General features: G+C 48.8%; 4 protein-coding genes across 11 annotated transcripts; 2 read left to right on the plus strand and 2 right to left on the minus strand.

Annotated features, from left to right (window-relative positions):
* Positions 1-802: 802 nt before the first annotated feature.
* Positions 803-14,559, minus strand: MDH2 (malate dehydrogenase 2). Its single transcript, XM_084650633.1, has 9 exons — positions 14,388-14,559; positions 10,197-10,365; positions 9,197-9,280; positions 7,324-7,433; positions 6,435-6,560; positions 5,670-5,747; positions 3,569-3,668; positions 2,538-2,689; positions 803-1,121 (listed from the first exon to the last, which is right to left on the minus strand). The coding sequence occupies exons 1-9, from the start codon at positions 14,451-14,453 to the stop codon at positions 990-992; spliced, it is 1,017 nt and encodes a 338-aa protein (XP_084506759.1). The 5' UTR covers positions 14,454-14,559; the 3' UTR covers positions 803-989.
* Positions 14,560-14,588: 29 nt separating this feature from the next.
* STYXL1 (serine/threonine/tyrosine interacting like 1) lies at positions 14,589-39,539 on the plus strand. 2 transcript variants are annotated; one of them, XM_084650635.1, is made up of 10 exons: positions 14,589-14,701; positions 15,766-15,872; positions 18,043-18,104; positions 19,481-19,619; positions 20,014-20,070; positions 21,987-22,132; positions 23,594-23,739; positions 24,913-25,007; positions 30,682-30,791; positions 38,403-39,539. In XM_084650635.1, exons 2-10 carry the CDS (start codon positions 15,770-15,772, stop codon positions 38,532-38,534), a joined length of 990 nt encoding a protein of 329 aa, XP_084506761.1. In that variant the 5' UTR covers positions 14,589-14,701; positions 15,766-15,769; the 3' UTR covers positions 38,535-39,539. The 2 variants fall into 2 exon arrangements, with proteins under 2 accessions (XP_084506761.1, XP_084506760.1); XM_084650634.1 differs by lacking the exon at positions 14,589-14,701 and adding an exon at positions 14,721-14,777.
* Positions 39,540-43,129: 3,590 nt separating this feature from the next.
* Positions 43,130-58,658, plus strand: TMEM120A (transmembrane protein 120A). Its single transcript, XM_084650955.1, has 12 exons — positions 43,130-43,267; positions 49,273-49,391; positions 49,880-49,996; positions 51,373-51,432; positions 52,146-52,241; positions 53,510-53,599; positions 54,133-54,198; positions 54,488-54,549; positions 54,918-55,010; positions 55,932-55,996; positions 56,565-56,633; positions 57,188-58,658. The coding sequence occupies exons 1-12, from the start codon at positions 43,193-43,195 to the stop codon at positions 57,299-57,301; spliced, it is 1,026 nt and encodes a 341-aa protein (XP_084507081.1). The 5' UTR covers positions 43,130-43,192; the 3' UTR covers positions 57,302-58,658.
* Positions 58,659-59,734: 1,076 nt separating this feature from the next.
* On the minus strand, positions 59,735-120,587 carry POR (cytochrome p450 oxidoreductase). 7 transcript variants are annotated; one of them, XM_084650950.1, is made up of 17 exons: positions 120,340-120,587; positions 112,867-112,932; positions 96,739-96,931; positions 81,088-81,136; positions 80,030-80,158; positions 78,558-78,707; positions 76,386-76,510; positions 75,310-75,399; positions 74,183-74,281; positions 70,774-70,890; positions 69,395-69,513; positions 67,693-67,874; positions 66,293-66,442; positions 64,295-64,562; positions 62,827-62,972; positions 62,301-62,386; positions 59,735-61,485 (listed from the first exon to the last, which is right to left on the minus strand). In XM_084650950.1, the coding sequence occupies exons 3-17, from the start codon at positions 96,915-96,917 to the stop codon at positions 61,341-61,343; spliced, it is 2,034 nt and encodes a 677-aa protein (XP_084507076.1). In that variant the 5' UTR covers positions 96,918-96,931; positions 112,867-112,932; positions 120,340-120,587; the 3' UTR covers positions 59,735-61,340. The 7 variants fall into 7 exon arrangements, with proteins under 7 accessions (XP_084507076.1, XP_084507074.1, XP_084507077.1 ...); XM_084650948.1 differs by having other exon boundaries at positions 112,863-112,932; XM_084650951.1 differs by lacking the exon at positions 120,340-120,587 and adding an exon at positions 117,269-117,401.
* Positions 120,588-137,232: the final 16,645 nt, after the last annotated feature.

A 137,232-nucleotide genomic window follows, 5' to 3' on the forward strand; every position in this document is an offset into this window, starting at 1 on the left:
TTCACGAGAGCGTGCTGTCCAGCGTGGCATATAGCAACGCTATACTGAACAGACCACCACTAGTATGCAAGCCTTGGGAGAACAGCGCCATCTAGCGAGTAAAAGCCTTCTAAAATGAAGGCTTTAGTAAAATGAGGGAAAGGCTGTGTGGCTAGAAGTCATTTGTTGTATTGTATGTCAGAGGTTAGAACTAGGTGAGTCTACGGGTCTGCCACCAATTGTGGTGCATGTGACAATGATATGCGGGGGGTACTGGCCATTTTCAGTAGCCTGAGCTTTGCTAGTTTTACAAAGAAGCTGCCCAAGGGATTTGCAAGGCCAAGCTTGAGGTGATGTTCTGCAGATTTGTGCTGGGGAAGCCAGACGCAGCTACAGAATGGAATGTTACAAAGCAATGGGAAAATTCCTCTTTAATTTAACTGGAGCGTATCTTGTTGCAACAGCTGGCCAAATCCATTTGCCTCTCTTCTAGAGAGGATGGTGTACTATTTACTCAAGCAGCTCCCAAAGTTTCTCCAGAAGTGATCCTCAGGATTTCCCAGAGACTAAATATGACTAAAGAGGAGCTCAAGAAGTTACAGAGCACATATCAGCTTCTGCATAGGTTACTGTGTTCCCTTCTTTGAAGAAAGGAAGAATTAATCCTGTGTTTGTGAATATTAAGTAGGCAAATGTCAGCATAACTGGGTGTTGCAGTATGGGTGAAACCTGAAAGTGTAATCTTTGAAATACGGTTGCCCGTATATGAGAGTGTTTCCAGCTTTAGAAAGCCAGAAATCACAGTGGAGAGTTTCACAATGCGTACCCTGAAAAAAACCAGGAGGCTGTTTTATTGATGAGTAGAATTCCAACTGACAAATTGAGAGCAGATAATACACTAATACAGAGTGACTTCGATCAAAGCTTGTGCTTTGCATCTGGAGTCTTTTAAAGTGACATGATGCCTTAATAAATTAAGGAAACTGTGATTCTTCTTCCCTATCCGCTCTTCACTTCATGCTCTTCACAAACTCCTCTCCCTTCTTGATAGAAGCTTTCAGCTCAGTCATGGCCTCAGCTATCATCTTTTCTTCGTAAGGAGAGATCTTGCCAATACCTAGATTCTTCTCAATTCCATTTTTCTGACAGGGGAAGAAGGGTTTTTGGGTTACACAATCATTGCATTCTTTAGCAAGGAATAGCTTTCATATCTGTGCCTAGTTAGAGGGTTAAACTTGGGTTTAAAACCAAACTTCCTCTTCCTCCTCAGGTCTCTAGAACTGGTACATCTGCAGGAGAATCTCACAAAGCAGTTCAAACATAGCTCCTATATTTCAATATGAATTTCCTACCCACAGTCAGGATGGGGCAAAAGAATGTGTCCCGTCTAATTTTAGGACTGACTCCTTCCTGGAAGAGGAGCTGAAATACCAACTGCTCCTTTGGTGCTTTCATCCCTTCCCTTCAAGTGTTCTGTTTTCCTAAAGCCACACACTAGTCCAACGACCTGAAATTTACTCTGCAGGAAGACGACCATCACATACATTTTCACCAGTGGCTTCCAATGAATTTTCAAATCTCTTTGAAAGTTATCCTTCTAGCTTTCTAGATCCCAGAGAGTTTAGAGACTACCACCCTGTATCTGACCTGCTTGGCCCACTTATTTCACTCCAGTCTTTACTTCTGTCCACTCACCAGAGTGAGTACAATACTCTTTCGCTGTCCATAATTAATTCTTTCCTACAAGGGCTGAAACTCCCTTTTCTTTTTGTTGCCTCAAAAGCTTCTCTTCACATAGTCCACATAAAATAAAACGACATTACTGTGTTTTAATGACACTATAAAACTCTCTTATGTCACTTCCAGAGGCCACAATCCTGAACCCAGCACCTGTTCTGGCCACATCAAACTGCAATTCCTGGACACCAGTAGCACTTTGAAGCCTCAGTGTGACTTCCACACACACAGGAGTCAATGTGTACAGGATTTATTTTAGTAGATTAAGTTAAGGTGACCAGACAACTGGGCTTTTATTGACATTTTGAAAGCTCTTCATCAATGGAGACACTACAACCTCCTATTTAGAGTGACTAGGAACCAAAAGTTCAGGCCGAGACGTTGATTTAAATTAGAGGACCTGGTTACCCAGTCAATTCAAATGCAGAACTAAAGACAGGAAACAACTGAAACAGGAAGTTTGCACTTGCCTGAGTAAGGAAGGTACTAAAATAGCCAAGCCCTTCTTTTATTTAGTTTTGTTGAAACACCAGGAGCTCAAAAGCTATTGCAGATATTTCTTTAAAGTATTCCATAGTCCTTGACATTTTTAATGAGAAATTAAAATAGCTTTATGAGTTTAAGGCACTGCCCAGTCAAACAAAAACATTAGAATATGATTATTAAAAGCCTGAACCAAGTATCCAAAGTGTTAAAATGCTTCCTGAACAAGTGTTGCATTAGCCAAGCAAGCTAATTCTGCAACACCCTTCTGGCTTAATAAAGTACAATTTATTACTTTAAACATGTCAGTTAAAAGCACCACCGTCCAAGATACATACCCCAAGTAGCAAAGGTGTGGAGAAGTATGGGCACTCTGTTTCTTCCGATCTAACAAAGGAACATTCAATAACCCCTTCCTTTCCATTCATTGCATCCAGGACAGAAAAGACAAACCTGGCACCAGCATATGCCATAGATAAGGTGGCAGATCCTGTGCAAACAGAAGTCAGAACAAAAATATGAGAGATCCTAGTGGTATGGACTAATACACTTGTTATTAAACTTTACACCCAACTGAGAAGTTAGTACTAGTGTAGGATGTAAACTGGTTTACAGTCTCTGCTGTTTGAATAACTGTCACATTTTTGGCTAGGTGGCTGCCACAAGCTCAGAAGATACCGTAATTACATATTTTGAATACTTCGGAAGCATCAGAACCCGTCCCCATCATACCAAGGGCATCTTTTCTTTTAAAGAGGTTGCACGGGGGGGCGGGGGGGAAGCAGCTTTGCCTTTTACTGCACTATATATCAAAAGGAGCAGAATAAATTTTTCCTTTGTGACGTTCCTCTGCTTGTTTTTTCACATTTGCACTCGCTGGTCCTTACTTCCCTCTGTGCTGCAATGAGATAAGCAAGTTGTGTGTCTTTTTTAAATAAAGAAGAGCTGTATAGCAGAAGGCAGCAGTAAAGGGCAAGAGTTGTGCTTAACTGTTCGTAATTAACTGTACGCTCGTCAAGTCCGAGGGATGTCATAGCACAAGATCAAAAGCCCTGAATCGAACACTAAACAGTAACTTTTGGCCACTGGCATGCCATTTTAGTGGTATGTGTTTGACCCATTTAATTTGCTGGTGGCGAGGGCTGTTGCGCAGTAATAGATTCCATACAGTAGGTTACTGTTTAATCCCACCTTAAAGACTGAATTGCTTCTAAGCATGTCATTGGCAGCACTAACCCATTTGCACAGATTTGTAAACCCCAACGCATTACATCGCCCTGTGGTTTCCAGTCTATTCCGGAACAGAAGAGTACTGCTCGCCCTCGGAACTGGTCAAACAACAGACTCAAAACAGTTTCCAAGAACCAACCTGCTCCTGCTTTAGCTTTCACAACTTCAGTACCAGCCTCCTGAATTCTCCCTGTAAGCGTTTCCAATTGATCCTGAGGGAACTCCACTTTTGGTGTACACTAAAATGGAAAGGTATCAGTTATCAGTAAATCTCAGCATTCTTTCGCATTCATTATAATGCTTTAGAGGCCTAAATACCCACACAGTATTTTTTATATTCCTATAGCAATTTTCATCAGCGCATAGTCGAAGTGCTTCAAAGCAGGCAGACACGTATCCCCATTTCCAAGATAGGCAGAGCCATTATGTAGCCTGATCCAGTTGCCATCAGAGCCAACAGAGAAGCTCTCATTGACTATAAATAGAGCTAGATCACACCAAGTGATTTGTCCAAGGTCAAACTGCCACTTAATGGTAGAACTAGGAAGAGAACCCAGCAGATCTATCTTGCAGCCTCTTTCACCAGACAGACTCCCTTCAAATAATGTGCATAGTAGGCTTTTGACTTCTCAAAGCTATACACTAATGCAGGCCTGCACAACTCGTAAAGCGGCAAGGGCCATATTACTCCAAAGAAAAACAGCTGAGGGCCAAAACCCCCTGACCCCGCGGAAACACCTTCCCCCGCAAAAACAAACCCTCCTTCCCCAGTGCCACCCCGCTGGGTGTGGGGGGGTGCAGGGGACTGGGGAGGTGTGGGGGGTGCAGGGGTCAGGGCAGGGGGCTGAGTGTGTGGGGGGGTGCAGGGGGTTGGGTGTGTGTGAGGCGGGTGCAGGGGGCTGGGTGGGCTGGGGTTATGGGGGTGCTCACAGCAGGGGCTGGAGGGGATATGCCCTGATTCCAGCGCCTTCCCCAAGGCCACGCTCCCTCCTCTTCTCCTCCTCCTCCTCCCCGGAGCAGGGAGTGTACTGAGGTTCCCCCCCCTACTCCTGCCGCCACTGCCCGCTCAGCTCATCATCCCCCCACCCTTCCCAGCTCGCCTCCTCAGCCCCCATCCCCCACCGCCAGCTCACCTGCCCCCAGCCACTGGCCTCTTCACCACCCCGCCTGCCCGCCAGCCAGCCATTGGCTTGCCCCACCCTGCCACTTGCCTACTCACCCCCCGCGGGCCGCACAGTGAGACCACGGGGGCCGCATGTTGTGCAGGCCTGAGTCACTAATGGTTTCCACACCTCTAGCACAGGGGATTACCTCAAGGAAAGGTCTCTGGATACACACTGCTGAGAACCTCGTCTGCTGCTGGTGTTTACAAGGATTGTGAACACTTAAAGTCCTCTGTTCTACTATGGCATCATCCACACCAACCATTAACAAATGTGCTCCCCGCATTGCTAAAATAATCTTTTCCAGTCATTTTGGCACCCACCCCTTTACTAGTTTCCTCCTTTTACTACATCAAACTCAAGATCCTGGACCTTCCCTTCCTAGCTCCATATAATCACACTCCTCACTTACACTTGAGCATAATTCCTCCCATTCCCAGCCCTCTCTCCTTACTGTTCCCCATCATGTCTTGTTAGCACTCATCTATCACACATCTCTTATCTTTGCAACAACCCACTTCCAGGATTCCTTCTTCCCTTTTTTCAAAGTCTTGTGTTTCAGGCACAGGACTGGGGGTCAGATGTGGGTTTTCTTCTCATTGCTGCCCAAAGACTCCCAGTACAACCGTTGGCCGTTCATTTCATCTCTGCGCTTCAGTTACCGACACTTCTCAGAGGTGGATGCCGCTTAACTCATTTACGGTTGTGAAGTGTACACAACACAGTGAATTTCACAAATGCAGGTACTAATGATCTCTCTCAGCTCTCTTCCCTAAACAGATGTGCCACGCTCTTGTCTATCTTAGACTAAAAGCTCCTCGAGGAAAAGGGTCTTACTCTCAAATGCCACATAAGTTTATGGCGATTTAGAAGTCAGAGGAATTTTAGGTTTAGGACTTTGGAAGTGTGCAGAATAAATTTCCAATCGTACAGCACAGTCCCTTGTGAATGAGCACACACAGATAGCTGGAAAGAGACATCAGCAACAGCATTTCAGATGAACACTAATGCAATACTGAATGGGAGTGGGGGGGAAGAAAGAACATTTCCATACATTGGGTATTTACTGTAACATACCTGAGAGATCAGAGGAATGATAGTCTTCCCTGCATGGCCACCAATAACAGGAACGTTTACTCGAGCTGGATCTAAGCCCTGCAGGAAAACTCATGGCTTTAGCAATTATTTTTAAAAGCGTCTGGGCAAGAAAAGCAGTATGCCTTTAGACACAGTGTGCCCTTCTATCCTGGACATTTAATCAGACACCTGCAATGTAATGCTACATGGTGTAAAAGAATGCAAGCGGTTTAAAGTCTAGTCATGTTCTGAAGAATGAATTAAAACCACATCATAGAAATCTATGTTTGTTATCCCGGTGAACTTACTCTCACTAGGCTTTTATAAATGAACTGAAAGGCCAGCACTACAAACTCCACCCTGCGTATGAAAATCAAGCTGTTATCCCACAAGACAACATCCTGTAACAAGTCTGTTGCTCAGTGGGGCATGTCAGAAACCAGCTCACTCTTCCACAGTTGCATTGGACTCTAGCACTAGCAGGAGTGAAAATGCCACTGTCAGTAAGGTAAACGTGTGGCTCCAGACTCAAGCTGCAGCTATGAAATTCTCTTCTGACGACAACTGCACTGTGAAGGACAGAGACCCTATCCTTAGACTATCCAAAGACTGCAAATAGTAAAACATGTCCCCTCATCCTCCAGGTCTTGGGGAATCTGAGACCACTTGGCTCTTTTCACTCATGATTTATGACAGAGCATTGCTAACATGAATGGTAAAGGTTCATAGCGACAAATCTATTGAAGCAGGAAGATTACAACCTACCTTTAGTTCAGCCACAAAAGTATTTGCTCTGACAATGTCCAGTGTGGTAACACCAAAGATTCTGTTCGGATTATAAACCCCATGCTTCTTAAAAAGTTCAGAGGTTATTGGGATGGTAGAATTTACCTATAATTGAAAAGCAGGTAGGCATGCATTACCCCACTAATACTTTTTGGTAGCTCTTAAGTTTTAACAGACTTACAAACCCTTACCAGGTAAATATCAAACAAACTAATAGTTACAAAACTGAGCTTTTGTTTAGAGAAAAATATAAACAGACCTCACTAACATTGTAGAGTGAGCCTCTTTACCATACCTATGATGTCATTTCTACTGTACCATCACAATTTTATTACACAAGCAAGCTGACAGTAGTGCTCAAATACCTCTGTACATACTAGTGTCCAGTTTTCCTGTGTTAAACGCATTCAGCAAACAAAAATTTATTCAAAGTCTTTGTCGATAACTAAACTGAAGAGCAGAACTCAGACTGGCTGAAATAACGCTTCAGCAAGCGTGGATCAAGACGCTCACTGGTTCATTCATGTTATGAAAGGTTGCATGTTAAAGAACCAAAGCTTCTAAGCAGACTAATTTACTGGTAGTCACAAATCCTGTGTAGCTGTCTCTTGTGGGTGTACTGCATGCTTTTGGTTTAGGACTGCTACACCATTTTATGCCTATAGAACTGGTCATATTCACAGGACTTAAACATGAACTTGGAAATCTAGCTCTAGCCAATTTGTTTTCAGTCACAACAAGATTGGAAAATGTGTTAATAAGGGTGGTACTACATTAATTCTTGGCTTGTTAATACAGTCAGTTAACTAATGCTGCTAGTCCCTTGGCTTCGTTATGTATTCAGACTCTCCCAGACATTAACGTTTACCGGGTTAGCAATAATGCAGATCATGGCTTCTGGACAGTGCTTGGCACACGCAGACGTCAAATTCGCAACAATGGTAGCGTTGGTATTGAACAGGTCATCACGGGTCATACCTGGGAATCAACAAATTGAATATCATTCCAGAAGTTAACCAAGTTGTTCCCATTACAGTGGTTAGGGATGTGAGCACATCCTAACCCCATCATAACACCAGGAGGGATCAGTGTTGTATTAGACCCCACCGAATTCTTTCCTACTTCTCCTGGCTGGAGACTCTCCACTTCTGAGAAGGCAATTCATGTCCTCCAAGGCTAGTGTCAAGGTTATCCCTTACAACTAGCTTCTGCTAGGAAGACACTTAGGCCTGGTAAACACTTAAAAGTTAGGTCAACATAGCTACACTGGTCAGGGGTGTGAAAAGTCCACACTCCTGACCGATGTAGCTATGCCAACCTAACTCGCAGCATAGATAGCTTTGACAGATGGTATTCCTACAGCAATGGAAAAATCCATTCTACTAGTGCAGGTTGTCTCTACACTACAGGGTTATGTCAGCATAGCTACGACAATGTAGTTCTGCTGGTAATCTCCACAGTGTAGACATATCCTAAACTTCTCACTCCTCAAATATGCTTGACTGCCTACTGGCCTGGGGAGCAGGTGCCACAGGTCATAACCCTGGTGTCTAGACAGCAGCCTAATGTATTACTATCGCCACATCAGTCCGGACAAATACCAGTAGGGGCAAACATTCAAAGAAGAGTGCACAGTGTTTACCCCATTTTACGTGTCCAGGTACTTAAAAGGCCCTTATCACTGTAGTATCTTGTCATTAACTGTCAAATATGGATACTCTGCTCATTGTATGGGTGCCACAGTCCTCTCTGTGAAGGCCAAAAGTATAACTGGGTTAAAAAAAAAGAATTGAATAAGTTCATCAGTGGTCCATCAATGGCTATTAGCCAAGATGGTAACAGAACGAAACCCCATGCCCTGGGTGCCCTTAATCCTCTGACTGCCAGAAGCTAGGACTGGACAACAGGGGATGGATCACTCAATAATTGCCCTGTTCTTTTTGTTCCCTCTGAAGCATCTGGCACTGGCCACTGTCAGAACACAGGGTAATTGGCTAGATGGACCATTGATCTGACCCGGTATGGCCATTCTTATGTTCTTCCACACTATTGGTTACATTCCTAACACAATAGTTTAAGAACAAGATTTAGAGTCAAGAAGTCTGGATTTATATACCAGAGTTGGGAAATAGACTCCCTGTATGACCTTAGGAACAAAAAAAAAAACACACCAACAAACAAAAAGCAATTTCCACTCATTTGTAAAATTCAGGTAATACATCACAAGGGTGTTGTGAAGCTTCATTAACATTTGTACAGTTCTCAGATCCTCAGAAGGGACAGTAGTATAAAAATGTCAGTACTACATTAATTTTATACTCCCAAGATTGGCCTCTAGTCCCAGTTAACAGCAGGATAAAATGAAGTTTTGTTCCTGGAACATCCATCAGTACTACTTTCAGCATGAAGCCTTTATGGGCTTTTCTATGATGCTTATAACTCTAGCATGAGTGCCTCATATATTCAATAATTCATTAAATACACACCTGCAAGGTAGGCAAGTATCTCCCTTTTACAGATGAGGAACCAGGAAACAGAAAGATTGTCTAATGTCTCACAGGAATTCTATGGCACAGCCAGAAACAGACCCCAAATGTTAGAGTCCATCCAGTGCTCTAAACCCAAGATGATTTTCTGAGGGACTTGCAGACTCAAGACATAAGTAATGGTGTAGCATTTCAGGCCTTACCACAATAATCCAAACATTTTAGAGTGCTACGTTCAATAAAATTAAGACCTACCTGGTTTTCTAGGGACTCCTGCAGGAATAACTACAACTTCACAGCCCTTCAAACAGTCTGGCAACTGCTCAGATCCAATAAAACCTGCAATGGAAGATCCAGGTAACTATGCGGTTACTGTTCCAGTGAAAGATTAAACTGTCCAAATCAAATTTAGTAGTGTATGAAACTGTATGTTTAAGGATATCCATGTTAATTTTTAGTGTAGCCTTTGCCTTCTTCAATATTAATTTCATCCCTTAGAGTGAGAATGGCTAAATTTTACTAGAGGGACTCAAACAATCTAATATGCAAATACCTCTGTCCTCAGAAGAAATGTTTGTAATTATATTCCATGAATCAAAACAAATCCCTATGCCTCCTATCAAGCACCAAGCAAAACTTTCTCTTTTGATAACAGACCCTATAAATGAAATGGAAACCAGAAGGGTAAACATATCATAAAAGTGAAAGTTTAGATAGAATTTTTCTTTGAGATTGCCTATACCAAGCCACATCCTTGGGAGAGGCATTCTAGAAGTGTAGATTCAGACAGGCTATCTCAAAGAGCTACTATGGTAACCGGTTTTCCCTACAAAGTTCTGAGTTTATGGAAGTAAGAAAATACAGCTGCTAGCTAAAGTCTATGATCAAATGTCTCCATTTTTACTGAATTTATTCTGGTAGCCAGTGTGAACTTTCACATTAACCATAAATAGTTTTTCAGTGGACAAAAAAAAAAAAAAAGTGAAAAAGTAGCTAAAGATGTTCCGACCATCTCAGCAGCAGCTGATCTATTTAACTAAATCTTGTTCTGAGAAGTTATTCGGAGAAATAAGCCATTTCCAGTTTTAGTTTCAAGTTAACAGGAATTTAATTTATAAAGGACAAGTAGTTCCCCACTTCATATACAGTAATATTGGTGTGTAGCCTACACGTAACACATTTAAGAATCATTTCAAGCTAGGACCGTTGTGCACACAGTAACGTGCCTCAGATAATTTACAATGACTTACGATACCTTTGACATTGGCTCTTGTCTCAATGTGGCTGAGGTCAGCTGCAACACCAGGGGTGTGAGCAATATCATATAGGCTGAGGTGGCTCACTAAGGGGCTATTCTTCAGTAGAAGGGAAAGAGGTTGGCCAATCCCTCCAGAGGCACCAAGCACTGCCACTTTAGCATTGCTCTGAGGAGAAAAGAAAGAAGGACACACATGGTTTTTAGTAGTTACTCAGTAATGGCTTTGGAGCCTTCATCACACTTTTTTGCTACTGATTTTTGAAGAGCTCTATTTGTCTAAGTTTAGTTTTGTTTTAAACCAGACAGTGGGCAAACTGGATTCAAAACTAAATTCTTATGGAAGACATAATTTCTTAAAGGGAATATCAGCAGCAAGTCTTTGGAGAGACAAGACAAACATTTAAGAGATGCATGCTTCTTCAAAGCTGGATTCTTTTCAGTAAGGAAAGGTAATCAAATAAACAATTGTCTCTCAATTTGGAGATTCCCTCCCCCCCAACATGGCAAATGCCATCCAGAACTCTGCTAGGAGTACTGGCCTACCAAATTCAAGACCATGAAAAAAAACAACCGTGAAATCTGGTCTTTTGTGTGTTTTTACCCTATACTATACAGATTTGACGGGAGAAGACTAACATTTCTCAAATTGGGGAACCCCACACACACCCCCACACACAACACTCCTACAACAACACTGTGAAATTTCACATTTAAAATACCTGAAATCATTACATTTATGATTTTTAAAATCCCGTGGCCATGAAATTGACCAAAATGGACTGTGAATTTGGTAGGGCCCTAGCTATGGGTCTACCTTCTGGTTTTGTAGGGAAACACAATTCTGTGGCTATTCCATTTTTAGTTGTCAATATGAGAAGAAAGAATCTGCTTTCCTCCTAAGCTAGCTCAGTGAGTGACCATGCTGCAGGACGTTCCAGCTACTTATTCGATTAGCAGCTGATGAGTTGTATCTTGAGCTGCTGCATCTCCACTGCATTACTAGCTCTAGTGTTAGCAGCATTTGGGCTTCAACCCACCCTCCATAACAGGCCAGCTAGCTCTAGCTTAAAGCACCACAATCAAAATAGATGAGTTTGTGGACAGGAGTTGCGTTAGGGGCAAAACTTGAGTTATAGTTCAAGTTAACAATGCAGGGAAGAAAAATCCTGAAATGTGGCTGCTAAATTCATGTGTTCGCAAACAAGCGGTGCATCACTTTTTCTACTGGAGTGGCAGGAACCACTTAACTGCAGTGTTAAAATGGCATGGTCCGGTGAATCATTATGAAGCCTCTATCCTCTACAATAGATTGCTAGTTGATGAAACCCAACTCATGTAACTAAACTGCCATCTGACAGCACTAGATCAGGATGAAGACACACTGGTAGAGCAGTGAGAGAGAACACTCGTATGGCCTTGTTGTACCATCTTGTGTGACTAGAGGACCTTTACTATGCCTGATTGACAATTTTGAGCCTTTAACAAGCAGTACATGAACACACAAAGGTATGCTCCTAACCAGCTATCAGGTTGCATGGGTTAGCATAAAAGCGGAGCGCAAGTCTTTGAATAGATTTCTTGAATGAGTGCTACTTAGCGCTACTGCTTGAAAACAGAAATTTGAATTATACAGAAGATTCTATTTTTAGTAGTTCGCTCTTGCCATGCAGAATTCTGCTCTTAGTTCCTGATTAAGAACTCTATCCACTTAGATTGCAGAGAGTGAATATGCATTAAAACGTATTGTTTAGACTAGGTTACCTGCTGCATTTTTCAGAGATAGTTTCTGACTCGTAAAAGGGCTGCCGAAAACGAAGTTTTGCATTCTCACCTCTGCACTGCCTCATGTTCATATTTTTAGAAGGAAAATTAAATGCAGCTGAAGTTTAATAGAAGAAAGTTTATTTTACTGATAGAATTATCTTGCTAAGGTACATTGGAATCAGTGCCCCTTTAAAATGAATGTACTGACTCAGTATATAAATCATATAGCTTTAATGACTAATGTTTAAAGCTGGGATTTTCAAATGGGCCCAAAGGAACTGGAAGCCCAAATCCCACTAAGAATCAATGGGAATTGGGCCCCTGAACTCTTCAATCCCTTTGAAAAATCTGTTTAAGTGGCTCTATCTTTAAAGGGGGAAGACTATATCACTGTGACAAAACAGTAATTAGACTATTTATCAAAACGTGGATTCACTTCGGCAGTAATCCAGCCTGCTTGTTACTTGAGAAAGTAAAATTCTGCATAAATGCTCTCTCCCACAGAGATCAAAATCTAGCAATGGTCATAGGCAGTGTACTGCTATGAAGTGACCAATGAACCTCAAGTCTGCATTGTTTGAAATCACACTTAGGGTAAGAAGTCTTATAAATCTTTTAAATGACTTGAAGTCATGAGAAAATTAATAGGCAGTGAGTTCATTTCTAAGTATGTCTGAATGTTTCTATTAGTCGTCCCCTTTACACAATCAGCTTTATAGTCTCTTGCGATTAAGACATAGTCCTCTTAAATGAACACTTCACCACTGAGAAATTATTTACTTAAGATAGAAGGCAATAGAATGCTAGTCTTCCCCCCATAACAAAGACCAAATTTCATGCATAAATTGACTTAAACAGATTTAATCGGCAGCCTCCACCCTTAATTCCCATCATTACTTTGAAACAATTCAATATTTATGTTCAGGGAAGGATTGATGTAATCAATACCAATCTACCTCTCAGCTCCATTAAAATGTTGTCAATATTTAGTCGCCACAGACCTGCTGATTACTAGCTACATCTGACCAATAAGAGACCATTTCTGTCCTGATCAGAAGTGAATAGCCAAAAGGATAGAGAAGCAGAATGGCATGTTTATTTTGTGGCCCAGTGTCACAAAATTAATACCTTCAACTATTTGTGTTGCTGGACACCTAAAGATGTCCAATATGCCCCACCTTTCACTCCAGTATTTCAGGGTTGCTACCCCATGTCTAGCCTGTTTTGTTGTTTGTAGTAACTATTTAACAGGCGATCCAACTTAAATAAGGTAATACTTGGTTGCAGTGTTGTTGCAACCATGCTGGTCCCAGAATATCAGCAAGGCAAGGTGAACGAGGTAATATTTTTTATTGCAGCAACTTCTGTTGATGACAGAGAAGCTTTTGAGCCACACAGAGGTTTACTGGACCACAGTTGGTCCAAGAAAAGGTATTACCTCATCCACCTTGTCTCTCAAGTTAACATTCGTCATTCAAACGCAAGCATTAAATTGAACAAGCGGCGTGTAACACTGTAACTGACTACACGTGCCATGGGCACAGTAGAGTTAAACTGAAAAGACCCCATTTCAACACATCTGATTTGTCCCACAGGAGACAGGCGGGAGAGCACACGCCTAAGGTAGGCTGGACATAGGGTACGAACGGGAGAAAAGCAACAAGGAAGCATGGGAAGGAGGACAGCAAAAAAGGATGAGCAAGCCCAAAGAGGCGACGGAAGGACTGCCAAGAGGCATTTGAAAAGAAAAATGCCTGACGCCTAAAACCTACAAGCTCAGGACAGGGGCCGCAAGGAGCGGGGAAGAATCGCTGGCACCTGCGACCCCGTGTAAAGGGGAAGGGGGGGGGGAAGCGACCGGTCGATCTCGGGGGAGCGTGGCCTCGCAGCCAGGGCAAGTCAAAGGCAGTCAGGGCTGGGATGTGCGGTGTGACCTTGGGGCAGTCACACCCCGGGCTGCGCTTCAATTCCCCCCCCATCTGGAGAGGGGGAGGGGGCTGCCCTACAGCCAAGGCTCCCAGGTGGGGCTGCCTGGCCGAAGGGGGCGGGTGCTCGTGGTGGAAGGCGCCGCGCGGGGACCCCCTCCCCATTTCACCCCAAGCAGCCGGGTCCCGGGGCGGGGCAGGGACTGAAGAGCAGCGCGGCGACGCTCCCCTGGCGCAGAGCAAAGCGCAGCCCGCCCGCGGAGGGGAGCGCGCGGGGCAGCGCGGGGGCGGGGAGCGCGCGCGGGCGGGGGGGGGAGGGGAGCGGAGCGCGCGCGGGAGCGGGGGGGGAGGGGAGCGGAGCGCGCGCGGGAGCGGGGGGGGAGGGGAGCGGAGCGCGCGCGGGAGCGGGGGGGGGGGAGGGAGCGCGGGGCCCGGGAGGGGGCGCGGGCCCCCGGCCGGGGCGCGCGGGGCAGGCCTCGGGCCCGCGCCCGGCCGGTACCTGGGCCGAGGTGGCGATCCCCCTGCGGAGCGCGGCGGCGGGGCCGCTGAGGCGGGAGAGCAGCATGACGAGCCCGGGACGGTGACTCCAACGACCTCCACCACAGGCAGCACCGCGAGATCACCTCCGCCCCCGCGACTCCGGCCTCCGGGCAACGCGAGAGCGCCAGCCCCAAGCCCCGCGAGATTTGCCGCTTCCAGGCGCGCCCGGGCGAGACTGCGCCCACCAAAGGATCGCGAGAGCTGGGCAAGGGGTGGTCCCCAACTGACGTCAGCCTTGGTTACGGCCGAGCGTCGCTGCGTAGCAACCGGGAGGTGAGCTGGGAGTGGGGCTGGGCCCAGGGCTTTCAAGACCCCGCCTGAGCGAGCGCCATCTGGACAGTCATAATGGGTACCACAGGGGGCACAGCTGCAGGGGCCGCGGGTGTCATGACAACAGACCTCCATGGGTGCCATGGCAGCAAATGCCACAGGTGCCATGGCAACGGATGCCACAGGTGCCATGCTAATAAATCTCCATGGGTGCCATGGCAACGGATGCCACAGGTGTGATAGGTGCCATGGCAACTGATGCCATAGCAACAGACACTGGGTACTACCGCTACACACTCCATGGAAGTGGCATTGAACAGAGTACTATTTTGTATTAATTGAAATTTGATGTCATATATTTTGACAAAATATAAAGAGAAACTCCAAGGGGATGGTGGGCGGGGAAGGTTGGATCTGGTCAGAGGAAGATCTCAGGCTTTTCCGTCTCCCATTGCCAGCAGGAGTGGTGTCTATCTATTCTGTTTCCTAACAACACAGACACTTGGGAAACACATGTTTCTAAATTACTGAGAAATAAATTGTTAATGACCATGGCCCCAATCCTGTGAAATGCTGAGCTCCTACATCTGCCAGTGGAGTCAGCCTCAGCACCACTCAGTCCCTAAATATAGAAATACTGAACATGGATTTTTTTCTCCAAGAAAACAATTTTAAGAAATGTTTCAGAGTAGCAGCTGTGTTAGTCTTTATGATTTTAGGCAATAGGATCTGTCCTTGTTCGTTTCATATCTGAGTGATGTGCACAGGTTTGGATGCTCTGTACAATGTACATTATATTCCATTTTTATATTTCACTATTTAAATTAGATTTTTTTAGATTGAATTCTGACCTATATTTTAAAAAGTCTGATCTTGCAGTTCTCATGGAGCAAATATCCCTTATGAAGGCAAGGATTTAAGGACTCAAGCTTGGGCTCAAAGTTATTGTTTTCATTCATAGATGAGTTGGGATGAATAAAAAGTAAATTCTTCATGTTAGCTTGGTTATTTTGCAAGAACTCACTTTTTAAGAATGTATTGACTCTTTAATTATTATTTCCATCCAGTAAAATGGCAGGGTTGGTTCTCTGTGAGCCCATAGAGCTTTACAACATCTTGAACCAGTCCACGAAGCTCTCCAGGTTAACTGAGCCTAACTATCTCTGTTTACTGGGTAAGCTAATGAGAGTGTTGATGTGTATTTTTGTTGTGCAATTTGTCATACAGGTCATTCTTTTGTTTAATTATTGGGGCTAAATTGTTGGAAAACTTTGTATATGCTTTGGGAGTGACCCAACTGCCATAAAAGTCAGTGAAAAGATGCCTAGTAACTGTAATGGGAGTTTCAGAGTAACAGCCATGTTAGTCTGTATTCGCAAAAAGAAAAGGAGTACTTGTGGCACCTTAGAGACTAACCAATTTATTTGAGCATAAGCTTTCGTGAGCTACAGCTCACTTCATCGGATGCATACTGTGGAAACTGCAGAAGACATTATATGAGTTGAATCAGGCCCTTTGTAAAATGACTGTACAAGGTTCAGGGCAACAGGGATAGGTCTCTCATTCCTGTTTGAACCATTAGTATCATATGATTGTATGGTGCCCAGAGGTCTTTGTGAGTCACTGTGATTTTATGTATAGCAGTTAGTATTTTACTTTGTAGCTGCATCTTTTATTAGAATTTGGGAGACTATTTATCTTCGGCTATGTCTTCACTACAAATATAGATGTGTTTTACAGTGAGATAATTATTTGGAGATAAGCATCTCAATGTGAAAGCCTAGCTGAGACGAGACACAGGAGTTGACTTGTGTCCACTAGGATATCACACTGAGGTGGCTTTCTCAGAATAGGTGTCTTAATGTAATAAATATACCTTTATTTGCAGTGCAGACATAGCCTTAGAAGAGGCACCATTGTCTTGAGGACTGAGCATGTGTCTGGAATCCGGGAAAATGCTGAGTCCACTGCTTGCTCTGCTGCTGTCCACTTAATCTCTCTGGACTAAATTTAGAAATGGTGTAAATGAAAGTGTTAATTGCGCGCCTTTAAGTAGGTGTAACTTACTTGCTGTGGGGGGTGGAAGAAAGGGGTATAACAGGAAAAGCAAGTAACAAGGAAAGCAGACACCTCCAGCTTTGTTGCCGATTTGTATTATTTGCTTTCTCTGACACACCACTCTCCAGTCCCACCCTGTCAGCATGTAAATTACACCCTTAAGTCACCTTAGAATCATAAAATATCAGGGTTAGAAGGGATCTCAGGAGGTCATCTTGTCCAGCCCCCTGCGCAAAGCAGGACCAATTCCTGATTTTTGGCCCAGATCCCTAAATGGCCCCCTCAAGGCTTGAACTCACAACTTTGGGTTTAGCAGAAAGCTAAAGCCACTGAGCTATCCCCCGTGTACCTTACCTGTGTGTAACTTACAACACCTTTTATATCATCTCTGAATTGGCTCTCAGTCAATTTCCCCTCAGTCAAATGGTGATAATGGGCCAAATCCATACCTGGCGTAAGTCCATTTAATTACACCTGGGATTAATTTTGCCTGATAATATTGCCTTCCTCACAGAGTTGTTGGGAGGAATAATTAGTTAATGTTTGAACGATGCTTTGAACACATGAAGTGCTATATAAATGTTAATGAGTTATATTATTTTATAATAGGAACTACTGATTCATTTAGAAATTTTTCATAGACATTGTTTTAATGTTGCCATATTATAAAAGTGGTCACGTTAAAATGGCACCTACATACTCTACACACTTGCTCTCTGGGTGCGTTCCATCATATCTATTTAATGTAATAACAAAATAAATTGTAACTATTATTTGGGTTAGCACAGTAGAGGAATAGAGTTATGGGAGAAATTGCTGGATACTGGTCTGGCTTTTGCATCATCAATAGAATTGTTTGCTAAATTCCAGTTGCAGCACCAAATTCTGCCCTGTATTACATTTATGCAATCTCCATGCAAGGACTGCAGACTTTGGTCCTGCAGAATCTTTGGTCCTGCAGAAATCTGCAGAATTTCAGAGATGAAATATGAGAAGGAAATAATGCAGCTTGATTTTCAGACCCCAGGTTAAATTCATAAAGCTGACATCTTGAAAAAATATTGTTTTGCTTGCAAACGGATACATTTAATCTGAAAGTCAATAGGCACAATAAACATGGAATCCCATGAAGAAATGTTTACACTCTGTATTTTGGTGATGGGTATCTAGTTGTAAGATTTGTAGAGCTCTTTGCAATCTAAACTGCTATTGGCTTCATTAGGAGCAGGATTCTGTCTTGAAGACACTATGTAAGCTATTCACACAATCTTCATTGTTATTTTCAGATGCCCGTACAAAGCGTGAGTACAATGAAAGCCATGTGATTACAGCAAGAAGGGTTAAACAGGTAAGTTATGGTTTCAAGTGGGTTTGTCATTCATGTGTGCTGTCCATGACCTTCTGTTCTGGTTGGGGGGAGAGGGGTACACTAATGAGCATATCACCTGGTCAGTGTCACCAAAAGGGCTCCAGGGAGCTGACAGCAAGCTAAAGCTGCCCCTCCTCCAGAAAGTAGCAGTGTAAACACCACTTAGGCTTCTCAGGGGGGTATCTTTCTAAGGCACAGCAGCCCTTGCTGTCATGGGAAGAGAACACTTTTGTATCCCTGTGTTCCAGCAGGGGTGAATGCTCTGGATCATTAATGAGACACACACACTAATGAGTCTAGGATTTAGCATTTAGCAATGAGATAGAATTAGCCGAAAAGGATGAGGAACTCCCCTGCCTGGTTCTGGAACGTTTAAGTTATCCCACAAGAGTTGATGCAGATTAGGGTAGGAAAGAGGGGAAGTGAGATTATAGTAGCCTAAAGAAGGGAGACATTGAAATTGAATATCAGGAAGAATATTCCAGCAATAAGAGCTATTACACTGCAGAGTTGTCTAACAAAGGGCTGAGGGGAAACCCTCATTGCTTGAGATGTCTAACATTAGAGAGGACAAAGCATTCAAAAATCTACTGTATTGGCAGGTAAGCCGACAAAGTGACCTTCTAGGTATTTTCCATCTCTAACTTCTGGGATTCACCTAAAGGAGTTATTTACACAAGTCCCATTAATGGGAACTGTGCTTCTAACTCCCTTAGGTGCCTTTGCAAATCACAGCCTTAAGTGCCTTCACTGGTAAACATCACTGCATTCAATAAAAATTACAGGTGAAGATTTCAAGAAAATAGGAACAGTTGAGCTGGTCTAAAATAGTTCCATGGTGACCATTGTAGTGATAAATAAATACTGCAGGGCTGGAGGCTGCTAACTTAGGGGGAAACACATTCAGAGATCTGGGGGGGAAAGCTGATGCTCAAAGGACAGGATGAAACAAAGGGGTGACTCTGAGGAGGCCACACTGTCCACTGCTTTGCATTTACAGTTGTGCAATGTAGATGTAAATCGCTACCATTCTGAAGTAGTTATACCCACTTTACATTGGTGTAAATGATTGCTCAGGGTGAAAGGCAACAGTGAATCAGGAATGAGTTGGTGTAGCTTACATTTTCTTGCAGTTCCTCGGCATATAAGTTACACACCACCCTAGCTCTCCCATAGACTTAGACCCAGACCCACTTGCTGACATGTAAATTACATCACTTCTGAATTCTGCCCACTTTCTTCAAACTAAGGTACAAACTAAGGTACTAAGGTAATTTGGAAGAAATTGCTAGGGATAGTTCCATGAGGAAAAATGCAGTCCCCCTCCTAATAAGATTCTTTTGTGGTTTTGCTAGAATCCTATGGGGGAATATCTGGTACCTGAATCAGTTGAGCTGGAGTGTGTCAAATATTGTGTCGTGTATGATGGCAAAACCAGCTTTTTGGATGATACCTATTATGATGATTATGAGGAGAAGGAGAAGGATGAAAAGGGTATGTTTACTGGCTAGCAAGAGATTCTTACTACAGCTCACAGTTCAGCTGTATTCTGTTCTCTTCTATCAAGCTCACCACCTTGGTATGTGAATGCCTCTCATTCCTCATTTGCCTTTGTTACCTTACTGCTATTTCAAATAACGTGACAAGAATATTTAAGTGCACAGCCTTTATTTTGGTAAATACCATCAATAAGCCTCTGTCTGGCATAATATTTCACATGTTCTATTCTAGGCTTTCTAAACCTAGATTTTCTTTCATGGTCCCTGGGTCTAGGCTGGCTCCTCTTCTAATATGTGTGAACCCTTTACTTTCAAAATTATTTCAGTGAAAATAGGCTATTTTTCCCAGTTCAACTGGGGTTGAGTTTGTTTATTTATTGCTTTTTTAGGGACTAAAGCTGCCTCAGAGACCTCAAGATCTAAATCCAGTTCTTCATGTTCACAAAGTGAGTTCTTTCTTTTTGTTAGTAAGCTCAGGATAAAAAAAAAGAAGAATTTGCATTATCATAGTTACAAAAATAGGACTTACCTTTAATGAGAGTAGTAATTAGATGAAGTTCTGTGGCAAATGCTTAGGTCTGGAAACCCAGAGACTAAAATGCAGATCGTGGCACTGATAGCTTTGTGCATCTGTTGAGTTCATTTAAAGATACGAGGAAACATTGAAATTATTTTTTCCCAAATGGCAGATTACCTTTTAGACCCTGAACTTGTAGTGACATGGCAGCTCATTGCAGAATCACAGCCCTGGCTTCTAGATCTCCCCTGCCCCCCGTTATCCAGTGTTGCGATAACAGTTCTAGTTAGCATAGAAGTATTTTGCAAATACAAAGATGTTTTTAAGAGGATATGATCCACTTTGTGCACATTTCACCTTGTTTCAGGCATTAGTTTGAAAGTGACAAAGCTAAGAAAGTTGACATTTCAACTGCTAATTTCTTAAAAGTAGCTTTGTGAATTCTGAAAAGCCAGCTAGTTGCTATTTTCTGGATAAACTTTTCCAGAAAACCTAACGAAAGTCTTGTCTACACATGCAGCAGCACAGTGTGGTTTTTCACACCCCTGAGCGATGTCAGTATCCTGGCCTAATTTCCTAGTGTAGACCAGGCCTAAGAAGTGAACAAACCCGTACCTTGCCTTTGGTATATGCTCCAATCAGAGCTTTAGGCCTTGATTCTGCAATGGCCTGTCTGCTCAGAGGTCATTATGGAATAAAAGGCTTAGGGCTCACATTCTGTACAGGAAAATCATTGGGCCTATATGTTCAAAAGTGACGAACAATTTGGAGTGCTTCAACTTGAGACTTCTTAAAGAGACCTGATTTTCAGAGAGCGGGTGCTCGGCACTTTCTGAAATTCAGATACCTTTATGGTGTCTCAACTTGGGCACCCCAGAATTGATACACTAAATCATTAGGCACTGGAAAATGTAAAGCCTTCATCTTTGCATCAAGCTCATTGATTTTTTTCTTCTGTATCTGTGGTACGTTGTTCTAAACATGTAATTTGATTTGAAACGGTCTGATCGAGACTCCTGTTCTAAATCTAAGAGCCAATCCTACAGACATTTATGTACATGCATAACTTGCTCACAGGAATAGTCTCATTAGGTACACACTAAAATGGGACCTTATTTCAGAGTTTTATTGCAGAGAAAATCATCTCCAATGAGACATGAAAAATGGAATGCGATGGAGAACCAGAATCAGATTTCCATTGTGCTAAGTTAACTGCTTCTAAAGTAGATACAGCTGAAGGCAATCAGAGATGAGTCTGGGGAGGAAAACATCCTACATCCCCTATTTTTAGCCTCACTTGGGGTCATGTTAAGATCAAAGATGGGAAAATTTCCCAAGGCACGTCCCTGTGTCCCCTCTGCCTTTTGTTTGGTGGCATAATGAGGCAAAGAAAAAGCCACCCCAAGAACCAGGAATATTATTTAGTTTTAAAATAGCAGTACTTCCCTGAGGTGTACCTCACTGCAGGGGATCCACAGAGAATAACAGGAGTTAAAATAATACCTGGACCTATGACAGGAGCAAGAGAAAGAAAAACATGTTCCCCACAGGAAAAAAAAAAGTGACAATAGAAAAAGAGGTTCGCAGGGAATGTCAGAAACATCCCCAGTGGCTTCCTTACAGCAGCAGTGGCTGGAGAGTGATTGTAGCTTTTAATCCTGCTCTCTCAAGGTTCTTCAGACATCAGGGTGAAATCCTGGCCCCACTGAAGCCAAAGGGAGTTTTGCCACTGATGTCAGTAGGGTCGGGATTTCACCCCAAGTACTCAGGGCCTGTTGGAAATAACCCTCTCCCGCATCTGATTCCCTGCAGCAACCGTGTATAATAGCTTTTCCATGTCTTTAGATGCTGAGGTAGGGGCTGCCATCCAGTGTGCCAGAGTCTTAGAGCAATTAACCCGCCACCCTGTCCGCATCCTGAAAGGAGGGTTTGAGCGCTTCACTGCGTGCTACCATTTCTTGAGGACTCAGAAGATATTCTGGATGCCTCAGGTGAGATTATTGGAGAGAAGGGCCAGGCTTTCATGCTATAAACAGAATTTTTCTGTGTACATTCAACTAATTCCAGTGAATTCCCTAGTAATAATTAAAGGGACACTGTCAATCTGCTGTCTAGTCAATTTTAAAAAAGGAGTCAAAAGTCATTTCAAGTAATACCCTTGCCCCTGAGTCCCTCTGCTAATTTTTGTTCTTTTACAACCACAAGTATCTATTTTTCTCTCCCTGATGTTGTGGGGAAAAACTCACAAAAACAACAGAGGAAACTGACTAACCGGAAAGTGCGGTTAGATTAAACAAATCTCTTTCAGTTATCCTCATCTGAGATGTTATAACAATAGCAGGTAAACATGTTTGGCGGAAATTGTGACTGTTGTTTTTTTTTTTTAATGATAATATGTCTTTAATAACTTCTTACATGCAATGGCTTTCATTCCAAAGGATCACAAAGCAAATGGATACATTTTTTTCAGTATTGACTCAGGAAGAAAAGGGCCACCTATTGAATCACTTATATTATTTCCAGCAGCGTTCTCTTATCCAAATATTAACCTGACTGGAGCCTGCTTAGGCATGAGAGATAAGCATCCCACTTTAACATCTAGGGCAAGGCTTAAAAAAAAAATAAAAGGTAGTGACACGTCACTGCAACATGTCTTTTCTTTCTGTTACTTCTTCTATTTCACACAAGCTGCAAAGGAGAAAATTAATTGTTTTTGTGCCCTTTTTTGCTTCTTTGTGATGCCTGACACTCCATCTACCTCAATTCTCACGGCAGTTACAGTTAGACACAGCATTCTCCTATCTGCCTTCTCTAAACTATTGTTCAGTGCAGCTTTGTGCTGTCAAACAGCTATTGTGTCTCATCCTAGTGAGGGCTGCATTTCAGTGGTGAACACTGGTGCACAGTCACTACTCAACTCTCTTCCCTTCCACCCTTGGCATGGCTACAGAATTTTGTCCTTAGCCTTCATGCTGCCCAAATAGTAATCTGCTAAGCTATGCTCAGAATTTTTCATGCTCTGGTAGAAGCGATGAGTTGGAGTTGTGTTATGCAGTCACACTATATCTGCCAGTCCCATTTGGCAAGTGGTTTCATTTGGCTTTGTACCAAGTAATTAATAAACTATAATTAATCTGAGGTACTAGTGTCCTTCCCTACATTACAAAGGACATAGTCTATCTCTTATTCTTTTTTTTATTCCAGCAGGGCCAAATTGGCAGTGACCATGTTAATTTCATTGACTGAGTCTAGAGATAACTTCTGATCTTCAGAATATCTGTCTGATTAAATGAATGTACTCCATTTCTGTTTGAATGTAGGTGCAGAACATAAACTTAGCACTGGTTCATTTCTTCTCAGGATTCAGGTTTAAGAACTTTACAAACTAAGATTAAGGCAAATAGATATACAGTTCTTTCAACTGCATTGATCCTTTTGTTTCTCTTGTGCAGGAACTGGATGCTCTTCAGCCATACCCTGTAGAGATATTGCCCGGTCAGTTATATATGGGAGATTGCAGACAGGCCTGTGACCAACAGATTCAGAAGGATCTGAAAATCAAAGCACAAGTCAACATCTCAGAGGAGATTGCAACACTGTAAGTCAAATGGTCCAGTTAGATTTGCATCGAAGCTGCATGTTAGGAAACCTTCCAGGAACCTTGTGAGATACTCATTCAGTCAGAGTAGGATGGTGATTAGAAGTAGTGGGATAAACTTAAAGCTATTTAATGCTTGTTCTTCTGACTTCTCTGCTATAGAGGTTGCAAAGCAATGACTCATTACTGCATCAGCCTACCGTAACTCAGAAGAAGTGAGACTATGTAGAGCAAGAATGGGATCTTTAGCACTGGGACCCAGATCCTCAGAGGTACCTAATCTGGGCCTAGGAGTTCAACACTTAGCACCAATCCTCACAATGAGCCTAATGCTAAATTTTGAAACAACATTTAAGAGGAAAACTTACAAACCAACATGCTTTAAAATGTAATTCATTTACCTTTTGTGTGATTTCTCTTACTTCTTTTTCTGTATTTGTCAATGACTGAAGCTATTTGACTAGCCACTCAAGTCAGTGGGCGAGTGATATTAGAACTACAGCTCGATACAGCCAAAAACCCAGTGACATTTTGCAAGGATGTGACCAGCATGAAGCAAGTGAGGAAGAATATAGCTTTCTGCCTGGTTACATCTGCACAGCCAGTTTTACTAATAACCAAGCATTTCTTGTGTATCTGGCTCCAAAGAGAACCCTCAAAAATCTCAGAGAACTCTCAGCTCTGAGTCACTGCTCATTACATGAAATGCATCTGCATAGCTTAAAAATTCCTCTTCATTGTTTTGCAGCCTTTTCTCAGTGAGATGAGATACCTTGTAAGGTGTATAACACCTTAATAAGAAACCACATGGAGCAGCATCTGTGTATGTTAATTATATATTTAGGAAACTCCTAAAACATGTCTGACATGAAAGAACACTTGCTTTCAGCTATCTGCCTTCATCAAACTCCCAGGTAGAACATACTATAGGGTCATGTTAATACATAAATACCAACACAGTTTAGGGTGGCTGACTGATAATGGAACTATTGGTTATGCACCTAATGCAGCCTCAGTGTCTTACTCACCCTTCCTTACTATGCTGATGACAATGAAAAGTTATTACTCATGGAAATGCAAATAAAATATTACTGATTTGCCCCAGGCAAGTAGAATTTGGCAGAGCTACTTTATTGGCCTGTTTAACATCTCTTCTGTGCGCTCCCTTTCCAGTTTCACAGATGAAAGCAAAACACTTCATGTGTCTGTGGCAGATTCCCCCGACGCAGATCTTTTTTCCTTTTTCCCCACCATTTGTCACTTCATAGGTGAGTGGTTTCTGATCTACAACTATCAAGTGTGCACACTGTTCCTTTGAGTGTGGAGGTTTGTAGTTTTAACCCCTAGAAACATGGTCCCAACAGCCACTGCTTACTGGAGGTGTTCAGTCCATTTACTGGTGTGATGGGTTCCCCCACTCTCGGGGTGCCGCCTGGAACTGGGGTAACACTGAGCCTGCCTGACCCACCAGCCTGGACTCCCTTTTTACCCGGTAATGTTGTGACAAGTTGCTAAGCTCTCAAAGCTTGCTATTTCACCAGCATACACACAGGTAGGGATACACTCAGGTGCAGCACTACGCACACAGGTTCTTTAACCAGCCCCTGCATGGGAAGGCAAAGCTAAGGCTCCTCCCCGTTCCTAAGGCATGCACCCCGCTCTAGAGGGTAAACCCAAAATTATACCATCTTGCGGTGCACAGAGAACTGTATAGCATAAGCTCATGAAATTCACCCCCTCCCTCAAAGTGGAGAGGCATATACACAGCTTTCTGCCCCAAGTTATGATTTCCACACACTGGTTTTAGACAAAACAAAAACAAGTTTATTAACTACAAAAGATAGTTATTAAGTGATCATAAGGGATAGCAAATAGATCAGAGCAGATTACCTAGCAAATAAAACAAAAAACGCAGCCTAAGCTTAATACGCTAAATAAAGTGGTTATAAGTAGCAAATTCTCACTCTGAATGTTGTTTTAGGCAGAATGCAGAGATTCTTGAAGGCAAGCTGCACTTGCTAACAGCTTAAAACTCCAGATATTCCTTTTACAGGCGAGTAAACCCTCTAGCCTGGGCTCAGCCCTTCCCCCAAGTTCAAGTCTTTTGTTTCTCAGGTGTTTTCAGCAGTCTTCTTTCTTGGGCGGGGAGTCAGTGAAGAACGAACTACGATGATGTCACTCCCCTGCCTTAAATAGGTTTTACATATGGCGAGAACCCTTTGTCTCCCACTTTTATTCCCATGCCCCAGTCAGTGGAAAAACACTTGTATTATCATGGAGTCCAGTACCAGGTGACTTGGTCACATGTCTCTGTAGGACCACAGCAGCCATGAGACAGAGGCTGTCTGTAAGATCCTCAGGAATGGCCTCCCAGAATGGCTCCCGGATGGGACATTAGCATCTTCCAAGACCTACTGTTCTCCCTAATGGCCCTTTCCAGCCAGCAATCTAGACTGATTGCATTCTGCATAGTGGGTGTTCCCCTGGTGTAAACACATTTGTAATAGATGCCTAGACAATATTCCTAACTTTAGATACAAAAATGATACATGCATAAAAATAGGATAATCACATTCAGTGAATCATAACCTTTTCAATGATACCTCACATGACATATCTTGCATAAAATACAACTTAGTTATGCCATAATCATATCAGAACCATATCTCTATGAAGAATATGGGGCATAGTGTCACACCTCCCCCCTCAGATTACTGTCAGAGGGTTAGTCACTGACAAATACAAAGGCAGTGTGCCTGATGTCCTCCTTAGGTCATGGTTCTACAAATCCCAAGTTTTACCAAACATTGGAGTGTCATCCACAGGTGTTTTTGCAAAGCTCTGTGTTTCTTTTGCCAGGAAACATTTTTGTGTGTAGCATTGTTAACATAATGCAGATCTCAACACCTTTGGTGTGTAGGTGTCTTGGCATTTAGCCACCAATGCCATGAGATGGTGTGCCTCAGTTTCCCCTTCCACACAGCAGTCTAGGTTTGTTATGGTTTTTCTGCTGTGCTGGCTGTTACTGCTGTTACTGGCTGGCTCCCTATGGAGCTGCATTCCATCTCCAGAGCTGTGCCCATACAAAAAATCCACCCTCCCTTCTAGGGTTTCTTTGTAATTTTCACTCCAAACATTGGAACTTTCCCCACCCCCTTCTCTCAGCAGCTTTCGCTTAGTTTCTGGGTGAATTTTACCTGCCTGGGAGATTGCTTCCTCCTCCCCTTTCTCAGGTGGGTCATTAGCATTTTCACTGACACTCAAGTCGTTAGTAGGATTCTTATCCTGTCTTAAAGAGACAGAGTTAGTTTTCACAAGTACATTAGGAACAGCATTTTGCAAAAGTGGGACCTGTATTGGGATACCCTGTCACCCCTCTCTCTGTTCCCAAGAGGTCAGTTGTATGACTGCTCCCTTCTGGGAGGTCAGTTACACATTTCCCTCTTAAAACCTGAGCCACGGGCTGGGTGCCTGGGAGCACAGACCCCGACCCAGCAAATCTGGTCTGGGCAAACCCTCCCATGTGATCAGTGGGGAGACACTCCTCTACTCCCCCAAATTCCTTCTTAACTTCCTCCTCTAAGTCACACACATTTCATAGAATCATAGAATATCAGGGTTGAAGGGACCTCAGGAGGTCATCTAGTCCAACCCTCTGCTCAAAGCAGGACCAATCCCCAGTTAAATCATCCCAGCCAGGGCTTTGTCAAGCCTGACCTTAAAAACTTCTAAGGAAGGAGATTCTACCACCTCCCTAGGTAACGCATTCCAGTGTTTCACCACCCTCTTAGTGAAAAAGTTTTTCCTAATATCCAACCTAAACCTCCCGCACTGCAACTTGAGACCATTACTCCTTGTCCTGTCCTCTTCCACCACTGAGAATAGTCTAGAACTATCCTCTCTGGAACCACCTCTCAGGTAGTTGAAAGCAGCTATCAAATCCCCCCTCATTCTTCTCTTTTGCAGATTAAACAATCCCAGTTCCCTCAGCCTCTCCTCATAAGTCATGTGTTCCAGACCCCTAATCATTTTTGTTGCCCTTCGCTGGACTCTCTCCAATTTATCCACATCCTTCTTGTAGTGTGGGGCCCAAAACTGGACACACTACTCCAGATGAGGCCATACCTACGTCGAATAGAGGGGAACGATCACATCCCTCGATCTGCTCGCTATGCCCGTACTTAATACATCCCAAAATGCCACTGGCCTTCTTGGCAGCAAGGGCACACTGCTGACTCATATCCAGCTTCTCGTCCACTGTCACCCCTAGGTCCTTTTCCACAGAACTGCTGCCTAGCCATTCAGTCCCTAGTCTGTAGCTGTGCATTGGGTTCTTCCGTCCTAAGTGCAGGACCCTGCACTTACCCTTATTGAACCTCATCAGATTTCTTTTGGCCCAATCCTCCAATTTGTCTAGGTCCCTCTGTATCCTATCCCTGCCCTCCAGCGTATCTACCACTCCTCCCAGTTTAGTATCATCTGCAAATTTGCTGAGAGTGCAATCCACAGCATCCTCCAGATCATTTATGAAGATATTGAACAAAACCGGCCCCAGGACCGACCCCTGGGGCACTCCACTTGACACCGGCTGCCAACTAGACATGGAGCCATTGATCACTACCCGTTGAGCCCGACAATCTAGCCAACTTTCTACCCACCTTGTAGTGCATTCATCCAGCCCATACTTCTTTAACTTGCTGACAAGAATACTGTGGGAGACCGTGTCAAAAGCTTTGCTAAAGTCAAGAAACAATACATCCACTGCTTCCCTTCATCCACAGAACCAGTAATCTCATCATAGAAGGCGATTAGATTAGTCAGGCATGACCTTCCCTTGGTGAATCCATGCTGACTGTTCCTGATCACTTTCCTCTCATGTAAGTGCTTCAGGATTGATTCTTTGAGGACCTGCTCCATGATTTTTCCGGGGACTGAGGTGAGGCTGACTGGCCTGTAGTTCCCAGGATCCTCCCTCTTCCCTTTTTTAAAGATTGGCACTACATTAGCCTTTTTCCAGTCATCTGGGACTTCCCCCGTTCGCCACGAGTTTTCAAAGATAATGGCCAATGGCTCTGCAATCACAGCCGCCAATTCCTTTAGCACTCTCGGATGCAACTCGTCCGGCCCCATGGACTTGTGCACGTCCAGCTTTTCTAAATAGTCCCTAACCACCTCTTTCTCCACAGAGGGCTGGCCATCTATTCTCCATGTTGTGATACCCAGAGCAGCAGTCTGGGAGCTGACCTTGTTAGTGAAGACAGAGGCAAAAAAAGCATTGAGTACATTAGCTTTTTCCACATCCTCTGTCACTAGGTTGCCTCCCTCATTCATTAAGGGGCCCACACTTTCCTTGGCTTTCTTCTTGTTGCCAACATACCTGAAGAAACCCTTCTTGTTACTCTTGACATCTCTTGCTAGCTGCAGCTCCAGGTGCGATTTGGCCCTCCTGATTTCATTCCTACATGCCCGAGCAATATTTTTATACTCTTCCCTGGTCATATGTCCAACCTTCCACTTCTTGTAAGCTTCTTTTTTATGTTTAAGATCCGCTAGGATTTCACCGTTAAGCCAAGCTGGTCGCCTGCCATACTTACTATTCTTTCGACTCATCGGGATGGTTTGTCCCTGTAACCTCAACAGGGATTCCTTGAAATACAGCCAGCTCTCCTGGACTCCTTTCCCCTTCATGTTAGTCCCCCAGGGGATCCTACCCATCCGTTCCCTGAGGGAGTTGTAGTCTGCTTTCCTGAAGTCCAGGGTCTGTATCCTGCTGCTTACCTTTTTTCCCTATGTCAGGATCCTGAACTCAACCAACTCATGGTCACTGCCTCCCAGATTCCCATCCACTTTTGCTTCCCCCACTAATTCTTCCCGGTTTGTGAGCAGCAGGTCAAGAAAAGCTCCCCCCTAGTTGGCTCCTCTAGCACTTGCACCAGGAAATTGTCCCCTACGCTTTCCAAAAACTTCCTGGATTGTCTATGCACCGCTGTATTGCTCTCCCAGCAGATATCAGGAAAATTAAAGTCACCCATGAGAACCAGGGCATGCGATCTAGTAGCTTCTGCGAGCTGCCGGAAGAAAGCCTCATCCCCCTCATCCCCCTGGTCCGGTGGTCTATAGCAGACTCCCACCACTACATCACTCTTGTTGCTCACACTTCTAAACTTAATCCAGAGACACTCAGGTTTTTCTGCAGTTTCGTACCGGAGCTCTGAGCAGTCATACTGCTCCCTTACATACAGTGCTACTCCCCCACCTTTTCTGCCCTGCCTGTCCTTCCTGAACAGTTTATAACCATCCATGACAGTACTCCAGTCATGTGCGTTATCCCACCAAGTCTCTGTTATTAGTCATTTGTGCTCCCTAGAGTGGGATCTATCCCCTGTTCAGCTGTGGGCTCCTTATTGGCTCTTTATTTTACATATTATTTAAATTAACATCTGCACCAATGTCCTTCCTACACTGTAAATATTGATAGCATTTTAATAAAACATTCACAGTTCTCAAAAACACTCATTAAAAACCTTGCTTAAACTAGTTATAACCAAAACATAACAGTAACATGACCCTGCATCTTATCCTTGCTAACTCTTCCTTTCCCATAACACTCTGTCTCCAACTTATCTCTAACTTCTCACACTAGCAACTTCAATTTTCCATACTCATCCACACTTAGGCTAACGTAGGTCCAAAAGCTAACTTCTTAACCCAATCCATCCTATAGCGATGGGACGGACCCTTCTGGGGCAGTGTAGGGAAACGTGTCCTGACACTGCCCAGCTGTACCTATTCAGTGGTTTAAGTGGGCTTGTGTCTCTGGGACTATTTATCTGGCACCTTTCACCAGCATTAGAAATTCACTTTAAAAATAACAGGAGTGGGGAGAGTTGTCTGGCTTTGATTTTCAAGACACTAATTTGTAATGCACTTTTCTTTGTTTAGATGCTCAGATGGCTCTTGGAGCAGTTCTGGTTTTCTCTACCCTGGGTCTAAGTCGGAGCAGCACGGCAGTAATGGCCTTCCTCATGCATTCATCCCATTATCCCTTAAAGGTACATTGGCACTTCTGCTTTCTGCAGAGAGCGACTTGTTCTCCTGTACATTTCTATTTCTGAACTCTTCTGAGGTATGTAGTAAGGAGGAGCAAATAACCTGTGCTTTAATTCAGACTCCCTGAATACATTGTGTGACATATCTGTAATATCAAGGAGGAGACTTGGGTTTGATTCCTGGGTGGGCCTGTGAGAATGCAGCTCAGAATCTGCGTGGCGAGTGATATATATCTACCCTCCCCTGTTTGCCAACAGACCCGCCCAGAAGCCAGGACTACAAACATGACTTACTGGAAGGATTACAAATCTAAGCAACTCTGCTCTCCTGGATCTCAGAGAGAGAGAGAGAGAGAGAGAGACTTTCTGAGTCTGGGAGCTACCATGAGCTGGCTTTGTCCCTTACTACTGAGGGATATAGGAAGTCCAGTCCACGCTGTTTGTGGAACTCTGGCTTTGTGCCCTAAAGCTGAGGTTAGCAGCATGGCTGTCTTTAAAATCCCAGATTGCTTACCCAAGACCACATACCTTGACCCACAGATATTGTTCTAGGGAAACCCAGAATAGGGTTGCACTAGTCTAGGAGGGGTGCCCTCCTCAACCTTAAAGGACCAGCACACCTGTCATAACCATACAGCTAAGGGTAGCCTAGAATTCCTCCTTACCTGTAAGGGGTTAAGAAGCTCAAATAACCTGGTTGGCACCTGACCAAAAGGACCAGTGGGGAAAGAAGATACATTCAAATCTGGAGAGAGGGAGGCTTTGTTTGTGCTTTTTGTTGGGTGTTCTCTCTCATGGGACTGAGAGAGGCCAGGCTGAAATCCATCTCCTCCAACCAATCCTGAACCAGTCTCTAATATTACAAAAATAGTAAGTAAAGCCAGGCAAGGCATGTTAGATTGTCTTTTGTTTTAGTTTGTGAATTTTCCCTTTGCTCAAGGGAAGTTTATTCCTGTTTTTTGTAACTTTGAACTAAGCCTAGAAGGAGTTCCTCTGTGTTTGTGAATCTTTTGTTACCCTGTAAAGTTATCTTCCATCCTGATTTTACAGAGGTGATTCTTTTGCCTTTTCTTTAAATAAAATTCTTCTTTTAAGACCCTGATTGATTTTCAGTGCCCTAAGACCCACGGGGGGTTAATCCCAAGGGTCGGTCCTGGGGCCGGTTTTGTTCAATATCTTCATAAATGATCTGGAGGATGGTGTGGATTGCACTCTCAGCAAATTTGCGGATGATACTAAACTGGGAGGAGTGGTAGATACGCTGGAGGGGAGGGATAGGATACAGAGGGACCTAGACAAATTGGAGGATTGGGCCAAAAGAAATCTGATGAGGTTCAATAAGGATAAGTGCAGGGTCCTGCACTTAGGATGGAAGAATCCAATGCACCGCTACAGACTAGGGACCGAATGGCTAGGCAGCAGTTCTGCGGAAAAGGACCTAGGGGTGACAGTGGACGAGAAGCTGGATATGAGTCAGCAGTGTGCCCTTGTTGCCAAGAAGGCCAATGGCATTTTGGGATGTATAAGTAGGGGCATAGCGAGCAGATCGAGGGACGTGATCGTTCCCCTCTATTCGACATTGGTGAGGCCTCATCTGGAGTACTGTGTCCAGTTTTGGGCCCCACACTACAAGAAGGATGTGGACAAATTGGAGAGAGTCCAGCGAAGGGCAACAAAAATGATTAGGGGTCTAGAACACATGACTTATGAGGAGAGGCTGAGGGAGCTGGGATTGTTTAGCCTGCAGAAGAGAAGAATGAGGGGGGATTTGATAGCTGCTTTCAACTACCTGAAAGGGGGTTCCAAAGAGGATGGCTCTAGACTGTTCTCAATGGTAGCAGATGACAGAACGAGGAGTAATGGTCTCAAGTTGCAGTGGGGGAGGTTTAGATTGGATATTAGGAAAAACTTTTTCACTAAGAGGGTGGTGAAACACTGGAATGCGTTACCTAGGGAGGTGGTAGAATCTCCTTCCTTAGAGGTTTTTAAGGTCAGGCTTGACAAAGCCCTGGCTGGGATGATTTAACTGGGAATTGGTCCTGCTTCAAGCAGGGGGTTGGACTAGATGACCTTCTGGGGTCCCTTCCAACCCTGATATTCTATGATTCTATGCCCTCACTTTGTAACCAATTGGTTAGGATATAATTCTCAAGCCTCCCCAGGAAAGGGGGTGTAAGGGCTTGGGGAGATATTTTGCGGGAGGTAGGGCTCCAAGTGGCCCTCCCTGAATGTTTGTTTAAATCACTTGGTGGTGGCAACATACCGTCCAAGGACAAAGGGGATTTGTGCCTTGGGGAATTTTTAACCTCAGCTGGTAGAAATAAGCTTAGGGGGTCGTTCATGCGGGTCCCCACATCTGTACCCCAGAGTTCCGAGTGGGGAGGGAACTCTGACAACCCCTCATTACGTAGCTCCACAAGTCTTCAGAAAAATATTGAGTGAAGGCTGAGAAGTACCTAGCTATATACTAGATTGATTGCTTATCCCCAAACTCCAGGATGTTCCTCGGTTTACTCAGTGTCCCAGCATTTTGAAAAGGTAGGTCTGTCTCTCATTCTGCCTTTTCTGGGCAGACCAGGGTATCAGTGGTATCCAATCTCCTCCATGCCTTTGAAGTGATTCCCGCTAAAAGTCTTGGTTGTGTTTGGAAAAGGAGCCCCTCTTCTGGAAGTTGAGTACAGTATTTGAATCCAAACTGTCCTAAAGCTGAGCATGGATCTGGCCCATTTTTTTGTGTAAACATTTGCAACACAAAATGAGGCTTCTTACCCTGCAAGGCACATCAAAGAGTAATTGCAGAATGAGTTTGCCAGCGGAATAATAGAGACTTGCTGTGTACTCTGCACAGACACCGGAACCTACGGACCTACCCTACTAATATTGGATGTGATTGCTCCCACAGACTGATAACAGTTCTATCACTATCATGCCCTCCCATGCTGAGCCCTACTAAAATACTTAGCTTATTGTGCCCACAGTGCAAAAGTCCAAGGCTGATAACTGACTTTTCCCTTTATCGTGATCAACATTTTTGTTTTAACATCTTGTCGAGTCTAAACAGAAATACATCTCCTCCAGAGCACCCCCACCACAGACTGCCCATAGTGAAACAGGCTGAATGCTTGAGATTCCTGTTGCACGAAGCTTTCCTATGGGATGATTCAAATAGACAATCTTGCTGGACTGCAGCAGTGAAATATACTCAAGCTGCTCTTTCAATTAGGTCTTTGACCCAGTTTGTACAAAAGTCTTGGAATGCTTTAGTGAGGCTTCAGGGATCTGGAGACATGAGTACGTTAAAAGAAATTGCAGTGGTAGAACATGCTCCTACCAAACCCTTACTCATATGAGTAACTAGTGTGTGTGGAGACCCACTGATTACTTGTTTGATTAGGAATTAATCATAGGAAGGTTGGAGATTTAGGCTGTTGGTCTCCAGTATCAGACATCCAGAAGAAACCATGCAATACCATTTCACCTTTCATGTTCTGTGTGTACATAAATCTCCTCACTGTATTTTCCACTGAATGCATCCGATGAAGTGAGCTGTAGCTCACGAAAGCTTATGCTCAAATAAATTGGTTAGTCTCTAAGGTGCCACAAGTACTCCTTTTCATTAAGTTTAAGCAATCCTAATTATGCTCCTGATTGCTATAAGAAATCCTGATTTTTATCTGGTGAGGGGGACATTACTCAGCAACTTCAGTAGTGTAGCCTGAGAGGAGTTCAGTGCATTTGTGTAACAACCCTGCTGTGTAACAGCATTCCGAGCTAATTACCTGAAACTAACAAACAATCCAGATGGCTGTAATTAGCACTTCGGGATAGCTGGACCGCTGCTTTGATGCTCTAGATCACCACTGTGTAATAGCATATAGTGCCACTCCAGGAACAGGAGAACCTCTGTCATGCAGCTTTAGGTAGCTGCTGCTTCTCTGCTTTTTCCACTGAAACAGATTGTTAGCATTTTACACTACAATCAGACCCAGTAGCCCAAGGTAGGGCTCTGGCACTGTCTTGCTGCAGAATGATGGCAGGTACATCATAGATGAAGAAAGAGGCCTGACACTGCAGGAATATTCATAACTAGGATATCCTGGTTCATTATATATAGGGCCCTACCAAATTCACGGTCAATTTTGGTCAATTTCACAATTATAGGATTTTAAAAATCATAAATGTCATGATCTGAGCGATTTAAATCTGAAATTTCATGGTGTTGTAATTGTAGGGGTCCTGACCCATAAAGGAGTCTGGGGGGGAGCGGGGGTTGCAACACTGCTACTCTTAATTCTGTGCGGCTGCTGACGGCGGCGCTGCCTTCAGAGCTGGGGGGCTGGAGACCAGCAGCTGCTGGCTGGAAGCCCAGCTCTGAAGGCAGAGCAGCCGCCAGCAGCACAGACATAAGGATGGCCTGGTACGGTATTGCCACTCATCCTTCTGCACTGCTGCTGGCGGGTGCTGCCTTCAGAGCTGGGCGCCCGGCTGACAGCCACCAGCCTCCAGCCCTCAAGGCAGCACAGAAATCAGGGTAGTAATACTGCGACCCCCCCCCTAAAATAACCTTGTGACCCCCCCTGCAACTCCCTTTTGGGTCAGGACCCCTCCCAATTTGAGAAATGCTGGTCTCCACTGTGAAATCTGTACAGTATAGGATAAAAGCACACAAAAGACCAGATTTCACTGGAGGAGACCAGATTTCATGGTCCGTGACACATTTTTATGGCCGTGAATTTGGTAGGGCCCTAATTATGGAAATAAGAGTCTACCCTGAAGTTCAGATCTGATCCAAATTACCTCCAGGTTTGTTCTGGTTCATACCAATCCCTAGCTATGTAGTGCATAATGTGGTGGGAACCAATATGTAATTGTGTAATTTACAAATAGAACCACACAGTGTAACTGTGTTACATTTGCTTCCTACAGTATCTGCGTGACATTGTATGTAGTGTCTTTTAATAACACTCCACGGGCCTGCATTTGAACTTTGGAATTAGGACCAGTCTGCATTCTGCAGGAGTATTCTATTAGTAGTGAGTGTTACTACTGTGTTTGTACTCCCAGAGGTCAAACTAGATAAATAGTGGTGGGGGTCTGTACTGGGCCCAGTCCTATTCAACATATTCATAAATGATCTGGAAAAAGGGGTAAACAGTGAGGTGGCAAAATTTGCAGATGATACAAAACTACTCAAGATAGTTAAGTCCAAGGCAGACCGCAAAGAGCTTCAAAAGGATCTCACAAAACTGGGTGACTGGGCAACAAAATGGCAGATGAAATTCAATGTTGATAAATGCAAAGTAATGTACATTAGAAAACATAATCCCAATTATACATATAAAATGATGGGGGTCTAAATTAGCTGTTACCACTCAAGAAAGAGATCTTGGAGTCATTGTGGATAGTTCTCTGAAAACATCCACTCAATGTGCAGCAGCAGTCAAAAAAGCCAACAGAATGTTGGGAATCATTAAGAAAGGGATAGATAATAAGACAGAAAATATCATATTGTCTCTATATAAATCCATAGTATGCCCACATCTTGAATACTGCGTGCAGATGTGGTCACCCCATCTCAAAGAAGATATATTGGAATTGGAAAAGGTTCAGAAAAGGGCAACAAAAATTATTAGGGTTACGGAACAGCTTCCATATGAGAAGAGATTGATAAGACTGGGACTTTTCAGCTTGGAAAAGAAACAACTAAGGGGGGATATGATTGAGGTCTATAAAATCATGACTGGTGTGGAGAAAGTAAATAAGTAAAAAAAAAATTTACTCCTCATAACACAAGAACTAGGGGTCACCAAATGAAATTAATAGGCAGCAGGTTTAAAACAAACAAAAGGAAGTATTTCTTCACACAATGCACAGTCAACCTGTGGAACTCTTTGCCAGAGGATGTTGTGAAAGCCAAGACCATAACAGTGTTCAAAAAAAGAGCTAGATAAGTTCATGGAGGATAGGTCCATCAATGGCTATTAGCCTGGATGGGCAGGGATGGTGTCCCTAGCCTCTGTTTGCCAGAAGCTGGGAATGGGTGACAGGGGATGGATCGCTTGATGATTACCTGTTCTGTTCATTCCCTCTGGGGCATCTGGCATTGGCCACTGTTGGAAGAGGGGATACCGGGCTAGATGGACCATTTGTCTGACCCATTATGGCCACATTGTTCTTATGTTAACTAAGGTTTCAGTGTAAAAGGATGTGCCCCAATTGTTTGCTGTGGAGACCAACCCATGGTAGATTGTTCTGCCTCCCCAAAACTAGTACATTACAATCCAGTGCAGTTGTTAGTGAATGGTCAGGAAAAATTCATGTGTTTCGCATACAGACTTGATTGCTTGTGTCACTTTAAATACATCTCAAGGAAATTACTTTTACTAGCCAGCATGGTCACTGGGGTATTGTGCTGTTCTATGGTTAGGGAAGCAGACGTAAGATCCTCCCTCTGCTTGGGAGGCAGAGGGCCAAATCCTGGCTTTTCAGCAGCAATGAGAGTTTTGCCATTGACTTCAATGAGATCAGGATTTGGCCTTTACTGTAGGTATTTATAAGATATCAATCGCCTTGGTACTGAAGGACTTTGAATGTATTGTTTGAATCATAACACATTTATTTTCCATAGAGGAAGGTAACGTTTGCATCTTCTCATAGGCCCTTTCTGGCCACTCAACCACAGGTCAGCACTGGAGTTGGGTCCTGAGGCAGGGGAGGGCTAAGGGAACAAAGATACCAAGGCTGCCCAAGGTGAGGGTGGAAGAGAGACATGGTGTTAAGCCAAGAGCTCCCAAATGAGCAACAGTTTGAGGGTGAGACAATCATGTTGTTATTATTTGATTTGTAGTAGTTCCAAGGAGCCTGTCATGGACCAGGGCTCCTTTGTGCTAGATGCTGGTCAAACACAGGACAAAAAGACAGTCTCTGCCCTCTGAACCCCCCGAAGCCCCATAACATAATTTTAATTCCAAATCCCTGGTAGAAACACAGGGGGAAAGACTCTTTGCTCAATGTGCAAGGTTCACCATTATACCCCTGCCTTGCAGAGACCACCTCTAGGAGAGAAGTACTTCAGTCTCCATGCAGCCCTTAGCCTCACTGCTGAGGCTGCTAAGTAGAGTCAATGGCTTTAGTGAAACTGACACCTATCCGATGGAAACTAGACTGAGGCCTCCAGTTCCTTTCTCATAGGCAACTGGACAGCCATCACTTGATCATGAATTTTGATCATTACTGAGCTGGACTCAAGCTAATGATCTTCATGGACTGGAGAAAGGCTCCATATCATAATACTACTTCCCTCAGACAGTTGCCTTGGTACTTCTTATTTTCAGAGGTCTAACTGTGTATTACTAAAAATGGAAGGTTAAAAAAACCTTGTAATTGACTGTGTCCTTTTCTTTCTCTACTGGTCCAGATACCAGATTTGGTTCATTTTTGTTCTGTATTTGCTCAGCACTTGGCACAATAGGGTCCTGGGCCATGAGTGAAGCTCCTAGGTGCTATGGAAATGCAAATTATTAATCATTCTAAGACTTAGAAGTAATTGTAAGCTGGACAATACACAATAAGCACATTCCTGAGTCTTCTCCCTGTCTTTACTTGTATTTGTAGGGGGCTTGGAAATACATCCAGAGATGCAAAACAAACATGAGACCAAACCGTGGCTTTGTGCAACAGCTGTCAGACTGGGAAAGCCAAATCTATGGGTCAGCGATCACAGATATCTCCGAACCACATTATTGACAGGCAGCAAGGAGAGCATCCAACAGGCAAAGAAGCTTTCCATCTGTACCACCGTTTAATTTGAGCTGTATTGTTTGGGTAAGGTTTGACTAGAATCGGTTGCTGTGAGTAAAATAATAAGAATAATATAATAACCTTAACCTTTAGGATTGGTTTTCATCTTCACATGTTATTATTTACATCATTTGGGATTTAATCCCTTATTCAGGCAAACTTGCTGAACGGTCAGTGGGAGCTGTGCATGAGTAATGACTTCAGGATTTGGTTCGTTTTGTTTTAATTGTCACTCTTGTTGGCTGGGACAATTGGGGGCTGATTATCAAAGTGCTGAGCAGCTGCAACTCCCATTGAAGCCAGTAGGGGCTGCAGGTGAGCAGCATCATTGAAAACCCGTCCATGGATCTCTATCCTTGGATGGTAACTGGGTACTTAACCAGACAAAGTTTCAACAGATAAATATGTGAGACAGAATTCAACGATTCAGGAATTCACCCATTACAAATGTATTCTCTCAGATGTACAGTCCAATACCAAGATGGAGTTATGCCTTCACACACGCATGCATCTCCCATTGATTTATTGGGGCCCAGGCTCTCCAGCCTTGCCTCCTACTTGCATCCTCATATTTCAACAGTCAGACTTCTTTGCCTTGAAGTTCTAGTTGAAGCTCCAGTCCTATTATACTAAGCCAAATTAAAGTCCTGCCCAAGCTGATTCCGTCACCAAAGTAGCAATAAGATGGACACCTGAAGTCAAGCGAAAACGAGGCCACCCAAAAACAATCTGGCGAAGAGTTGTGGAAGCCGAGCTGGAAAACCTGGGGCACAGCTAGGGAACCATTGAAAGACTTGCCAAAGACAGACAGGAGTGGAGGAGTTTCGTCGCTGCCCTAAACACCAGAGGTGTAATGGGAACATGATGATGAAGCTCAGTACCATCTATCCCAGGGACAGGCAAACTTTTTGGCCTGAGGGCCACATCGGGTTTCCAAAATTGTATGGAGGGCTGGTTAGAGGAGGCTGTGCCTCCCCAAACAGCCAGGTGTGGCCCGGCCCCCACCTCCTATCCGACCCCCCCCTGCTTCTTGCCCCCTGACTGCCCCCCAAGACTCCTGCCCCATCCAACCCCACCCCCACTCCTGGTCCCCTGACCGCCCCTGGAACCCCCGCCCCTGACTACCTCCCGCCGCCCTATCCAACTCCCCCCCCTCCTTCTTGACTGCTCTCCCGGGACCCCTGCCCCCATTCAACCCCCGTTCCCCGCCCTCTGACCGCCCTGCCCCCTATCCACACCCCCACCCTCTGACCACCACCCTGAACTTCCCTGCCCCCTTACCGCGCTGCCTGGAGCACCAGTGGCTGCCGGTGCTACAGCCATGCTGCCCGGAGCACCAGGACAGGCCGCCACGCTGCCCGGCTGGAGCCAGCCACACCACCGCACAGCACAGAGCACCGGGTCAAGCCATGGCTCTGCAGCTGCGCTGCCCGGCAGGAGATCGCAGCCCCACCGCCCAGAGCATGGCACCAACGGCACAGTGAGCTGAGGCTGCGGGGGAGGGGGAACAGCAGGGGTGGGGCTGGAGGCTAGCCTCCCAGGCCAGGCACTCAGGTGCCGGGCAGGAGGGTCCCGTGGGCCGAATGTGGCCCGCGAGCCGTAGTTTGCCCACCTCTGATCTATCTCCTTTTTAACATTGTAAATTCTGTACATTAGCAGCATAGAATAAGAGTTTATAGAAAATGTTATTTAGGCCTTACACGAAATTTTGACCTCCTTACCCTGATAGTTGTATTATGTCCTTCATTTTAAATCTTCATCCTAGATCTGAACCTTCAAATGTTTTTTGACACATTTGTACCACAACATTATTACAGCCTCAGTAACTCTAGCCTGGGACAGAATTACTCAACCTTGACATTCTTGCTAATGAATTTAGACAACTAACTACTTCTGAGTGCTGAAATGTGTATGCTTTGTGGGAACTGGGTGACCAGAAATAAGCACCGGTGCTGTAAATCGCAATCAGAGGTAGATTTTCTGTACGAATGTCTTTTCACTGCAGTGAGATCTATAAATGGGTTTATCAGTTTTGTACTTAGTTTCAGATTTAGTTGGGGATTGGTCCTGTTTTGAGCAGGGGGTTGGACTAGATGACTTCCTGAGGTCCCTTCCAACCCGGAGATTCTACGATTCTGTGATTCAGAACCATTATTTTTTAAGAAAATACTATGTACTTATGTCGCACCTTATGGTCCAGATCTTCAGCTGATGTGTATCAGCAGAACTCCATTGACTTCCAGGGAATTATGCCAGTTTACACCAGCTGAGGATCTGCCTTTATTTCCCAGGATGTCAGAGCAATTTATAAAGGTGGATCTCATTCTACCCGTTTTGCATATGGGGAAGCAGAAGCACAGAGTGATTTGACTTGTTTAATTGAGTGAGGGTATGGCTACACCGGAGTTAAACACCCATGGCTGGCCCATGTCAGCTGACTTGGGCTCATGGCACTTGGGCTGCAGGGCTGTTTAACTGTGGTGTAGACTTTCGGGTTCGGGCTGTAGTCTGGGCTCTGGGACCCTCCCCCCTCACTGGGCCCCAGAACTCCGACTCTACATCTACAGAACAGTTTTACAGCACCACAGCCTGAGCCAGCCCAAGTCAGCTGACACAGGCCAGCTGCAGAGGTTTAATTGCTGTTTATATCCTCAGTGACAGGTGCAACTAGGACTCAGGCTTGCTGACTTCCAGTTCCAAGCGCTAACCACTTGGTGGCACTTCTCAATAAAGGACTTACTTACAATTCTTTCCTTAATGGGCCACAAGGCTTGTGCAGTCTTCCAATTTGTTCTGTAGCAAATGTATAGACTTTTCAAAGGGGCCCCAGGGAGTTAGGCACTCATCTCACATTGTATTGCAATGGCATTTGGATACCTAACTCTCTTAGACTCCTTTGAATATTCCAGCCCTTGCATCCGACAAAGTGGGTATTCACCCACGAAAGCTTATGCTTCAGTACGTCTGTTAGTCTATAAGGTGCCACAAGACTCTTTGCCGCTTTTACAGATCCAGACTAACACGGCTACCCCTCTGATAATACTTGCATTAGTATCTCAGATGTACTGATTTCAATGTCCCTCCAGAAGGATCTCCAGAAGTGAGCGCTGTGTGCAGTGCTGAAGGCTCGTGCCGATTTACAATGAAAGGGCAAACAGTCGATGAAGTTAGCCCCCTAAGAGGAAAATAAGCAAGGAATGAACAGATCCTCACAAACACTGCACAAAGATTTCCTCACATTAAAAAATATAACTCTAATCTAACAAGAACATCAAAATAACACACTGGGGGGCGCTGAAGATGGACTTCCCGGTATTGCAGATGTAGCCACAGCCACAAGGAAAACAACAGTGAAAAGAAAGAAGGCAGATGATGGAGGAGGAATACAAAAATCCCCAGCAGGCTTGGAGGAAGAGGGGAAGAATCTAGACCATGTGCCCTATAAAGTGATGATGATTTTGTTGATTTGAAATCAATGGGAGTTAGGTGCCTAAATACATGTGAGGATCTGGGCCTCAAACATGGTGGCAATAAGCGTGGTATAAGGGACCAGGCCAAAGCCCATTGAGATCAATGGGAAGATACACCCCCATCCAAGCTGCTCCCCCAGGTCACCTCCAACACCCCCCCCCCAGGGCTGCTCCCCCAGGTGACCACCTGACACCGCCCAGGACTGCTCCCCCAGGTCACCCCTGACACCACCCCCAGGTCACCCCCTGACAGCGCCCCCAGGGGTGCTCCCCCAGGTCACCCCCCAGCACCCAGGGCTGCTCCCCCAGATCACCCCTGACACTGCCCCCAGGTCACTCCCCGCCACCGCCCCCAGGGGTGCTCCCCCAGGTCACCCCCCAGCACACAGGGCTGCTCCCCCAGGTCACCCCCCAGCACCCAGGGCTGTTCCCCCAGGTCACCCCTGACACAACCCCCAGGTCACCCCCCGACAGCGCCCCCAGGGGTGCTCCCCCAGGTCACCCCCCAGCACCCAGGGCTGCTCCCCCAGGTCACCCCTGACACAACCCCCAGGTCACCCCCCGACAGCGCCCCCAGGGGTGCTCCCCCAGGTCACCCCCCCGGGCTCCTCCCCCAGGCCACCCCTGACACCACCCCCAGGTCACCCCCCGACAGCGCCCCCAGGGGTGCTCCCCTAGGTCACCCCCCCCGGGCTCCTCCCCCAGGTCACCCCTGACACCACCCCCAGGTCACCCCCCAGCACCCAGGGGTGCTCCCCCAGGTCACCCCCCAGCACCCAGGGCTGCTCCCCCAGGTCACCCCTGACACCACCCCCAGGTCACCCCCCGACAGCGCCCCCAGGGGTGCTCCCCCAGGTCACCCCCCCCGGGCTCCTCCCCCAGGCCACCCCCCGACACCGCCCCCATCCCGGCTGTTGCTGCCGCCACCTTCCCCGCCCCCCACCGTCGCGTGGCGCTCCAAAGCACCGCTCCCGAGCGCCGATTGGTTGTGACGTCCGGATGACGCTCTCAGGACGCCCTGGACGATTGGCCGCGGCGGGTCCCGGAAGCGCCCCCCCCCCCCCCCCCCGGAGGCCGCGGAGAGCGGAGCGGCGCTGCCGGGTCCTGCCGCTCCGTGACCCCGCCGGCGCCGCCATGAGCCTCCGCGCCTCGGTCAGCGAGTGTCTGCGGGACTGGGAGGAGCTGCAGGGCGGCTTCCAGCACGTGCAGGTGCCGGGGCAGGGGGAGCTGGGGGGGCGGATGGCAGGCGCCGGGGGGCAGGTGCCGGGGGAGGGGCAGGAGCTGGGGGGGGCAGCAGGTGCCGGGGAGCTGTGGGGGAGGGGCAGGTGCTGGGGGGGGGAGCGGCAGGCGCTGGGGAGCTGCGGGGAGGAGCGGTGGGTATTGGGGAGGGGCAGGCGGGGGGGGTGGCAGGGTGCGGGTGGGGAGTAGCAGGCGCCGGGGAGCTTGGGGGGGGAGCAGCAGGAGCAGGCGCCGGGGAGCTTGGGGGGGGGGAGCAGGCGCCGGGGAGCTTGGGGGGGGGGAGCAGGCGCCGGGGAGCTTGGGGGGGGGAGCAGGAGCCGGGGAGCTTGGGGGGGAGGGGCAGGAGCGGGGGGGGGGGAGCAGCAGGAGCAGGCGCCGGGGAGCTTGGGGGGGGAGGGGCAGGCACTGGTGAGCTGGGGGGGGATGTGCCAGATACTGGGGAGCTATGGGGGGGCAGGTACCAGGGAGCTGGGGGGGGCATGTGCCAGATACTGGGGAGCTATGGCGGGGGCAGGTCCCGGGGGCAGGCGCTGGGGAGCTATGGGGGTACCACAGTGCCTGTCTCCAGGGCTGGGGCTCCCCCACTGTCAGGGCTGGGCTGGGAGCACTATCTCACTGCTGCCCAGCTCTGGGCTCCACGCTGCAGGCCCAGCAGGCCGGGGGCAAGGAGACCAGAGCGAGGCCTCTCCCTGGAGGCGGCAGCAGGTGCATGTGAGAAGCAGCCACTGGGCCCCAGCAGCCTCTCCACACTCTGGGGGCTTCACAAAGCTGCTTCGAACCTGCCCCCTCAGTAAGACACTGACAACCCACCCCGACGCGCACCCTGGGACGCAAGCTGTGACTCGCCTGCCGAGAACCCCGCGATTGTGGCGGTGAAGTTGGCTAGCATGCCTCGCTGCCACCCACAGCCTCTCAACCGTGCCCTGCGTGTCCCTGCGAAATGCTGACCCTTGCTCTGTGCCCACAAGGGTGGTACACCCAAGCTCTGGTGGGAAGAGGGGGACATACATCTTGGAGTTGAGGACCCTCCACTAAAAATACCCTGCCAGCCCCCCCCAGTTCCAGGGGACTCCAGCACTTCCACTGATCACAACCGTTGTGCTGTGTGGGGGCAGAGGCCGTAAGGCAACCAGATCACCAACAATTAACAGCTTCATGGGAAATTCCCGCCCCTCTCCCCCACCTTACAGGCCCCTCAGTGGGCAGTCATACAGGCCATGGAGTGCTGGTATGATGTGGCACTGCCTTTGGAGATGCATTCATCCAGTCCTGTATTGTTCAGGGTGGATGTGATACACGAGTAACTGCTGATTTTAGAATATCTCTAGTCTCCTTTATTTGTATGTTGCCAAAGGTTCTTGCCTCAACAGGTCTAAACATTTGCAAAAGAACTTTCTTAAAACAACAATCTGTAATCTCTGGCTCTGGAGGAAAGCAGATAGTCAAGGCATGCAAGAGTGGCCATTTTGAGCATCTATTCTCATTTATTTTTATGTCCAATATTAATCATTCTACCTCAGTAGTCACCCATATATAAATGCATAGTGAGAACTGGTCCTGCTGTGGCCAGTCAAGCTTCTAGTCTGGAAGGAATTTTTATCTTGACTTTATTCATGCTGTGGCAGGGAGATGTGGGGGGAATGGTGGCCTTTAATGGAAGTATAAGGCTGCTGAGTGAATTGTGACCCAGTGATCCTTATCTAGTGTCAAAACACACACTGGAGGTGTGATCTCAGGCAAGGGTAGAAGAAAAAAGAATAGAGGTGAAATAGCAGAGAACCATGCAGTCCCCATGTTGTATCCCTGTCTGTGATAAGCAAGAGGTTTTAATTGCTGCTAAGCTTATCATTCAATAACTGAGTCTACCATGTTTCGCTGTCAGTTTCTCTCATGTACACTTTGTCAGTCAGTGATCAGTGGAGTGTTGGTGACCTTTCCGTTCACACTTCCTTTGCTATGTCTCTCCTGCTTTGTCACATACTGGCTATCTGCTGTCCTTGACAATCAGGACAAAACAGTCTCATTGGCTGGGGAAGCTCTCGTGTGTGTTTGGGCCGAGCTGTTTGGGATTTACATCTCTTGTGGATGCAGCTGGAAAGGAAACAATCATTTTAAGGTCTCTTTCGGAAGTCTGTTGTCTGTGGACAGGTTCAAAGATGCATCTGTTTTACTGGTAGGCTCCCTGCCTCTTGACTATTTTCCTTTTGGTAAATGATTGAATGCTTTAATGTGTTCACTGTGGAGTGAATATACTACAGTGTGTTTGTCCGCCTGCCTGGTGTGATTTACATGACAGTATGTGTAGTATATGTTCTTCTCCAAAGCATTTTGTGATCTACTTGGTATGAATACACTTTAACTCCCCTCCTCTCCACTTGGTTCTTGTACTTGGGTGGTTCCTGTGTCAGTTAGATCCAAGACCTACTGGTGACATGCTTTAGGGGAGAAGATTCCTCTGTCCATGTCCTTTTGATGGAGACCAAGGATACAGAGTATGCTCAGGACAGCTTTTCTTCACCGGCTCCCCTCAGATGCTGATGGCTTTTTCCCTCTTGGGACAGTCTGTGAAATTCCTAATCAGTCACTCTAGCGGCCTTGCAGAACAAGATTTATTAATACGAGAAAGAGATCAGATTCAAAGGGGGCGTCTCAAAGTCATCTAAGTGATGCAGCACCAAGTCCTGCTTTTAGAAATCCCACCCCAGAACAGCAAAGCCAGCTTGCATGGCATATGTAGCGCCGCGTTCTACAAGAGGGACGTGTGGTATAATGGATAGAACGCTAGACGAGGACTTGGGAGACCTGGCCTCAGTTTTGTCTCAGCTGCAGGCTACCTGTGTGTCCTGGGGTACGTCGCTGTGTCCTGTGCGAAATGGGGTAAAATTTCCTTGCCTCACACCTAGTAGTTATACCAAATAGTAGAGGAAAGGGCATATTTAGACCCTTATACTGAAAGGTATGTTATCTATTTTAGGGCCGTATATGGCCCCTGTCACTCTAAAAGATTAGGAGGTGCTCAGATACTAATCTTCAGCACCCCTGTGAGGTAGGGAAGTACCACTTCACAGATGGCAAACTGAGGCACCGCGAGACCAAGTGACTTGCCCAAGGCCACACACAAGTCTGTGGCGTAGCAGGGAACTGAACCTGAGCCTCCCAAGACCTAGCTAGTGCCTAACCCTTAGGACCATCCTGCTCCTTTAATAGTTGAGATTAGTGACCGTAAAAATTTGCTTCTGCTGTGACTCCATGGATGAGTTAGACATTGTGCCTCCTGCTAGGAATCCCCAGTGCAAAGTGCAGTGAACCTTGCCACAGATTACCCAATGTTTCCGTTCCCTGGCGAGGCACACAGGGCTGCTGTCAGTGGAGCTGTACGTTGTTACACCAGGACTCAGCTTGTCCCGGAGCTGCGGCCACAGATGACTAACCACTATCAGGGCTGTGACTTCAGATGGGGCATCCGTTGCTGAGGACTAGGGAAGGGGTTACGCTCTAGGGAGACGCTCAGCCTCGGGGAAGGGGACACACTAGGCATCGGTGAAGGTCTTTTGAGTGCCCCTGCGTGGAAAGCTGTGGGTGTCCTGGCTCAGAAACAGCCGCCTCTGGTACTGTCAGTGGTTCCTAGATGTCTGGCTGTTGATGCATCTGCTTGAATGACTGCAGTTCTTGCCAAGTACTGTGTTCACGGAGGCTTTTACAGCTGCTCCGAACTTCTGAGTGTCGTGCCCAGTAATTTATGGGTGGCCAAGTCCCATTAACACACACCCAGCAGAGTACATGGGAGTTCTCTAGGAGTTAGTCATAGAGTCAGGGGTTTTCCAGCCCCACTGGTGGTTGTTTATGCATATTCCCATTCAGCGGCTCACTGCCGGAGCCTAGGGGGAGGAAGCTGCTCAGAGAAGTGGGATTCCAGTAGCTCTGCAGAAATCAGGGTGCTTGGCATGGGTTACAGCCAGGAATGAACTGTTGCAAACTTTCCCGTGCAGTTACAGCAATTTACCTCTACCCTACCCCACCCCCCAGCGTTCCAAGACCAGAGACTCTCAAGCACAAACTGCCTGGTGGTCTCTTGATTGGGGCAAATAGGGGCACCTGAGCGAGACCAGCCACCTCGTTTCACTGGTGTCTCAAGACGTGCTGGACTCCAAGCCCCCTGGTTCTGATTTACCAAGAGCATCTGTGTGCCTCTCCCCAGAAGGGTTAAGTGAAATGTACCAGAGTTGCTGTGTGAAGGGTTGAGGAGGCAGAGTGAGAAATGATGTAATCTGCTCTCATCCCCCACCCGCACAATATAAGGGACAGTCTTGTTCTTGGGAAAGCGACCTGCTCTTGAGAGACCTATCCTTGTTTTGCTCTTGATTTGGCCAATTTGTGAAAAGCAGGCAAAGATCTAATCTAACATCTTAACAGCTTCAGTTCCTTCCTCTTACCTGCTACAAGCAATGGGCTCAAGAACATGCTGTTTAAGAAGCAACTTGCGAGACGACAGCTCTCAAATATTCCACAGCGCGCTCAAAGCTGGTCTGCTTGCACCACAGTGTGCAAATTAAAAGCCTGCAAATTTAAATTGGGTGGCGAATTGTTTTCAGCAAAGTAGAACTAACCTGCGGGACTCCCTGCTGCAGGACACAGATAAAAGTAATTAAAAAGATAGTGGCTAGAACACTGGGCTAGAGCTCAGACTTTGGTTGTGTTCCCAGTTCTGCCACTGACCTGCTGGGTGACCTTGGCCAAGTCATTGCGCTGCTCCGTGCCTCAGTTTCCCCAACTGTAAATGAGGATAATGATACTGACCAACTTCCTAAAGCATTTTGAGAGCTACTGGTAAAAGCTGTAGATTGGCTTGAGATTCTAGATCTTCAACTGAAGGTCCACTATAAGACTAATTGTGAGCTCAGCTTTAATTCTCTAGTTGAAGGTGCTATTCTGAATTGTTCATCAATGTCAAACATGTAGCATCTCTCAGCAGACTTTCAAAAGAAGGGTAAGCGTTGATGTGGCAAGGGCTACCACTGAGTTCCTAAACATAAAACAAGGCAGGGCAGCATTTCAAAGACCATCCGTCCCAGGCTGCAGGACATAACCTCTGATCACCAGCTGGGGGAAGGTAGGGGCTCCTTCCTCCCGCAGGCTGTCAGTCAACACGGTACGGGACCAGTCGATGTTACAGGGACACCTTCCCCTGAACCATCTGCCACAGTTGGAGGCTGGATGCTGGGCTCTTCACGGACGCCTGGTCTATAGGGCGGCTTTTAGTTCAGCAGCTTCCCCTCTGTCACAGACAGGTCCCAGCTGTGCGCACTTCCTCCCCGGCTGGGTGGGAGGCTGCTGGTAAATGCTGAGTCAGCTGGCCCTGGCTGGCTCCCCGGGCCTGGAAGCGAAATGGCAGCGTGGGGCAGGGAGATGCCCTAGGTCACCCGGCAGGTCGGTGGCAGGCTGGGAACAGAAGCCAAGGTCCGAGGCCAAGTCTAGGCTTTAGCTGGAGGTGGCTCCTTGCCAACTACTTGCTCTCGGCAATGAGGAGCAATGGAACACAATGGGCAAGCTTATGCCATCCGAACAGCACCCCCTACGGGGTGGGGAGGGGGCAGGGGTGTGAGAGACCGTCTCTAAGGGAAGCTGAATCCCAGTTTGGGACTGAAGGGGGCGGGGGGTGAGATGCTTGGCTCTGGGCTCACTTCCCACTGCTTGTAGAGGCTGCATCAGGCCAGGGAAGCAAACCCCGCTTCTCCGGCCTCCAAGCATTTACCCAGTGAGTTTCCAGCCCCAAACGGAGGGGCAAATACACTTCCCAAGCGGATGCCACGAGTTGGCGGTGGAGCCGGGGATAGTTCTCAAAGGTCCTGCCTCCTGTTCCTCTGCTTGAATCCCCAGCCCACCCTCCCGCTCACACCTGCAGCCTCCTGGAGAATTAAACAGGCTCCCAGCTGAGGCACCTGGGCTCACCGCTGATCTGTCCTTTCCATTGCCAGGAGGCCCATAAGCTGTACAAGCAGAAGCTCGAAGAACTAACCAAGCTGCAGGATGGGATCTCCAGTTCCATTGCAAGGCAGAAGAAGCGGCTGAAGGAGCTGTCTCTTGCCTTCAAAAGGTAAGGAGTTACGTAGGACGACATAAGGAGATCCTTGCGGAACCCTGGTTGGAGGGAGCGTGGGAGCCTAGCGAGCAGCATTCCTATACCGTGGGGTGCTGATGGGGGGAGGAATGGTTTGGAGTAGGTGAACCATGGCGGCGGAGTAGGATGAAGGGTCTGTTGTTTCTCTCATACCCTCCTTTCCTTTCTCCAGTCGTTCCTTCATCCCTTGCCCACATTAAACATCAGCTCCCCACGCTGACTTCCTAGGCTTTGAAAATTGGTGGATGCTTGTTCATGCTGGTTTACACCCTGCTTCCTCTTAGCCTAGGTCCCATTCAGAAACTCGGGGGCAGACCCAGGGATTAGCTCCCAGATTTCATCCCTCAGTTAGTTCTGAATTAATCTCTCATTTCCTGCTGTCGCGCTGTCCTGCAGTGGGACAATGTCACGCAGCTGCAGCTGGTGGTCCTTTTTGTCAGACCAAATCACATTCCTTTCCCCAGCTGCAAGTCCTCGATAACCGCCGAACAGGAAGAGTCCATCCGGGAGATCCAGAGCCTCATCAAAGAGAGGCAGAGCATCTTCTTTGAAATGGAGGCATATTTGCCAAAGAAGAATGGGTAAGAAGCCGTCCCATGGTCTTGGGGTCTTAGCCAGCAGTAAAAGGACTGAAGCTATTGACTTCTATACAGCCGTTACCAGAGATTGCTTGGGTTACCAGCCAAAAACTGCCCAGACTCTAGCAGGATGTCAGTGAGAGACCTGATACGCAGCTGGTGCAAGTTAATTTCTCATCGCTTCTTCTCAATCCCCGTCCTCCTGATTCAGTTTCCAAGCCCCCATTTCCACCGGGCTCGGGAAAACCTCAGAGTAACCAGCCAGAGACCGATTAGGCTAGGGGCCTTGGCACAGTGTGTTGCCAATTCAGAGCAGAGTATAACCCCTGGGGCTGGCTGCTTGGAGCAGCAGTGTCTTTGGACACCGCTGGCTTGACGCTCGCTCTCCAGTGTGCACTGGTGTTGTCCCGTGACCAGCAGGCCAACCTCCCGCTGGCTGAGCAAGAGGCCCATTAGTGGGGTGTTTGAACAGATGTTTATTCTAGGGTCACAGTCTCTCCTTAATGCAGTAAAGTGTGTGGGGGGGGTGGGAACAGTGACAAATGCTGCTTAGTATCGCTGGTTAGGAAGGTGAGAGCCCGGGGGTGGAGTTAAGGTCCCACGCGAGATGTTTCGGGTGTGTTACCAGGCAGCGGAGCACAGGGCTGCCTGCGTTCCTGGTTCCCCCGCACAGCATCTGCAATGTGCTGCTAAGCAGGGAGCCTTCCATTCAGCAGTTACTCTGCAGGCTGGCAGAGCGGCAGTAACCATCGCAGTCCTGGGGCGGGAACGGCCCCATATTTTGCCTGATGTGATGTGCAGGGTTCCTGTCTCCATACCCCGCTTGTGCTAATGGCTGCCATTAGTGACTTTCCTAAATCCTCCTGCCATTGACTTGGTTGTGACAGCAGCGGCCCCGATTTGGTCCAGAGTTCTCGTCCCCAGCAAGGGCTGCCCGCGGACCCTCGTGAGCACTGGTGGGGAGGTCCTAGGGGGCACAGGTTCTGCACTTGGCCATACTTATCCAGACTGCTGCGGGTGCCCGAGGCAGCCTTGGGCAGAAGCCACCTTCCGCTGTGCTAATGACAGACCTGTGGCTGTGTCCTTGACAAGTGGAAAATGGATGGGTGCCTGTCCCAGCCGGTGTTCCCACCAAGGGACCGACAGATGAATGAATCAGCCTACGTACGTCTGTGCTGAGCGTGAGCGTAGTAATGCTCGGCGTTCAGGCCTGTACAATGCCTGTGCGTGATAGCCACGCAGCAGGAGCCCTTTCAATCTCGGATGCAAGTCCGGCCACTGTCCCGGCAGTGCAGCTGGCTCCCCGCCCCAGTGGGCAGGAGGGGGAGTGCTGTACACCTCCTGCGTATGTTCTCACTTCTCCTTCTGTTCTCTTCTAGGCTGTACCTGAGTCTGGTGCTTGGGAACGTGAATGTGACTCTACTCAGCAAGCAGGCTAAGTAATGCCCCTCTGCTATCCGTCTGTTTGCGGCCGCTTATGGGCAGTAGAATTCCCTTTGCTCTTGGAGAGGCGGGACGTCTTCTGCCAGCGCGTGAGCGTGTCTGGCCGTGACCCTGGCCAAGCTGAGCTGCAGTGCTGAGCACTGACGGGCACTCTTCCCCGTCCCAGCATCCGCAGAGACCCTCTTCCGCCAGCAGACTGATTGTCACGCTGACCCTCCCCAGGGCTGGGTTTAGGACACTCCCTTCCCTAGAGTTAACCTCTGACACCTGACCTTCTCTTGCATGTTCTTACAACTGTCCTGCCTCTGGCAGGGGTCTTTCGGTCAAGCCTTGATGGGAGATGTACTGGGAAAACGCAGGTTTGTTAGTGGTTCAGTAGGTGGCATTCTTCCCTCCCCGTTAGGGTTGGTGGGTTGGGGCTGGTGTAAGGACAGGTGGAGCCTCTGGCAGCACAGAGACCCCTTATGCCATGTTGGGACATAATCCAAGACTTGCTCAACCAAGAGCCCCAGCACCCTTCCCTACAGCATCGTGGGTCTCCTGACCGAGACCCAGTAGCTCACAGTCCAAGCTGGTACGGCCGCAGGGTCGCTCAGGTTTACCCGGTTGCTCTTTGTAACTCCGGGAGATGGCCCTTGTCCACTGATCGTTGCCTGAAGACTGGGCTTATTCTCCGCACACCATGACCCTTCGCTGTGCTTCCCTGCAGGTTTGCTTATAAAGATGAGTACGAGAAGTTCAAGCTCTACCTCACCATCATCCTGCTCATCATCTCCTTCTCCTGCAGGTTCCTTCTCAACTCCAGGTGAGTCTGTAGCGAGATGCTCACTAAGCCATGTGGGCAGCCTTACAACAGAGACCATTTCCTGGGCTGAAAGCAGGGTCTGCTAACAGACTGCTTAGGTGAGGTGCATGGGGCTCACGTGGAAGGTGCCGGGTTGAGTAGCTTCTGACTCAGGCTGCCATCCCCGAATGATGGGAACCAAACTGCAGACTGGTGCCTCTATAGGATCCTGCAAAGACTGTGGGGCTACAATAGGATTGCTGGAGGTAACAAGATCTTGAGCTGAAACATTCCCCTGGTGGGCTGGAGATGGGATCCTGGACAACGGACTGGAAAGGGGACGGTCACGTCTCCCCAGCTTGGATCCGGTTTGCAGGCATGCAGTGTGTCTGTTGCTAGCCCACTGGGTTCTGATGTGGTTGAGGCTGGCCGGCCATGGGGAACGGTACCCACCTGGGGGAGCAATCCAGGTGCTGAACAAGGCACCTCCACAAGTTGCCACCCCACAGTAGGGTGGGATTTTCCTGGTGTCTGTTCTGCAGTAAATTTCCATCTCATTAAAGGCGTGAGGGATGTAGCATCCAAGGGGTAGCATGGCTGGACCGGGTCAAAGATCTGTAACTGGCTCGGGAATCAGGACTCTCCAAATAGCTGGTGACCCTTTTGCATGCTCACACCCTGGCCAGTCGGTGTCGCTGTACCTGTCTCAGCACCTGGGTTAACATGAGAGGCTTCCACTCCTCTCGGTGTGGCTGGAGCAGCTCCCCACTGAAATAACTGCACACTTGGAAATGCCCATTCGGGGGTGCGCTCAGACCCCTGGCTTCTCAAAAGTGTGCTCCTGTCTTTATTCCAGAGCCACACCACTGCTTTCAAGTCCTTCCCAAAGAGCTTGACCTTATGTGAGCAGGTTAGGCTGTTTCCGTGCCACTCTTACATTCCTTGCACTTGTTTCCTGCGTCCTGCCACGCCGCACCCCTAGAGGCTATCCCAGAGCTTGCCTCTCAGCAGCATGCGGGTCAGGAGTGGGAATGCACCAGAGAGCTTGCATTGCGTTGCATCCCTGCCTCCCTGCGGCGCTGATGTGGCTGTTCCCAGCAGTTCCGTGGTAGCGGAAGCTGTTTAGTGATCCAGACACTCAGCCCCAAGCTGTTGCTCTGCACGTGGGCTGAACGCTCCTGCAGGGGGGCGTTCAGAGTCGCCCTGCAGTGATGTCTGGCTGGTCCCCGGTGGAGCCGCAGAGACGCTGCTCTGCTCCCCCTCTTCACCGTCCGCTTTGTGTGTGACAGGGTGACGGACGCTGTCTTTAACTTCCTGCTGGTCTGGTACTACTGTACCCTTACCATCCGCGAGTGCATCTTAATCACCAACGGGTCCAGGTGAGCAGGGTCCCGCCCTCCCATCCCACAGCTGAACCCATCTGAGCCCTGTGTCCCCAGCCTTGCCAAGGAGGGGCAGCACACAGGCTAAGCAGACCAACGCCTGCCTGCTGCATTAGCCTCTGCTCCTAGAGCTGCCCCGAGCTCCAGGGGAGCGGGCGAAAGACCCCCCCACTCGGGGTCGCCTCTGCTAACTGGGAGAACAGCTTGCTCAGTATTGTGAAGCACTCCCCGGGGGGGGGGGGGGTCAGCGGTGTCTGGGATGGGGCCATGGGAGGAGAACCAACAGCTTCAGGGGTAGCTGTTCCAGCAGCCTGGCTCGCTGATTACAGCCTGGGCACGGCAGTCACTGCTTCGTGCCAAGCTGAGCATCTGCCCTGGCCCTGTTTTCTGCCCGCTCCTTGTGAGCAGGGGGGGAACTGATGGCCTGTCTCCTCTGGCTGGAGGGGCCAGCCTGGCCCTCACCTCCCTTGCAAACCTAGCCCCACCTGTGTGGGAGTCTAAGTCTGTCTCCCTCTTCTCTGATCCCCCAGAATCAAAGGCTGGTGGGTTTTCCATCACTACGTCTCTACCTTCCTCTCAGGCGTCATGCTGACTTGGTGAGTCTCCATCTCTGCCCGTCGCTGTGGATCCTGCATCATCCTGCCCTCTCCTCCCTGGTTCGCAGTTGGGTCACGATGAGTTAGAGGACAGATTTCACCTGGGCGGGCTCTTGCCAGCCTCCCCCTAAATTGGGTCCCTGCAGCCCTTGGGGCCTCAAAGGGAGTAGCCAGGGGATGGGGCTGTGGGACACAGGCAGATAAAACCCATGGAGCAGGCTGATGCCAGCAGGGCTCTCCCTACACGGTAATGCGCTGAGCATCCCCAGCCATCTCTTCTCTCCCGCAGGCCAGACGGGCTCATGTACCAGATGTTCCGAAACCAGTTCCTCTCCTTCTCCATGTATCAGAGTGAGTGTCCCTGTGTGGGCGGGGAGCAAGCCTGGGTGCTGGGCTTTGGAAACCAGGGCTGCTTGGAACCGCCCAGCGGGAGCCCCCAGAGCAGCGGGCTGGCGGCTGCGTCCCTCTCCTGTTGGCCTGTTTCAGCCATGCCCTCTGGGTCCACAGCGCTTACAGGGGGATTCTTTGATGGGCCGGCAGGGGCAATGAGACTGTTTCTCCTCCCTGGCGCTCCGCAGGCTCAGGAAGCGGTGACGGAGCACTGGCCTGGCCTGCGTAGGGCACTGCCCGGAGCTGGGAGGGCCTGTTGCAGGCCAGTGGATTGCACGCTGGCAGTTGGGCAGGAATCTCCCCTCCCTGAAGCTCTCCTCTCCTCGCAGGCTTTGTGCAGTTCCTCCAGTATTACTACCAGAGCGGGTGCCTGTACCGGCTGAGGGCCCTGGGGGAGAGGCACAACATGGATCTCACCGTGGGTAAGTTGCTTCCCGTCTTCCTGCCAGTGGCCAAAGCCGAAACAGAGCCCGCTGCCGCCTGCCCAGGCGGGAAGCTGCAATCTACCTCCCAGCTGGCTGTCGTAGCAGCAGAGACGCTGGCTTGGAAACGATCAGGCCCCGACCCTGACTTCGTGCCCGTGGGGCAGCTTGGCCCATCCTCAAACTCAGTGCAGCCCGTCGGCCATCTGAGGGCCGGAGCAGCCCTGCTGCTCTCGCCCTGAGGCGCCTGTTGGTGTTCCCCTCGCTGGCGTTACGGCACAGCAGACTGGGAGCATGGGCTGGGTCATCCCGCAAATGTCTGCCTCACTTGGGGCCACTGGGCATGTTTCTCTAGGGTACCTGGCTCGGTCGCTCTCCAGCTGGACTACACCTCCTACGCACCGAGTGCGAGGAGGGCACGCCTCAGAGGGGTCCCTGGCAGTTGTGCATCAAGGGAGATGTAGTCCGGCCAGAGGTCCCAGCCCAGAGAGGCGAAAGGGAGTGCAGACCCTCTGGACTACAATTCCCATGAGGCTCTGGCACCAGTTGGAGTGGGAAGATTTTGGTTCCTTTTAAAATTTTCTGCAATCAAGTTTTCTTGTAGATAGAAACTTTTGAGCCGCCTTACTGTTAACCCGCAGCATGCCACACGCACCCCTCCTTGCTTTCCAGCACTCTTCCCTGGCTCTCTAAGATGCTGCTCACCCAATAAAGGCCGTCTCCTACAGCGGGCGGCCCTGCCTGGAAGCTAGCGCCTCTCTCGGGGCTGTGGGATCCTTTAGGACACCAGGGTTGTCCCTGATGTCTGTGTCCCTTGTGTGTCCAAGGCTGCATGGCTCTTGGGGCTGGCTGAATCCAGCCCCGTACTCACAGCTGTAAGGCACGGAGTTCTAAGGCCCCCTTCATGTCCTGTCTCTGCAGAGGGCTTCCAGTCGTGGATGTGGAGGGGCCTTACTTTCTTGCTGCCGTTCCTCTTCTTTGGCCAGGTGAGAACGCACCGTCTGCCAGGGGCGGCTCTCTGCCTGTTGGCAAGGGGGCTGTGCCGCCCAGAAAGCACTGCTGTAAAGGATCGGGGATTCTCAGGGGTTTAGCAGCGCTCACTCCTAATTCCATCAGCCTTGGAGACAGATGAGAGGGAAGGGGCACGAACGCCATGGGCTAGCGTGCTACCGCCCAGGTGCCAGGGGAGGAGAGATTCCAGGCCGCGTTAGTGCGAGCAGAGTGCCTGGGAGATGCTGGCGTCTGGCAGGTGCAGGAAGCTGGGGAGCGGGACGGCCCCTCCGGCTGGAGATGTGCATAAAACAAGGCTCCTTAAATACTTAAACCAGCATCTCTGCTGAGCAGCACCTGCTCTTGCCTAGTGAGTTGGGCTTTTCAGAGGCAGAGCTACCCCAGATCCCAGTGATGTTCAGGAAGAGCTGCCAAGTGCCTCAGGCTAGGTATTTGGGTAGCAGGAGGCAAGGCCCATGGCGCTGGCCTGGGACACGTCCACGCTGGGGACCATCTTACATGAGTCTCTGTGAAAACCGTCCCTTAACCCTGTGTCTCCTTCAGTTCTGGCAGCTTTACAACGCGGTCACCCTCTTCCGTCTGGTCAGACATCCGCAGTGCAAGGAATGGCAGGTGAGCGAGCGACCCAGGCGAAGGGAGCATGGAGGGTGAGGTGGTGGAGCAGGGAAGTGAGATGATGCCTTGGAAACTGCCGCCCCCGGGCCCCCCTCACTGCCAGCCTTTCTCCTCCCAGCAAGATGCCCAGGCAAGAGAGAAATTACTTTGTGTGTGGTGGGTGCAGCCATTCTGCTGTGTAAGGATCACAGATTCTGGCAATTTCCTCTCCTCATTCACTGCCTGCTGCCGACTTAGCTGGGGCATGTGCAGTCTGGTCGCCAGGCTTCCTCCCTCCCCTTAGGGGGGTCAGAACAGGGGTGAAGGGCCCACCTGTGCCCTCAGCACAGGGAGCTCAGGTCTAGTCCCTCCCCCCGTGCTGAGGCAGGAATATGTCCACATGCAGCAGCCAAGCCATATGCAGAGAGGTCTGAGCCAGGCTGCAGGGAAGAGACAGAGCAGTGTGATGGATGGGCCGTGGCCCCTCTCGCTGGCCACGGAGATCCCAGCTCAATACCCCTCTTGGGCTCCTGCTGGTGGGTTAATTCTAGTGTCTCCTGTCAAACTCTCAGGTTCTCATGTGCGGGCTCCCCTTCTTTGTGCTCTTCGCGGGGAATTTCACCACCACCCTGCGGGTCGTCCACCAGAAATTCCAGAACCAGAAGCAAGACGCGAAGGCCAAGTGAGAAGAGGAGCTGATGCTGAGATGGGGGGGGGGGGTGTCTCGCTCTCTCCAACCTCCCCCCCCCATCTCCTAGCCATAGTCCAGGCTTTGCTATCCGACTCTCCTCCTCACCCCTTGAACACGTGCCCGTTCCTCAGAGGCAGGCCTGTGCAGCCAACCTCCGGGGAATGTGTGTGATCCAGTAAACCAGGCTGCTGAAGTCCAATGCACCTGACTGGTGTGAGGCTCCCTCCCAATCCTGGCCCCAGGAAATGCTGCCTTTAGTTGGAGCCGCTGCACACCTGCTGCGATGCAGGAGGATGGGAGCAATCTCCCCTGAGGGCACTGTGGCCAGCCAGGCAGTCATTGTCCCGCTCTGCCCCCGCCCCTTTGCTCCAGAATTGGGGTGACTAGGGCAATTACTCCAGACCCACCTGTGCTCAGCTCTGATGTTAATGTGACCCCTTTCTTAGGGGTCAGGCCAAACCACTACCATGAATACCCAGCTCGCTCCAAGTAACCTGGGAACTGAATTCCCCCAGTTACAGCTGGTGGGGCAAAGCCTCTTTCCTTTTTTTCCAAAGCTTCTGCTCTGAACACTCCTGTGTGGACAGCTGGGCCTGAGGGGGAGGGAGCAACCCCCAGCCCTGACCTTATTCCCAGCTCCCCTTCCCATGGACCGTGCTGCTGAGACACAAGGGGTGAACGGCTCAGCAACCATCCCCTTTGCATGGAAACGGGCTCCTTATTGGTGCCGAGTCCCCAGTGGAAGTGCTCCGGCTGCGGGAACCAGGCTCTCCCAGCCCCATCGTGGGAGCAGATTCCCTAAGGCCTGGCTCTTCCGTAAATCTCCTTCGAGTGATGGAGAAAACATGCTTTGTAACTGTTCTGACCTCTTTACTACAGAGGTGGCGGCTGGTCTTCAGCCCAGGGCTGCTCTGCATCCTCTCTGCTCCAGCAGGATGCTTTAAGGGCATCCTGGAACTGCTGCAGCCTAATGCCCCAGCCTCCCCTTCCACACAAACACCCTCCCAAATCAATTCATTGGGCAGCAGAAGCAGAGTGAGGGAAGAGATGCCAAAAACCATACAGGACACAGTGTGTGTGTGTAGCTGGTGCTAGAAAGTAGCTTGAGGACTTGAGCTCTGACTTCCTAGCCAGCAGGTTCCCTGGACTGGTCTCCCACCTCCTTGCTGGAGCAGCTGTCCTTGGCTGGCTTGTGATCTGCTGGGGGAAGTCTGATCAGCTAACGAGCTTTGGTTCTGCGGATGACATGTCACGGTGGGAATTGTCGTACCTGTATTAATGTCTGTGCCTCCTTTGACAGGAAGTTCATCCAAAATAAAGGGAGGAAGGGGGCCATCCCTTCCTGTGATGGAGCTGTCTCTGACCCCAACCACTCTTAATCCACTGGCGGGGTAGTTCCAGGCTGGGGGGAGGAGATGTTGTTTCAAAGGAAGGAAGAGGCTTGGGGGAGCCCTGTCCATTCTCACTGCCTCTGCCCAGAGCTCTGTTGCTGAGGGGTAACTCGGCAGGGGTAAGTGTTGCTTAGGTTTACACCTCCCCCCTACCCCCCCAGCATGAAATATAGACTGGGCAAGGGGAAGACGCCCTGCCAGGGGAGGGCTCTGTGCAAAGCTAGTGTTGTTCAAGCTAGCCCAGGTGTAACTGCCCCACGTGCAGCCTTAGGGCCAGTCCCCCTTTCCTTCGGACGGGGGAAGTTACGTGGTTTGGTCTTGCCCTTAGTGTTAATCATACTGCTGAACACGTGACTCGCTGCAAGTACACGGTTGTTTTCCATCAGCGCTCCCCTGGAGGCCTGTTTGGAAAGAAAGCGGAGCTCTGAGCCAGCCTGGGAATGAACAGAGGTGGGTATGGAGGGAAGGAGAGAGGCCCAAAGTCAGCCCATGAGGTGAGAAAAACTGAATCAGTTTGAGCTCTTGAGGGCTGGCTGTGCCAGCATTGTGTAGAGCCAGACCTGAGCTAGCTTTGATCCCAGCAGTGAGCTGCCCTTCAAGTCTGCCTAGGGCTGTATGTGGGACTAGCCCATGCTGCAGGTTCACTGCTACTGGAAAATGAGGTCAGGTGGAGCCTGCATGCACAGGTACCAAGGAAACAGCCACCTTTGGAAGTGAGTTTTAAACACCCTGGAGACATGATGCACTTCAGATCCCTCCCCCCATCTCTCCAGCAGAGTCTTGCACTGAAAAGAGGGAAGAGACTAAGTGACATGCCCAAGGTCTCCTAGGAAAGGCTGTGGCAAAGCAGGGGACAGCAGCTGGGTCTTTTGGTCCCAGATTAGCACCTGAAGCATAGGCAGGCCACCTGTAAAGTTGTTCTCGCAAGGAAGGAGTGCCTTGTGACCTTTCCCCTGGCAATGGAGGCTTTGTGACAGGGTGTGGCAGCAGCCTGCAGCTCGCATCTGTTTCTCGCTGAAATGAAGCAGGAGGCAAAATAAAGACCCTGTTTTATTCCAAGGGGACAGTATATTTAAAGTATTTACATTCATGGGACAGGCTGAGAGAGCTTTCCCATGAGCAGATCTCAAGCAGGGGTGAACACAAAACACAGATACCAAAACTGGGCCTGGAGAAGCTGCAAAGGGGGGGTTCAGTTCATGTAACTAACCAGGGGGGACCCAGTTCTGCTCCCCTAGGCTGACTACAGCTGCACATGAGTACCTCCTGCAGGCCAGTAGCTGGAATTACTCCCCCTTTTCACAGGGAGGCGGCGTTGGCCATCTCCTGTCCCCTCTGACTAAGGAAACAAGGTTCAGTGGAGGCAAGCGCTGCCGTTAAGTCCCTGACCTGGTAGCATCGCAGCAGTGGTTCCCCAAAGACAAACCCCAGGCCAGGGAGGTTAGTGACTGCTCAGGAGGGAGCCATTTTCCCCCTTCCAGGGCCCAGGCTTCCAGAGGGATTTTCTGTCATTGGGCTGGGACCTTACAAAGCGAGTCCCCCATTTGCTGAGACTTGAGCATTAAGCCACTGGGAGGCAGCCCTGGCTCCAGCTCCCCACCCCCACCCGCCAACTTACTGCTAGGGCCCGTGGGACCGAGCCAGGGCTGGGGCGAGCCTCGCAGCAGAGCCGGACTGGCACAGCTCTCCAGCCGGACCAGAGAGGCCTCCAAGCACAGGCTGGGCAGGAGTTTACACCAGCAGGGGCTTGGCCTGGGTGTTGCCCAGCACACACTGAGGCCAGGGTAGGTGGCGCAGGCTCTCAGCTAGCCAGGGCTGGTTTCAGACCACAGGAGAATTTCAAAGGTGGGCAACGCCGCAGGCTGCCCCATCACAGCAAGCAGCGAGTGCTGGAAGTCTCATGGGGCAAGGGAGACAGAGACTCAGCATCCTGGCCTCCGCCAGTGGAGACCTTCTGATGCCCTGCGAGGGAGCTAGGCCCTCTTTCCAATTCGCTGCCCTCAGCACTGGGCTCCCCACGTGCAGCAGCCAGGGGGCATACCTCTGCTTGCACCAGATTGTCCCCAAAGAACGGGTTAAAAACCAAGGCAGCTCCCTGGGAGGGGAGAATAGGGTCTATGCGACTGGGCCCAGAGGGGGTAGGCTGGAAGCCAGGGGCTGTGTACAGGAAGGGCAGCCCCTCGCCCCCATGTCACAGTTTCCACAGGAGCACAAAGCGGCTCCGGAGAGAGGAGGGAGTGAGCGTCCTGCAGATGGTTCGCTGCACAGACGGCAAAGCAGAGCGGGCAGCCCTGCCAGTTAACTGGCCTTGCCCTGCGCCGCAGGAGAGGGGAACCAAGGAGCAGTTCATCAAGCCCTGGCTTCTGTTGATTCCTGGGGCGAGCCCATCCATCTCAGTGGAGATGCGTCTCCCTCCAAAAAACCCAGGGGGGTTCCAACAGTTCCTGCCCCGCCCTTCGCAGGGCTCTCAAGAGCTGTCTAGCGGAGGGGGAGGTGGGTATAGAAGGGCGACTACCAGGTAAGGGGATCTAAGGTTTAGTTTAGTTTCATGGCACGTTCTTGGAATGGCTGAGGCAGGGGCCGTTCGTCTCCCGTCCAGCAGCCGTCTGGGAATCCTTCCTCTTTCCAGCCTCGGAGCCCGGCTTAGCTCCAGACATCCAGGGAGTAGCGGCCCTTGGTCATCAGTTTCTTTACATAGTCCACAGCCTGGGGCTGGGTCATGCTGCCGAACTCGGCCACGATTTCGTAGAAGGCGTTCTGCACGTCCCGCGCCATGTTGCGAGCATCGCTGGAATGACAAGGGCACAGAGAGGGTGTGAGGGCAGGCATCGCTCCTCGGCTCCGTAGCCCTGGGAAAAGGCGAGACATTGCAGAGGCCAGGCTGGGCAGAGACTGGAAAGGAAGGTACCAGCTCCCCAGCCTCTGGTGCCAGGCCTCAGCTATGCATCTCCCTTGAGGAAGGTGGCTTAGTTTGGGCCCAAGCAATACCAGGCTGCCATGTGGGCACCTGCAGTGGCATCTGGCCTAGCCAGGATCAGTCCTAGGTCTAAGGAGCTTGGCTGCTGAGAGATCAGAGGGACACTGAGCAGGTAAACTCCACATTATGGAGTGTGGGCAACTATCCCTGGGGCCAGCAGCGTGCGTCGGCCCAGCACCGGCAAGCACCCCCCGGGGCCAGCAGCGCACGTTGGCCCGGCACTGGCAAGCGCTCACTAATCTGCACAGCACCCCTGCAATTCAAGGAGCTGCCCCAGTTTACATCCTGGGAAATCAGCAGAGGGGAGGTGTCTCTTGCCAAAGGCTATTTGACAAGTCCATGGCAGAGCTGGGGGAGAACCAAGGAATTCCTGGCTCCCAGGCCTGTGCTCAGACCACACTGCTGCTCTTCCACCCCCAGCTGCATTGGGAGGAGGGGAGGTGTTGGAGCACATCACTCACTGAACCTGGCCCTGGCCCCTCTGCAGCCAGCTCTCCTCCCTCCCTGGAACCCACCCAGCCCCCTCTCCTTCCCCAGGCGTTTCCCAGTTTATCCAACCGTCCAACCAAAGGCCCCGATGCAATTGAGCCTGCGAGGAGCCCAGCAGTGCCCCAGGCTGGCCTTACCCGCACACATAGATGTGAGCGTTCCCCTCGTGGATGAGCTTCCAGACCCCCGCTTTGTTCTTCTTCAGCAAGTGCTGAACGTAGACCTGGCAGAACAAAGGCAGCTGGGTTTAGAATAGCGAGGAAGGGAGCAATGCCAATACCATGCGCCGAACTCGGCCCGCAGCCGAGCTGGCGGCTTCGTCCTGGAGCCGTCGCACGTCCCGCCAGGAGGGAACCAAAGCTGCAGGCCTGACCCACTCCGGCAACAGCCTGGTGGGTGGTGGCATTAGGACAGGCTCTCAAGCCAAGCGGGAGTGCAGACTGGGGCTCCCCATTCACGCCCAGCCAGGTGCTCTCTGCAGGGCGTGGGGCTGCCTCGCTCTGAAGTGCGGGGTACAGGCCGATGCTGCCAGGACCGGTTGGACAAGTAGCCTGGGCTGGGGCTGGCAGCTCCTCCCGCACCACCCACCCGACTGCAAGAGTCCAGCCGCCCACACATGGGCTGGAGGGAGGTAGGGACTGGAGCCTCCTCGCTGGGCTTTACCTTCTGGGCTTGGTCCCGGGAGAAGGCGACGTTGAGCTGGGTGAGGGCCCCCTCCTTGTGGAACTGGGCAAGCTCCTCTCGGTACAGGTAGTCCTCGTTCTCATGGCGACAGCCATAGTACATCACCGTCTCGCCAACGTCCTTCCCTGGGACCCAACGGGACAGCTGTCAGCCCATCCCCGTCACCTCCACATGGCCGGCTAGCCAGCTACTGACCGGCCTTCCACGGCCCCTGCTGCCGTCGTGTCCGAGCACCGCACCTAACTTCCACCGCTTGCAACGGGACGTGGGCCTAAGTGACTTGGACAAGGTCACGCAGGGAGTCTGTGGCGGAGCAGGGAATCGAAGCCAGGTCGGTGGCCCATCCTTCCACCCCACCAGGGCTAGCAGAAGGCAGCAACCTTCCACCCCTGCAGCCACACAACCTCCTGCTCCAACCCATGCCAGGTCTCTACAGCGCCGTTATCCAGCTCCACCTGCCACTGATTCCGCAAGCGCGAGCCAGGTTCGGTGAAAGCGGCAGGGCAGCAGCTAATCGCAGGAGGCTGAGTTGAAACCTCTTCCGCTACTGACACCACCGGGTGCTTCCTCCTTTCTGGGCGTGGGCACAACGCTGGTCAGACCCACCTTCCCTGAGCTCCCCAGCGCTGACAGACCCACCATGCTGCCTGTATCCCCTTGCAGAGAAGGGAAGCAACGCTCCCTCCTGCTTTCCTGGCACTGAATGGCGCAGCTGTGTGTGTTGGACCAAAGTGCCGCCCAGCGGCTGGGCCCACAGAGGAAAAGGGACCTGCTCCCCCCAGCCGTGTGTGCTGGGGTAGGAGCTGAACCTGGGGGAAAAGGTATTTTGGACCAGATGTTACAATGAGGAGACGTGGCACCATTTAGGTAGGGCAAGGGGGCCCCTCGTTATCCCAGGGGACCCCAGCCCAGGTGTCGTGCAGCTTCCCAGGGTTGCAAGCGAACGCAGGATGGGCTGCCGCTGGTGCCCTGAGCGCACCCCAGGGTTGCTCCATAGAGCCCCACGATAACAAGAGAGCCATGATTGGCCCGTGGTGCCGTCAGTCACCGCAGGTCAAGGTGGGAGGGGGTGCCCCCTACAAGCCTGCAGCAAACCGTGCTGACCTAGGTGATTGGCGGGTGCGCGGAGTTGGGGCGGGGGGCAGGGGTTACAGGAAATAATCAGAACAATGCTCCCGTAACAGACCGACACTTACATTCTAACCTTCAAAAACTCCAAACCCTTACGGCTGCTGAAAGTCTCCCCCCCGGGGGGGGCCCACACATGCTACAGAGAGCTACTTTTGAATCCCCCTCAGGAAGGAGCCACAGGTGTATGGGAGGGGGCCCACCTCTGGCAGCCAACATGCGATTGTCACTGGACATTGGCACTGTAGCGACAAGGCAGCACATCCAATCGATGGCTGCTCCGGGACCAGCCCGCCTGGCACCGCGGCTGCTCACTCACCTTGCTGCTTCAGCCAGGCCCGCTCTTGAACGAAGCCAACGAACGGGGCGATCCCAGTCCCGGGCCCGATCATGATGACGGGGGTGCTGGATTTGAAAGGCAACCGGAACTGTGACTTCCTGACGTACATGGGCACCGTCAACTTGTGCCCGTTTTCATTGGGCACCTTGTTCTTCAGCCAGGTAGTGGCCACTCCTTTGTTCACCCGGCCTAACTTGGTCTCGTATTCCACAACCACAGCACAGATGTGGATGGAGTGAGGGTGAACCTGGAGCAAAACCAAAATTGGCACCAGCTTTAGAGAAATGCGGTCACCCATTTGGCTTCTGGGCGGCACGGGAGGGTGAATTAGTCCCATTGGCTGTCCACAGACGAGAACCCGCACCCACTGGAGCGGGGAAGCTAACGAGAACAGTTGGTGCAAGCCACTCTTTCCTGCGGCTCTCAGGATCCCAGATAACAACCCAAGTGCACCTCCTGCTAAAGCCACAATTTATACCCCCTCTCTCTTACAGGGCTGCATGGGAACAATTTTGCCTCTCTATATTCCACTCAGGGCACGTCCCCATGGCAGCCAGAGGCATGACTGCAGCACCAGCTTTGACCTAGCCAGCTCCAGTAAGAACAGCGGTGAAGCCATGGCGGCATGGGCCGGGCCAGCCCGCTTGGGACCCTGGGTTTGTACTTGAGCAACTGCCGCCATGCTGCCACAGCTTCCCTGCTACGCTTTGTTCAGGCTCCCTAGAGCAAAGCTCCCGATGCTGTCACACCTCTGACTGCAGAGCACACATGCCACAGACTGCGTGAAATCAGAGCACCAGGACAAGACGCTATGGGGGAATCAATTATTTTTTGTCACGGTCCAAATTTCTTGGTCATGGTCTAGCCAAGGTCCAGAGAAAATAATAATAATTATGATAATAAGTAAATAAAAAATGTTGGGGGTCTGTGCAAAAGGAACTGGGGGTCCGGATTTGGCCCCCTATTGACTACCCCCGTGCTAGTCTCTATCCTCAAGGGAGTTGTCCTTTAGCGCCCCTGCTGGGAGGAATGCCAGAGTCCTGGTGAGCTGATCTCGGTATCACGAGCCGGGTTAGTTGCCCAGCGGGATGGGGAGGAGGCGGAGTGCTGGTATGGCGTGCTCTCTAACTGAATCCTGTGACAGATCCCATTCCCCGTCCCCCTGCACTGCAGGAGGAGTGAGGAACTAGTTGAGCTTTGAGGCGAGGAGAGGTTTTGCTGCACCCCAAGTTCTCTCCGTTAGAGTTAGGGACGGAGCTAGGTCAGCAGGGGCTATCTGGGGGAACGGGAGCTCTGCATCGGCGTGCGGGATGTGTAACTGAAAGGATGCTGTGCTCTGTTCCAGAGGATGCACCTCTCCCGCAATACCATGTCAGATCCCTGGGCCGGGCTGCTCCTCTGCTTCTCTCCAAATGACAGCTCAGGACATTTTCAATTCAGCATCCCGTTGTCCTGAGCTAGCTTGTAACGGCATCTCCAGCCTCGCAGAAAACTTATTACTGCAGCAGACCTGACGTCAGTCTGAGTCTCAGCTACGGCTTCAGCCCGGTGCACACTCAGAGCTGAGGTGTAGGGCTCTGCCCCATTCTGAGCTCCTGGTACAAAGTGCGAACAAAAACAATCCCAAGGCACAGAGTATTTACCTCCAGAATCCACCTAGCTACCAAGCCATGGAAGCAGGGCCCTAGAGCAGCAGGAGCAGAGTGAGGCAGCCTCAGGGCTGTGATGGGGACACTGATTCTGCATCCCACATGTGGAAGACCAAGCACACAGGATGTGTTTCCTTAAAGGGGAAATCCCTGCATTCCTTTCCCAGCCCCCAGGCGCCCAACCATGCAGGGAGTTGTCAGGATGGCTGGGGGGTTGGAAAGGGAGGGGACTCTCTCAGGGTTGCTCAGTTGCTCATGGCAAGAAACAAAGTCCTTCCCCAGGGCTGATAGACTGCCCAGCTCCTGGAGGCATAGGGAAAGGACTCACCTTGGAAGAGGAGGCAATCGAATAGTAACGGGCCTGCAGGCGGGGCAGCAGCTCACAGAGGTGGTCGATGGGAGGTCGGAGAGAAGATACATCCTGCAGGATGGCCAGTATGTTCCTTCTGGTCTCCACAACCCAGCTGAGGTACAGCGTCTAGGTGCACAGAGGGTGTAGACAGGAGAACAAGGCAAAGGTGAAATCCTATGGCCTGTGAGACACAGGTGGTCAGACTAGAGGATAATCATCATCCCTCGTGGACTTAAAATCGGTGACTATCGGACATCAGTCACCCGGTTTCCTTGCACCCATCCTTTGGCACAATGAAGGAGCAGCTCTGTGTAGGGAACACAGGAGCAGGAGAGGAAATCGTAGCGGAAACACGGGGAGTTGCACCGAGATGGATGGGGCTGGGGAAAGTTATTTCTGCAGGGCAGGTGGAAGCACTCTGCCTGCCATCAGCAAAGCCACTCCCAGCGATACCTGCACTCACGGCCTTTAACTCCTCCCCCAGAACACTCCTCCGCCCACCCCACCCCACCCGGCGCTACCTCCCTGCCCTGTCACGTGGCACAGGCCACTGTCACAGACCAAGCACGATAGGACTCTTGGAGTTCACCCAGCCTCTCTCCTAATAACCAAGGCAAGCCACCGCTAAGGCCTCTGTCCTCTCCACCTTCACCCAGATACTTGGCATCGACAAGATTAGGGGCAACATTTTCAAAAATACCTTTGACCCATAGGCTCCAAAGTCCCGTGTCCAGAAGTGACTGAGACACATGGGTGCCTGAGTCTCACTGGAGGTCAATGAGATTTAGGCTCCTAATGCCAACATTTTGGGAAAGAACCAAAACCACACACACTCATTGAAACCTTCCTTGTCTTTTTCTCCCCTGTCTAGCTCCGGCTGCCCAAGGCTCTACTAGGGATTTGTACACACCTGGCTGTCTCAGGTGGATATTCAGGGGTTTAACTACTCATGACACCTAGTTAACCCTTTCCCAGTGGCAAAACCAATTACAAGGTTTGTGGGCCATTATTTACTTTAAGTATGATTTCCCCCCTCGTTTTGCCATGACATATCGTCAGCCTTGGACACATAGATGGATAAATTAGTTCAGCCCCAGTTACATTACAAATGGTAAAATATTTTATATTTACCAAAAAAACCCATCTATATAAATCCTCATACTTCAAGGCATAAGCCAACCTTTGACAGGTTACAGGATGGAACTTCTACAAACAGGTTACACCCTCGTTATCCATCCAGGAGCAGCCAGTGTCCGAAAGAGGACACTGAGCTAGACAGACCCGTCTGGCAGTTCCTAGACGGCCCGCCACCAGCCCATACAGAGAGAATCCCTGTTACACAGCCTCCTCGCCCACAGAAGCAATGGTGTGCTCACCTTGCCCTCAGCAGAGGAAGACGCCATCTTGCGGAGGTGTTCCTGCTCATTGGGGTCTGTGGCATACTGAGCCAGCTCGTACAGGACGTTGGTGCGCGGTGGGTTGGTGATGTCCAGATAATAGGTCAGGGCTGTCCGGTACGTGGTGGGGCAGGGGAACGGATGCTTCTTATTGGATTCCTCTGGGGAAGGGAAAAGAGGAGGCTGAAATTCAGCAACACTGTTGAGACTCTGTGAGGCCATTAGAAAGAAAGTACATGAGGAAGACCACATTTATGGGGCAACAGACACAGAAAGGAGAACTGACTTCACGGAAGGCAGTGTGGCCTAGTGGATCAAGCACCCTCTGAATGAATCTGTAATCACTAAGTGTAATTAACTCTAATCACCAGCACAAATGCTCCGTGACTACCCCGATGATCAGCACATAAGCCGGAGTTAATTCAGTTTAGTGAGCTAGGAAAGAGTCCAAGGTATGCTGCCAGTGGCTGTAACAGACAGAGAGGGCCCTGCAGGCCGGAAGCTTGTCGTCACTACCTGCATGTTAAAGAAGTGGACAAGCTGCTTCACCGTCTGGAAACTGGGGCACTGGTTCTCAGCAGGGGCGGCTCTACCAATTTTGCTGCCCCAAGCAGTCGCCGCCGTGCCCGGAAGAGGAGGGGACGCCGCCCCGTTCTGAATGCCGCCCCAAGCGCCTGCTTGGAAAGGTGGGGCCTGGAGCCGGCCCTGGCTCTCAGCCACCAGGAAGTTGCCTTCCGAGGATAAAGCTTGGGTGTCCCTGCCCTATAACAACCTGTTTTCAAGGAGTCCAGACTAGGCTACTGTCCAACACAAAAGAAGAGAACTGCAGGTGAAAAGGCCGCACGCCCCACACGGTGTTCGTTCACAGCTTTTACAGGCTGTCCTGCCAGAGTGCCATCGAGGAGGGTCAGCAACCTCGGCGGACTCTGCCGAGAGCCATGTGTGGAAGGATGTGCGGTGCTGTGATAAGGGCCCTATCACTGCACGGTTCAATACGCCGCAAGGCAGAGACAAACCCTTTAATTAAATAATGGCGCTCGGGAGCAAGTGCCGTTCTGGTGCTGCCGAGTATCAGGTAATGTATGGGGAGGACACAGCAGACTCGCTCTGGTATCCTGTAACGAGGGGCATGTCAGTCGCCTCGCTTGTGCATACGTCTGCCTAGCACGTTCCCAACGGAGCTACTTCATTACGTAACGGCACTCAAACTCGGCAGTAGTAATGCCAGTTATCCATAATCCTGCCTCAGCGCAGGGGGATGGAACCGACGACCTCTTGAAGTCCCTTTGAGCCCTGTTTCTATGATGATGAATTATTTGTATTTTGGTGACACTAAAAGCCACGGTCACAGACCAAAACTCAGCAAACACAGAACAAAAATATGGTCCCCGCCCCACAGAGACAGCAGGATCTGAAGTTCTTCCTAATCTGGGTCCTGATGGAAAGGCAGAAGGATCAAATCCACTGCCCTGATTCTTAGAGCCTCAGGCCAAGTATGATCCAAACCAAAAGATCCTTCTCTGCAAAAATACGGATAGCATGGTCAAAAGCAGTTCTTCGGTTCGTCTCATGTAGGGATAATCCCACTCTGCATAAGTAACACACAAAAACTCAGACACAAAGAAAAGGAGCAAATTTCCGCTCAGCTGCTGGAACGATCGCTCTTGTTTGGACTACTAACCATCCAGGTTGTTTAAGGACATGATCATATCCAGATCTGCGCCCAGAATCTCGCCGATCTGGTTCACTAGTGATGTGTCGTTAGCTGGGTACACAGCAACATGGTCCCCAGACTCATACCTAGGGAGAGGAAAAGGATATCAACATGCAACACTGACTCATGAACACTGTAGAGTCAGGTGACCTGGTCACCTGATACTAACCTGCATCTTGGACTGCTGAACTGTTCCACAGGGGGATGGGGGGAATCAAACAAAAGGTTCCCGCCTTATGGAAATTCTACATAAGGTGGGGGAGGAAAACAACGATTGTCTTCAGCTTGCTTCTCCTCTGCTCTCCACCCCAAAGAGATACTTGAAAACACCTGGAAACAAAAGGACTGGAACTGAAGGGGGGCTGGGGGGGAACTGCTGGGCCCAAGCTAGAAAAGAAACCTCTGGCCTGTGAATGACTCTACCTGAACCAATATCTAGGGTGAGGAATTATTTGTAACCAGTTTCTTTAGGGAATCTAGCTTAGTTTGCTGCCTTGTACAATTTTCTTAGTAATCTGCTTTGCTCTGTTTCCCACCTCTTTATCCACTTAAAATACACCTTTTTGTAGTGTTACAATTATCTATTGTTTATAATATAACCCAGTTTATACAATTTCTAACAGGGGGGCATACCTTCCTCCACATCGAGGGAGGAGGCGAACTTCATATAACTTTGGCCTTATACCCAAGGGGGGTGAACATCTGGGTGCTATAGTAAGTCCCTTAAGCTGAGTCCTCCCAGAGCTGATCTCAGCGTCTGTATCTTCCGCAGCTGGGGGTGGCCCTGCCTGTGAGCTTTGCTGGAGGAGGCTTAAGAGCCTGGCTCGGCAAGACAGGGATCAAGGGGGCCCAGGCTGGCAGAAAAAGAGGGGCTCAGTGATATCGTTAGCACCTCAGGTGATATCTCAGGGGGTCCAGCCCATCATAGTGGGATGCCTGAACAGCCCTGTCTGAAGTGAGGCCAGAAAGATGAGTGTACTGATCCCATGATGATGCTCTCTTCTTCTAGCATATTTACTGAAGAAGGAGCCCAAAGACCATTAGACTGCAGCTACAGGGATTCCTCAACTGTGACCGACACATACAGCCACCTCTGGGGTGGAACACGGCAGCCGTTCTGTGACTAAACAACACAGTATTTAAGACAGGAGGAAATAACTGCAAGGAGAAAAATAAAAATTGGTCAAAGTTATCCTGATCCAAAACCACAAAGGAACCTTGGTGCCAGAAAACACAATAGTGAGACTCCAATCTAAGCTCTGGGAGGAGTCAGGCACGTGAATTCCCGAGCTTCACTTATGGTCCCACACCTTGTCCCAGTATAATATCCCCCAGCGGAGGGGTACCTGATTTTGGAGCCAGAGATGTCCAATTCCAAGTGCATGAGGTGCCTCTCTCCGCCCTGGTTCAGCTTTCGGTTCAGGGTAACAGGTGCCAGGAAAGGGTTCTTTGCATCGAACGGGCTGGAGGGAACAGCAAGCACTCCGTTTACAACCAGACTTTACAGTATCCTTGTTCTGTGCAACTTAAGGCACGATTAGTTTCACCCCATTGCACGGATCTTTTGGTTCATTTTCTTCCTTTTTCTAATGGAGCTTTTCTTTTTTTTGATAGGTCAGTAGTTGACTTTACACAGAGTAACAGCTGGCTGGCTTGGAGGCATGAAAACATCAATGGATAAGACCTTCCTTTTCCAGGTCCTTCTACTTATGGGTCTCCCGATCTATAAAATGGGGATACCACCTCTTTTGTAAAGTGCTTTGAGATCTACAGATGAAATGCACTATATAAGAGCAAGTATTCATATTACTGTTCCCAGCACAATAGTACCTCAACCTCTGACACCCCCACTCCCCTATATGGCAGGAATACAGTTTATTCCACTTTGCAGCACTTGGTTATAGAAGCTCCCAGGTCACCACCTACAGCCTGACTGCTGACGCATGGGGATGAATGCAGAGCTCCCTGCATTAAGTCTACAAGCAGGTGCCAGGGAGATTACAAATTAGTCTCTTTCCACTTATAATCATAGATGTGATGGCCCAGGAGCTTTTGACAAACTTTAAAACTGTCCATACCAAAATAATAAAACCAAGCAGCAAATCCTTGCCAACAGCACAAAAGTAACCAACCAAAGAGATGAAAGACCCCCAATTCCCTCCCTATCACACCAACCCTCACGTATCTCCCACCTCCCCAAACGTCCAAGGAAAATCGACAGGTTTTGCAGAATGCGGACCCAATCCAAGTTGCTGCAGGTGCTGCTTTAATCAAGGTTACAAAGAAAGGGCTTCAGATCCGGCCCCTAAGTTTGTTCCTGCCAGAGAGAGAGATGCCAGCAGGTAGCACTGAAACTATGGGATGTGTAGATGCAACAGGTATTCAGGAACTAAAATCCTATTTATTTATACACTTTTCTAGAGCACACATCGTCAGAGCACCTCATATGCACTAGCGAATTTAACCCAAATGCCCGGGTGAGATAAGGAAGGATTATAAGAAAGGATCCTCTCTCGTACAGATGGGGAAAACTGAGTGCGGAAGCAATTTCCTCTAAGGCCATCCAGCAAGTGAGTGGCCTGCAATGTGCAGGTAACACTAAATGATCATGATGGTCCCTTCTGACCTTAGAGTCTACGAGTAGCAAAGCCAAGAACAGAACTCCTGATTGCTAATTTAGCGTCTCAAACACAAGTCCATTCAGCCTCTCAAATCTGTACACTGTTAAAACGCCCTGGCTAAAAACGTAGCCTCTAGCATTTAGAGCAAGTACCAGTTCCCGCCTGCCAGAAAGGGGTTTTTTGTTACAGCCTGTTCGAAGTGTTGCAATTCCCCTGTAGCTCCCAAGAGGGAAAGCAGCTCCTGTGAACCGCTAGGATTTCTCCCTCCAACAGCACTAGGGGAGGGTGTGCAGCGTTTCATGTTCCCAAATGCAGCGCTGCTCGTGAGCCAACCCAAAGGATCATTGCCTAAGGAGAAGAACAGCCACAGTGTCCTTACTGAGAGAATGCAGAGGGTGACCTTGCACCTGGTATCAGAGGACTTTCTGTTGGATCGCAGCTTCGCGGCTTTACAGGGCCAAACCTCTGAAGGTTAACAGACACCGCAGGGAAAATGCAATGGACTTTTCATGGGGTTTTGTCCTTCCAGATTCTGTGCCAAGCGCTGGTTTCTATTATCTGTCTGCAAATTAGTGACGCTGTCCCCACCCTCTCTGGAGCACGTTTCAATAGACATTGCTACATGTGCATGGATCTTCTGAGAGCGTCACATGGTTTTTCCTCACTGGCCTTCTACACTCAAGGGAGCAGAGGGTATTTCACAACACACTGAGTTCAGGAACTGCCATTCCAGAAGGGCAGCTAAGAGAGGGCTATGGCTTGGAAGCTCCTTCCACCCCCTTCATCTATCTATCGTACTTATATGGCCCCTATAACTGTAGCATCTGAGCACATCCCAATCGTTAACGTATTTACCAAACCCCATTAGGGCAGTACTATTATCCCAATTTTAAAGGTGGCAAACTGAGGCTCAGAGAGACTAAGTGACTTGCCCCAGGTCACACACAAAGTCTGTGGCAGAGCAGGAAATTGAATCCTGGTCTCTCAAGTCACAATCTAGTGCCTAACCCACTGCGCCACCCTTCCTCTCTTCTTCCACCCCCCTAAATGAGTTGAAAGTTAGTACAATGCAATCTTGTAAACTGACACAGTATTAGAAGATGCATCAGTGCTCTCTCTCACTAGCCCAAAATGGCTCCCCCTGGTAGCATGAAAAACTAGATCAGATCAGTTGGATCTGAAGAAGCCCTCTACTGGGACATTTACCCCTCCGTCACGCTGCAGTTCAACAGGACTGATTTCATTATCTTTACACCGTCCCTAAGGAACGGGTGTCTAGCCTTGACTATCCGGGCAGAGCTTCCCTTGGCAGCTTGATCCTTATGGTTATTCCTGATACTTAACCCAAGTAATCTTTCTCTTCCTTCTTCTGTCCTACATGAAACTGAGGCCTCTCCCCTGCAGAAGACAGCTGGCTTCCCCCTTAGACTTCCTCACAGGCCTCAACCTTTCATTACAACCACATTTGTGGCTCTGCTCTGACCTCGCCAATGCATTTGTCTCAATGCTTTTTCTTGGAAACTAAATCAGGACTCGGGAATGAGACAGGAGAGAAGAGCGTCCCGAAGTTCTAGGTGAAAGTCAGTAGCAGCATTTCCGTCAGGTCACTGTGGAACACGACTTTTGTTTCTCAATCTCGACTCGGGTATTTTACAGCCACACATTCAAATAGTGGGGTTTAATCTGCAAAATATGCCCAATACGCAGACAATGTAATGCAGGCAGAATAAGCCTTTGCACATGGGTTTTGTATATACAATGGCATGGCCATGCAGGAACAACTTAATTCCTAGTGTGGCCTTAAACAGCACTGGCTAAATTCAAAAGCCGAAGTCTACAACAGCATGTCTAATATAGCTGACTTTTCATCACCATTGTATTAGTCCTCATTATCCAGGTGGCACCTAGAGGCCCCAGTCAGAGTCCCACTGTGTTACGTACTGTACACACATAATACAAGAGACTGCCCCGAAGAGTTTATGGTCTAAGCACTGGCGGGGATTTTAGGAGGCCATGGTAGGGAAATGACAACTTCCAGCAGAGCATTTAATATTAGGCTTTGAAGGACATGCTCCTTGACTTTTCTGCACTGACCACTCTCAGCCAAAGTTACCTGGAATAATCTGGTACTTACGGTTTCTGGCTTTCGTAGCTCTTCAGCCGGCCCATCTCGCCAGTGTAGACCTTGTTCATATTGATGTCTGTGTGGACCACCAGCTCATACTGACGGATGCTGGAGAAAGAGAGAAAGGAGGCAGCTGTGAAGCACCAAACACAGCTTGGACAATGTGTTGCATCTGATTTGCTGGGTGTAATCAATAACCCTCTTTTCCCAGTCAAAGTCCCTATGCAGAGAAAGCACTTTTGGAAGTGGTGGGAAGTAGCGGCATGATGGGTTATTTTAGCATTTTAAGCTTCAAAAATGCTGGTCAAAGCTGCTTAGGTCACACATACCACAAGTTTGGAGGTCTCAGTCTAATGGCCTAGAGACCACAGGCCTCATCACAAAGAACACTTAGTAATTTGGCACAACCCTCAGCTTACTCAGAAGAGATCAGGGCCAGAGCTACATGGGGAAGCTTCCAAAGGAAAAACAATGTTCACTAAGTGCTGATATTTGCTGAACGCTTTACGACTGATTGGAAAACGATCTTTGCGGGACTTTGCTCCCAAGCTGTTAATCGACACAAAATTCATCAGCTTTAGGCTGTCAGACAAACGGTCCCCATTTATGAACTATAGTTTATGAACTACAGGGAGAGAGATGGTTCTAGACTGCATTCACTCAGTATTCAGCGTGACATGTTGGTGCCCAGGCTCGCTTTGGCAGATGATTTAAGTATTTTATCAGAGCACGATAAATGGGGTAGGGCAGCGCCTGGAAGATGGCCTAGTGAGACATAAGAGGGAGACCAGAGAAACAGCAGCAGCATCACTGGACTCATCACCAGGTTGACAACTATTTATAAAGAGTTTTGTGCCATGGAGAAGTGAACTCAACAAATGGAGCCAAAAAAGTTCTGATCTGGAGTCACTTAGCCCAGGACGTAGGGATGTTTGGACTGGACCCTCTTTCATTTACAAGGGTGAATCTACTTAAGGTTTCTCGCTACTTTTAAGTCTCAATGGGGTGAGTCTTTGCTCTTTGAAAAGCAGACACCAGCTCAGGCCTGGATGGGGATTGGATGCCAAAATGCCACTTTTCACTTGGGATTTCTGCAAAAAAATCCATGCCGGTATCTCCCCTGCTCCCACACTTACCTGGACTCCTCTCCGGTAGCTTCCACGCCGAAGTGCTCGCACACTGCCGGCCAGAACTGCTCACGCCAAGTGATGAAGTCTTCTTCCAGGCTGTTCAGGGCAGGAGAGAAGTAGCAGTGTCAATGCCATGTCCTGGACAGCCAGCCAGAGGGGTGCTCCGGAAGCAAACTGCAGGGTGAGGCCCCAATGCAATATCTCCTCCCATACCCCGTACACCCCTCCGTACCTGCCCTCCTCTAGTTCACGCACCAAACAACTAATTTTAGCTGGACCCTAGGATGACGAATTCACATTCAGACCCGGGCCATGTCTCCACTTGAGCAATATCATCAGTGATTCAGGCAGCAGCCATACAAGAGGGTGCCGGTCAGATACTGGTGAACTCCAGTTCACACAGAAGAATGTACAGCAATGCTTTCTGCACTTCTGGGTTTTTCCTCCAGAGGTTTCCTCTCCACACCTGACCCTCACTAATAAGATCAGAAGCCCAGGTGGGGAGTCTGCAGGCAGCATTACCTAGAAAGATCAGTCAAGGTTTCGGGAGGCCTTTATTTTATTGAACAGGTTTAACTTCAGACTGAGAACACTTAAGGCAAGCTCTGGGCTAATGCACGTTTCCATTTGCTGGGATAATCGCAGGAGTGACTGCACCCGTGCACGTAAAGGCAAATCAAAAGCTACAGTAACCACAGCGTGTCAGGCAGAGACGGATGTGGGGGTTGAGGGAGACACAGAGGGGTCCAGCTAGTTTATACACTTGAAAGCTAAAAAATTTTAGCTACACCCCGCTGCCTCTATGAAAACAGCCAGCTCCTGAGGCACAAGGGATCTGGCAAACGACGTGACTCTGAACCGAACAGCAATCCCACAGGTCTCTGTCCCAGTGAGGACGTAAAGCCCACTTCCCAATTCAACAGACATCCTAGCCCCAGCCAGTCCCTGCTAGGTACATATGCTAGTTAGCAGAACGTTAGCCCCCATACGTTTTATATAGAGACACACACACAATATGGTCTGTTCTTCTGTGCTTGCTCCGAGCCAGCCAATGCTCAAAGCAAACATCCAACTCTACTCACTTCCCATCATCATCTCCCATGCCGAGCTCAAATATCCGCTGGGCTCCAAGCTGCTCCAGCCTCTTGTCCACGTATTTCCCCATCGCGTTGAAGTGCTCGTAAGTCTTGTTGCCCAGCCCAAACACCTGGAAGAGAATGACAGTCAATCAGATGAAGTCAATGCATTAATTCAAAAACCTCACGCCAAAGAGGATGGCTATAAACATATAAAATCTCTATCAAAAGGAGTCGGGGAGCCCATTTGGAGGGCTCTGGCTGGCTAAGGAGGTAGGTTTTCTGTGGCTATAACCTTTCACCACTATTGTAGGTCACTGGTTCAAATTCAACCCAGCTCCACAGTGACCAAAAGCTGTCCCCATCTCCTGGTTACTTGGTGTTCTCTGAAGTGAGCTGGGGGTTTCAGTTCCTGAGGGACAGAACCGTACTAAAAAGCACCCCCAAACTGGCTCCTTTTGAGAAGCCTCAAGAAAGAGGCCCAGCACTGAATGAGCCATGAGTCTGAACTGTCCTCTCCCCCATTATAAATAATCTGAATATCACCACCTTGCTCTTTCATAGCACTTTTCATCAGTAGATTTCAAAAGTGCTTTGCAAAGGTGGTCACTTTACAGGTGCAAAAAGAAAAGGAGTACTTGTGGCACCTTAGAGACTAACCAATTTATTTGAGCATGAGCTTTCGTGAGCTACAGCTCACTTCATCGGATGCATGCCGTGGAAACTGTAGCAGACTTTATATATACACAGAGAATATGAAAAAAATACCTCCTCCCACCCCACTGTCCAGCTGGTAATAGCTTATCTAAAGTGATCATCAGGTGGGCCATTTCCAGCACAAATCCAGGTTTTGTCACCCTCCACCCCCCCACACAAATTCACTCTCCTGCTGGTGATAGCCCATCCAAAGTGACAACTCTTTACACAATGTGCATGATAATAAAGTTGGGCCATTTCTTTATTATGGCCCAACTTTATTATCATGCACATTGTGTAAAGAGTTGTCACTTTGGATGGGCTATCACCAGCAGGAGAGTGAATTTGTGGGGGGGGGGTGGAGGGTGAGAAAACCTGGATTTGTGCTGGAAATGGCCCACCTGATGATCACTTTAGATAAGCTATTACCAGCTGGACAGTGGGGTGGGAGGAGGTATTTTTTCATATTCTCTGTGTATATATAAAGTCTGCTACAGTTTCCACGGCATGCATCCGATGAAGTGAGCTGTAGCTCACGAAAGCTCATGCTCAAATAAATTGGTTAGTCTCTAAGGTGCCACAAGTACTCCTTTTCTTTTTGCGAATACAGACTAACACGGCTGTTACTCTGAAACTTTACAGATGGGGAGACTGAGGTATGTTGCGGGGAAGGGACTCGCCCAAGGTCACCCCACAGGCCAGTCGAGCCAGGGATAGAACCCAGATCTCCTGACTCCCAGTCTGGAGTTCTGTCCACTAGGCCACACTGGTTCAGGCACATGAGTGGGAAAGAGTGAGGGAAGTGGCACCTCTTCTGGGGCCAAACAGAGCACTTGGCTATACATCTCTCATCAATATCCAGCTCTCTAATCTACCATCCCTTCCATTCCATTGTCAGCGATGGACGTCTTTGTACCGTATGTTATACCCCCACTGGGGTGAAACTACCTCATTTGGAGACCAAGCAATGGATTATCTCATGCTTTGCAATTCTGGGTACCACCCAGCCCAGGAAATCTGCAGGGGAGGTAGGTAAGGCAGTTCCATCTCAGCAATTATTAAATTTAAATACAGGAAAGAAATGATATGCTTCTTGGAATGACCTAATTTGCAGGAGAATATCTGGCCTAAGGCTGTCCAATTAGCCTGCTAAACAATAACAGTAGCCTGTAACTTAGTTACAGCCTTCGCATTCAAGTGCATGCTAGACGCCGTCTGCAGCAATATGGACTCAATGATCCTTCATGATGCAGAGGGGAAGGAGGGAGTCATGAGTCATTTTTTAAAGCACACAGAACCATGTTTGCAAACATGCAGCACACAATGGTGAGCCCCTGACATAGACATGCAAGGCATGGATGCAAGGCATGCAAACTGAGATTGCATGCTCACTTGTAAATTCATGTCTGATTTGGGCATATGCATGGGGGACTTTCATGCCTAAATCAGGCATAAGCAGTAACGCAGAGCTGGTTTACTTACTGCAAATTTGAGACCAGTCAGGTCAGTATCAGTCTCCTGCAGCCAGTCATAGAAATCCTGAGCATTGTCTGTGGGATCACCCTCTCCGTACGTAGCCATGCAGAACACAGCCAAGGAATTGTCAATCTCAGAGAGGTGGCTCAGATCAGACTAGAAACAAGGCCAGAGAGATTAAGTTCCTTACATTATGTAACACTTCTCAACTTCAAGGATCCCAGAGCAATCATTGTGAACGTTATTACGGTGGGGGTGGGGGGGGGAGAGAGGTTCACATCACCACCACTAAAATGCAACTGCCTCTGGTGTGCAATGTGGCAATTGTCTGGTGTTACTTTGCATTGTCAACCAACAGGATTGCGGCCAGGACACTGCGGTTAACACTCTTACTCTTCAGGAAAGCACCAAGGAATATTCTGAACAGGCTATGAATGGTGAGACCAAATAGCACCTCAGAACCCTTCAGGTTGCCTGGCGACAGATTCCCAGGGTAAAGGTGACCTATCAGGTCACCAGAACCGAGGTGTCCTCTGTGATACAGAGGTGGTGGAACATCTGCAAGGACTTCGGAGCACTGATTCTGGCCCCAGCTGAGAGATTTCTCTCACCCACTGGTTCTAAGAGCATGAGGTCCAATTCCTCTTCGGAGCGAAGGTCCTCTCCGACTCAGATCCCAGAGCAAGGTGGCCTCCTACCCAGCCAGGCCTCAGAAGAGGAGCTTCTGGCTCACTTCACTTTGTAAGCAGCTATTATTGTCTATACTCTTCAGCAGCACATCTGACTGGCATGCCGAGGTCACAGAGGTCTCCGTTCAGCTAATGGAGGAGCAGGACCCAGAGCGGGCGAGCTCTCCAGAGGCGGCTAGCTCATTCTTTCCAAACGCCCCGCAACAGCTTCCTGCTTGTTCCCACCCTTTCACTGCCTGGCATGATCTGCCCTGTTCTGCTCCTGCTCTTGGCACAATCGAGCCAAGAACCTGCTTGAAGCCCCAGAGCACACCCAAGCTCGGCGGCTCACGGCCCTGCCCCAGTCCCACTGCCAGAAAGGGAGAAATCCATTGGCCCAATCTCTCCTCCCAGCAGACGGGAAAAGTCTGGCTCTTTGGGGGACCCTAAAAATGGTTGTTTCAGTTCACGATTGCTCCCCTTTTTGGAATAACTCTGTAAAGCAGGTGGTGACCCCCTCCTCGTTCCCACAAGAAGCAGCACATCACTCTCCAGGGGCTAAGGCCCTTGATTTTGCTAGCACTAAATGGTTCAAGGACACATTCCTCATCCCTGTGCCATATCTTACTGGGCCCACAGTTACTTAATAATTGCTGCAAGCAGCCGATGCTAACAGCTCTTCCCCTTCTTTGTTAATTAATAACACATCCCTTCAGCATGCCCGCGGGTCGCAGGCACCACTTACATATCCTTCGCACGCACGGAATTCGATAAGAGTAAAGATGCTGTGTGCAGCGAAGTTTAACTTACCATATCGTACTCCTCAGGGTCCGCTGACATGCCTCGCATGCCGTACCGATGGGCATCTTTGGAAAGGCGGTTGGAAAACTCCTCTGCTGTACCAGTCTGGGAACCATAAAACACCACGATGTTTCGCCCCTGGAAAGACAGAGATGCAGTTACACACGAGTTGCTAATTTGGCCAGTAACTGGAGTTCAGGAGCAAGGAGGGTGTTGTCATGGTTAAAGGAAAGGACCGGGAGTCAGGAGTCCTGGATTCTATTCCTGACTCTGACACAAACTTGGGCAAATCACATCTCTGGGCTTCTCTGCAATACCTACGCACTGGGACTGGGAGGCTAAATTACTGCTCGCACAGTGCTTTGAGATCCACCGTGGACACCCGCAAAAAAAACCTGCTACGTTATTATTCTGTGAGGGGGCTGGGGAGCGATGAACAGTGTGTGATTGGAGAACAGCTCCTTTGAATAGGAACTCCTTCGAGCAGAAACTGGTCATTCTGAGGCGTTTGGAAACTGGTCATTCTGAGGCGTTTGGTAGCCGGTGCTACCACAAATAATGATCAGCCACGGAGTTTAAGGAATCCACCATTTTCCTCCTGACCCCAACCTCACATTACACTTCCCTTTGTTGCTAAGCCCTCACCTGAATTACCTCTCTCTTCAAAGAGGCAGATTTCATCTGTCTAGTACAAAAGGATATCTGCAGAGAAACAGCCCTGATTTCCCACCCTCCTTTTTTTTAATTTGACTAGCCTTCCAGAACTCAGGTACTGCACAAAGATGCTCATTAGTAGCAGGACCGAATCCATCTCCCAGCAGCTCACTGCTGATGCTAGCTAGACAGCTCAGCTGCTAAGCAGCTCCTGCTTCTTTAGCGCTGGAGGGGTCTAGTAACTCACACAAGAAGCTGCCCAGCCTCCCCCCCGGAGTGCCATGAACAGTGGCAGGAATTGGATAGGCAATTCTCTCACCATAGGGAAGGAAGAGGCCTCCATCCCCTCCACACTGGCTAAACAGGAAGAACCTGCTCCTTCACAGCCTCAGAAAAGAGAAAGAAAAACTTACCGTTTTCTTCATCTTCTCAACGAAGCTGGTCTCCCTCACCGAGGATGTTCTGAAAGACAGCAAAGGCCTCCCTTTCAGTTGATGTGTAATCCGAAGAGAGGCAGAATGGGGCAGTCAGAGCGTGGAGCAGGAGCTTGCTACACATGGCTAGGGAAGAGATCCGCTTCACAGAGGCGGGATAAGGCTACAGAGGGGAACAGCCTGGTGAACATGTCCCGCTGCCATTCACAAGGGCCCAGGTGCATTAATAACCCTGAGATCCTACCTACATGGAACCTGGAGCAGGATGGGAGTGATGGAGCAGAGAGGACTTTCCCTCACCACCCTGAGAGATGAGATCAGCCCACTCCAAGAGCACTGGCAGTTGGATGATCCGCAAAGTGACATGTACTGGGGAGACCAATGGGTGGGGAAGAAAGGGGAGGGGAAAGTCAGCCCCAAAAGGAGATGGGCAGTAACTTACACACACACACACACACACACACACACACCTGTTTCCCCGTCCTAAGCTCCCCACCCTAAAATGCAGACACGACTCAGGATTACAAAACAATCTATTGAATTAGCTGAGCCTTCTGCCCCCTGTGCCTCCCCCAGACTGGGGGACACTGGGCTATGGATTGAGACTGAAACACTTATGTTGGAAGCATAAACCTCTTCAAGGTGGTAGGGCCTGACTACTTCTGTTCCCTCCTTGATCTTCACACGCTAGCGTCACTGGAAACCAAGAACACACAGCGAACAGTGATGCTCCCTCTCTCCCAGACACTGTTCCCCGTCTCGATTATTTTCTTGGTTTAATTGCCCTAGCTACTGAGATTACATCACTGCTTTATGAATCCATGGGTACACCCTCGCCTTGAGCAATGGTGCTTCCACTTTGGCCACAAGAGACAGACTGAGAAGGACAGCAGAAATAATCGGTCACTGGGGTTGGGGCGCCCATGGGAGTCAGGTGCCTAACTCACTTTGGCACTTTCATAAATCCCTCTGGGCGCCCAGCTGCGTCTTCAAGCACCTAAATCCCTTTGTAACTCTAGCCCAAGGACTATTTAATCTAGAAAGCAGAGCTCGGATAGACGTCTGTAAACACAGCAAGTTGCACAGAGACGTTCAAAATCGAATGCTTTTGTTTAACCAGCCCCAGAAGGCACTCAGTGAAGTCACACAAAGGAAACAATCGAAATGCTTTTATGCAACATTAACCACTGAACTCACTGCAACAGGAAGAAAGAGCTCAAGTGGAGAAAGAATTAAAAAAACAACAACAATTAATCATCTATATGAATAAAAGCAGCATCTGCACTTAAGCTAGCGAGGATACAGACTAGAAGGGGTTGCTACTCCTCATGCTTCTAAGTCCAGATCCACACTACCAACTTTGGATGGCCTACCCAGATCAGTCAGAGGTGTGATAGGGAGACATCCCTGACAGAGACAGCTGTGCTGGCCAAACCCTACAGAGCAGACAGTTCTATCGATCACACTGTACTTTTGCTAGCATAGCTTGCTTTACTCAGCAAGGATGGGGGCCTGGGATAACTGTACCAGCAAAGCGCGCCTAGTATAGACCTGGCGTGAGTAAAAGCTGATCTCCAGTCTGGGATTGGGAATAAGCTCTCCTTCTCCCACCGGCGCTGCACCGGTGGGCGGCAGGCGATGACCACTGCTAGAGATATGCTACCAGACTAGATGTGCAATTATTCTCTTCTGGTTTGGCAGTCCCTACGTTCAGGAAGCCTCGAGGACCCCGGCTGGTCAGTCGCAGGGCTTCTTCATCTCAAAATCCAGCCAACAAGCTGAACAGACATTTCAGTTTGCACAGCTCCCCGGAACTCCCGCCCCGTCTCGGGCAAACCTCAACGTGACGCAAGCTCGGAACCTTGCAGCTCAACACAGACCTCCAGTTCAGATGGATTTCCACCCAAGTCCCTTCAAACGTCCTTTCCCACCTCTTGGCTGAAATGATCTGTTCTGAGATTCATTATCCTACGGGGTTCTCATGACTGCCCCACACCGACATCCCCTTGCCGGCGCAATCCATGGGGCAGGGCTGAGGAGAACACAGGACAAGAGAAGGGAAGGATGAACTTCTTGCTTCTCTCCAGAGACAGTAAAGGGATGCTCTTTCATCCGCTTAGCATGAGAACAGAGTACATTTTAAACACATCTGACTCAGAAAGCAGGCACATCGGCCCGTAGGCGCAGCTGCCCCTCATTACAAAGCTTCTGGGACAAGCCTGTGTCCTGTGGTTACCGCTTGAGCTGGGGACTGGATGTGAAGGAACACGGCTGCTCTGCTCACAGAACGAACCAGCGGGTATGTGTATGCTGTGATAAAAAAAACCCACAGCACCAAGTGTCAGAGCCTGGGTCAGATGATTTCGGCTCGCAGGGCCAAATGGCTACATTGCAATTTTATAGTCCTGCAGCCCAAGTCAGCTGACCCGAGCCAGCTGCGGGTCTTTCGTCACAGTGTAGATGCACCCAAAGAAGCAAACACCTGGAGATCTCCTTGGAACAGAGCTGTGCTTCTGGAGAGACTGATTACTGATCAGAGCTACCAAAAGTCCCTTGCAAGCAGGTTGCTGCCATCTGAGGGCTAAAGTCTCCTCTCAGGCCTTGTCTACACAGGGATTTCAGCCACTGATGCAGGCCTCTGGTATAGACACAATTTATACTAGCATAGTCCAATTTGTATCAGTGCAGCTTGCTCCACTTTGAAACAGGGACAAACTCCGCCAGTCTAAATTGTGTCTACACTAGGGTCATTAGTGGCTAGAAAGACAGTATACACAAGGTCTCAGTCACACCAGTGCAACTGCACTGGTCTCACAAGGGTGACACTGGTGAAAGCGACCCAGATGACTCTGGAAGTGAATAGAAATAAACTATATGAGACTGTGATCCGGTCCCGGGAACCCCAGGAGAGGTGGCGGCTTTCTCACTATAGTCTTTTCCCAGACAGAAGGATGAGTGCCAGCCGTTTGCTCACTCTCATTCACCACATGGGGCTTTAGCAGCACGCAGGAAGCAAGGAGCATGGGACGCGTTCCCATTTCCCTTTCACGGTGGAAGAATGCGAGGCTGGGTCTCCCGTGGGAAGAGAGCCGCCTCTGGGCAAAAACAAGAGGCTCTGGCTTCTGATCATGTGAGAATGTGCAGAGTTCGCTAACAGTTTCCTAACCCGTGCGGCCCCAAAGGAGGGATCCCAGAGAATGTGTCTGAGCACATCCCCAGCACAAAGAGGGCTTTAAATAAATCTCTCTCCAGGCCTTCTCTCCCCACCCCAAAATAATGAACTGCTACAGCTCCCCTCACTAGGCTCTGACTGGACCCTGTTCTCTTTGCAAGAAATAAGTCCCTTGCAGCTACAGGTTAGGTGTCAGGGGAGAGAGAACTGTGCAAGGAGGTCTAACTGATTAGAAGAAACCAGCATCAGACAATGATAGATCCATGTAGACATTGTAACTTACACAGCAGCTGTACTAGACCAATTTTAAGGGAAAGCCATCAGGGGATTAGGTTGTTAGAAGCAGTTACACAACTTAAAACCAAAAGAAAATATGTTTCCATACACAGTATGTAGAGTGTGTATCTTATTTAGATACACACTCATCTAGCGTTTAGCTATTGTGGTGATAGGCGCTCCATAAACACCAAACAAATTAAAGACAACAGGTTTTGGTTTTTACAACCCACTGCAGCACCCTGATAGACCATGAGAACCTGAATGTGAAAATGAACAGAAATGGATGATAAAAGCCATACCAGAAGTCTATTTTCATTGCCCCAAAAGGAGAGCGAACCAAAACAGTAAACCTAAGGGGTGAAAAGTACCGTCAATATGTACAATGCTCTTTTATTTCTAATAGTCTACGGTATAGCTTGTGCCACAAGCGAGAAACAAGGCAGAGGGAGGGGGTGTTAACTTAACCTACATCTTTAAAATATACAACTATACAGACTATGCTTCTCTCACTCTTCCTACCAACATCCAAGAATGCAGAGAGCCTCCTTCAGACTCTGTCTCTTGTTCGAGTTTAAAGCCAACAGTTCAAAAGAGAGAAATGCCAACGCAGCCCGATGAGGGTCTGGAAGTCTCCAGATCATAACCATCCACATCCCAAACTCCCAAGGCAGCAGCCTCCCAGCAGAGCGGTCTTGTTTAGTTACCAACTTGCAGAGCTCGCACTAAGATTAAGCAATTGCTTAGGGCCTGGAGCAGCTCAAGAGGTCCCCCTATTATTAGTATGTATTGTGTGGGGGGGCCCCCAAAAATATTCCTCCTTAGGACCCCCAATGGCACTAACTTGTACGTATTTTTCAGCACAAGATCCTAGGTCCAGATGTCGCTCTGAGTCAGAAAAAAAACAGAAACTGCCCTGTACACCCTCCGTCCCACTGGACAGAGAGCAGTCTCTTGTACTTCTCAGTCTGAGTAGCAGTTTAGGCAGAACCTCCTTTCCTCTTCTCTTCCTGCCCTCAGAGTTCAGCAGGGAGATCAATACACAATTACATGTAGCTCTTGAGAGAGACGCGGTCCTGGGATTAAGATCTACAGATTGCTTGATCGGGAAGATTGACTCACCTCCCCAGAGTCAGGTCCTCTTGCGGTACCGAGTACAGACATCCCATGGTTAGGGTGGAAAAAAGGCAAAACGAAAAGAATCCCAGAGCTTTTGTATCCGTCCGAGAAGGGAGAGATTTTAACTTAGCTGTTGAAAAATGTGCACACAGGCCTTTCCATTCTGCACCTCTCGGAGCTTAAAGCCAAATCGCCAGTTTCCTTTTGTTCCGGAGAACGGAGCCTGCATGCCAAGTCCCTACACAGGTCATGGTTGGAGCAGTTCAGTTCGCTAGGATTCTCGCCGGACGCTTTGAAAGTTACCGAGCAGATCCACACAACCCTGAGAAACTGCAACATCTGGCAGCAGTGGCAGAAAGGAATTAGGAGTCGAGAATGAAACCTCCCATGATTCTTTGCAGCACACTCTTCCCCCCCACCGCCAACTTCCCTGCTTCTGTATGGAAGGGGGGGATAAAACTCCCTCCCCTGTACCCTTGTTACCTCAGCAACAGTTTATATCATAGCCGCTTTTTTCATTTTTTTTTTTTATTTTTTTTTAAAGGAAACCATGTAGGTTGAATGAAGCGATTCCAGACACCAGAGAGGCGGCGCTGAATGTTACTATGTTAGTGCCATCCATTAGGAAGAAAGGCTGTATTGATCATTGCGAGTTTGTTCCCTTTGGGGTCATATTAAATTAAATTAGAGATGGTCTCGCTCCCTCTCACCCCCCGCCCCTAATAAGTTAACTAATCAAGCTGAGAAACTGGAACAATTCCTAAAACTAGGAAGCCCTTTAAATACAGGGAATGAATCTCTAACATTTGAGGATACAGATAAGCCAGTTTCCGTCCCAAATAATGCTGCAGGATAGATGGAAAATAATTACATACCAGCTAACATGTCTCAGCATAGTCTCCGTCTAACAAATACCACAGCAGAGAAACAGGAATGCACTAGGGTATGGCGAGAAATCTAAGATCACGAAAAACACATACACCGCCTTGCAAAGAGCTAGCTGCCCAATAATTCCACCCAAAGGCAAGTTGCATACTCACTGGTCCATGAGACTATGGAGATCAAAGGGACATTCCTCTCTAATGACATCTGCAGAGCAGACGCTCTAAAAATGCTACCCTAACGGTTTCAATTAAGTCTTTGAATGGTCAAAATGCAAGCACACTTCTCTAGGTTTCAATGTGCTCGCCTGCCATGAATGGCCAATTATGCTGTGTATTTATACACAGTCTTTTGTACAAAGGTCTCAAGCATTTTACAAACATTAAGCCTCACATCCCATCCTGTGAGGAAATGACCTCCATTCTGCAGAGGGAAAGCTGAGGCATAGAGGAGTCAAGTGACTTGCCCAAATCAAAACAGAAAGTCAGCGACTGAGCTATGGAATAGGCCCAAGGAGTCCCGATTTCTGTTTCTGTGCCCTAGCCGTGACAGAATGCTGCCATTCCTACTGTGGCAGATCGCATGTATTGCTGGATGCTCTCCATCCGCTTCAGACTGTCCAGAACAGGATCTTTGGCTCAAGCTCCGTTTCCCTAGTAACCATAATAATCTCAACCGTGTCAGAAACACAGTTGTACAGTAGACTCCCACCACACATGATGCAAGGCACCATCACATCCTCTTCTGCATTATCAAATCAAGAGAACATTTTCCATCTAACTAAGAGCAATCTAAACATCCCAGCAGCAGCTCATACTAAATAAATCCTTCTGTGAAGTAACAGTGCACAGACACCTCCAGTCTCCCTCCCAGCTCTTGGTTCCGCTGTTCAGTTTGTTTTGCATGGAGATCTGGGCAGGCTGTAACCTCTAGCCCAATGCAATTAGGGAAGAGCCTTGATTTGCAGCATTTTCTCCAGTAGGGCATCTAGGGATTATCCCCTTTGCAATCTGGAGAACTACTCAAATTCTTCACTTACTGAAAACTACATCTCCATTTGGGATTTAATCCACCTCTCGAGTAGCAGCAGTTTCATATCCAGGATGTCTTTTGGACTAATCTATCAACAGTTCTCTCCTTTCACGGGCAGAGGTGAGGTCCTTTTATCTGGCCTTTTCCATCCATTGTGGCAACGATTCAATTCCATCCCGTGAGTTTAGGCTACAAACTAAATTGCTCCATAATCAGCATAGACAGACACTGAGCCAGCAACCTGACTCGATGCTCACTGCCCTGACGCAGGCGGTGGATGCTGAGCAAATAGCTAATACCCACGAAGACGACAGGCAACTGGTGGTTCTTCTCTGTAAATGGGCACAGCCCTGTTGTGAGTGTCTAGTGCCAGTGAAGGAGCATATTAGTAAGTGCCATGTGAATCAAAGCATCGTGAAGAAATCTGCCAAGGGATGCAACCAATATAATGTGCCTACACTGATTTTTCATGACTTTAAAAAACAAATGCACGGCACTGCTGTAGTTACAGGTTGAACTGAGAGAGGTAGGAAACAAACAGCAGCTTTATACCGTGATAGGACAAACGTGCCCACAACGGTCTGAGGAGTGGTATTAACACAATGCAACCTGGGAAGGCTTCTGCCAGCCATGAGGGAGGAAAATCACAGCACTGAATAAAACCAACACACTGTAACAATAAAGGTCTGGGCTTAAGTCATTGGTAGCTTCAGGCAAAAGCCAACTGCCCATGTGGGCCTGATTCCCAGAGGCACTGAACAATTGCAGCTTGAGCTGAAATCCAAGTGAGTTGAGGGTGCTGAGCATTTACTAGGATCAGGCCTTCTGAGTCCTGCCTGGTTAATATACCCAGCTGAGACTGGCTGACTAGTCAATCCATTCTCAGGGTCAGGGTAACCCATCAAGAGGGCTAGGCTAGCTGCCAGATCTTGAAGCCAGAGTTAGTAGTAACTGATAGACTGATTCTGCAATGCACCGATTTTGCATATTTATCAAGTAGGAAACCCTACCCTGGGCTAGAGGATGGGAGGGAAGTAAATCCACAGATAAAACAGCCTCACTCATTCGTTTCCCTCCAGATTCCAACTATCCTAAAAATGTAGCTACAACCACAATCCCAGGGCCCCAATCCAGCTGCAGCCTCTAGTTTTGCCTTTGGTGGCAGGCACGCAGCTTCTGGTGTCACTGGCTTACAGCTCGGGCAATTGGTAAAGCCTCCAAGCAATTTGCTAACATGACTTATGTAGCCTCAGCCTGTCACTGCAGCAGAGCTGACTCTGGATTGTACGGGAAGAAGCCATTTCGAGGCTCATTTCCCATCCCCCTTTAATATCAAAATAGATAAGACTTAGGGTGTGTTACCGAAGTCGCAACATGTAATTGTGCCAGACACACCAGTGACAGAGCAACCTTGCAAGCTGCCTTCATTCAGCTGTTGGAAACGGGCAATGTCCCAGTGGGCAGGAGATGTTCACACTTCAAGGGAAAACAGGAGGTACTGCTCTTCCACAGCTCCTAATGGACCCCCCCACCCCCCCCAGTGAAGCAGAAGTGCAGCCGCACAAGGACGACAGCATAGTACGTACAGTGCAAAGCTGCTAGAACTAGAATAAGTGACAGTGCAGGATAAAGGGGTGAAAACCCCCTGAACCAACTCACACTGGCCCCAAACCTCTACCACATTCTAAGCTAAAAGCCCATACGCCTTGCTCAGGTTTAGCGGGGAAGAGAACAGAATGTGTGTGGCTGGATCCTTCCACCATACAAAGCAGCACAGACAGGCCCAGTGTTCAGTGCAGAATGGATGGCCTGTTCCGCTGGGAGACACAGAAGGGCTGCTAGGACATGAGCTCCTCTCATCTCAAAAAGAACAGGAGTACTTGTGGCAATTCATCAGATGCATAGAATGGAACATATAGTAAGATACACACACACACACACACAGAAGGTGGAAGTTGCCATACAAACTGGAAGAGGCTAATTAATTAAGGTGAGCTATTATACGCAAAACAATAAATGGACACAAATCTGATATCAGGAATCATAACATTCAAAAACCGTTAGGAGAACACGTCAACCTCTCTGGCCAGTAAAAGACTTAAGGGTGGCAATTTTGCAACAGAAAAGCTTCAAAAACAGACTCCAACGAGAAACTGCTGAGCTTGAATTAATATGCAAACTAGATACCATTAACTTGGGTTTGAATAGAGACTGGGATTGGCTGGGTCATTACACATATTGAATCGATTTCCCCATGTTAAGTATCCTCACACCTCCTTGTCAGCTGTCAAAATGAGCCATCTTGATTATCACTACAAAAGTGTTTTTTTTCTCCTGCTGATAATAGTTCATCTTAATTAATTAGCCACTTACAGTTTGTATGGCAACTTCCACCTTCTCTGTGTGTGTGTGTATATATCTTCTTACTATATGTTCCATTCTATGCATCCAATGAAGTGGGCTGTAGCCCACGAAAGCTTATGCTGTAATAAATTTGTTAAACTTTAAGGTGCCACAAGTACTCCTGTTCTTTTTGCGAATACAGACTAACACAGCTGCTACTCTAAAACCTCTCATCTCAAACACAGTCCTGATGAGATCTGGAGCTGGATTCTCCCCAGCCTTGCAACGAGTGTAATCACAAACACCTGTGCAAAGTGAGTGTGAAAAGGTGTCACCCAGACAGCAGTATTTTACCCAGATGTAAATGACTACACAAGGTACAGGATGGGGGTGAGGAAATCAAGCCCTACAAAATGGCCAGTGGCTCTCAGCCCCAGAAAAGAGTTGGCCAATGTCACAAAAACAAATAAAAAAGCCTCACATTGCCAGCAGTCTCTGCTTATGGGTGATACAGAAGCTCAGGATGGAGACTCAATGGCAGATCTATGGTGCCTGCCTGCACTAACCACCGCCCAAATGAGTGTTTCACTCCTTCATTTTCATAAGCACCAAATCATCTTCTCAAAACAAAAATATAAAACTATGGGCAACAAGACTCCTGCAGATAAAAGGGAGGGGGCTTTGGGACACTCCTTCCAGCCAAGGGGCCATGGTCTTACAGTTAAATCCTTAATACAGGGCCAAGCTATCTGAGAGACCATCACAGCCCTATGTCTTATTGCAGTGCCTGAGATGAATCCGGTGAATACTGCTGGCCATCCCATGCTATGCAACAGAGGATGGGAGACAGGGGTTTCTCCTATGACCCCGGCATGCCTTCTTCCTTCAACACACATCAAATGAGAAGCGCCAGAGACTCCGTGAAGTCCTTTAGGGATGTTGCTAATTGCTACCGATTTTACATGGAAGGTGGTCACATACTGGGGTGATAGGCAGCCGCGAACAGCCCAAAGAGAGCTAGATGGATCTCAGGGTTCCTCTATGGCATGTTCCTCTGCAAGGTGCAGGATCGTCTCCTTTGAAGCGCTGTGTGATTCACATTCACAAGAGCTGTCCCTGGGAGTTTTAGCAGATGATGGGACAGGAATCTAATTCAGTGTCCCAGTTTGCGGGAGTCTGGCAATACCATTCCCCTGGCTACCCCAGCTCCCATCATGAGAGATCGGTTCTTATTAAACTCCCCAGAGATGAAGGCTGGTGCAGATAAATACACCAAGGGTGACCAGATAGCTAGTGTGAACAATTGAGCCAGGGTGAGTGTGAGTGTGAGTAACGGGCCTATATAAGACAAAGCCCCGAATATCAGGCCTGTCCCTATAAAAATGGGGACATCTGGTCACCCTACATACCCCATTCACAAGCAAGCCCATTGTGGGGGGAGGGATGCTTGAATGGTCCAAGGAAACTCACAGGTTACGACTGAAGTTAGGACAGATGACAATTAGTGAATAACGACCATGCATAGTACCAGCTGCTTCTCTCTCTCTCACACACACACACGCACAACCACCTCTCTGCCCCATACAGTGACTTCATTGCAAGATGCTTGCGAACAACGTGGGCTCCTCCCTTTAAACTTCTAGCCAGGGCGCGAACTTTCCTCTTCCTGGTGAGATCCATTTTCCTATGGCTTATCTGAAGCCATGCTGTTTCCTCTCTGTTAGTATGTGACATTTCGCCCCGGGGATTTCACAACCCACCTCACTCCTGGCCTCTCTTCTGCGCAGAGACTCAGGGCTGGTCTATGCTGCAGCACTGAAGTGCCGTGATGTAACTCCCCTGTGCAGATGCTGCGGGCACGAACTGAAAGGTTTCTATTCCATGTTACCATCGTCCTCTTCAGACAGGATTACATTAATGAGAACTAGAAACCTTTCAGTTCATGCCCGCAGCATCCACATGGGGGAGTTACAGCAAAGCAACTGCAGGGCACAGCCTCAATTACGCCTAACACTGGGGCCAGATTAAAGCAGTGGCTGAAGAGAGATTACAATGAAACCCAATGCCCTCGTTTTCACTTGTGACCCACAACAGAGCGCAGGAGTGAAACACCAGCCTCGCCCGGACCCCCTGTCCTTCAGTTAACTCACTCTGCAGCAGATCCAGGAGTTTGGGAAAGATAAACGGAGACAAACATTCATTTCTAGTGCCTAAATCAAAGTTGGTGTTACATTCACAGTAACAGAAGCATGGCACCCTTGCTGAAATTCACCTCTGTGCAGAGGGCCAACGCAAGGCATCTGTGGACCAGTTAAGCCTTGTGTCAAGGGTGCTCATTTGACCATGCTATGGACACTTCTTTCCACAGGCATTCTGCGATAAACCGTAATTCTTGCAGTAGTGAAAGGATACTTCAAAGTAAAAGACACTAGTAATCACCAGCACGGGGCCTAAATTAAGTGGTGCGCAGTGGACAAACAGAGAAACCCATTCCACCGAAAATACTAATGCACCATCACATCTGAGACAGTAACACCATCTGAAGGCAGGAAACTGGGCAGAAATCAAGATCCAGTCTCCTTGTCTGTATGCATTCTGTGACCACATGACAGACCCTACCAGAATACTGGGGACCTGCAATTTAGAAATTATTTGCAAGGTAAATATTTTGTATTTCACAAATAAGGTGAAATTCATTCCAAAACAAAGGCCAATTCACCAAAGCCACTCTTACGAAAAGGTCTTGGTACTCCCTGTAGTCATCTTGGACCAGGGAAGCGTCTCTCGGAGCTACAGTCTCAGCAGGTGAGGACGAACGCAAAGGAGGCTGAGGCTGATCCTCCTGCAGTGTAGCGGGTGGATGTTCCAAAGCTTGCAGGCCTTGAGAGTTTTGCTCGGTACTGAAAACATCCTCCTGGGACTCCTCATGGAGCGTGGTAGGAGATCTAAGAGACTGAGGAACCAGGGAGGATCTGGAAACTAGAAACATGCTCCATGGCTTCCAGTAGGGCCACTGGTACAGCACAGGACCCCAACCATGAGTAAGGTTTCCTTTCTCTGGAGTGTCTCTGTATCTCCGGTGGGCACCTCCCTTGACGGAGGAGAGGAGCGCGGTCATCTGTCTCAAGAGCAAGGGGCATAAAAGCCTACCTCAGGCTCCGAGCAAGACCCTGAGTCAGCCCATCAGAGTGGTGCCATACCAAGCGGTCCCGAGGTCGAGGTGCACTGTTCTGGAGCTATTGGCACATAGCTCTGAGATATCCAAGTAGGTTTATCCCAGGACTGCACTGCTTGAGAAAACGCCAGATGGTTGAAAGCTTTATCCCCCTGCAGTGCCGACTCACTAGCTTCAGGCAAGTCCGTAGCTGGGGCCTGAGGATGCACCGTCACCGAGTGAGTTGCCTCCTGTACCATCAGGGAGCCTGGCACCCAAAGGCAGAGTAGATCTCATGCGGCCAGACGTGCCTCTGGCATTGTTGGTACAGAGATACTTTCCTGTTGCAGATGTTGTTGCCCAGAAGTAGTTGGTACAATGGCAGGGATCAGCTGCCAGAGTTGATGAGCCCTGATGCGAATAGGTCGGTACGGGGAGAGTCTCTTGCCAAAGGGCCCCTTCCTCTGTCCTCCTGAGCACTTACTGATCTCAGCTCTTTAGACAAATCAGCTCCTTGGCATGGGGAAGGGGACTGGTGCCGACATCCCAAGACAGTGGCCGGAGAGGCATTCCACACCCAGGCTGAAGAGCCCTGTGCTGCATGCCCCAAGCAGTAAGGCTCAGAAGGTAGATGCAGGGCAGCCTCCATCTCAGTCTTTCTTCGTTTGAGGTTTAAAAGTCCCTGCAAATTTGGCAGCGGTCCCTAATGTGACCCTTGTTGAGACGCTTTAGGCAGGTGGAATGAGGGTAACTTACCAGCACAGGTCTTTTGCAGCTGGCACGAGGCTTAAACACTGGAGATCATGGCATACCCTAGTATTGGGGGTCTGCGCCCTGTACAAAAGGGGAACTGATGCGCCAATAAAACAATACAAATAATAAATGAAACTTATATTAATCTAAACGACTAACAAGTGCCAACTATTTATAGTAAAGCTGAGAGATTCCCCATAAGGGGATAAACTTGCAGAAGCAAGCCAACACACTCCAATTACCGATCACAGGCAGTGAGAAAGAACTGAGGGGGTCCGGGGCAGCTTGGCCCTTTATACCATCATGCGGCAGTATGAGGCAACAGAGGCCACATGCGCTGCCCCAATGTTAAGGGAAAAATCCCTGATTCTGGGGCACTGGGCACGCACACACACGAAGGGGAATGGACACGTGCACTCAAAGAATTCTGAATTTCTTAGCTTTTGTGGGGTTGACATCTTGATTTTAACGTTGCATTAATGAAGCTGGGCTTTGTTTATAAAGGAGGGGAAAAAAAGGACAGTAATAAAAAATACCGATGGGGAGAACTAAGGAACTGGCTAGAGGGGTATGCACAAACTGAGCACCCAGCCCCAACTAACACTGGGAAACATGGTGCCCAGGGCTCATGCTCTTGATATGGTCCCTGATCTAGAAGAATTAGAACATTGTAGGGCAGATATAGGAGGCCCAAGAAAGTGAGGCACAAAGACAAGTCATGGTTAAACCCCTGAATGCTTGGAGTGCTTTTCGGATTCAGTAACTAATAAAGGAGCTTCCCCAGATGCAATGCTTGTGTTGCCAGAGAATGGTTACCATTTTATCTGATGTGTTTTCTCTTCTGTACTTGCTATTAAAAGCCACATTCGCTTAAGAGCGACAGAAGCAACTGCTAAGCAGGGCAAGGTCCAGCCTGAGGCTTTCAGACAGGCTGCTCCTGTCTTGCTGGATGCTGGCACCAGTAAGGGGAGTAATGGCCAGGATGTGGGCCACTGTGATTCAGCACCTTGCTCTTATGAGGTGTTACAGAGCAGGCAAGTGCAAGGCAAGGAGAGGGTGAAACGGCCCACAAATAAACAAAGGAGACAATCATTAACTCTCCTCCTCCCTCTAGTACCTGTCGAGAGCGAAGAGATGTGGAGCAGCCCTCTAAGCATGCACAACTCCGCTGACTTCAGTGGCATCACAAGCACTTGCAAAAGGCATGTATTTGGCTCTTTGGGTTTCAAAAGCATTCAGTTAATCCAGCTCTATATTCTGGTCACAGGCCAGTGGGTCATCTGATTAGTTCTGTTAATGATTCCTCTATGCCGGAAACTCTGAAGAAAGGTCTCCTGACGTTACCCCACCATGCCAATCCTTTTGTGAGGTGTTCTTTGCCCCAAACAAAGGCCTGTCTAAGTGATCGTTGCTTCTCCGACCTTCCCCCCCACACTGTCAGAGAGCCTCCATCCACCCATACGGCTCCACATCACAGTTCTTCTGAAGGAGGATCCCCTTGGAGACATCAACGCCACACCTTAGTGGGTGGAGTCAATACTGGGAGATACCACGGCTGCTGCACGGGAAGGAGTCTACTGAATTCACACTGCCACCCAGGAAATTAATTTGATTCCTGGTGTCTCACCTTCCAGGCTGCAGAAATCAAAGCAGTGGATGACAGTGAAGAGAATAACCAAGCAGGGCAGATTTTCTTCTCCTCGCTCTGGAAGTATGTTTAAAGCAAAGACTAGGTATAACGGCTGACTTTATTCCTGCTCTACGTGGCAGAGTTATGAGTGGCAAGCCCCCACGTCCCACCCAACAACTCAGTGGGACAAGGTAAAGACAAGCACTGACAGTACCACCTAACTACTCTCTGGTAGCGGGAAAGCCAGTTCTTCCCCTTCTGGCATCCCAGCGGTGTGAGGCCAGTCATGACTTTCCCACCTTGGCTGGTAAGAATAGGATTTACATGCTAATCTCACTTAACACAGAGGAGCGGGAGGAGGGGCAGAAAAGGAGGGGAAACTGAAGAAACGTTATGACTGTATGTGATGGGGCACACAAACCCCACACTGGAGAAGAAAGGGTTAAGGAGCTTCTCTGGGCCCAGGCAGCCCCCCCCCACACCACACACACACACACACACACACACTTGCAAAGCCTGCACAAGCCAGTAAAAAGGGAAGTTGAGTAACACAATGGCAGAGAAACAACAGAAGTGAGCTGACCTGTGCTCTTAACTGCCGAGAAGGAGCTCCACAGGGGCACCTGCTGATTGAAGCCAGGTAATACTGACCTGACCCAGCCTGCAAAGCATAGACTGGTGACTTTTTGAAAATCAGAAACTTTATCTGTGTGTTCCGTTATTTACTTTACCCTGTGGGAAGAGAGGGGCACTGGCAGGAAGCGATCCAGGGAGGCACCTGCATAGCACCTCAATGTACAGGGCCTAGCTGCCAATCACTGGGGCCCCAGATCGGAGCCCAGTGGAGAGGGTGAGCTCAGGCTCTCCTACCAACCCCCAAAAAGGAGACAATGACAGAAGTCTATCCCTCACCAAGGAACCAAGTTGGGAAGACCCTGAAGGTACGAGGGTCCACACCCAAGACCTTGATGCAAGAGGGGGAAGTCCTGAAGCCCTTGCTGATTTCTGAAGACTTCTCCATCATAGGACTCTGTGTAACCCAAACAAATTAGACTTGAATTTGTGACTCGGCCGGAGTGCAGAGACACTGAAATGACAGATCACCACAGGGCGACTATATAATGAGAAAGGGGATCACCCGGGAGGAAGACAACCTACCACAACCCCGCCTGACCACTAGGTGTGACTAGCGGTGAGCATTCCCCTTCACAACATACCAATGGGATTTAGAAGCACATTTATGCCGAGTTCATCAGGACAGTCACTTACACTGGCTGGATTTTGGTGAATTCAGGGATTTCTTCCTTTTTCTTGCGGAAGAGGAACCAATAAGAAAGGAGGCCAACGATGAGTGAGAAGAGAAACACATCAGTCATGCTGAAGAGTGCGCCCTCCGGGACAGAGCTCTCAGGAGTGGGGAGAGTGGAGTCCATGGCAGAATCCCCCATGGCAACTGGCAACGCTAGAAAGGGGAAAGAGGGAAAAAAATAAATTACATATAATCAAAATGCCAACCGTGCCAGAGCATCACCGGAATGTGATGGGAGAGACCTAGGAAAAGACCTCCCAGTACATGCTGTGTTCACTATAGTTTTCAATGTCCCAAGAGCTAGCCCATCCTTTAGGAGATCATTCCACAGCCTAATGCATCTCACTGCGAAAAAGAAGCCTTCTGCTATATTCAGCCAAAATTCCTACTTTCAAATTGTATCAACCCTAGCCAGCTTGCACTCCATCCTTGGCATAAACACCTTTCAAACAGCTGTAGCCTTGTGCCTCTCCCAGAGGTCCTCATCTGGCTCCCATCAACGTCAGCGGCAAAGCTTGTGATGGGAGCCAGATCAAACTCACAACTGGTCCTTGCCCCAGTAATACATATTCTGGAGGATTCATTTCCTCCAGCCACCCCAATCATTTTTGTTGCTCTTCTCTCTTGTATCTTTCTGGGGCAGAATTTACTGCCATATGACTCAACCACACCAGAGCCACGGAGAGAGCCTGTTACCTTCCTCCATAGCAGTGCGATGCCTCGTTGGATGCATCCTCAAGCTGTGTTCACTTTTGTTTTGCTTCAAATTCATGTCTAATTTGCCATCCACTAGCACCTTTAGGTCCCTGTTGGCACAACAGCATTCGCGTTCCTATTCCTCAAGATGAATCCCAGTTTGTTCGTTTTTGCCCACCTCTCTATTCTCTCTAGTAAATCCTAGGTCCATTTATACTATTGCCTTTGCACTCATTTAGTATCTGTCAGGTTTATTAATACCTGCTTTTTCCTTTCTTCTAGATCATTAAAGTGGCTAGATGAAGACAGATTTCTGAAATGACAAAGAGCAATGTAATGGATTGGATGGGACTGTTCAAAGAACACCTCGATGTTGATTTGCATGCAATTAATCATGTGTTACTGATCTATTATCAATTATTCTTATTCCCCCCCCCCCCGAAAAGCATCAAAAAAGAGCTGATCGTTGTGAGCACATTCGGACTAGCAGTTCCCCTGATCCATCTGGCTAAGGTACTTACAGAGGCTCCCAGGTTACACAAGACCTGACTTAGGCAAATCCGCACTCAGGTTGCGTAAGCTAGAAATAGGAGGGCTTTTTTGTTTGTTTTTGCACATAATGGTCGGGTATATATTTCCGACTTACGCAAAATTCAAGTTACGCAAGGCATTCCAGAACGGAACGATAGCATAAGTCAGGGAGCATCTGTATTTCGCCCTCATTACCACATTAGCTCAATGCCTCACAATCTTTAATGTATTTATCCTCCCAACACCTCTGTGAGGCAGGGCAGTGCTATTATCCCTATTGTACAGGTGAGGAACTGAGACTCAGAGAGGTTAAGTGACTTGCCCAAGGTCACACATGGAGTGTGTGGCAGAGCAAGGACTTGAACCCAGGTCTCACAAGTCCCAGACTGCTACCTGAACTACTGCCACCCTGCCCTTTGAGAATAAATAGCTACTGCTTTTCCTCTTCCATTGTTTCCCCAAGCTACCAACTCTTAGCAATCATGCTTCACACTGGAAGATTAGTTTCATGATGGGCAGAACAGAGTTCTGAGTGGGCAAGCAGATGATTAACTTGAACCATGATCCATGGGGGTAGAGTAGTGACAAAGTTGACAGCGGGAAGAGTAAGCAGCACAGGTCATTGCAATGGTAGCCTCACATTAGGAAACTGGCAGAGCGGTGATTCACAGAGCTCAAGAGAACATTGTAATCAACTAGTCTGACCTGCTCTTTAACCCAGGCCAGAGACCTGCCCCAGAATTATTCTTAGAGCAGTTCTTTTGGAAAAATATCCCATCTTGATTTTTAAATGGTCAGTGACGGAGAACCCATCACAATCCTTCCAATGGTTAGTCATTCTCACCGTTAATAATTTACACCTTATTTCCAGTCTAAATTTGTCTAGCTTCAACTTCCAGACATCGGATCATGTTAGACTTTTCTCTGCTAGACTGAAGAGCCCATTGTTCAATATTTGTTGCCCATGTAGGGACTTAAAGACTGTAATCACATCACCCCTTAACCTTCTCTTTGCTAAGCTAAATAGATGGAGCTCCTTGAGTCTATCACTGTAAGGCAGACTTTCTAATCCTTTCATCAGTCTCACGGCTCTTCTCTGATCCCTCTCCAATTTATCACTGTCCTTCTTGAATTGTTGGCACCAGAACTGGACAGAGGATTCCAGCAGTGGCTGCACCAGGGCCAAATACAGAAGTAAAATAACCTCTCTACTCCGCCTCAAGATGCCCCTGCTTATACAGCTCAGGCTCACATTAGCTCTTTTGGCCCCAGCATCACACTGGGAGCTCCTGTTCAGATGATTATTCACCACAGCCCCAAACTGTTTGCAGAGGTGCTGCTTCTCAGGATAGAGTCCCTCATCATGTAAGTGTGGGGAATTCTTTGTTCTTAGATGCAGAAATGATGTGATTAAGGTAACTCCCCCTCCACGTGCCAGTGGACTGGCTCTATCCACATTGCAACTGAACACCCATCACTGGCCCACGTCAGCTAACTTGAGCTCACAAGGCTGGAACTATGGGGCTGTTTAACTGAGGTGTGGACGTTTGAACTCCGGCTGGAGCCTGGGTTCTGGGACCCTTCCTCCTCGCGTGCAGGCTCTGAGGCTTAAGAAAGTGGGTGGGCGTCAGAGCCCGAGCTGCAACTTCAAAGCACTGTCTGTACAGCGATTTTAAAGAGCTAGCATAAGCCCCACTAATCCAAGTCTGTCGACCCAGACTGGTAGGCTTGCTCCAAAATGCAGCGTAGAGACACTCCCACAAGCAGAGTGATCCCCTATTGTGTTTATTATCTAGAAAACACTTTGAGGCCACCAAAAAATTTGTTGTTAGAACCCTTCTAGTGGGATGTTACTGTGGGACTATGGCGAATTGCTGAACAGCCCCGCTGTCAAAAGTTACAAATCAGCACTTCAGTAGAGGGTGTAGAGATGCACATATGCACCTTGCAGTGACATTAGACAGGCCTTTCAGGTGCACGAATCAAGGAGCTTGCACTTCCAACGTTGCAAGGCTAGATCAGGAATAAACACAGAACAATTGATTCTCAGATCTGTTCAGAGTTTTATTTTACTAAAGAATTTAAGAATGCGATTCTACTCTGCGGAGTGATTAAACAAGGAGTCCCATGATGTCGTTTTCATTGTCTGGACTGCCTAAAAGTGAAGTTTTTTTTCTAGCCAGCACCCCTGCAAACTAACTCTGAGATCTGAGTGTTAACCGGGAGGTAAGGTTTGGCTTTGTACATTACCACAGGTTGCCCTGAGCCAACTGAGGTGGGTCATACCATAGATGCAATTACAGAGTAGGCTTTATGATAAAGCCTCTGTACCTTGTGCCAAGCAACTTGTGTTTTAGGGCTCTCTCTTGTTCTCAAGGATGTCTGCGCATCTCCATTGATCGTTGACATGCATTGTGTGCCAGAGTTGCAGGGAGAGTTTTTAGGCTGCTGGCCACTTTTCAGGGACATTTCCTGCCAAGGACTGTGTTTGTACTAATGACTTAATTGACAGTAATTCACTAGTGTTACGGCCTGGTCCTATGACCTGTTGAGCACCCTCCACTGACTCTGAACTCAATGGTGGAGGGTGCTCAGTACCTTTCAGAATCAGGCCCTTTGATGCTCCCGATTCCGTGAAATGTCTGGCACTGAAGTTTGACGACTTTTAATTAAAGACAAATTAAATGTGCATGAATTCACTGCTGTAGAACATTTCTGTGTGACTTCACAATGACCCCAACTATACATGTGTTTAGGGACCAGACCTTCTAAATCTAACACAATACCAGAGCTCTAAGCCTGAAAAGGGACCATTTCAAAGTTGAATGGGCTAAAATATAACCATGCCTAACATATCCCCCCATTACTTCTTAATTTGTATTATATTGCTGCCTAGAGGTCCCAGCTGAGATGGGGGGAGGGTCCCCATTTTGCTGACAGAGTAAATAGACAAGGCAGAAAAAGAAATATATCCCACTTCACCAATGGGAACCAAGGCTCAGATTTTCAGAAGTGATTGGTTATTTTGGGTGCCTCAGTCTTTGCCCATCTTGAGTCACCTCAGAGGGGCTCACAGTTCCAAGTGCCCACACTCTGTAAACCAGGCCCTTTCCGGTGTCTCAGGTTGTGCCTGTTTGAAATCTCCCCTGAAAGACACAAGTGACGGGAGATCTCTGAAGTAGAAATGCTGGTTTGGCTTTGTGCAAAGGGACAGCGGATGTTCAGAAGGGTGGATGTGACATCTGGTGCTTGGTCTTGCAGTCCTTCCTCATGTGTAACCCCACCGATGCCCATGAAGCTACTCAAATGTGAGTTGGGGTTGCAGGATTGGGGACCCTCTTTATTTTCTGCATGGACTGGCAAAAATGCACCTTGTGTAAATATCTATCTAATCAGCTGCCTACTTGTTAGAAGGCCTTCAACTTCCTCCTTTCTTGGGCAGATCAGGGCTATAAAATAAAGCAGCTACCATGTTCAGTTTCCCATGCAGGAGTCAGCAACTTCCATATGTACTTTTTGCTGAGACCTTAAAGAGAAGTTGAGAATAAGCTAGGGCATAAGGCAGGAAGAAGTATTAAAGAAAATAGAAGTTTGTATGAGAATGTGTCTTATTCAAATAGTAACTCAAAGTGTTAAAGGCAGGGCTTTCCTTGGAAACAAGAGACCAGGTGGGGTCAGAATTAAAACTTGTTAGCTCTTGTCAGCAGTAGGTGACTCAGTGTCTCATCCTCCTACAGATAAGTTTGTATAGGCCAGTTAATACTGAAGAGCAAGTACAGCAATATGAGAGAGCTGGATTCTTCCCTGACTCATGCATCATTCTGACAATGACATGAGCCCTTGCTATGCAGTTACTAGAAAAGAATCAAACCTCAGAACGTTCCCCAAAAGCCCAGAGATGTGAAAACCAGACCAACTTACTAAAAAAACAAATGTTGTGGCTTTTTGCAAGGTAAACAAAGAGGCCTTTTATTTACACAAACATCTGTGACCCAACATTAATAGAAAACAGATAGGTGTAGAGACATTGTTGCAATTACATATATTAGGTCAGCTTCACTTCCAGGTTATATAATTGTAAAACTGAAGGGCTGGAACGGACCTCAAGAGGTTGTCTAGTCCCGCTCCCTGTGCTGAGACAGGACCAAGTACACCTAGACCACCCCTGACAGCTGTTTGTCCAACCTGATCTTAAACTCCTCCAATGACAGAGATTCCACAGCCCCCGTTGGAAGCCTGTTCCAGATCTTAACTATCTTTATAGTTAGAAAGGATTTCTCAATATCTAATCCTAATCTCCCTTACTACACATGAAGCCCATTACTTCTTTCCTGCCTTCAGTGGTCACGGAGAACAATCGATCACCTTCCTCTTTGTAGTAGATCACCAATACCGTTACCAGGCCCCCTCCAGCGTTTTTCCTCCAGACTAAACATACCCAGGGTTTAAACCTTTCCTTTTAGGGCAGGCGTTCTAGACCTTCAGTCATTTTTGTTGTTCTCCTCTGAACTCGTCAATTTCTTTAAACGTGGCACCCGAAACTGGACACAATTCTCTAGCTGAGGCCTCACCAGTGTCACACAGGGTGAAAGAATTACCCCATGTCTTACATATGCCCCACGACTGGAGTTCAGGGTTCTCCCTACAATACCTAGTGACGACAATCTCCAGGCCCAATTCTCCTTTTACTTGCACTGGTGTAAATCGGGTGTAGCTCCACTGACAGTGAGTTACATTCATGCATACAAGAGAAGATTCAGGACCACTGCACAAAGTGAAGCTCCAAACTACTCCTCTGGGCTGTTCACTCCTCTTCCCTAACTTGACAACTCTGTCTCTGTCATTTCGGTCTCACTGAGTTTTCAGGCACTGGATCATCCAGGACACTTTGCCATCAGGTCTGCAACTGTGCCAGCCCATACACAAGCCATGCAAGGTAGAAATGGATGAGGAAGAGGGAATTCCATTTCCATCCACAACCACTGTAAACCCACACACGGTCTACACAGAATCTGGTTCTATATATGCAATGCAGAAGACAGAAGAAAAGAGATCTAGAGAGATGTTTTCTACATCATTACGCTTCTATCCTGTACCATGAACTTTTATTCTAAGCAATAAGGCAAGCTACACACTGTTTCCAAACATGTAAAATCAGTGGAAGCAGCCACCTGTAGGAGCTTGGGCTGGAGATTAAAACAGGAGACTGCTGGCAGATCTGCAGAGGACACGTTTGGCAACACGTACACAGAGGCCTGCAATTAGGAATTTAAGGGTATGTCTATACTACATGCCGGATCGGCGGGCAGCGATCGATCCAGTGGGGGTCAATTTATCACGTTTAGTCTAGAGGCGATAAATCGACCCCCGAGCGCTCTCCCGTTGACTCCTGTACTCCACCGGAGCGAGAGGAGTCGACGGGGGAGCATCAGCAGTCGACTCACGGCAGTGAGTAGATCTAAGTACGTCGACTTCAGCTACATTATTCACATAGCTGAAGTTGCGTAACTTAGATTGACACCCCCCCTCCCCCCGCAGTGCAGACCAGGCCTTAGCGAATAGTTTCAATTACTGAAGATGTACGTTCCAATTATAGACAAGAGTCAGAGAACTGATAATGGGGCGTGGAGCCTTTCATCATGCAGATATTAAGTGAAAGTCCTTACTCCTTGAGTGTTGTGCTAATCTTTGTGGAAAGGTGAGACTAATAGCCCCCAATTCCCTGTTCAAAGCTTTAAGCAAAGTTCAATTTGCTTGAAAACATTTATTTTAAGATTGAGTTGTTGAAGCAGAAGTTCCAGTCAGAGCAACATGACGGCTACAGAGAAAATGCTGATGCAAGTAACCAAAGAAAAGGGAAGGTGGAGAACGTGTGCTGCCGATATAGAGAATCACAGCTAAATTTCTGTGGCAACAGATGGGATGACTTGGCAGATCAGCACTCTGTCACATTTCTGCAGCCACATGACACCCCTGAATCGGCATGACTCAACACAGATACCATTAATAAAAAGGAAGTTGAAACACAAGGCAGCAATGATTTTCCATCCCAGGAACCCTTGGTATCGCTAAGAACACGAAGAATTACACCATCATTGCAGAAATCATCATCTCTCCCAGTTAGGATACAATTGACCTTTTCCCCTGCCTGCAGTCGAGGAGCAGAAATGAACACAAAGATAAGGGAAAGCAGAACCATTTGCTCCTCTTTACAACTTAACTGGAAATACCAATATCTGGTGGGAGAGTAAAGTACTTGGTCAAATACATCAGCCATGAGAGCACTTTACAAACTGTACACAAACAGCACCACGGAAATGCAACCACCTCTGGAATGGAGGGAAGCAGCCTAGATAAACAACTGTGACATACCCGGCTCTTATGAATAGGGCAGGGGGTGACCTTTAACAGGCAGTATAAATTAAGGAAGGTGTTCATTTTGAAATACAGGGCAGTGACTCAGTTCTTTCAGCTATCAAAGTTACAAGAGATAGATGTTATTAAAACGTATTTAGTAGAGAGGCATTAAAGTGAGCACAGCTAATGTTAGCCAACCACTGTCATAATAAGCAGTGAGGAGACAAACTGATATATATCTGGAGTGATACAAAAGCTACGGCTGCTTAAGGGAGGCATTGTGGCCAAGCGGCTAAAGCACTGGCCTGGGACTCAGGAGACCTAGGTTCTGTTCCAGGCTCTGCCACTGGCCTGCTGTTGACCTTAGGCAAGTCATGTCCCCATTCTGTGTCTCAGTTTCCCCATCTGTAAATGTGGATAATGACACTGACCTTCTTTGTGAAGCTTGCTGAGATTTAATTATGAACAGTGCTATACAACGTTTAGGTATTCATTAACAACACCCCACTGTGCCTTAAAAATCAGTGCCTTCTGCTCCAGGACACTCAGCACAGAAACCCATCTCACAGCCTTTGTGGTACATGGCATTTAAACATTACAACGTGCAGCATTAGCCAGAAAGAATAGTGGGTCTTTCTCCATGTCTGTTCAGCACCATTTTCCTTACCAAACAAATACAATTCACTAGAATGAAAGCTCTGATGCAGATCGTTGACCATTCCTCACCGCTTGAATTCAGGGCAATTCAGAAGATTTTCTTTTTCTCCACACCTTCGCAGTCCCAAGCACACAGCCTACCCTGATAATACTCCCTCGGCTGGCCAGATAAAGCAGGGAGGACTCTGAGCAGATGTGCTGCGGAGTGTCTCATGTCAGTGTGGCTTGCTATAGGTATTACCATTTCCTTCCCACTTCACCCACAGGGAATTTAAAGTACCATTATTCTGTTTTTTCTTGGTTGGTACCAGACGTATTGTTTGGTATCTAGACAAAAAAGACAGCGGAGAGAAGCCCCACAGCAGCCCAAGTGACCTCTCCTTCTGGGTGCTTGTCACACTCGCTTCAGCAATGGTGAACAGATCGCAAAGACAGAAGATGAGCTCTGTGTAGCTTGAAAGCTTGTCTCTCTCACCGACAGAATCTGGTCCAATACAAGACCTCACCCATCTTCTCTCACAGATTCAATGGCATTTCTTTGCGCATGACACTACCTCAGCCTGCTATAGTCAAAGGGCCTGGTTTTATATTCCTACTGACCACAGTGGTGGTTCTGTCTGCATAAGGAATACAGGATAGAGACCCAACATACAACTGCCAGTAGGAAAATGGGATTTCTCCAGTAGGAAGACAGAAAAGGTCCAGAAGGATGTCGTCAAGATTCTGTCAGTAAAATTAACCCCTGCTGGAAACTACAGAGAACTCTACAGAGGGGCTGCTGAAACATACAAGATAACTTTGCATGCGCTATTTGATTCAATGATAGAAGACAATACCCAGGTATAGAAGAAAAATTACTATGCCAAAACCTCTTTTAACCAGCATTACACAACTTCCAGGAAGATGCATCAGCCCAGGCAAAGAGTCTACTTGCCTGCCATCTACCCAAGTGGTTAGTTTTTCCTCCTCATTATCAAGGATATTTTACCCTTTTGTTCTTGGCCCCTTCCCCCCCCCCCCAAAGAAAAAAGTTCTATTCACCCTGGGTGAAAAGAATCTTTTCTAACTCTCCACGATCAGCAAGATGAGCTTCCCATGGAGCAGGTCCTCAAAGAATCAATCCTGAAGCACTTACATGAGAGGAAAGTGATCAGGAACAGTCAGCATGGATTCACCAAGGGAAGGTCATGCCTGAATAATCTAATCGCCTTCTATGATGAGATTACTGGTTCTGTGGATGAAGGGAAAGCAGTGGATGTATTGTTTCTTGACTTTAGCAAAGCTTTTGACACGGTCTCCCACAGTATTCTTGTCAGCAAGTTAAAGAAGTATGGGTTGGATGAATGCACTATAAAGGTGGGTAGAAAGTTGGCTAGATTGTCGGGCTCAACGGGTAGTGATCAATGGCTCCATGTCTAGTTGGCAGCCGGTGTCAAGTGGAGAGCCCCAGGGGTCGGTCCTGGGGCCAGTTTTGTTCAATATCTGCATAAATGATCTGGAGGATGGTGTGGATTGCACTCTCAGCAAATTTGCAGATGATACTAAACTAGGAAGAGTGGTAGATACGCTGGAGGGCAGGAATAGGATACAGAGGGACCTAGACAAATTGTAGGATTGGGCCAAAAGAAATCTGATGAGGTTCAATAAGGATAAGTGCAGGGTCCTGCACTTAGGATGGAAGAACCCAATGCACCGCTACAGACTAGGGACCGAATGGCTAGGCAGCAATTCTGCGGAAAAGGACCTAGGGGTGACAGTGGACAAGAAGCTGGATATGAGTCAGCAGTGTGCCCTTGTTGCCAAGAAGGCCAATGGCATTTTGGGACGTATAAGTAGGGGCATAGCCAGCAGATCGAGGGACGTGATCGTTCCCCTCTATTCGACATTGGAGAGGCCTCATCTGGAGTACTGTGTCCAGTTTTGGGCCCCACACTACAAGAAGGATGTGGATAAATTGGAGAGAGTCCAGCAAAGGGCAACAAAAATGATTAGGGGTCTGGAACACATGACTTATGAAGAGAGGCTGAGGGAACTGGGATTGTTTAGTCTGCAGAAGAGAAGAATGAGGGGGGATTTGATAGCTGCTTTCAACTACCTGAGAGGTGGTTCCAGAGAGGATGGTTCTAGACTATTCTCAGTGGTAGAAGAGGATAGGACAAGGAGTAATCGTCTCAAGTTGCAGTGGGGGAGGTTTAGGTTGGATATTAGGAAAAACTTTTTCACTAGGAGGGTGGTGAAACACTGGAATGCGTTACCTAGGGAGGTGGTAGCATCTCCTTCCTTAGAAGTTTTTAAGGTCAGGCTTGACAAAGCCCTGGCTGGGATGATTTAATTGGGGATTGGTCCTGCTTTGAGCAGGGGGTTGGACTAGATGACCTCCTGAGGTCCCTTCCAACCCTGATATTCTATGATTCCCAAGCCTCGACACAAGGAATAATCTCTTCTCTCGCAGATCTCAATGAAGAGGGTAATTGAATATACAGACACTGTGACGTTGCACTCTATATGATTTTATGAAAGTATGCTAATGAGTGTAAATATAATGTAACTAATATATGCTTCATGCAAAAGGTCTCTTGTAAGGTATCACTACAAAGCTTATAATCTACTGAGTGTGGTCATCCTATTTGTATAAATGTATCACTCTTGTATCTGAAACTAGAAATATAACTCTGAGGTCCTATTGTAGTTACGCAAAGTGTGCGCCATTAATGGTGGTCTGGAATCTTAATGGCTCCCATTAACCAGGACAACTGACTGTAGATGGCTCTGTTTTACCTGTAAGTATTCCTTACAAGTGAGTAACGAAGTCTTACAGTGACATGTGATCATGTCACCTGAACTGGAATCCATCTTTAAGCTTTTCCATTGGGTTCCCACCCTCCTTCTCAGAGGAACAAAGGATTCCCGCCTTATGCAAAAGATATATATAAGTGGGTGGAATAGAACAAAGGGGGCGGCCATCATGCGAAATCCCCTAGCTACCACCTGAGCTGGAACAAGGGCTGTACCAGGGGAAAGGATTGTGCCCAGACTAGGAAGGTGTCCAGTCCGTGAAAGAAACTTATTGAAACATCTCTGAGGGTGAGATTTTATCTGTATTCAGTTTTATTACTGTACTAGGCATAAACTTGCATGTTTTATTTTATTTTGCTCGGTAATTCACTTTGTTCTGTCTGTTACTACCAGAGTATGTATTAATACTGGGGGGGAGGGGGGTCAAACAGCTGTGCATATCTCTCTATCAGTGTTATAGAGGGCGAACAATTTATGAGTTTACCCTGCATAAGCTTTATACAGGGTAAAACGGATTTATTTGGGGTTTGGACCCCATTGGCAGTTGGGATCTAAGTGTTAAAGACAGGAGCACTTCTTAAGTTGCTTTCAGTTAAGTCTGCAGCTTTGGGGCACGTGGGTCAGACCCTGGATCTATGTTGGAGCAGACTGGCGTGTCTGGCTCAGCAAGAGAGGGTGCTGGAGTCCCAAGCTGGCAGGGAAAGCAGGGGCAGAAGTAGTCTTGGCACATCAGTTGGCAGCCCCCGGGGGGGGTTCTGTGATCCATCCTGTCAGAGACACAAAGCACAGTCCTAGTCCAATTCCTAAACTAACTGCAAACGTTTCACTGCACTCAGACCCAGCCCTGACTGATGTTCAGTTCCATCAATTCTTGATGAAATCCAGGTCAGTTAGGATTGCTCAGCACCAACCAGGATCAGGCACCTACTCCAGCCGCGTAGCCAGGCGGAGGGAACAGGGGGAGCGATCCACAAAAAAGGCGGCACCCGCTGCAGCACTTTTACTCACCCCACGGCGCTCCGGCGGCCGGCCATCGCTCGCTCCTGGTGTCTTCGGTGGCACCGACGGTCCCGCCGCCGAGGTGCCACCGAAGACCCGGAGCGAGTGAAGGTCCCACTGCCGAGGTGCCACCGAAGACCTGGAGCGAGTGAAGGTCCCGCCGCCGAGGTGCCACCGAAGACCTGGAGCGAGTGAAGGTCCCGCCGCCGAGGTGCCACCGAAGACCCGGAATGCCGCCGGGTGAGTAAAAGGGCCGCGGCGGGTGACACCTTGCTTTTTGGATCGCTCCTCCTGTTCCCTCAGCAGGAGAAAATTTAAAAGGCGCCAAGACACTGACAAGGCGCCACCTGTGCTCGGTGGGGGAGCGGCCGCTCCCTCGCTTCCCACCAGCAACGCTACTGACCTACTCCACAGTTTTTATGTGAGCTAGATTTTTTTAAATCTTCTGTTCCTCATGTAAGAGTTTTGAGGAAAAGCTCAAATAAATCTCTTCTTGCTTTGCATAAATGTTTATAATACCACTGCTTGGCACTTCTATCCTTGGTCGGAAGGTGTTGTGGAAGCAGCACTGATTCAGCCTCACAACCAGGATGAGGTCCTATTTTTCTGATCAGGAAACTAGGGCATGGAGCAATGAGGTCCAGCCTCACCAGGCAACGGTAATGGTGGTTGTCTTCCCTTGCAAGACACTGGTTTCTCGACAATTTTCAACAGCTCAGAATTCCCAATCTGAGCCGACGGCTTGGCTCTAGGAGCAAGTGAAGCAGGAGTAAAAAACATGTTGCATAACGCATAACTGTGAAGGGGTTTTTTTTACATACAAAACGTAAACAAAAAAGCCACTCAACAAGGCATTCCCTTCTCATCAAATCTTGATGCTGTAACTCTCACAGGATGAAGACTGTACTTAGAATAGAATCTGTGCCAGTGTTGTATTTCTTCCTAGCAGATTTTTTAAACATGATCTCAGCTTCAAGCATGGTACATTTGGGCTTTCATTACCAACCAAAAACAAAAAAAAACTGGCAGCAGCTCTCACTTGAGAAGAGCGGAATGATTGTAAAAGCTAGAAGACAGAGCATCAGAAAGAGGAGGATGGTTTCACAGGGACAGGAAGAGAATTCTGTCCTTGGGCTGACAAAGATTGTGTCTTTGGGCTGCATGCCAATTCAGGTTAACTTATTTTTGTAGTTTGAAGCCTCTTGTATTTAATTTGGTGTTATTAGTTACTGTGAGCTTAGAGAACAGCTGTTTTCAACAGCCCTGAAAGCTTCCAGCCTTGAAAAGCCTGTCTATTTTTTTTTTTATTTTAAGCACCAACCATTGTGAGGTATTTGCCTCAGTGTCAAACTGCCCTACCAAGAACTCCACAGTTACTTACACACCAATTAACGTGGGTCAGCATGGATGTTTTTGTTTCTGATCCCTAGATAAACTGAAACAATGAGGGCACAAGGTAAGAGAATACCCTCTTCCAACCAAAACCGTTGACCAGTTTGATTTCCCAGTGGAAAACAAGTTCAGATTGTAAACAGCAGCGTGGTAAAGGGCAAAACCAACACTGTAAAAAAATCCATGTATCAAGACAGGGCAGAAGATGGTTAACTGTGTGCATTTGAGAGCACTTTGTGCACAGTCGTCTCCACTGAGTCCCCTTGTATTCATAGTTGATCCACACAAATGGGAAAAAGAAAAGGAGGACTTGTGGCACCTTAGAGACTAACCAATTTATTAGAGCATAAGCTTTCGTGAGCTACAGCTCACTTCCTCAGATGCATATCGTGGAGACTGCAGCAGGCTTTATATATACACAGAGAATATGAAACAATACCTATTCCCACCCCACTGTCCTGCTGGTAATAGCTTATCTAAAGTGATTTCCAGCACAAATCCAGGTTTTCTCACCCTCCCCCCCCCCCACACAAATTCACTCTCCTGCTGGTGATAGCCCATCCAAAGTGACAACTCTTTACACAATGTGCATGACGATTGTCATGCACATTGTGTAAAGAGTTGTCACTTTGGATGGGCTATCACCAGCAGGAGAGTGAATTTGTGTGGGGGGGGGGGAGGGTGAGAAAACCTGGATTTGTGCTGGAAATCACTTTAGATAAGCTATTACCAGCAGGACAGTGGGGTGGGAATAGGTATTGTTTCATATTCTCTGTGTATATATAAAGCCTGCTGCAGTCTCCACGATATGCATCTGAGGAAGTGAGCTGTAGCTCACGAAAGCTTATGCTCTAATAAATTGGTTAGTCTCTAAGGTGCCACAAGTCCTCCTTTTCTTTTTGCGAATACAGACTAACACGGCTGCTACTCTGAAACAAATGGGAAACAGGCCTTTCACACAGCGAGGGGGGGAGGGGGATACATTGATTAACAGGTGATTGTAAAGCCACCGGAACTGGCCAGGGGATTCATTAAGTGTCTGATAAATGTGAAGCCCTCATCATCAGTGGGGAGGTTTAGGTTGGATATTAGGAAAAACTTTTTCACTAAGAGGGTGGTGAAGCACTGGAATGCGTTACCTAGGAAGGTGGTGGAATCCCCTGGCTGGGATGATTTAGATGGCGATCGGTCCTGCTTTGAGCAGGGGGTTGGACTAGATGACCTCCTGAGGTCCCTTCCAACCCTGATATTCTATGATCCCTCACACTGTGGCTTCTGGTAAGGAGGCTTCTCTCTCAGCACATTGTTTCCTGGCTGTTACAAGGGTAGGTTCCCAGCCTGGAAATCCTGCTCCCCAGTGAGCAACTCCAGCGTCTGCCTCTGCTGCTCTCAGCTTTCCCAACCAGCAGAAGGAAACTGACTTAATTTTTGTCAGTTTCACCGTTTCCCAATGATTCCAGCAGCAGCCCTGACAAGGGACAAGACTGAGTTTTCACTCTGCTGCCCCATGGCAAAGCACTGAGCAGAACCCAGGGCTCTAGAACTGTCTGGCTGCACAATCAGGCAGACAGCCCTGCAGGGGTTCCTTGGTTCTTATTTTGACAGTTTCCTTCGCAACCATATGTGCTTTAAAAAAAAAGCAAAGAGAGTCTGGGTGATGGGGGGGGGGGCGGGGGTGATGTTAAATGAAAGCTTAGATTCTGCAAAAGTGAAAGAATTGCAAATACGTATTATTAACCCAAAGTGTAGCAAATATCAGTATGATTTTTTTAAAACCCAAGATTTCATCACTAGTATATTATCACACCATTTCTTCGAAGCACTTCACATCCATTAGACGTTTGTCTCAACACCCCCACAAGGGTGGGAAGTATTATTTTACATGAGAGAACAAAGATGCTGTGTCTTGCCCATATCATGCACTACAGTGGTAGAGCACAAAACAGAACCCAGATCCCCAGACTCCCAGTCCTGTTTTTTTAACTACAGCCACCCTATGCACATGATAGTTGTTGAAGGTTAAGGAGTCTGAGTTAGAAAGTTTTATTTTACCAGGAAACATTGGGGGGGGGGGGAGAAACAGTTCTAATTCAGTGCTCTCTGATACAGTCTTCACATTTGGGGTTTAGTGAGCATGAAATATGTCACGTGTATTTGTTTTCTCTTTGTATACTTGAGAATTATTGGAGTGTTTTTCCTTTGTCTCAGTGTGAGTGGCTATTGTTTGCCTGACACAGTTACGTATATGCCACTCCAATATTACATAATCATGACTTGTGCAATGATTCTACCCTGTACTTTACCAGGCTGATACCCCAAAGTAGTGTCTAACTAGAAACTGGAATAAATCCTAGTCATGTTGCATGAGAGGTGATCAATAGTTACATTTTAGAAGTGACTTGCATGGTATCTGGATATTATAATGAGAGATAGTGTGGCTGTCAGTGCAGAAAAGTGAGAACCAGGACTAGTGGTTTCTATTTCCAGCTCTGCTACCAACTTACAGCAAGTTAAGTATGGCACTTAGAGCCAGATTTTTTTAAAAAATTTCAACACCCTCAATTAAGGCCAGATTTTCAGAGCTGAAAATATGACTCACTTCCCTACACAATTCCAATCCATTTCCTCTTCTGATTTGTAAAACAAACATATTTACCTGCCTCACAAGAGGTGATGAAGTTGGCCTGTTAGCAAAGTGCTTCGAAATGTTCAGAACTGTACAGGCACTGTACAAATGTAAAAGGAAAATTAGGCTATTAGTACTCTGTGGAATATTCCAAAGAAACTATGTAAGTATCATTAAAAAAAAAACACAATTAGGAAAACACCCTTAGTTGCTAACTAAGCAAGAACATTAAAATAATACGCAGCTAAAAGTCAAACCAACTTTCCCTGTGTGTCACTTTGGACTGTCACGGTTCTTAGGAGTAGCCTTCAGTACTACAAAGACTTCTTGCTCAATGTTTTCTTTCGGCAGGTTCTATGGCCCAGAAGCAGCACACAAATGGATTTTTGTGTTTAACTGAGAAAGAGGTAATCACAGATTATTAAATTTCAGACTGTCCATGTTGCATATAATAGAGTAGGTAATTAAGCTTATTAAGGACTCTTTAAATATTGATCTTTTGAATAGGTGCACCAATACAGTAGAACATGTGACACACCTTTTACAATACCTTGTGAAGCGTAATCCTAGCACTAGGATCAAATTATACTGGGAAAGCAACTTACGTAAGATATTAACCATGGTTTTTTAGTTAAGAAAGCAGAACAAAGTTCATCCAGGGTAGATAACATCCTCTTGGTATCAAGTATCAGGGGTTAGCCATGTTAGTCTGTATCCACAAAAACAACAAGGAGTCCAGTGGCACCTTAAAGACTAACAGATTTATTTCAGCATAAGCTTTCATGGGTAAAAACCTCACTTCTTCAGATGCATGGAGTGAAAGTTACAGACATAAATATACTGACACATGAAGAGAAGGGAGTTACCTCACAAGTGGAAAACCAGTGTTGACAGGGCCAATTCGATCAGGGTGGATGTAGTTTTTTATATCAGAGAACTATAAACGCTTGGTAGTTTTTTATATAAGAGAAAAAGGGAGAGACCAGGATGGGTATGGTACTGAACAAGGTAACAGATTACTCCAATTCTCTGAAGATCACACCAACGCAAAAGATTGACTAAAAAATTACCCTATGGAATTCTATAGTTACTCTTTATCTGTAACTTATGAAGCAAATTTGCTTCATTCACGTCTGAAGTTCCAAGGGCACTGTTAATCTGAACTCCAATCAGTTTAATAAAGAAGAAGAAGAAAGTTAAAAGTCATTTAGGTCTTACAGCTGCCTCTGAGGGCCCCAATCGTTTTGGTGGTTTTCACAAGCAAGTTCTCCTGCTTCTAACTTTTTTTCTCATTCCTGTTGCGGTATAAAAGATCCCCACAAACAGGGGAAACGGATCAAATGAACAACAGAGGAAAAGTGAGAATGATTATTCAGTAACAGACTGCTCTGTAAATGAAATTACTATAAGTACAGGTCAATTGCTTAAAGAGATGCCAACTTACAAAGCCCAATAGTCTCAAATTTTTTCCACCTATTGTTCAAATTTTGTACTTTAAAACAGGTAAGCTTAGTATAAACAAATGAGATTGGAAGAGTTTATTTGCTTTTGTTATAGAACCATGGTGTTTCGCTCCTACCAATGAGAATATATGTAAACAACTAGTTTGGCCAGATCCTCCCCTAATAGCTGGCTTAGTTAATAGCTTCTCAAAGCATATTTCAAGTTATTAATGGAACCACACAAATTACAAAGAGAGGTTCTGTTTGTTGTTGTTTTTAAACACATTCGGGAGGACTTGAATGTTCAAAATACACATTTGAGGGCCTGAAGGAAAAACAAAAAACCTATTCATGCAGTCTTGCTATTGCCCTCACAGATAGATAAATACAGCCTTACAGGCACAGAACAGACCTGTCCAAAAAAAAAAAAGAAGAGCTTTGGAATTCTGCACCCATTCCACCCTCAGCTATCACGGCAGAAGATCTGCAGTTAAACCTATTACTACTGTAGTACACGGATGAAAGACTGCCAATTAAATGAATGAAAAAGTGGTGTTGCAATCCAGTAGGTGGTGCTCTTCCCTCTGAATGAATGCCCCAGCATGGTGCAAACAGGGCATTTCAACAGGGCAAAGGTATGCCCTAATTCCAAGTCTGACCTGTTGCAGCGACAGTGTGCATTATTGAAACTAGTTACTCTATTTCATTCCGGGGTGGCTACATTTCAGCAGTGGATGAAGCGACCACTACGAAGCGCGCATCAAGTTTGACACATTTTGAAGTTGAAGGCTCCATACAAGTAAAAATATTGTCATTTCATATTCAGAACTGGGAAAAATTTTAAGTGACTGGATTGAAGGAGCTTCAGTTCTTTTTGGCTTCTGGCCTGCGAGTTAACTGTTGAACAAACTCGGATTTTAAAAAAATCAGAAAGATGAACGTGCAAAAGAATGTCAATGATACAATAATTCATCCTCTTCAGATGAAATGAACAAACTGTCCAAGGAGTCCTCCTCTCTATATCTGGTCCACTCTTCCAATGGCTTATTTTAGCTTCAATAGCCTCTTTCAACCAAGGTTACATAAAAATGTTTGGCCAAAACCCAGTCTAAGTGCCGCAGGATGGGTCACTTATTCCTATGAATGAGGAAACCTGATAAACTCCCCTGGTTAATCTTGGTCATTATGTTCCCTGCAGCTCGTCCCACCAGTTTTAACTCTCCACCACCTTCTTTGGGGAGATTTTTCTTCAGTCTATGAAACCTACATTTTTATTTTGTTTTTTTTAAACTTCACCCCACCACTCCTAGCGATGTCCCTTTGTCTACAGATATTTGAAAGACGGAAAAAGATTTCCCAGGCCAAGCTGCCTACATGGCAAGAAAAACACCTGCGGAGATAACACAGGAGTTTGGAGTTTTAATAGCCAAGTCAGAGTTCTACCCCAGCACAGAAGCTGGACGGGAACAGACATCGCTGGAGTGCAGAGCCACCAGGCTCTAGGGCATTCTGGGGCAGGTCTCCTCCAGCTCTCCTGTTGAAGCTGTTCCATTTTGGTTTAAAATTCTTGGACAGTCACTGGGCCAGAAATAGAGTGCGAGGAGGACTCTACAGCCTGGTGATTAGGGCCCTCACCAGGGAGACCTGGGTTCCAGGCCCTGCGCCGATGAATATTTAGTTATGTATACAGAGTGAACCCGCTTCAACAGGTGAGACCAAGAAAGGCAGAGCCTATAGCTTTGTGGTTAGGGTATTCACCTGGGAGAGAAGAAACTTGGACTCAAATCCCTGCTGCAGAACGGGGATCTGAGCCAGGGTCCCACAATAAAAGGTGGCCAGGGGCACGACCCCCCCATCACCTCCTCCCCAATTATTTGTGACGCTAGCCTGTCTTTCTCCTTCTGACCAAACTGCATTTTTGACAGACCCCTGTCGAATTTGCCAGTAGTTTCAGGTCAATTAAAACCGGCACTTTCCAACAAATGAACTGTTCATCTAAAAAGTTTCACCCAGCTCTTCTATGGGGCACATGGCAGACAGGCTACCCAGCACCAGGAGCCACACAGCTCTGAGAGACTTCTGCCAGCATTCAGACAGAGCCACGGACAGAATCCGGAGTCCTGGTTCCCTGGCTCAAACCCACCAGAGCCCGAAACAGAACCTAGGAGCTCTGGCTCCCCTGCCTGAATCCACTAGACCCCACTCAGTGGTGGGGAAAGAACCCAGGAGTCCTGGCTCCCAATCCCCTTCCCTCCCCACACCGCTCTAACCCACTAGACCCCACACACACACTCCCCTCCCCAAGCAAGGGGAGAACCTCGGAGTCCTGGCTCCCAGCCCCCTATGTACCCCACTAAACCCCCCTCCCAGCACTGGGGAAAGAACCCAGGAGTCCTGGCTCCCAGCCCCCGCTGCTCTCACCCAATAGACCCCCCCACCCCCTCCCCGAGCGGGAAAAGAACCCAGGAGTCCCGGCTCCAGGCCCCCATGTACCCCACCAGACCCCCCCCCGCGCTGGGGAAAGAACCCAGGAGTCCCGGCTCCAGCCCCCATGTACCCCACCAGACCCCCCCGCGCTGGGGAAAGAACCCAGGAGTCCCGGCTCCAGCCCCCATGTACCCCACCAGACCCCCCCGCGCTGGGGAAAGAACCCAGGAGTCCCGGCTCCAGCCCCCATGTACCCCACCAGACCCCCCCCCGCGCTGGGGAAAGAACCCAGGAGTCCCGGCTCCAGCCCCCATGTACCCCACCAGACCCCCCCGCGCTGGGGAAAGAACCCAGGAGTCCCGGCTCCAGCCCCCATGTACCCCACCAGACCCCCCCCGCGCTGGGGAAAGAACCCAGGAGTCCCGGCTCCAGCCCCCATGTACCCCACCAGACCCCCCCGCGCTGGGGAAAGAACCCAGGAGTCCCGGCTCCAGCCCCCATGTACCCCACCAGACCCCCCGCGCTGGGGAAAGAACCCAGGAGTCCCGGCTCCAGCCCCGCACCCACCTGGCGGCTCCTCCTCGGCGGCTGCAGCCGGGCCCAGCACAGCCCGGCCGGCACGTACGGCGGCACCTACCACCTCGGGACGTGGGGGTGAGGGCCTGGCCCCGCCACCGGGGCCTCCTGCGCCGCCGCCGCCGCCCGGACCCCGGAGCAGCCGCGACCTCGGCGCGACCCCCGAGCCGCCGCCCCCCCCGCGGCCTCCTCCCGGAGCGGCGCTGACACCCTCCCCCCGCGGCCCCGCTTGGTACAGTCCGCCCGGCCTGGCGGGGGTGGGGAGCGTGTTAAAGAGACAGCGCCGCCCAGGGGGGCCCGGCTGGGGCCAGGGGCATGACGGGGGGTTGGGGCGTAGGGCCAGTTGGGGGGCAGGGGGAAGATGTTGGGGTGTAGGGCCAGTTGGGGTGCAGGGGGAAGATGGGGGGGTTGGGCGTAGGGCCAGTTGGGGGGCAGGGGGAAGATGGGGGGGTTTGGGCGTAGGGCTAGTTGGGGGGCAGAGGGAAGATGGGGGTGGGGCGTAGGGCCAGTTGGGGGGCAGGGGGAAGATGTTGGGGTGTAGGGCCAGTTGGGGGGCAGGGGAAGATGGGGGGGTTGGGTGTAGGGCCAGTTGGGGGGCAGAGGGAAGATGGGGGTGGGGTGTAGGGCCAGTTGGGGGGCAGGGGGAAGATGTTGGGGTGTAGGGCCAGTTGGGGGGCAGGGGGAAGATGGGGGGGTTGGGCATAGGGCCAGTTGGGGGGCAGGGGGAAGATGTTGGGGTGTAGGGCCAGTTGGGGGGCAGGGGGAAGATGGGGGGTTTGGGCATAGGGCCAGTTGGGGGGCAGGGGGAAGATGTTGGGGTGTAGGGCCAGTTGGGGGTTAGGGGGAAGATGGGGGGGTTTGGGCGTAGGGCTAGTTGGGGGGCAGAGGGAAGATGGGGGTGGGGCGTAGGGCCAGTTCGGGGGCAGGGGGAAGATGGGGGGTGGGGCGTAGGGCCAGTTGGGTGGCAGGGGGAAGATGTTGGGGTGTAGGGCCAGTTGGGGTGCAGGGGGAAGATGGGGGGTTGGGGCGTAGGGCCAGTTGGGGGGCAGGGGGAAGATGGTGGGGGTTGCTGAGGGCTCAGGATGCAAGGCCCAGTTGAGGGCTGGGGAAGGATGGGGGTGCTGGGGCCCCATTGTACTAGAAGCTGTACAGATTCATAGCAAGAGACAGTCACTGCCCCATAGATCTATCTAGACAAGACAAAGTATTATCCCCATTTTACAGCTCGGCGCTGAGGCATGGAGAAATTAAGGCCCTGATCCTCACAGGTATTTGAAATCAATAGGCATTAGGCACCTGAATACCCCCAGGGTTATGAAAAACGGTGTACCCTCAACAACACAGGTCGAGTCACCCCTGGTACAGGTGCAGCTAGGTTGACGGAAGATCGAGCGAGCTACCGCCCCTGGGACAAGTGGATTAACTGCATTGATGGAAAAGCCCCGATTGTTGATGTACGAAGTGTCTGTACTACAGCTGCAACACTGCAACTGTGCTGTTGTAGGTGTACGCGTGGCCTAAATGACTTGCCCAGTGTCAAACAGGGAAGCTGTGGCAGAGTTGGCAACTACAAGATTTTCTGTGAGAGCATCTTTCCTAAGAAAAAGCCATCAGTGAGTCACTTAATATCCATGAAAAGAACAGGAGGACTTGTGGCACCTTCGAGACAAACAAATTTATTTGAGCGTAAGCTTTCGTAAGCTACAGCTCACTTCATCGGATGCATTCATTTTCCACCGATGAAGTGAGCTGTAGCTCACGAAAGCTCATGCTCAAATAAATTGGTTAGTCTCTAAGGTGCCACAAGTCCTCCTTTTCTTTTTGCGGATACAGACTAACACGGCTGCTGCTCTGAAACCTGTTAATATCCATGGTACATGCTCTTAGATTTAATTTAAAAAAACTATTGTTCCTGGAAAGATAATTCACTATCTAACGCTGAAGGAAAACCTATTCTAATACCGTCAGATTTTGGTCTTGGGGCTTGTTTACGAGGTAACTAAAACTAAAATAACTAAATGGGTTGTAATTCACATCTTCAGTGGAAGTGTGTGTGGGGACACTTATTTAGGGGGGAGGGATAGCTCAGTGGTTTGATCATTGGCCTGATAAACCTAGGGTTGTGATACAGTTCAATCCTTCAGGGGGCCATTTAGGGATCGGGGCAAAAATCAGGGAGTGGTCCTGCTTTGAGCAGAGGTTGGACTAGATGACCTCCTGAGGTCCCTTCCAGCCCTGATATTCTATGATACTGAAAAATAAGAACATCTGATTTATATATAATTTTAAGCTGATTTTTAATGATTTAAGTTGTATCAAAGTAGAGCCCTCTTATTTTGGTTCCAGTTACTGTTCAGACAATTCCTTGGATTTCCTGTGTCTGATTTCCCCACTGCATTTCTCCACCTTTACATTAGTGTAAATCCAGCTAGTGATTTCAGCAGTTACATCAGCATAAAAGTGGAGTAACAGTGGTGCCTTAGGCCCCTTGCCTCTGTTACACAATCAATATTCATTCAAGAGCAAACCAGTGACCGCAAGAGCAGAAGCCAGACCAGTCAAACACGCTCTAAAGATTTCCTGGGCTTGTCCTCAAGCAAAAGTTGTACTGCTTTAAGTGGTATAGTTAAAGAAGTATAAGCCCTCTAGTTTGGACCAAGTTATACTGGTATAAAAGTGTTAATACTAGTATAGTTATACTCGTATAATAGAGAAGGGGAATGGGCGATATGGATGCTTAGCTCTTACGTAGAAGTTTTCATCCATAGATCTCAAAGCACTTTACAAAGAGGTCAGTATCATTATCTCCATTTTACAGATGGAGAAACTGAGGCACAGGAAGGTGACATGACTTGCCCAAGGTCACCCAGCAGGACAAAACCAGGTCTCCTGGGTCCCAGTCTAGTGCTCTGGTCACTAAGCACCTTTACACCCATATAACTGTGTCCACACAAGGAGTTGTACCAGTAAAAATCACACCCCCTAACTGTGAGTTATATTGGCACAACAATTGTGGGTACTAGTCAAAGTGAATGCAGCAGGTGGGAACTAAGACCACCAACCTTCTCAAAGGTAGATCTGTCCAATGTCACCAGCTTTGGCTCTTTTCTTGTCCTGGTTCTTTGATTATTTTGATCGATTGATTTTTACCATCCAGTTGGTGTCATATGATGTTGCCTGAGGTGGAAAAGCCTGCTGCATTCACACGTCCTTTTCTGGGGCCCGTATTCCACATAAAGCCGAGTAACAAGGTTTGGGCTCTGTAGTTCTGCGGGAGAGTTGACTGTATCTGCAAAAGGAAGAACTGCCTCTCCGGTTTCCTTTTTATCTCCTGGGCTGAGCCTATGTGGTTTAAGCTGAGGGGAAAGTCAGATGTGGAAAGGGCGGAGACGGCAGGGAGGAGGGGTTATGCTAAACCCAGTTGCGGGGGCTCTGCCTTTGCTCCACAGCCCAGCCCCTTAAAATCAGAAATGCGATCATTCATATTTAGTAGGAAATGACCTAGGGACGCTCTGTACTTTCCTGTCCATACACAACAGTAAGGTTGAAATCTGCACGTTTCTGTGGAAGAGGCCAGTGTTCTCGTCAAAATGACAACTGGTTATGCAATTAACTTTTTCACTGCTGGCTGTTTACCACACCTGCGGGGCTGCCCTCATTCCTCAGCATTTCACTGAAATCCACAGAGCGTTAGGGTGCACGTGGAGAGATCCACCTCCGCAGCAGGAGCGCTCTGCCTGCGCACTTCAGCCATACAGGGGCAGCCGGACAGGATGTAACCAGGGCAGTGAGCAGCGTGGCAGTCGCCTTCTGCCTGGACCTAACTAGGACATACATTCCCAAGCCAGAAAGGACCACTGAGATCAGCGAGGCTGACCTCCTGCATAACACAGGCCAGAGAACTGCCCTAAAATAATGCCTAGAACAGATCCTTTACAGTTAGCCATATTAAAATGCATATTGTATGCTTGTGCCCCAATCGCCAAGCAATCCAGATCGCTCAGTAGCAGTGACCAGTCTTCTTCATTACTTACCACTCCCCCGATTTTTGTGTCGTCTGCAAACTTTATCAGGGATGATTTTCTGTTTTCTTCCGGGTCATTAACAGACATGTTGCCTAGCGCAAGGCCAAGAACCCTTTCGCCTCATGCACCGATCCAGGTGTGGTACATGAGTACCTCCTCATCAGTCTATGCTTCAAGTATGCACCATGGCAGGTCACTTCTTTAGAGCCTGGGAGCAAACGAGTTAATTCCTCCATAATGGTGGCAACGGCTCCTGATGGCATTTTTGTTAGGCCAGTGGTCTAAGATTTCCAAAGGGAGTTCCATTCAACTTTTTCCCAGGGTCCACCAATGAAAAAAGGTTGAAAACCACTGAGTTAGGCCTGTAGAGGGCCTGCTTTAATAAATATCACGGGTATAGATCGGGGTGACCAACTTGAGCCTGAGAAAGAACCAGAATATACCAATGTACGTTGCCAAAGAGCCACAGTAATACGTCAGCGGCCCCTCATCAGCTCCCCACACCTTCCGCCCACTGACAGCCCCACAGATCAGCACCTTCCCCTCCCTCCCTGCACCTCCTGATCAGCTGTTTCCTGGCATGCAGGAGGCTCTGTGGGGGGAGGGGGGAGGAGTGAGGGCACGGCAGGCTCAGGGGAAGGGGTGCAGTGGGGGCAGGGCCTGTGGCAGAGCCAGGGGCGGAGCAGTGAGCCCCCCCCGGCACATTGGAAAGTTGGCGTCTGTAGCTCCAGCCGCAGAGTCGGTGCCAATAAACAAGGAGCTGCACGTTAACGTCTGAAGAGCCGCATGTGGCTTCAGAGCCCCAGGTCGGCCACCCCTGGGCTAGATGAACAGAAGGATAAAGATCTCCTTTGGCAGAAGCAGCTGGGCACGAAAGCAATGATAGTCATTAGTTCCATAAACAACTATATTTCTTCTATAAACAATAGCACAACTGGCCAATAAAAGCATGCCACCCCTCCCCAAAGCAATTGCAGCATCGTATTCCCCCAGTGTATGACACAGAACGAGAGGCCAGAGTTACAGCCAGAGTATGGGACACAATGGGACCCTGATCTTTACTGGGGTGTCCGGCCGGTACTGCAGTATAAGCGATAAGTTACCTACAAAAGAAAAAGACATTAAAAGAATTTTAAGGTGCAAAGTCAAGCACTCCAAAGTTGCTTGTGCAGCCTTAATTCGGCCCCCCGGTGCGTCTGCATTATGATACAGGTTTTAACGCTGTGCTCATGCTCACACGCTATTAGTCCACAGCTACCAGCTCTACCTGTAGTAACAACGTTTAATAAATCAGTCACACCAACAGGCCGGAGCCACGCCCAAGCCAGGTGCAAATACCATGTCATTCCTGCGGGATGACCCAACCACTTCACACACACAGCAGTCGTGCCATTAGCACGAACAAAGTGCCCTTCTGTGACTCAGAGGTGCCCAGAGCACACCTAGGCGGGTATATTACACCCGCATCCAGCCATCTTCTCCATATTACACCAACAGGGGTTGTGTGGTGTCTCTTGTCATGGGTGTTGCAAGATGTTCTATGGGAAATAGCAGATAACGTGTGTAGGATGTTAGGTTGCAAAACTGTTGCAGTCAGACTTCTTGTCAGCTGAAGTGAGTGGGCAGTCTCAGGACTACTTCAGTTAATGTTGGGAACAATGGACGTCCATGGAGACAGCCTCTTGTTTACTGTCTGGGCCGGATGGAGACTTGAACATCCACAAAGACAAAGGGAGCCCGGGAGGGTGCTCTGAAGAAGGGAGTGCCCTGGGCTAAGAAACAGTGGTAGCTATATAAGAGCAGGAGAAATGGCCCAAGTTGTGATCCATTACAGGAGGACACCCTCTGCCAGTGGGGACCTCTTATGCAAAGCAGATCTCAGCTCATTGGACTGGGTTAGTGCTGCAAGCAATAATATTTGGGTGAGGAAAACATTATTAGCTGAGAAAGTAACTAGCGAGGCGGTGTGGTGCCCCACCACCCCACGGAGGGAAGAACCTCCCCAGACACCAAAGTGGGCAGACCCCAGAGGTCAAGGCGCAGGACAGGAAGTATAAAAGCCCAACCCCAGAGCTTACTTGGGCTGCAGCTGCTGGAGAGGCCAGATGCTTGTGGCCTGGCTCTGGCTTGGGAGACCCTAGCAATCCGTGGCTGACCCAAGGACTGGCCGGACCGGCCAATGGCTAATGCCGACCGGTGCATGGAGGAGCTGCCATTGGCTACCCAGAGGAGCTGCCAAGCCTACCCCTTGCCGGCTACCCAGAGGAATCCATGGTGCTGGAACCCTCCGAGGACACCACCCTGACCCAGGTACCCTTCGAGGGGGAGTCCGGAAGTAGCCCAGGGTCAGTGTGTTGCGGCCAGGGTCCCCGCTGACACAGCAGTGGGTCTTCTGCTGCTGCTAGGGCCCCGGGCTGGGACACAGTGGAGTGGGTGGGCCTGCGTCCCCCCTGCCACCCACCTCGCGGGTGGCAATCTCCCTGGGTCGCTCAGAGCCAGGAGCTGGGGGTTTGCTGTTCAACTGCTTGCTCTGCCCCTGCCTGAGGGCCTGAGCTTCTGACTATTTGCTTGCTGCCCCACCCTGACCCAGGGCGTGAGCTTTTATCGTACTGCTTGTGCGGCCCGCCTGAAGGTCTGGGCCATAGACTGGGTATTCCCCAACCCGGCAGAGAGGGTGTAGCGAGGCGGTGTGGTTCCCCACCACCCCGCAGAGGGACGAGCCCAGCTGAGTCCCCTTCCAGTAACCTGTTAATAAGTTTCAGAGTAACAGCCGTGTTAGTCTGTATTCGCAAAAAGAAAAGGAGGACTTGTGGCACCTTAGAGACTAACCAATTTATTTGAGCATGAGCTTTCGTGAGCTACAGCTCACTTCATCGGATGCATACTGTGGAAACTGCAGCAGACTTTATTTATACACAGAGAATATGAAAAAATACCTCCTCCCACCCCACTGTCCTGCTGGTAATAGCTTATCTAAAGTGATCATCAAGTTGGGCCATTTCCAGCACAAATAAGTATAGACTATGGATTGCATCTTATGTTTTTCTGTTACCTATAACCTGGTGTTTCCAAATTCTTCTACTTGCTTTTATTTGATCCTTTATCACAGGCTCTGTTGAATGAACGTCAGTTTGGTTTTACCATAAACCTAAGCACCTTGTGCTAACCAGCATGTTGGACTGAGATGGAATAAGTGAGCTGGGGTGCACTCCTTTCATGGAGGCAGCAAATCAGTGTAAACGCCAGGTGTCCAGAAGACAGGGCACTGGCACTTGAGGGTAACAAAATGCAGAGTATAAATTGTTAGCCTGCAGGGGGAAAGTGGGGGACGCGCAGAGCCTGGAGCAAAGGGCCTGTATTGCCATCAGCTAGTGGCTGGGGAGAGTTTCCCCTGGAAAATGCAGACAGGGCTGCCTCCTACTGTAAGCAGGTGGTAATGATTCAACCAGGCAGCCTGGGCAACCCTGAAATGAGTCACACCTTGGCCATATGGCAGAGTGTTGATCTGCCCCCTCAAATGGGAGTGCTAAGCCAGAAGCGTATTTGGTTTAAAGCCAAAGCTTAAACTCTGCAGAAACTATTGGGCCTATCTGGGAAGTGCTACTACTATTACCGTCCGTTCCGTGTGATTGTAGAAAGAGGTCAACTGACTTGACAAAGGTCACAGAGGGAGTCAGTAGCGGGGCCAAGACTAGAATCATAGAATATCAAGGTTGGAAGGGACCTCAGGAGGTCATCTAGTCCCACCCCCTGCTCAAAGCAGGACCAATCCCCAATTTTTGCCCCAGATCCCTAAATGGCCCCCTCAAGGATTGAACTCGCAACCCTGGGTTTAGCAGGCCAATGCTCAAACCACTGAGCTATCCCTCCAATCAGAAGCTCCTGGCTGCCCGTCCCCTGCTGAGATGAGTGTTTCTCAGCCAGTGGGACATGACCCCCTGTGGGGGGGGCTGGTCACAAAAGACAATCGGGGCAGGAGATCGTGAAGCACTGAACATTTTATTACCATCTAAAGAAAAGAAAATGTTGCTCCACACTCTGACCCTCTAGGGTCAAGTATTCTCTGTCAGTCTCTCGGACACACGCACAGATAAAAGCAGCAAAGAGTCCGGCGGCACCTTAGAGACTAACAGACGTATTGGCACAAAAGCTTTCGTGGGTGAATACCCACTTCGTCAGATGCATGTAGTGGAAATTTCCAGAGGCAGGTATAAATATGCAAGCAAGAATCAGGCCAGGGATAACGAGGTTGGTTCCATCAGGGAGGATGAGGCCCTCTTCTAGCAGTGGAGGTGTGAACACCACAGGAGGAGAAACGGCTTTTGTTGTTGGCGAGCCAGTCACAGTCTGTGTTTCATCCTGAGCTGATGGTGTCCAACTTGCAAATGAACTGAAGCTCAGCAGTTTCTCTTTGAAGTCTGGTCCTGATTCTGCTGCAGGATGGCTGCCTTTAAATCTGCTACTGTGTGTCCAGGGAGGTTGAAGTGTTCCCCTACAGGTTTTTATATATTACCATTCCTAATATCTGATTTGTGTCCATTTGTCCTTTTACGTAGGGACTGTCCAGTTTGCCCGACGTACAGAGTAGAGGGGCGTTGCTGGTACATGATGGCGTAGATGACATTGGTGGACGTGCAGGTGAATGAACCGGTGATGGTGTGGCTGATCTGGTTAGGTCCTGTGATGGTGTTGCTGGTGTAGATATGTGGGCAGAGTTGGCATCGAGGTTTGTTGCATGGATTGGTTCCTGAGTTAGAGTTACTATGGTGCGGTGTGTCATTGCCGGTGAGAATATGCTTCAGGTTGGATGCATGTCTGGGGTGGAAGCTTCTGGTGTCTAGGAAGTGAAGGTCATGTTAACACCACCCCACCGACCGCTATGCCTACCTTCATGCCTCCAGCTTCCATCCCAGACACACCACACGATCCATTGTCTACAGCCAAGCGCTGAGGTACAACCGCATTTGCTCCAACCCCTCAGACAGAGACCAACACCTACAAGATCTTCACCAAGCATTCTCAAAACTACGATACCCACACGAGGAAATAAGGAAACAGATCAACAGAGCCAGACGTGTACCCAGAAGCCTCCTGCTGCAAGACAAGCCCAAGAAAGAAACCAACAGAACTCCACTGGCCATCACATACAGTCCTCAGCTAAAACCTCTCCAACGCATCATCCGTGATCTACAACCCATCCTGGACAACAGTCCCCCACTTTCACAGGCCTTGGGAGGCAGGCCAGTCCTCGCCCACAGACAACCCGCCAACCCGAAGCATATTCTCACCAGCAACTACACACAGCATGGATCCGTCAGGAATGTGCTATCTACTGATTGATTCAGCAACAGCATGACGAAGCAATTCCCATAGACTGGCATAGGAAGAAATTCCTACAAAAATGGACTCTAGAAAGTGAGAACTTTGGGGTCTGATTCTGCAAACCAACTTCCAGGAGCATCAGATGAGCATCTGACAAGGCCCTGCTCCCTCCTCATGTCCAGGCCACCTGGCCAGTGGCTTGGCCTGAGCAACTCTAAGGCTGATAACTATGATAACAACCTTGCAGAACCTGTGTGTGTGTTTGTATGAATGAATGTGTGAATAAATATGAGATTGAATGGAATGTTATAGCTATAGCTAACTGCTTACTATGATTCTTTCTGTCTTCACAATAAACATGGCATTTTTCCTTTTCCCCTTTAATAAGATCCTGCTGGTTTTTATTTTATTGCTATAACAAGATCAGATGCTTTCCTGAACCAGAAGCTCCCCAGAATGGGATGTGCTGGTGGTGTCTGTCATGATAATGATAAATAACTAGAGAGGAGGCACAAAAGGCCATCTTACACAAACAAAAGAGACAATGAACTGCCCAGGGGAGAAAGCAGAAACCACCAATGGCTGGGATAGAAAGAAAGGACTGAATGATGTATCTAAAACTAGATTGGCCAAATCTATCCCTCTCTCCAGATGTTTATGCACCCATTGAAGTCAAAGACCACATTCCCATTGATTTGAATGATACAGGACCAGACTCATCGCCAAGGTATCTCAGGGTGTGTCTACACTGCCGTGTAAGCCCAGGGTTAGTAGATCTCGAGTTAGCAAACCCAGGGCTTGAGCGCAGGAATTATTGAACCTGTAGCTCCAGCGTCTACACTGCATTATGGGGGCTCAAGTCCAGCCACTCATCTCCCAGACTTCCTAGCGCCCTCCCAAAAGGTGGCCGCTCTAGCCCTTTGTTCATGGTGCAGTTTGGGAAAACTTAACTGTCCACCAAACTTGACTGTCCGGAGGTGTAGAAAGAAAGTCGGCCCATGGGATTGTGAGATACTTTTGGAGGACCCCCAGAGCATGAGTCTATACTGCAGTGCAATAGGGCTTGAACCCTGAGTCCTGGCTTGATTCAGGCTTGGACCCTCCTCCCCCATGGGGTCCTGGGACCCTGGGTCCAAGCCCTGAGATTTGTGTGTAGACGGAAGGGGGATTAGCCTTGAGCCTGAGTTCAAATCCTGGGCTTACAGTGCTGTGTAGACATACCCTAGGCGCCGCAGGACAATACTGTGGAGAAAAGACTCTATAGGACTCTAGGGGTGGACCAGATGGAGCCTGATATAGACCGCATGCCTCCCACCCTCTGATCTTGCTTCTGCATAGGAAGCTTGCTACACAATGACTGTTAACTCTTTGCATGCTGTTTGTTGTGGTTCGGTGCAGGATAATCTGCATTGCATGGGTAAGTGAATGTCACACTGGGGAAACGTGCCTGCTTAACAGCCCTGGTGGAAACTCTCTCATCCTCTCACTAGTGACAGCATAGGTACAACGCAGGCCACAGCAGTGCAAGCTTTGCCCACGGCACTCCCTGCCAGTGTGCATCAATCCCAGAGCCCTTTCAGTTCTTGGCCTACAATACCCAGCTGTACAATGCTCCAGCAAAGATCTGCTCCCCATGCACTGGGCCCTGCGCCCCCTTTACACCAGGATATGGTCCTGCGCCCCATGCACTGGGGTGAGGACCCATGATTAGATCAGGCACCCACTCTCCATGCTGTGCTGGGAGCATTGCACAGAGTTTCCCCCTCCTGGCTCGCTGCCATTTTCAGCCTGCCTTGGTGTTCTCAACATTTCAGTGTGTGGCTGTATAAATGCCAAGACACAAACAAGCAATTCCTCAGCCTCTTATATAAGGAGCTGGCGAGGAGTCTGGTCAGGAAAGTTCCGGCAAGGCTCGTGGGGCGGGGAGGGTAAAAGGGCTATGGGGATAGGGGGAAAGTGGCCTAGAAGCACAAAGCGATAGAGGAAAGCTTTATGGCTCCATGCTTCCCTGCTGTTGAGTCCAGCACTCAGAGCTCCCTGTCCTGCTGCCCACTCCTGGTGAGCCCAGAGGCGAGGGGGGAATCCTAGCCCCACTGAAGTCCACGGCAGAACTCGCATTGGCTTCAGTGGGCTCTGGATTGCACCCCATGTTCCCCCTCCCTCATGTGGAGTCCTGGGCTCTGAGCTGTGTGTTCCGCCCCTGCCTCTGTGAAGCAGAACTCCACAGCTCCCCTGGTTACGTGCTGATTTGGGGGCTCAAGTTTTACCCCACTGAGTCCTGTATTTCCCCACCATTCATCCGGCCTCTATTTTCCCCTCTGCCGAGCAGAGCCCAGTGAAATTTTTCAGAGGAAACATTTTCTGCCGAATGATGCAGATTCGGGTCAAGAATTGGGGTGGAATCCGCCAAATTATTTCAGTCAGGGGCAAGAAAAAAACCCACCCCAAATTTTTATTGGCAACAACTTTTCATTTCAAATTTGACTTCAGTTTCATTCAAACAAAAAAAGTTTAAAAAAAACCAAACCCTCAAATGAAATGAAGCTTGTTGTTTCAGGTCAAACAAACCACAATTTTTGACCCTTGCCGTGTGCCAAAACAGACTTTGTTTTCATTTTGGGTCAACCTGAAACCAAAATTCTTTTTTTTTTAGTTCAGCCATGAGCCAAAATTTCTTTTGCTGGGGGCAGATGGGAGCCTATTCCGTTCCCGATGTTGGAATACAAACGTGGGACACATGCAAAGTTAAGAGCTGGAGCTCAGGGGTGTCTGCAGTGAAATAAGCCCCATTGTCTCTGACCTCAGCTTCATGACTCAGAATTCCTGATGCAAAAAGAAAAGGAGGACTTGTGGCACCTTAGAGACTAACCAGTGTATTTGAGCATAAGCTTTTGTGAGCTACAGCTCACTTCATCGGATGCATTCAGTGGAAAATACAGTGGGGAGATTTATAAACATAGCCCTGGTCTACACTAGGACTTTAGGTCGAATTTAGCAGCGTTAAATCGATGTAAACCTGCACCGGTCCACACAATGAAGCCCTTTATTTCGACTTAAAGGGCTCTTAAAATCGATTTCCTTACTCCACCCCTGACAAGTGGATTAGCGCTTAAATCGACGTTGCCGGCTCGAATTTGGGGTACTGTGGACACAATTCGATGGTATTGGCCTCCGGGAGCTATCCCAGAGTGCTCCATTATGACCGCTCTGGACAGCACTCTCAACTCAGATGCACTGGCCAGGTAGACAGGAAAAGAACCGCGAACTTTTGAATCTCATTTCCTGTTTGGCCAGCATGGCAAGCTGCAGGTGACCATGCAGAGCTCATCAGCACAGGTGACTATGATGGAGTCCCAGAATCGCAAAAGAGCTCCAGCATGGACCGAACGGGAGGTATGGGATCTGATCGCTGTTTGGGGAGAGGAATCCGTGCTATCAGAACTCCGTTCCAGTTTTCGAAATGCCAAAACCTTTGTCAAAATCTCCCAGGGCATGAAGGACAGAGGCCATAACAGGGACCCGAAGCAGTGCCGCGTGAAACTGAAGGAGCTGAGGCAAGCCTACCAGAAAACCAGAGAGGCGAACAGCCGCTCTGGGTCAGAGCCCCAAACATGCCGCTTCTATGATGAGCTGCATGCCATTTTAGGGGGTTCAGCCACCACTACCCCAGCCGTGTTGTTTGACTCCTTCAATGGAGATGGAGGCAATACGGAAGCAGGTTTTGGGGACGAAGAAGATGATGATGATGATGATGATGAGGTTGTAGATAGCTCACAGCAAGCAAGCGGAGAAACCGGTTTTCCCGACAGCCAGGAACTGTTTCTCACCCTAGACCTGGAGCCAGTACCCCCCGAACCCACCCAAGGCTGCCTCCTGGACCCAGCAGGCGGAGAAGGGACCTCTGGTGAGTGTACCTTTTAAAATACTATACATGGTTTAAAAGCAAGCATGTGAAAGGATTACTTTGCCCTGGCATTTGCGGTTCTCCTAGATGTAGTCCTAAAGCCTTTGCAAAAGGTTTCTGGGGAGGGCAGCCTTATTGCGTCCTTCATGGTAGGACACTTTACCACTCCAGGCCAGTAACACGTACTCGGGAATCATTGTAGAACAAAGCATTGCAGTGTATGTTTGCTAGCATTCAAACAACATCCGTTCTTTATCTCTCTGTGTTATCCTCAGGAGAGTGAGATATAATTCATGGTCACCTGGTTGAAATAGAGTGCTTTTCTTCAGGGGACACTCAGAGGAGCCCATTCCTGCTGGGCTGTTTGCCTGTGGCTAAACAGAAATGTTCCCCCCTGTTAGCCACACGGAGGGGGGAAGGTTGAGGGGGTAGTCACGCAGTGGGAGGAGGCAAAATGCGACCTTGTAACGAAAACACATGTGCTATGTATGTAATGTTAACAGCAAGGTTTACCCTGAAAGAGTGTAGCCACTGTTTTATAAAATGTGTCTTTTTAAATACCGCTATCCCTTTTTTTTTCTCCACCAGCTGCATGTGTTTCAATGATCACAGGATCTTCTCCTTCCCAGAGGCTAGTGAAGCTTAGAAAGAAAAAAAAACGCACTCGCGATGAAATGTTCTCCAAGCTCATGCTGTCCTCCCACACTGACAGAGCACAGACGAATGCGTGGAGGCAAATAATGTCAGAGTGCAGGAAAGCACAAAATGACCGGGAGGAGAGGTGGCGGGCTGAAGAGAGTAAGTGGCGCGCTGAAGAGAGTAAGTAGCGGGCTGAAGACAGGGCTGAAGCTCAAATGTGGCGGCAGCGTGATGAGAGGAGGCAGGATTCAATGCTGAGGCTGCTGCAGGACCAAACCAGTATGCTCCAGTGTATGGTTGAGCTGCAGCAAAGGCAGCTGGAGCACAGACTGCCACTGCAGCCCCTTTGTAACCAACCGCCCTCCTCCCCAAGTTCCATAGCCTCCACACCCAGACGCCCAAGAACGCGATGGGGGGGCCTCCGGCCAACCAGCCACTCCACCACAGAGGATTGCCCAAAAAAAAGAAGGCTGTCATTCAATAAATTTTAAAGTTGTAAACTTTTAAAGTGCTGTGCTTAAAGTGCTGTGTGGCATTTTCCTTCCCTCCTCCACCACCCCTCCTGGGCTACCTTGGTAGTCATCCCCCTATTTGTGTGATGAATGAATAAAGAATGCATGAATGTGAAGCAACAATGACTTTATTGCCTCTGCAAGCGGTGATTGAAGGGAGGAGGGGCGGGTGGTTAGCTTACAGGGAAGTAGAGTGAACCAAGGGGCGGGGGGTTTCATCAAGGAGAAACAAACAGAACTTTCACACCGTAGCCTGGCCAGTCATGAAACTGGTTTTCAAAGCTTCTCTGATGCGTACCGCGCCCTCCTGTGCTCTTCTAACCGCCCTGGTGTCTGGCTGCGCGTAACCAGCAGCCAGGCGATTTGCCTCAACCTCCCACCCCACCATAAACGTCTCCCCCTTACTCTCACAGATATTGTGGAGCACACAGCAAGCAGTAATAACAGTGGGAATATTGGTTTCGCTGAGGTCTAAGCGAGTCAGTAAACTGCGCCAGCGCGCCTTTAAACATCCAAATGCACATTCTACCACCATTCTGCACTTGCTCAGCCTGTAGTTGAACAGCTCCTGACTACTGTCCAGGCTGCCTGTGTACGGCTTCATGAGCCATGGCATTAAGGGGTAGGCTGGGTCCCCAAGGATACATATAGGCATTTCAACATCCCCAACAGTTATTTTCTGGTCTGGGAATAAAGTCCCTTCCTGCAGCTTTTGAAACAGACCAGAGTTCCTGAAGATGCGAGCGTCATGCACCTTTCCTGGCCATCCCACGTTGATGTTGGTGAAACGTCCCTTGTGATCCACCAGAGCTTGCAGCACTATCGAAAAGTACCCCTTGCGGTTTATGTACTCGCCGGCTTGGTGCTCCGGTGCCAAGATAGGGATATGGGTTCCGTCTATGGCCCCACCACAGTTAGGGAATCCCATTGCAGCAAAGCCATCCACTATGACCTGCACATTTCCCAGGGTCACTACCCTTGATATCAGCAGATCTTTGATTGCGTGGGCTACTTGCATCACAGCAGCCCCCACAGTAGATTTGCCCACTCCAAATTGATTCCCAACTGACCGGTAGCTGTCTGGCGTTGCAAGCTTCCACAGGGCTATCACCACTCGCTTCTCAACTGTGAGGGCTGCTCTCATCTTGGTATTCATGCGCCTCAGGGCAGGGGAAAGCAAGTCACAAAGTTCCATGAAAGTGCCCCTACGCATGCGAAAGTTTCGCAGCCACTGGGAATCGTCCCAGACCTGCAACACTATGCGGTCCCACCAGTCTGTGCTTGTTTCCCGAGCCCAGAATCGGCGTTCCACAGCATGAACCTGCCCCCCATTGGCAGGGCCCATGCTTTCAGAGAAATCTGTGTCCATGTCCTGATCACTCACGTGACCGCGCTGATGTCGCCTCCTCGCCCGGTATCGCTTTGCCAGGTTCTGGTGCTGCATATACTGCTGGATAATGCGTGTGGTGTTTAATGTGCTCCTAATTGCCAAAGTGAGCTGAGCGGCCTCCATGCTTGCCTTGGTATGGCGTCCGCACAGAAAAAAGGTGCGGAACGATTGTCTGCCGTTGCTCTGATGGAGGGAGGGGCGACTGACGACACGGCTTACAGGGTTGGTTTCAGGGAGCTAAAATCAACAAAGGGGGTGCCTGTACATCAAGGAGTATTTCAGGCAGCACTTCACGGAGGGTTCCAATAAGAAATGGTGCACCTAAGTTATCGTTCTTATTGGAACAAGGAGGTTAGCCTGGCCTCTGATTGATACATGGCTAGATTTACCTCGCTGCACCTTCTCTGTGAGTGACTGCAGTGTGACCTAGAGGAATGAGTCCCCTAGACAGGGGAGGAGGCAAATGAGTACAAAAAAAATCTGGTCTATTTCTTGTTCTGACCCACTCCATCTATCTTTTACATCTTTGGCTGGCAGCAGACGGTGCAGAAGGACTGCATGCCATCCACATCTCATGGCTGCTCGGCAGAAGATGGTACAGTACGACTGCTAGCCATCCTCATCTCTTGCCTGCCTGGCAGAAGATGGTACAATACGACTACTAGCAATCCTCATCTCTTGCCTGCCTGGCAGAAGATGGTACAGTACGACTGCTAGCAATCCTCATCTCTTGCCTGCCTGGCAGAAGATGGTACAGTACGACTGCTAGCAGTCCGTATCGCCTGCCCGCTCACCATAAGACGGTTCAATAGGACTGACTGCAGGACTAAAGAGAATGACCTGGTCAAGTCACTCCAAATTTAGTCCCTGCGCCCATGTCTGCCCAGGCGCTCCCAGCCGACGTGGTCAGGAGCACCTCGGACACGACGAGGACGACTACCAGTCGTATTGCACCGTCTGCTGCCAGAAGGCAATGGGTTGCTGCTACTGTGTAGCAAAGCCGTACTGCGTCTGCCAGCACCCAGGAGACATAGGGTGACGGTTACCTGAGCGGGCTCCATGCTTGCCGTGGTATGGCGTCTGCACAGGTAACTCAGGAAAAAAGGCGCGAAATGATTGTCTGCCCTTGCTTTCACGGAGGGAGGGAGGGAACGGGGGCCTGACGATACGTACCCAGAACCACCCGCGACAATGTTTTAGCCCCATCAGAGTGCTCCATTGTGACTGCTCTGGACAGCACTCTCAGATGCCTGATTGTTTGCCGTTGCTCTGACGCCGGGAGGGGCGACTGAGGACACGGCTTACAGGGTTGGCTTCAGGGAGCTAAAATCAACAGAGGGGGTGTCTTTACATCAAGGAGTATTTCAGGCAGGACTTCACGGAGGGTTCCAATAAGAAATGGTGCACCTAAGTTATCGTTCTTATTGGAACAAGAAGGTTAGCCTGGCCTCTGATTGATACATGGCTAGATTTACCTCGCTGCACCTTCTCTGTGAGTGACTGCAGTGTGACCTAGAAGAATGAGTCCCCTAGACAGGGGAGGGGGGGAAGCAAATGAGTACAAAACAAATCTGGTCTATTTCTTGTTTTGATCCACTCCATCTATCTTTTACATCTTTGGCTGGCAGCAGACGGTGCAGAAGGACTGCATGCCATCCACATCTCATGGCTGCTCGGCAGAAGATGGTACAGTACGACTGCTAGCAGTCCGTATCGCCTGCCCGCTCACCATAAGACGGTTCAATAGGACTGACTGCAGGACTAAAGAGAATGTCCTGGTCAAGTCACTCCAAATTTAGTCCCTGCGCCCATGTCTGCCCAGGCGCTCCCAGCCGACGTGGCCAGAAGCACCTCGGACATGACGATGATGGCTACCAGTCGTACTGTACCGTCTGCTGCCACAAGGCAAGGGGTTGCTGCTACTGTGCAGCAAAGCCGCACCGCGTCTGCCAGCACCCAGGAGACATAGGGTGACGGTTACCTGAGCAGGCTCCATGCTTGCCGCGGTATGGCGTCTGCACAGGTAACTCAGGAAAAAAGGCGCGAAACGATTGTCTGCCCTTGCTTTCACGGAGGGAGGGAGGGAACGGGGGCCTGACGATATGTACCCAGAACCACCCGCGACAATGTTTTAGCCCCATCAGGCATTGGGATCTCAACCCAGAATTCCAATGGGCAGCGGAGACTGCGGGAACTGTGGGATAGCTACCCACAGTGCAACGCTCCGGAAGTCGACTCTAGCCTCGGTACTGTGGAAGCGCTCCGCCGAGTTAATGCACTTAATGCACTTAGAGCATTTTCTGTGGGGACACACACACTCGAATATATAAAACCGATTTCTAAAAAACCGACTTCTATAAATTCGACCTTATTCCGTAGTGTAGACATACCCTTAGTGTATCCTTGCTCTCCATTCCCTTCACCATCGTATCACATTTAAACTGGTCCATAGCCCCACTGATTTCAGTGGCGCTCCTCCAGCCCCATATCCTTGCCCCGATGGCGCTGCATGCCTCCGTCCTAGTCTGCCCCTCAGATCTCCTCTTTTATCTGGCCCCTTGCTCACCGTGCTCCCTTTTTCTTCCAGCAATGCCACTTCTGTGGCCTATTTGCTTCCTGCTGCAACACCCACAGACCCACCACACCCAGGGCAAAAGCCTTCTCCACCCAACCTCTCCTACGGAGAGAGAGGAGAGCGAGGTCAGTCAGACAAAAATATGCCAAACCCTCCTCTCGGGCTCCCAGTCTCACCACTTTGGGCTAGATGCTGATGCCCTTACACCAGTTGAATGGGAGCCCACTGACACCAGTGGGACAGAGGCCTCAGCTGGAGTACGATGGCGTAGTTCCACTGAATGGACCTCCTGGGAGATTTGGCTTCTAAGCAGAGTACGGTATTAACCTAAGGGCTTTACTCACCTTGAGTATGTAAGCTCCTCAGAGCAAAGACCGTCTATCGGTATGTCTGCACGGCAGTTAGCCCAGTCACAGTGAATTGTGGGAGATTCTGTCTGTCCTTCTGGGCACACTGGGAAAATTGTGGGAAGGCAGTGCGGACTGTCAGCACTCAAGTGGTTTAGCCTGCGTCCTCACTGCCTAGTGGACAGGTTACTAGCCCAAGTGAAAGCCTCACTCGGGTTTTAGCCTGTACCCCAGGATGGGTCAGCCAACCTGTGTTGAAAAGCCCCACTGAACTCAAGAGAGAAGGGTTCATGTGTGGATGGGAGGGGGTGAGGGACAACACACGAGTAAGAACCCACATTAACTCTGCAGTGAAGACAGATCCTAAGCTGGTGCTGAGCACCTTGTCAGTGCTTAAATAATAAAAATAAGGACATTTCATTAATTAGACGCCAGATCCTCAGGTAGTATAAACTGATTAAGCTCCATGCCTAGATATTTAAAAGAAGAGACGGCTGTGCAGAAGAGCAAACCGGATTGTCTCTAAGAATAATCTTCAGTGATAAGTGATACATGACAATCAGTAAAGTCTCTTCCCTTGGAGTAGATAGTAAAAGCTTTTCAATAGTTTAGAGTAACTTTAATGCAAGAGCTACATTGTGTAATGAAGCATGGCGGGGGAGCAGTGTGAATCAGACCTAACTCTGTTTAAATCAGTTGAGCTAAGTTAGTGAACTGGGGGGAACAGAGAGCCCCTGAGGCTGGGGAAATATTTCCCACAATGCACTGGGGGAACCAGACTCATCCCCAAGGCTTAGGGAAACGTTTCCCATAATGTGGTAGGAACCAGAGACCCCTGAGGCTGGGGGAATGTTTCCCATAATGCATTGGGGAAAACACTTCCTATAATGTATTGGGGGTGGGGGGGACAAAGACCCTTGGAGGCCACCCATAATGCACTGGGGAGAAGAGAGATCCCTGCAGAAACACGGCCCATGAGACAGAGGGAAGGGACAGACCTGGGTCAATTGGCTGAATAACCATCTTGTTTCCAGACCATGAGGTGTAGCTTGGGGAGGAGGGAATCACTCAGAGCAAGGGCTGCTCTGTGCTGCTGACTCCCTGCCAGCGGGCGAGGGTTGGGGTGAAGGGCACCAGAACCACCGGGGGGATAAATCTGGCTGCCAGCAGGAACCTTGGGGAGTGAAGGCCTCTGAACACAGATATTCATCTCAGCCTTTGCCACAGGCATATACGCGTGG

This window comes from Lepidochelys olivacea (genome assembly GCF_965140295.1).
Source record: "Lepidochelys olivacea isolate rLepOli2 genome assembly, chromosome: 17".
NCBI lineage: Eukaryota > Metazoa > Chordata > Testudines > Cheloniidae > Lepidochelys > Lepidochelys olivacea.

Excerpts from the sequence above, each read along its gene's own strand:
- MDH2 (XM_084650633.1), bottom strand. The coding sequence starts at position 14,453 with ATGCTGCTCTCCCGCCTCAGCGGCCCCGCCGCCGCGCTCCGCAGGGGG. Across the intron at positions 9,281-10,196 it reads GACAAGAGCCAATGTCAAAG|GTTTTATTGGATCTGAGCAG; the intron begins GTATCGTAAGTC and ends CTTCCATTGCAG. Across the intron at positions 7,434-9,196 it reads AGGAGTCCCTAGAAAACCAG|GTATGACCCGTGATGACCTG; the intron begins GTAGGTCTTAAT and ends GTTGATTCCCAG.
- STYXL1 (XM_084650635.1), top strand. The coding sequence starts at position 15,770 with ATGGCAGGGTTGGTTCTCTGTGAGCCCATAGAGCTTTACAACATCTTG. Across the intron at positions 15,873-18,042 it reads TAACTATCTCTGTTTACTGG|ATGCCCGTACAAAGCGTGAG; the intron begins GTAAGCTAATGA and ends TGTTATTTTCAG. Across the intron at positions 18,105-19,480 it reads CAGCAAGAAGGGTTAAACAG|AATCCTATGGGGGAATATCT; the intron begins GTAAGTTATGGT and ends TGGTTTTGCTAG.
- POR (XM_084650952.1), bottom strand. The coding sequence starts at position 96,917 with ATGGGGGATTCTGCCATGGACTCCACTCTCCCCACTCCTGAGAGCTCT. Across the intron at positions 76,511-78,557 it reads TGACTGGTCTCAAATTTGCA|GTGTTTGGGCTGGGCAACAA; the intron begins GTAAGTAAACCA and ends ATTCTCTTCCAG. Across the intron at positions 62,387-62,826 it reads CCCGGGACCAAGCCCAGAAG|GTCTACGTTCAGCACTTGCT; the intron begins GTAAAGCCCAGC and ends TTGTTCTGCCAG.
- TMEM120A (XM_084650955.1), top strand. The coding sequence starts at position 43,193 with ATGAGCCTCCGCGCCTCGGTCAGCGAGTGTCTGCGGGACTGGGAGGAG. Across the intron at positions 54,199-54,487 it reads TCAGGCGTCATGCTGACTTG|GCCAGACGGGCTCATGTACC; the intron begins GTGAGTCTCCAT and ends TCTCTCCCGCAG. Across the intron at positions 55,011-55,931 it reads CAACATGGATCTCACCGTGG|AGGGCTTCCAGTCGTGGATG; the intron begins GTAAGTTGCTTC and ends CTGTCTCTGCAG.